The sequence below is a fragment of the Lithobates pipiens genome, unplaced genomic scaffold (assembly GCF_037356315.1).
Source record: "Lithobates pipiens isolate NorthernLeopardFrog02 unplaced genomic scaffold, aLitPip1_a1.2 Scaffold_8, whole genome shotgun sequence".
Classification (NCBI taxonomy): Eukaryota; Metazoa; Chordata; class Amphibia; order Anura; family Ranidae; genus Lithobates; species Lithobates pipiens.
The window spans coordinates 693,391,045-693,535,223 of record NW_027507903.1 but is presented as its reverse complement, the minus strand read 5'-3'; the positions used below and the strand labels follow the sequence as shown (position 1 = coordinate 693,535,223).

At 48.9% G+C, this 144,179-nt stretch overlaps 1 protein-coding gene across 1 annotated transcript; it reads left to right on the top strand.

Annotated features, from left to right (window-relative positions):
- Positions 1-66,527: 66,527 nt before the first annotated feature.
- Positions 66,528-124,936, top strand: LOC143962557 (voltage-gated potassium channel KCNC1-like). The gene is made up of 5 exons (XM_077471822.1): positions 66,528-66,659; positions 66,748-66,795; positions 74,821-75,754; positions 122,184-122,372; positions 123,261-124,936. The coding sequence occupies exons 1-5, from the start codon at positions 66,528-66,530 to the stop codon at positions 123,308-123,310; spliced, it is 1,353 nt and encodes a 450-aa protein (XP_077327948.1). The 3' UTR covers positions 123,311-124,936.
- The last annotated feature ends 19,243 nt before the right edge of the window (positions 124,937-144,179 follow it).

The following is a 144,179-nucleotide window of genomic DNA, read 5'->3' as shown; positions in this document are numbered from 1 at the left end:
GATAGGAGATCGGCCTTTCTGTTCAGGTGACCTGGAAGATAGGCTGCTCTTAAGTCTCTCAGGTTCCTCTCTGCCCAGATGAGTTGGGGAAAGGTGGCTCTTCTGATGATTGATTATCCATCCCTACTCCACCAGTGTTGCCAAAAAGATCTTCCTGTGCTCTAACAGCTGGCCTTCACTAGCAGAAGAATGTCGTTGATATAATGGAACACCCTGAGCTCCTGCAGAGGGGCTAAAATTGAAACCAGCACCTTGGTGAAGACCCTGGGAGAAGTACAAAGGCCCAATGGGAGACTCTGGAATAGTAAAATGAGCCTGGCCAAATGCAAATCTCAGATATTTTTGGAAGGGTTCTAGAATGGGGATGTGCAAATATGCATCCTGGAGATCCACAGACAACATCTAGTATCCTGGACAGACCGCTTGGCCTATTGTCTGTAGTGATTCCATTTTGAACCTCTCTAAAGATATGTGTCGATTTAGTTTCTTAAGGTCTATTACAGGCCTCCAACCCTCGCTCTTTTTGGGGACCGGGAAGAGTGTGGAGTAGAACCCTGAAAACCTCTCTGATTGAGGTACTGATACAACCGCTTGCTGGTCTTACAGGAAACAAATGAATTGGAGCAGTGCCTCTGACTTCTGAGAGGACCTTGGTATTTAGGTGTAAATGGATCTCTTGGAGGGCGGTCTAAGAATGTCCAGAAATGACCGTACTGTATAGTTGAGACTACCCAGGGATCCTTGCAGTTTCTCCTTCATACCCCCGAGAAGAACCTTAGCCTTGAACCTACCAGGATCTCCTAGGATGGTCTAGCATCAAAAGGACTTGGTAGAGTCTTGCAGGTTAGGCAAGGTTCTCTGCTTGTGCACGTTCAGGAAGGTGGTCTGAGTACTCCTCCAATTTTTCCTGGTGACCTTTCCTTGTCTCTGCTGTCTGTAATCCCTTGTTCTGTACTGCTGTAATCTAGAAGGCGGCCCTCTGGGGCATCCATTACTTCAGTGCTGGGGAAGCAGACCTGATTTTCCCCATGTCCCGAGGAATGGCTCTTTCTAGCTTTTCATCAAAAAGTGCTTTCCCATTGAAAGGTATTTTGCACCAATTTTGTTTGGATGCAGTATCAGCGCCTAAGGTTTCAGTGATAGGGCCCATTTAGCAATTGCGGCATGTAGCATTGACCTCCCAGAACACCTGATAGTATTAATTGCCACTTCGCCGATAAAATATTGCCGAGAGTTTACGTTCGTCCAGGGCCTTTATCATCATAGGAAGGGCCTGATGAATAGCCGTCTCTATATTCTCTGTCCATGTCTGCAGGGCGTTGGATACTGATGTTAAAGCTATTGCTGGTTTGCATGCATTGCCCGCAATTTGATATGCTCTTTTCAAGTCATGATAAATTTGTCTATCAAGAGGGTCCTTAAAAGAAGTGGAATAATACTTTAGGAGAGTGATATTTTTGCCAGCTGCATCCAATGCCAGTGGACTAATATTGCCAGGTCCTGCTCCGACATTGGGTAGATTTTATTCAAATGGTTGAGGGGAAATCTCTTTTCCCTTTTCTTCCACTCGTCTTTGAGAACAGCTTTAATTTCCTCCATTAGAGGAAAAAGGGAGATCTGCTTCTTCAGGAAAGGAAAATAGCTCTTCGATCTTTTAGCTGTAGTCTCAGCTTCCTCCCAGCCTATAGCTGATTTTATGGCTTGTAAATATGGCTGAACTAAAGAAAAGCTGAAGCCAGAGGGATCCTGTTCTTCTGAAGAATCCTCTGAATTATCCGACTGCTCTTGTGTGACGGGGACATTCCCTATAGCTATGGCAGGCACCCCAGATGAAGGCCCAGGGACTGGAGGCTTTGCATGAGGCTGAGCTGAAGATTGTGGGGTATTTACTGCTGTTCGCTCCACTATAGAGTCCTTGACCACTTTTTTAAGAAGGTCAGCCACCTGTTGGCTTTCTGACTTTGCAGCATATTCCTTATAACAGCTTCCGCAGACCAGTTTATCCGCAAGCCGAGTGGCTCCACGTGCTCTACAATTCTGCCGCTTGGAGAATGCGAGGAGCGACGCCTTTTTGCGGCTGAGTGCTCAGCGTGAGCATGATGTCCTGAACTTGAAGATCTACTCCATTTAGGGCTTTGCTAGGATTCATCATGACACCTTAAGGTCTTCTCAAGCCCCATACACACTATCAGATTTTCTGCTGATTTTTTCCTTCAGATTTACCTTTTAGACTTTTTAGCTTTAGACTTCTTCTTGCATACAGGGCTGTAATACATAATATGCACCAGCGTAAGTGAACTCTTTTTTGGAAACTTACCTGGATGATGGTCCTTACCTTAAGCTTTGTTGAAGGTCTTGAGAGGGCGTCAAACAGCTCATTGTAGGCAGCAGGCAGAACAAACAGCTAAAGAAAAGCAGAGATTTTAATAATTGGGTTTTATAGGATGGAGGAAAAACTGATTGGTTAATGATCCAAAAAAGGTACTGTGCACAGAAGACTGGCAGACTACCAGGAGCTCCAATACAGACGACCAACTGGAAGCACAGCAGAGAGCCATACTGAATCTCCAGAGTTTAAATGGACAAAAGGAAAGGTATTTTGCCAAAGGCAACTCCTCGCCTCCCTTAATTGTAAGTGAGGGCAAAGAATTCACTTCTTTCCCTTAACAAAGATGGCCACCAAAGCTTCCCTCCGTACCACGCATGCATGGCCAATGGCGCTTAGATTTGCCCGCTCCGCCGAATGTGACAGACACATGTGGGCGCAGTCGTGGCAGAGAGACGCCAATAGTTTAGAAAGGTAGAGGGGGTAAAGAAACAACACTGCCAGGTAACGAGGGGGAAACAGAAAAGGAGGGGGAAGGGCCACAGGGAAAAACTTTAAATCTTAAGGAAAAGGGGCATTCCAAAAAAAGAAGAAAAAAAGTGCAACCCTGATCACTGACCCTAAGCCCCCATCACTGACCCTAAGCTCCCGATCACTGACCCTAAGCCCTGATCACTGACCCTAAGCTCCCATCACTGACCCTAAGCCCTGATAACTGACCCCAAGCCCTGATCACTGACCCTAAGCCCCCAACTACTGATTCTAAGCCCCCATCACTGACCCTAAGCCCCCATCACTGGACCTCAAGCCCCCATCACTGGACCTCAAGCCCCCATCACTGGACCTCAAGCCCCCATCACTGACCCCAAGCCCCCATCACTGGACCTAAGCCCCGGCTACTGACCTTAAGCCCCGGCTACTGACCTTAAGCCCCGGCTACTGACCTTAAGCCCCAGCTACTGACCCTAAACTCCGATCACTGACCCTAAGCCCTGACTACTGACCCTAAGCTCTGATCACTTGTTCCTACCCCTCATCATTCCAACTACTACTACACCCACAATACTACTGCTTATGCTACTTTACCAATTACTTCCCCAACTGACAAACTCCCCACTACCCTATCATCCCATCTACTACTGCCCCAGCTGTCACCACTACTACATCTCTACTGCTAACACCCCTACTACCCTTCATCATTCATTCTACTACCACACCAACTCTTACCGTTACCACAATCTATACTGTTACTACCAGTCGTCTTCTACAGCCATAATTAATACTCCTACTATTACCCCACTACATCCCTGATTTATATCCTCTACAGGGGCCAATCAGCAGGTCCTGTGACGTCTCCCCATACACACATTATCTCCCATTAGGCACAGAAGATAATAAGAGATGGTGATGAATGATTGATGAGCTTTTTCCATGATCTTCAGGCTGCATTAGGTGCGATTATTTTACATGAATACACAGAGTCATCCATTAGATGGTGGAAGATTTGTGGTCGGAAATGTCTATTCACAAAACTGAAATTGATAGGATTAGTGTGACTCCATCAGATATACTGACAATAAAATCCATACTAAAGCGGATTACCCCGATACTTCTGTCTACACACAACACATAAACTGCTGTAAGGACGCCCAGGTCACAGGATTCGGGACCTCCACTTCGTGATCATATCCCCCCTCATGTATAACACATGAAGATCATATCCCCCCCCTTATGTATAATATATGGTGGTAATACCCCCCCTTATATATATATAACACATGGAGATCATACCCCCCCTTATATATAACACATGGAGATCATATCCCCCCTTATGTATAGCACATGGAGATCATATCCCCCCCCCCTTATGTATAATATATGGTGATCATATCCCCCCCTTATGTATAATATATGGTGGTAATACCCCCCCTTATATATAACACATGGAGATCATATCCCCCCTTATGTATAGCACATGGAGATCATATCCCCCCCCTTATGTATAATATATGGTGATCATATCCCCCCCTTATGTATAATATATGGTGGTAATACCCCCCCTTATATATAACACATGGAGATCATATCCCCCCTTATGTATAGCACATGGAGATCATATCCCCCCCCCCCTTATGTATAATATATGGTGATCATATCCCCCCTTATGTATAATATATGGTGATCATACCCCCCTTATGTATTTATACATGGAGATCATATCCCCCCTTATGTATTTATACATGGAGATCATATCCCCCCTTATGTATTTATACATAGAGATCATATCCCCCCTTATGTATTTATACATAGAGATCATATCCCCCCTTAATCTCCTTCTCAAAAGTGAATACATTCAGTTCCTCTAATCTCTCCTCATAGCTGAGCTCCTCCATGCCTCTTATCAGTTTGGTTGCCCTTCTCTGCACTTTCTCCAGTTCCCTGATATCCTTTCTGAGAACTGGAGCCCAAAACTGAACGGCATATTCCAGATGAGGTCTTACTAATGAATGGTAGAGATGATGTCTCTCTAATGAATGGTAGAGATGATGTCTCTCCTGGAGAAAAAAAAAACGCAGCTTGGCATTGCCTGCCATAATCCAGCTTATGTTCTACCAGAACCCCCAGATCCTTTTCCACCATAAGCCAATGCTTACTTTATAGCACCGGCTCATGTTCCAGGTGAAGTGCATTTGGTATCACTCCGCCTGGGACAGGAACCTTTCTAACGGCCAGCAATGCCGGAAGTAACTGAATGGTCAGTTTATTAAACATCACAGTTTTGCAATGGGCATATAAAAACACTTTTTTTTAAAGGGTCTGCTTGGTGGGTACAGTGCAGTGCAGATGTGGCCTTCCTGTGGGATTTCTGCACTTAGCCATATACTTTTATTATATCCTGAAGGTTGGCTGCACTTTGCCATAGACATCTATGGCATCCTGTAGGTTTTTGTTCACTTTTTGAAAGTGCACCATACTTGCAAAATATACTAGAAGTCTATGGCAAAGCCAGCTAGCCCGCAGAAAGGCCACAGGGGCACTGCGCTGCACCCACAGTGCATTGGTGTGAAAGCAGCCTTAGGCCCCTTTCACATGATTGGCTTGTAAATTGGAGACATCCTGTAAGGAGGTTTTCCCACTGCATAGCTTGGTGTCATCTGCAAACAATGAAATCCCAGACCCCCATCATTTATAAAGGTATTAAAAAGTAGGGGCCCCAACACTGAACTTTAGTGTATCCTACTAATGACATTAATCCTCAGGGTACACCACTAATAACACTGGACCTTGGGGTACCCCCACTAATAACACTGGACCTTGGGGTACCCCCACTAATAACACTGGACCTTGGGGTACCCCACTAATAACACTGGACCTTGGGGTACCCCCACTAATAACACTGGATCTTGGGGTACCCCCACTAATAACAATGGACTTTGGGGTACCCCACTGATAAGACCAGAGTAAGCATAATTAACCACTACTCTCTGAATTTGGTTGAACATACCTTCAACCTTTGGAGATCTCACAATGTATGAAGATTCATCAATCATTCATAACTATCTCTCATTAGTGTCTATAATGGACAATAATGTATATCGGAGTGCTAGCCTCTGGAGAGCATTGAAGACATGGGCGTTGTGGTAAAACTCCATCCACTCCCAAATAAACAGCAGAAACGTTCATTAATGGCTTCATATTATGAGCAGGAGATCTGATCCATGCACTTGAATCTCTTATTTCTGAAATGTGTGTAGCGATACCCCCAAAGGAGCTGCTGATGGATGGGACCCCAACGCCTGATGACAACACTTCTGGCAATGCTGTACCCTCTGACACACCAAGGTTAAAGAAATAGGTTTTCTTATGGGAAATAATCCTCACAAAGCAACTTGCAGAATTGCAATAGCAATAAGCTATGAGAGATTATAATACCACAAACGATGGGAGGATCCATTAAAGTCACCTTTTGGAACATGTGACATGTTACTAAAGCAGAACCCCCCCTAACCAGTGGTCTTGGTAGCAACTCAGGACTGTGGAACGATCGTCTCTCACGGAGCCGCTGAGGCCCCTTTCCGCCATCTTGCTGTGCTTTTCATGCAGATTTCATAACAGTCTGCCCTCCAACTCCAGCCACTGGTCACCTTTCACATCCCATGTGGGACCCCCCAATCCCAGGCTTCCCTTTTATTTTTCTTCCTGCGCTTTCTGCCCTTCTGGGATTGTAGTCCCATTCAGTCCTTGGCTTGATAAAGAACTGTCTCCTGGGGAATATATCCCCCTTATTTCCAGGCCGCCAATCACAGTGTCCTCTGCTGTACCAGGAGGTGGGCGTACTCTCCCAGCAGCTGTGGATCAATACGTAGTCCTATCAAAGTGTCCGGTGTTGTCTTTCTCCTCCCCTACCCACACAGCTGCTTCTCCAATCACAGGCAGCCAAGGAGAGGAAGAGAACTATGTGGGAGGTGGCAGCAGCAGAAGTGACAGTTCAGTCCATGTGGCAGGAGCACCACAGATCTGGTGCCACACGTGAATATAATGCATATGCTTTTCCTACAAGCTAACATTGGAGGACGGTGAAATGATCAAAGAATTTATTTTTTCCATTAGTGTGAACTTTTATGTCCATGCTGACCCTCGAAGAATCCTTTTTATTCAAAGGAAACTGAATCTTTTATTCATTGATTTAGGGTTTCCAATAGGAAATTCTCCTCTAGCATCTCGCAGACACTACGCTAATATATTCTGTTCACATTCTATCACATCTACCTTCCACAGCCACCAGTACATCCCATATCACATCTACCTTCCACAGCCACCAGTACATTCCATATCACATCTACCTTCCACAGCCACCAGTACATTCCATATCACATCTACCTTCCACAGCCACCAGTACATCCCATATCACATCTACCTTCCACAGCCACCAGTACATCCCATATCACATCTACCTTCCACAATCACCAGTACATCCCATATCACATCTACCTTCCACAGCAACCAGTACATCCCATATCACATCTACTTTCCACAGCCACCAGTACATCCCATATCACATCTACCTTCCACAGCCACCAGTACATCCCATATCACATCTACCTTCCACAATCACCAGTACATCCCATATCACATCTACCTTCCACAGCCACCAGTACATTCCATATCACATCTACCTTCCACAGCCACCAGTACATCCCATATCACATCTACCTTCCACAGCCACCAGTACATCCCATATCACATCTACCTTCCACAGCCACCAGTGCATCTCATATCACATCTACCTTCCACAGCCACCAGTACATCTCATATCACACGTACCTTCCACAGCCACCAGTACATCCCATATCACATCTACCTTCCACAGCCACCAGTACATCCCATATCACATCTACCTTCCACAGCCACCAGTACATCCCATATCACATCTACCTTCCACAGCCACCAGTACATCCCATATCACATCTACCTTCCACAGCCACCAGTACATCCCATATCACATCTACCTTCCACAGCCACCAGTACATCTCATATCACATCTACCTTCCACAGCCACCAGTACATCCCATATCACATCTACCTTCCACAGCCACCAGTACATCCCATATCACATCTACCTTCCACAGCCACCAGTACATCCCATATCACATCTACCTTCCACAGCCACCAGTACATCCCATATCACATCTACCTTCCACAGCCACCAGTACATCCCATATCACATCTACCTTCCACAGCCACCAGTACATCCCATATCACATCTACCTTCCACAGCCACCAGTACATTCCATATCACATCTACCTTCCACAGCCACCAGTACATCCCATATCACATCTACCTTCCACAGCCACCAGTACATTCCATATCACATCTACCTTCCACAGCCACCAGTACATCCCATATCACATCTACCTTCCACAGCCACCAGTACATCCCATATCACATCTACCTTCCACAGCCACCAGTACATTCCATATCACATCTACCTTCCACAGCCACCAGTACATCCCATATCACATCTACCTTCCACAGCCACCAGTACATCCCATATCACATCTACCTTCCACAATTACCAGTACATCCCATATCACATCTACCTTCCACAGCCACCAGTACATTCCATATCACATCTACCTTCCACAGCCACCAGTACATCCCATATCACATCTACCTTCCACAGCCACCAGTACATCTCCTATCACATCTACCTTCCACAGCCACCAGTACATTCCATATCACATCTACCTTCCACAGCCACCAGTACATCCCATATCACATCTACCTTCCACAGCCACCAGTACATCTCATATCACATCTACCTTCCACAGCCACCAGTACATCCCATATCACATCTACCTTCCACAATCACCAGTACATCCCATATCACATCTACCTTCCACAGCCACCAGTACATCTCATATCACATCTACCTTCCACAGCCACCAGTACATCCCATATCACATCTACCTTCCACAGCCACCAGTACATCTCATATCACATCTACCTTCCACAGCCACCAGTACATTCCATATCACATCTACCTTCCACAGCCACCAGTACATCTCATATCACATCTACCTTCCACAGCCACCAGTACATCCCATATCACATCTACCTTCCACAGCCACCAGTACATCCCATATCACATCTACCTTCCACAACCACCAGTACATCCCATATCACATCTACCTTCCACAGCCACCAGTACATCCCATATCACATCTACCTTCCACAGCCACCAGTACATTCCATATCACATCTACCTTCCACAGCCACCAGTACATCCCATATCACATCTACCTTCCACAGCCACCAGTACATCCCATATCACATCTACCTTCCACAGCCACCAGTACATCCCATATCACATCTACCTTCCACAGCCACCAGTACATCCCATATCACATCTACCTTCCACAGCCACCAGTACATCCCATATCACATCTACCTTCCACAGCCACCAGTACATTCCATATCACATTTACCTTCCACAGCCACCAGTACATTCCATATCACATCTACCTTCCACAGCCACCAGTACATCCCATATCACATCTACCTTCCACAGCCACCAGTACATCTCATATCACATCTACCTTCCACAGCCACCAGTACATCCCATATCACATCTACCTTCAACAGCCACCAGTACATCCCATATCACATCTACCTTCCACAGCCACCAGTACATTCCATATCACATTTACCTTCCACAGCCACCAGTACATTCCATATCACATCTACCTTCCACAGCCACCAGTACATCCCATATCACATTTACCTTCCACAGCCACCAGTACATTCCATATCACATCTACCTTCCACAGCCACCAGTACATCCCATATCACATCTACCTTCCACAGCCACCAGTACATCTCATATCACATCTACCTTCCACAGCCACCAGTACATCCCATATCACATCTACCTTCCACAGCCACCAGTACATCTCATATCACATCTACCTTCCACAGCCACCAGTACATCCCATATCACAGCTACCTTCCACAGCCACCAGTACATTCCATATCACATCTACCTTCCACAGCCACCAGTACATTCCATATCACATCTACCTTCCGCAGCCACCAGTACATCCCATATCACATCTACCTTCCACAACCACCAGTACATCCCATATCACATCTACCTTCCACAGCCACCAGTACATTCCATATCACATCTACCTTCCACAGCCACCAGTACATTCCATATCACATCTACCTTCCACAGCCACCAGTACATCCCATATCACATCTACCTTCCACAACCACCAGTACATTCCATATCACATCTACCTTCCACAGCCACCAGTACATTCCATATCACATCTACCTTCCACAGCCACCAGTACATCCCATATCACATCTACCTTCCACAACCACCAGTACATTCCATATCACATCTACCTTCCACAGCCACCAGTACATTCCATATCACATCTACCTTCCACAGCCACCAGTACATTCCATATCACATCTACCTTCCACAGCCACCAGTACATCCCATATCACATCTACCTTCCACAGCCACCAGTACATCCCATATCACATCTACCTTCCACAGCCACCAGTACATCTCATATCACATCTACCTTCCACAGCCACCAGTACATCCCATATCACATCTACCTTCCACAGCCACCAGTACATTCCATATCACATCTACCTTCCACAGCCACCAGTACATCCCATATCACATCTACCTTCCACAGCCACCAGTACATTCCATATCACATCTACCTTCCACAGCCACCAGTACATCCCATATCACATCTACCTTCCACAGCCACCAGTACATCCCATATCACATCTACCTTCCACAGCCACCAGTACATCCCATATCACATCTACCTTCCACAGCCACCAGTACATCCCATATCACATCTACCTTCCACAGCCACCAGTACATCCCATATCACATCTACCTTCCACAGCCACCAGTACATCCCATATCACATCTACCTTCCACAGCCACCAGTACATCCCATATCACATCTACCTTCCACAGCCACCAGTACATCTCATATCACATCTACCTTCCACAGCCACCAGTACATCTCATATCACATCTACCTTCCACAGCCACCAGTACATCCCATATCACATCTACCTTCCACAGCCACCAGTACATCCCATATCACATCTACCTTCCACAGCCACCAGTACATCCCATATCACATCTACCTTCCACAGCCACCAGTACATCCCATATCACATCTACCTTCCACAGCCACCAGTACATCCCATATCACATCTACCTTCCACAGCCACCAGTACATCCCATATCACATCTACCTTCCACAGCCACCAGTACATCCCATATCACATCTACCTTCCACAGCCACCAGTACATCTCATATCACATCTACCTTCCACAATCACCAGTACATTCCATATCACATCTACCTTCCACAGCCACCAGTACATTCCATATCACATCTACTTTCCACAGCCACCAGTACATCCCATATCACATCTACCTTCCACAGCCACCAGTACATCCCATATCACATCTACCTTCCACAGCCACCAGTACATCCCATATCACATCTACCTTCCACAGCCACCAGTACATCCCATATCACATCTACCTTCCACAGCCACCAGTACATTCCATATCACATCTACCTTCCACAGCCACCAGTACATTCCATATCACATCTACTTTCCACAGCCACCAGTACATCCCATATCACATCTACCTTCCACAGCCACCAGTACATCCCATATCACATCTACCTTCCACAGCCACCAGTACATCCCATATCACATCTACCTTCCACAGCCACCAGTACATTCCATATCACATCTACCTTCCACAGCCACCAGTACATTCCATATCACATCTACCTTCCACAGCCACCAGTACATTCCATATCACATCTACTTTCCACAGCCACCAGTACATCCCATATCACATCTACTTTCCACAGCCACCAGTACATCTCATATCACATCTACCTTCCACAGCCACCAGTACATTCCATATCACATCTACCTTCCACAGCAACCAGTACATCCCATATCACATCTACCTTCTACAGCCACCAGTACATCCCATATCACATCTACCTTCCACAGCCACCAGTACATCCCATATCACATCTACCTTCCACAGCCACCAGTACATCCCATATCACATCTACCTTCCACAGCCACCAGTACATCTCATATCACACGTACCTTCCACAGCCACCAGTACATCCCATATCACATCTACCTTCCACAGCCACCAGTACATTCCATATCACACGTACCTTCCACAGCCACCAGTACATTCCATATCACATCTACCTTCCACAGCCACCAGTACATCCCATATCACATCTACCTTCCACAGCCACCAGTACATTCCATATCACACGTACCTTCCACAGCCACCAGTACATTCCATATCACATCTACCTTCCACAGCAACCAGTACATCCCATATCACATCTACCTTCCACAGCCACCAGTACATCCCATATCACATCTACCTTCCACAGCCACCAGTACATTCCATATCACATCTACCTTCCACAGCCACCAGTACATTCCATATCACATCTACCTTCCACAGCCACCAGTACATCCCATATCACATCTACCTTCCACAGCCACCAGTACATTCCATATCACATCTACCTTCCACAGCCACCAGTACATCCCATATCACATCTACCTTCCACAGCCACCAGTACATTCCATATCACATCTACCTTCCACAGCCACCAGTACATTCCATATCACATCTACCTTCCACAGCCACCAGTACATCCCATATCACATCTACCTTCCACAGCCACCAGTACATCCCATATCACATCTACCTTCCACAGCCACCAGTACATTCCATATCACATCTACCTTCCACAGCCACCAGTACATCCCATATCACATCTACCTTCCACAGCCACCAGTACATTCCATATCACATCTACCTTCCACAGCCACCAGTACATTCCATATCACATCTACCTTCCACAGCCACCAGTACATCCCATATCACATCTACCTTCCACAGCCACCAGTACATCTCATATCACACGTACCTTCCACAGCCACCAGTACATCCCATATCACATCTACCTTCCACAGCCACCAGTACATTCCATATCACACGTACCTTCCACAGCCACCAGTACATCCCATATCACATCTACCTTCCACAGCCACCAGTACATCCCATATCACATCTACCTTCCACAGCCACCAGTACATTCCATATCACATCTACCTTCCACAATTACCAGTACATCCCATATCACATTTACCTTCCACAGCCACCAGTACATCCCATATCACATCTACCTTCCACAGCCACCAGTACATTCCATATCACATCTACCTTCCACAGCCACCAGTACATCCCATATCACATCTACCTTCCACAGCCACCAGTACATCCCATATCACATCTACCTTCCACAGCCACCAGTACATCCCATATCACATCTACCTTCCACAGCCACCAGTACATTCCATATCACATCTACCTTCCACAGCCACCAGTACATCCCATATCACATCTACCTTCCACAGCCACCAGTACATTCCATATCACATCTACCTTCCACAGCCACCAGTACATCCCATATCACATCTACCTTCCACAGCCACCAGTACATCCCATATCACATCTACCTTCCACAGCCACCAGTACATCCCATATCACATCTACCTTCCACAGCCACCAGTACATCCCATATCACATCTACCTTCCACAGCCACCAGTACATCCCATATCACATCTACCTTCCACAGCCACCAGTACATCCCATATCACATCTACCTTCCACAGCCACCAGTACATCCCATATCACATCTACCTTCCACAGCCACCAGTACATCCCATATCACATCTACCTTCCACAGCCACCAGTACATTCCATATCACATCTACCTTCCACAGCCACCAGTACATCCCATATCACATCTACCTTCCACAGCCACCAGTACATCTCATATCACATCTACCTTCCACAGCCACCAGTACATTCCATATCACATCTACCTTCCACAGCCACCAGTACATCCCATATCACATCTACCTTCCACAGCCACCAGTACATTCCATATCACATCTACCTTCCACAGCCACCAGTACATCCCATATCACATCTACCTTCCACAGCCACCAGTACATTCCATATCACATCTACCTTCCACAGCCACCAGTACATTCCATATCACATCTACCTTCCACAGCCACCAGTACATTCCATATCACATCTACCTTCCACAGCCACCAGTACATCCCATATCACATCTACCTTCCACAATTACCAGTACATCCCATATCACATCTACCTTCCACAGCCACCAGTACATCTCATATCACATCTACCTTCCACAGCCACCAGTACATCCCATATCACATCTACCTTCCACAGCCACCAGTACATTCCATATCACATCTACCTTCCACAGCCACCAGTACATCCCATATCACATCTACCTTCCACAGCCACCAGTACATCCCATATCACATCTACCTTCCACAGCCACCAGTACATTCCATAAAAACGAAGTTCAATAGCCAGTAGCCAATAGCTACCCTTGCGTCGTTGTTGGTCCGTCAGACCTGCATGCAGACGAGCGGTTTTCTCGATAGGAACTGGTTCTGGCAAAGTTCTGGCGGAAAGATTTGAAACATGTTCTATTTCTAAAGTCTATTTCTAAAGTTTCTGACAGAAAAGGTCCGATGAAGCCCACACACAATCGAATTGATTCGTTCAGTCGGAACTTTGCTGACAAAAAATCCAGTCATGTATACACAACATTAGGTGTCTCAGCAAAAACGACCTAAGAATACTTTATTAAGTTGAAATAAATAGGATTACGGTGCTGCTATTGGTGCTGTGCTTGACTTTCAATATATGTTTTCTTATGGCAGTGCCCAGATCCCCATAAAATGTCCCTTATGGCAATTCCCAGCGCCCATAAATGTCCCTCGTGGCAGTGCCCAGCTCCCCATAAATGCCCCCTTGTCGCTGCCCAGCTCCCCATAATTGCCCCCCCTCATGGTAGTGCCTGTCTCCCAATAGTTGTCCCCCATGGCAGAGTCTGGCTCCCCATAAATGTCCCCTATGGCAGTGCCTGTATCCCTATAATTGCCCCCCCCCGTGGTAGTGCCTGTATCCCCATAATAGTCCCCCCCCCCCCGTGGTAGTGCCTGCATCCCCATAATTGTCCCCCATGCAGTGCCCAGCTTTCTATAAATGCCCCCCATTGGTAGTGCCTAGCTCCACATAAATCAGTCATCAGTGCCATGTATGGAGTGGATGTGACATCAGTGTCAGTTATCAGTAGAGTTAGGCAAACAGTTAGAGCTGAGCAAAAGTTTGACCTGAACATCGCCTGTTTGCCTGTTTGTCAACCCTCTGAATTTGCGAGGTGCCAGTGTCAGTTATCAGTGCCGTATATGGTGAAGATGTGATGGTGCCATCTGTGTCAGTTATCAGTGCCGTATATGGGGAGGATATGACGGTTCCATCTGTGTCAGTTATCAGTGCCGTCTACGGGGAGGATGTGACATCTGTGTCAGTTATCAGTGGCGTATACGGGGAGGATGTGACATCGTTGTCAGTTATCAGTGGCGTATACGGGGAGGGTGTGACATCGGTGTCAGTTATCAGTGCCATGTACGGGGAGGATGTGACATAGATGTCAGTTATCAGTGCCATATATGGTGAAGATGTGATGGTGCCATCTGTGTCAGTTATCAGTGCCGTATATGGGGAGGATATGACGGTTCCATCTGTGTCAGTTATCAGTGCCGTCTACGGGGAGGATGTGACATCGTTGTCAGTTATCAGTGGCGTATACGGGGAGGATGTGTCATCGGTGTCAGTTATCAGTGGCGTATACGGGGAGGGTGTGACATCGGTGTCAGTTATCAGTGCCATGTACGGGGAGGATGTGACATAGATGTCAGTTATCAGTGGCGTATATGGGGAGGATGTGACATCGGTGTCAGTTATCAGTGAAGTATACGGGGAGGATGTGACATCGGTGTCAGTTATCAGTGGCGTGTACGGGGAGGATGTGACATCGGTGTCAGTTATCAGTGGCGTATACGGGGAGGATGTGACATCGGTGTCAGTTATCAGTGCCGTGTACGGGGAGGATGTGACATCGGTGTCAGTTATCAGTGGCGTATACAGAGAGGATGTGACATCATTGTCAGTTATCAGTGGCGTATACGGGGAGGATGTGACATCGGTGTCAGTTATCAGTGGAGTATATGGGGAGGATGTGACATCGGTGTCAGTTATCAGTGGCGTATACGGGGAGGATGTGTCATCGGTGTCAGTTATCAGTGGCGTATACAGAGAGGATGTGACATCATTGTCAGTTATCAGTGGCGTATACGGGGAGGGTGTGACATCTGTGTCAGTTATCAGTGCCGTGTACGGGGAGGATGTGACATCGGTGTCAGTTATCAGTGGCGTATACGGGGAGGATGTGACATCGGTGTCAGTTATCAGTGGCGTATACAGAGAGGATGTGACATCATTGTCAGTTATCAGTGGTGTATACGGGGAGGATGTGACATCGGTGTCAGTTATCAGTGGAGTATACGGGGAGGATGTGACATCGGTGTCAGTTATCAGTGGAGTATACGGGGAGGATGTGACATCGTTGTCAGTTATCAGTGCCGTGTACGGGGAGGATGTGACATCGGTGTCAGTTATCAGTGCCGTGTACGGGGAGGATGTGACATCGGTGTCAGTTATCAGTGCCGTGTACGGGGAGGATGTGACATCGGTGTCAGTTATCAGTGGAGTATACAGGGAGGATGTGACATCGGTGTCAGTTATCAGTGGCGTGTACGGGGAGGATGTGACATCGGTGTCAGTTATCAGTGCCGTGTACGGGGAGGATGTGACATTGGTGTCAGTTATCAGTGCCGTGTACGGGGAGGATGTGACATCGTTGTCAGTTATCAGTGCTGTGTACGGGGAGGATGTGACATCGGTGTCAGTTATCAGTGCCGTGTACGGGGAGGATGTGACATCGGTGTCAGTTATCAGTGGCGTATACGGGGAGGATGTGTCATCGGTGTCAGTTATCAGTGGCGTATACAGAGAGGATGTGACATCATTGTCAGTTATCAGTGGCGTATACGGGGAGGATGTGACATCGGTGTCAGTTATCAGTGGAGTATACGAGGAGGATGTGACATCGGTGTCAGTTATCAGTGGAGTATACGGGGAGGATGTGACATCGGTGTCAGTTATCAGTGGAGTATACGGGGAGGATGTGACATCGGTGTCAGTTTTCAGTGGAGTATACGGGGAGGATGTGACATCGGTGTCAGTTATCAGTGGAGTATACGGGGAGGATGTGACATCGGTGTCAGTTATCAGTGGAGTATACGGGGAGGATGTGACATCGGTGTCAGTTATCAGTGGAGTATACGGGGAGGATGTGACATCGGTGTCAGTTATCAGTGGAGTATACGGGGAGGATGTGACATCGGTGTCAGTTATCAGTGCCGTGTACGGGGAGGATGTGACATCGGTGTCAGTTATCAGTGCCGTGTACGGGGAGGATGTGACATCGGTGTCAGTTATCAGTGGAGTATACGGGGAGGATGTGACATCGGTGTCAGTTATCAGTGGCGTATACGGGGAGGATGTGACATCGGTGTCAGTTATCAGTGGAGTATACGGGGAGGATGTGACATCGGTGTCAGTTATCAGTGGCGTATACGGGGAGGATGTGACATCGGTGTCAGTTATCAGTGGAGTATACAGGGAGGATGTGACATCGGTGTCAGTTATCAGTGCCGTGTACGGGGAGGGTGTGACATCGGTGTCAGTTATCAGTGCCGTGTACGGGGAGGATGTGACATCGGTGTCAGTTATCAGTGGCGTATACGGGGAGGATGTGACATCGGTGTCAGTTATCAGTGGAGTATACGGGGAGGATGTGACATCGGTGTCAGTTATCAGTGCCGTGTACGGGGAGGATGTGACATCGTTGTCAGTTATCAGTGCCGTATACGGGGAGGATGTGACATCGGTGTCAGTTATCAGTGGAGTATACGGGGAGGATGTGACATCGGTGTCAGTTATCAGTGGAGTATACAGGGAGGATGTGACATCGGTGTCAGTTATCAGTGCCGTGTACGGGGAGGATGTGACATCGGTGTCAGTTATCAGTGGCGTATACGGGGAGGATGTGACATCGGTGTGGGTTATCAGTGCCGTGTACGGGGAGGATGTGACATTGGTGTCAGTTATCAGTGCCGTGTACGGGGAGGATGTGACATCGGTGTCAGTTATCAGTGCCGTGTACGGGGAGGATGTGACATCGGTGTCAGTTATCAGTGGAGTATACGGGGAGGATGTGACATCGGCGTCAGTTATCAGTGGAGTATACAGGGAGGATGTGACATCGGTGTCAGTTATCAGTGCCGTATACAGGGAGGATGTGACATCGGTGTCAGTTATCAGTGCCGTGTACGGGGAGGATGTGACATCGGTGTCAGTTATCAGTGCCGTGTACGGGGAGGATGTGACAGTGACGGCTTTCCTTTATGATGAACAGCGATTTCATTTCTGCTGTCTCCTCACTTCATTTTGCTAATCGCTCCATTGTGTTCAGTGATTCATTTTTTATTTAGTGGAAATTAATTACCATCCAATTATCTAGAGCCGTTCTTGGACGAGGGATGTCAGTGCTGCAATGAAGGACAGAATGACAGATGGGAGATGAATGCTGGGGGTCTGTCAGTGACGATTATTCAGATGTCGGTTCACATCCCAACCACAGCACAACCCGCATGGAGTTTGCATGTTCTCCCTGCTCCTGGGGGGAGGGGTTTCCCACCCCACTCCAAAGACATGCTGGGAGGCTGATTGGCGCCAGTATGTGAGTTAGAGACCTAAGCCCTTGTACACGCGATCAGAGATTCCGACGGAATGTGTCCGATATTCCGACTGTGTGTGGTCTGCATCGGACTGTTTCCATCGGAATATCCGTTGGACCAAATTTTCCAACTTGCCGGAAATATTTTCCGACAAAATGCTCCGATCGGACATACTCCGATCATGTGTAGAGAATTCCGATCGGACAAAGTGCCACGCATGCTCAGATCAAATTCCTACATCAAAGCTATTGGCTACTAGACTGAACATAGTCCCGTCGTAACAAAATAACGTCATCACATATTGAACGATCAGATTTTCCGACAACTTCGTCCGACCGTGTGTATGCAACAGTTTCGGACAAAATCCGACGGATTTGGTTGTCAGAATCTCCGATCGTGTGTACAAGGGCTTAGATTGTAAGCTCCTGGGGTGGAAACTGATGTGAATGCACAATATATAGATAAAGCACTATGTACTGTATATAGTCATTGCTATAAATATATCTACATACTGTATGTAATGGATCCCTGTCACATTCCACTTGAGTGCTTCCACCAGTACACTGCTTCCTCCAATCTGGATCCTTGGGTATCAGATATTATAGCTGATATATTGTAAGAACCAGGCAAGACTAGCTTAGTTACAAACTGAACATGGAACTGTTTATTTGAACACAGGGGACAAGCCCCCCCTCCTTTGCATAATGAAACAGGGTGGGGAAGACTTTACCTCCACCAGTAGCATGACACAGGTGGATTCAAACTTCATTAGACTGTCTTTGGGAGGGGCTGCTGGAGAAACCCCCCCCCCCCCCTCCTCTCTCACAGCTAATCCACAGACACCTATACATCCCATAATAGGTTTCTCCCAAGGCAGGCAGACACAATAGAACAATGGAATACAGCAACACCCCCATAGTATGAGACAAAAGTTTGGGGGATTGTAGCTCCACAGGGCCAAGTGCAAAACAGATAAACTTTAAACTAAAAGGCTTTTATTTTCAGCAAGCAAATTAAAAATAAGGATTCCGGCCGCACACAAGCAAAATTAAGTCCATTTATCTTCAGCGCAAAGTAAAAAGGCACATAGAGTTTGTGGATGGGTCTTCACCCCAAGGTTTTACCAGTCCTTGTTAAATCTTTCAGCAAACTCACAGCTCTCCAATACGGGTGTATTCACCAACCCCTCCTCCTCCTCCTCCTCCTCCTCCTCCTCCTCCTCCTCCTCCTCCTCCTCCTCCTCACCACCACTCCTAGCACTACTTCCTGTCTTTAAGAGTTGCTTCCTGGAGGCTCTTAACCCTGTGTGTGCTGGAATCCTTGTAGTCAGGGGTGGAGGCTCTTTCCCACCCGAATATCACGTCAGAGCCTCCGAAATGTTTTGAGTCCCAAATATCTCTCTATTAACACAGAGAGAAGTGGGAGTCAGTCCTCTCCTCACCCATCCTGGGTGACCCCCTGAATACTATCACACTTCCCTTAAAGGGACCACAACCCAAATCTTGGTGATATATAGTACCCAGCCAGGGTACGCCAACCTTGGCGTCCTGTACAATATACACAACATTCATACCCCCCACACTCCTCTCCTGTACATACCGCTCACTGTCATCTCCTCCACACTCCTCTCCTGTACATACCGCTCACTGTCATCTCCTCTCCTGTACATAGTGCCCACTGTTATATCCCCCACACTCCTCTCCTGTACATAGTGCCCACTGTCATACCCTCCACACTCCTCTCCTGTACATAGTGCCCACTGTCATATCCTCTACACTCCTCTCCTGTACATACCAACCACTGTCATATCCTCCACACTCCTCTCCTGTACATAGTGCCCACTGTCATATCCCCCACACTCCTCTCCTGTACATACCGCCCACTGTCATATCCCCCACACTCCTCTCCTGTACATACCGCTCACTGTCATCTCCTCCACACTCCTCTCCTGTACATAGTGCCCACTGTCATATCCTCTACACTCCTCTCCTGTACATACCGCCCACTGTCATACCCTCCACACTCCTCTCCTGTACATACCGCCCACTGTCATATCCTCCACACTCCTCTCCATACATAGTGCCCACTGTCATATCCCCCACACTCCTCTCCTGTACATACCGCCCACTGTCATATCCCCCACACTCCTCTCCTGTACATACCGCTCACTGTCATCTCCTCCACACTCCTCTCCTGTACATAGTGCCCACTGTCATATCCTCTACACTCCTCTCCTGTACATACCGCCCACTGTCATACCCTCCACACTCCTCTCCTGTACATACCGCCCACTGTCATATCCTCCACACTCCTCTCCTGTACATAGTGCCCACTGTCATATCCCCCACACTCCTCTCCTGTACATACCGCTCACTGTCATATCCTCCACACTCCTCTCCTGTACATACTGCCCACTGTCATATCCTCCACACTCCTCTTCTGTCTATACCGCCCACTGTCATACCCTCCACACTCCTCTCCTGTACATACCGCCCACTGTCATACCCTCCACACTCCTCTCCTGTACATACCGCCCACTGTCATATCCTCCACACTCCTCTTCTGTCTATACCGCCCACTGTCATACCCTCCACACTCCTCTCCTGTACATACCGCCCACTGTCATATCCCCCACACTCCTCTCCTGTACATACCAACCACTGTCATACCCTCACACATGGCATCCCAGATCAATGGAGGATATCCGGAAAGGGATGCCCTTCACAAAATGCTTGCTGCCTGGCTGTGCTCCTATCATGCCTGTATATCAGTCACACCAGAAGTCCTGATCTGTACTTGGCAATGGAGAAGAGCATCACCGCCACTTGGTTTGGAAAAGGTTGCCGTCTTTTATAGAAGAGGATTCCAATCACCTTTCCAATATCTCTCTAATTCAAAAGTCAACCATTAAACTCAACGAACTTCTCACCCAACTCCTGCCAAGGCTCTTTATACCGTGGGTTGGGGGCAGAACCTTGGCTTGGTTTATCCCCATCCTATGACCTCCATTCATCTCATTTCCTGGCCTAGTGTCAAGATCGCCACGGAATACTATGTACAGGAGAGGAGTGTGGAGGATATGACAGTGGGCACTATGTACAGGAGAGGAGTGTGGAGGGTATGACAGTGGGCAGTATGTACAGGAGAGAAATGTGGAGGATATGACAGTGAGTGCTATGTACAGCCCATTGTCATATCCTCCACACTCCTCTCCTGTACATACCACCCACTGTCCTACCCTCCACACTCCTCTCCTGTACATACCGTCCACTGTCATACCCTCCACACTCCTCTCCTGTACATAGTGCCCACTGTCATATCCCCACACTCCTCTCCTGTACATACCGCTCACTGTCATATCCTCTCCTGTACATACTGCCCACTGTCATACCCTCCACCCTCCTCTCCTGTACATACCGCTCACTGTCATTTCCTCCACACTCCTCTCCTGTACATACCACCCACTGTCATACCCTCCACACTCCTCTCCTGTACATACCACCCACTGTCATACCCTCCACCCTCCTCTCCTGTACATACCACTCACTGTCATCTCCTCCACACCCCTCTCCTGTACATACCACTCACTGTCATCTCCTCCACACTCCTCTCCTGTACATACCGCCCACGTTCATACCCTCCACACTCCTCTCCTGTACATACCGCCCACGTTCATACCCTCCACACTCCTCTCCTGTACATACCACTCACTGTCATACCCTCCACATTCCTCTCCTGTACATACCGCCCACGTTCATACCCTCCACACTCCTCTCCTGTACATACCGCCCACTGTCATACCCTCCATACTCCTCTCCTGTACATACCACCCACTGTCATCTCCTCCAAACTCCTCTTCTGTCTATACCGCCCACTGTCATATCCTCCACACTCCTCTCCTGTACATACTGCCCACTGTCATACCCACCACACTCCTCTACTGTACATACCGCTCACTGTCATTTCCTCCACACTCCTCTCCTGTACATACCGCCCACTGTCATACCCTCCACCCTCCTCTCCTGTACATACCACTCACTGTCATCTCCTCCACACTCCTCTCCTGTATATACTACCCACTGTCATCTCCTCCACATTCCTCTCCTGTACATACCGCCCACGTTCATACCCTCCACACTCCTCTCCTGTACATACCGCCCACTGTCATACCCTCCACCCTCCTCTCCTGTACATACCACTCACTGTCATCTCCTCCACACTCCTCTCCTGTACATACCGCCCACTGTCATCTCCTCCACATTCCTCTCCTGTACATACCGCCCACTGTCATCTCCTCCACACTCCTCTCCTGTACATACCGCCCACTGTCATATCCTCCACACTCCTCTACTGTACATAGTGCCCACTGTCATATCCTCCACACTCCTCTCCTGTACATAGTGCCCACTGTCATATCCTCCACACTCCTCTCCTGTACATACCGCCCACTGTCATATCCTCCACACTCCTCTACTGTACATAGTGCCCACTGTCATCTCCTCCACATTCCTCTCCTGTACATACCGCCCACTGTCATACCCTCCACACTCCTCTCCTGTACATACTGCCCACTGTCATCTCCTCCACACTCCTCTCCTGTACATACCGCCCACTGTCATACCCTCCACATTCCTCTCCTGTACATACCGCCCACTGTCATATCCTCTACACTCCTCTCCTGTACATACCGCCCACTGTCATACCCTCCACACTCCTCTCCTGTACATACCGCCCACTGTCATACCCTCCACACTCCTCTCCTGTACATACCGCCCACTGTCATACCCTCCACACTCCTCTCCTGTACATACCACCCACTGTCATCTCCTCCAAACTCCTCTTCTGTCTATACCGCCCACTGTCATATCCTCCACACTCCTCTCCTGTACATACTGCCCACTGTCATACCCTCCACACTCCTCTCCTGTACATACTGCCCACTGTCATACCCACCACACTCCTCTACTGTACATACCGCCCACTGTCATACCCTCCACACTCCTCTCCTGTACATACCGCCCACTGTCATACCCTCCACACTCCTCTCCTGTACATACTGCCCACTGCCACAACCCTCCACACTCCTCTCCTGTATATACCGCCCACTGTCATACCCTCCACACTCCTCTCCTGTACATAGTGCCCACTGTCATATCCTCCACACTCCTCTCCTGTACATAGTGCCCACTGTCATATCCTCCACACTCCTCTCCTGTACATAGTGCCCACTGTCATATCCTCCACACTCCTCTCCTGTACATAGTGCCCACTGTCATATCCTCCACACTCCTCTCCTGTACATACCGCCCACTGTCATACCCTCCACATTCCTCTCCTGTACATACCGCCCACTGTCATACCCTCCACACTCCTCTCCTGTACATACCGCCCACTGTCATCTCCTCCACACTCCTCTTCTGTCTATACCGCCCACTGTCATACCCTCCACATTCCTCTCCTGTACATACAGCCCACTGTCATCTCCTCCACACTCCTCTCCTGTACATACTGCCCACTGTCATATCCTCCACACTCCTCTCCTGTACATAGTGCCCACTGTCATATCCTCCACACTCCTCTCCTGTACATACCGCCCACTGTCATACCCTCCACACTCCTCTCCTGTACATACCGCCCACTGTCATATCCTCCACACTCCTCTCCTGTACATACTGCCCACTGCCACAACCCTCCACACTCCTCTCCTGTATATACCGCCCACTGTCATACCCTCCACACTCCTCTCCTGTACATAGTGCCCACTGTCATACCCTCCACACTCCTCTCCTGTACATAGTGCCCACTGTCATATCCTCCACACTCCTCTCCTGTACATACCCACCCACTGTCATATCCTCCACACTCCTCTCCTGTACATACTGCCCACTGTCATACCCTCCACACTCCTCTCCTGTACATAGTGCCCACTGTCATACCCTCCACATTCCTCTCCTGTACATACCGCTCACTGTCATACCCTCCACACTCCTCTCCTGTACATAGTGCCCACTGTCATATCCTCCACACTCCTCTCCTGTACATACCGCCCACTGTCATATCCTCCACACTCCTCTACTGTACATAGTGCCCACTGTCATCTCCTCCACATTCCTCTCCTGTACATACTGCCCACTGTCATCTCCTCCACACTCCTCTCCTGTACATACCGCCCACTGTCATACCCTCCACATTCCTCTCCTGTACATACCGCCCACTGTCATATCCTCTACACTCCTCTCCTGTACATACCGCCCACTGTCATACCCTCCACACTCCTCTCCTGTACATACCGCCCACTGTCATACCCTCCACACTCCTCTCCTGTACATACCGCCCACTGTCATACCCTCCACACTCCTCTCCTGTACATACCACCCACTGTCATCTCCTCCAAACTCCTCTTCTGTCTATACCGCCCACTGTCATATCCTCCACACTCCTCTCCTGTACATACTGCCCACTGCCACAACCCTCCACACTCCTCTCCTGTATATACCGCCCACTGTCATACCCTCCACACTCCTCTCCTGTACATAGTGCCCACTGTCATATCCTCCACACTCCTCTCCTGTACATAGTGCCCACTGTCATATCCTCCACACTCCTCTCCTGTACATAGTGCCCACTGTCATATCCTCCACACTCCTCTCCTGTACATAGTGCCCACTGTCATATCCTCCACACTCCTCTCCTGTACATACCGCCCACTGTCATACCCTCCACATTCCTCTCCTGTACATACCGCCCACTGTCATACCCTCCACACTCCTCTCCTGTACATACCGCCCACTGTCATCTCCTCCACACTCCTCTTCTGTCTATACCGCCCACTGTCATACCCTCCACATTCCTCTCCTGTACATACAGCCCACTGTCATCTCCTCCACACTCCTCTCCTGTACATACTGCCCACTGTCATATCCTCCACACTCCTCTCCTGTACATAGTGCCCACTGTCATATCCTCCACACTCCTCTCCTGTACATACCGCCCACTGTCATACCCTCCACACTCCTCTCCTGTACATACCGCCCACTGTCATATCCTCCACACTCCTCTCCTGTACATACTGCCCACTGCCACAACCCTCCACACTCCTCTCCTGTATATACCGCCCACTGTCATACCCTCCACACTCCTCTCCTGTACATAGTGCCCACTGTCATACCCTCCACACTCCTCTCCTGTACATAGTGCCCACTGTCATATCCTCCACACTCCTCTCCTGTACATACCCACCCACTGTCATATCCTCCACACTCCTCTCCTGTACATACTGCCCACTGTCATACCCTCCACACTCCTCTCCTGTACATAGTGCCCACTGTCATACCCTCCACATTCCTCTCCTGTACATACCGCTCACTGTCATACCCTCCACACTCCTCTCCTGTACATAGTGCCCACTGTCATATCCTCCACACTCCTCTCCTGTACATACCGCCCACTGTCATATCCTCCACACTCCTCTACTGTACATAGTGCCCACTGTCATCTCCTCCACATTCCTCTCCTGTACATACTGCCCACTGTCATCTCCTCCACACTCCTCTCCTGTACATACCGCCCACTGTCATACCCTCCACATTCCTCTCCTGTACATACCGCCCACTGTCATATCCTCTACACTCCTCTCCTGTACATACCGCCCACTGTCATACCCTCCACACTCCTCTCCTGTACATACCGCCCACTGTCATACCCTCCACACTCCTCTCCTGTACATACCGCCCACTGTCATACCCTCCACACTCCTCTCCTGTACATACCACCCACTGTCATCTCCTCCAAACTCCTCTTCTGTCTATACCGCCCACTGTCATATCCTCCACACTCCTCTCCTGTACATACTGCCCACTGTCATACCCTCCACACTCCTCTCCTGTACATACTGCCCACTGTCATACCCACCACACTCCTCTACTGTACATACCGCCCACTGTCATACCCTCCACACTCCTCTCCTGTACATACCGCCCACTGTCATATCCTCCACACTCCTCTCCTGTACATACTGCCCACTGTCATATCCTCCACACTCCTCTCCTGTACATAGTGCCCACTGTCATATCCTCCACACTCCTCTCCTGTACATAGTGCCCACTGTCATATCCTCCACACTCCTCTCCTGTACATAGTGCCCACTGTCATATCCTCCACACTCCTCTCCTGTACATAGTGCCCACTGTCATATCCTCCACAATCCTCTCCTGTACATACCGCCCACTGTCATACCCTCCACATTCCTCTCCTGTACATACCGCCCACTGTCATACCCTCCACACTCCTCTCCTGTACATACCGCCCACTGTCATCTCCTCCACACTCCTCTTCTGTCTATACCGCCCACTGTCATATCCTCCACACTCCTCTCCTGTACATACCACCCACTGTCATACCCTCCACACTCCTCTCCTGTACATAGTGCCCACTGTCATATCCTCCACACTCCTCTCCTGTACATACCGCCCACTGTCATACCCTCCACACTCCTCTCCTGTACATACCGCCCACTGTCATATCCTCCACACTCCTCTCCTGTACATACTGCCCACTGCCACAACCCTCCACACTCCTCTCCTGTATATACCGCCCACTGTCATACCCTCCACACTCCTCTCCTGTACATAGTGCCCACTGTCATACCCTCCACACTCCTCTCCTGTACATAGTGCCCACTGTCATATCCTCCACACTCCTCTCCTGTACATACCCACCCACTGTCATATCCTCCACACTCCTCTCCTGTACATACTGCCCACTGTCATACCCTCCACACTCCTCTCCTGTACATAGTGCCCACTGTCATACCCTCAACATTCCTCTCCTGTACATACCGCTCACTGTCATACCCTCCACACTCCTCTCCTGTACATACCGCTCACTGTCATATCCTCTACACTCCTCTCCTGTACATACCGCCCACTGTCATATCCTCCACACTCCTCTCCTGTACATACCACCCACTGTCATACCCTCCACACTCCTCTCCTGTACATAGTGCCCACTGTCATATCCTCCACACTCCTCTCCTGTACATACCGCCCACTGTCATACCCTCCACACTCCTCTCCTGTACATACCGCCCACTGTCATATCCTCCACACTCCTCTCCTGTACATACCGCCCACTGTCATACCCTCCACACTCCTCTCCTGTACATAGTGCCCACTGTCATACCCTCCACACTCCTCTCCTGTACATAGTGCCCACTGTCATACCCTCCACACTCCTCTCCTGTACATAGTATTCCGTGGCGATCTTGACACTAGGCCAGGAAATGAGATGAATGGAGGTCATAGGATGGGGATAAACCAAGCCAAGGTTCTGCCCCCAACCCACGGTATAAAGAGCCTTGGCAGGAGTTGGGTGAGAAGTTCGTTGAGTTTAATGGTTGACTTTTGAATTAGAGAGATATTGGAAAGGTGATTGGAATCCTCTTCTATAACAGATGGCAACCTTTTCCAAACCAAGTGGCGGTGATGCTCTTCTCCATTGCCGAGTACAGATCAGGACTTCTGGTGTGACTGATATACAGGCATGATAGGAGCACAGCCAGGCAGCAAGCATTTTGTGAAGGGCATCCCTTTCCGGATATCCTCCATTGATCTGGGATGCCATGTGTGAGGGATGGCAGATATGCCAGCTGCGTGTCTATATATAGACGTCTTGTATTGTCAATGAGCCGTGTTCTCTTCATATGTAGGTCAAGTACATAAAATGCCAGCAGAAGAAATTCAGATCAGAGCTGGATGGACTGTTCCCCTCCCCCTCCACCTCTGCAGAGAGGGGAAATTTCCACTTTCTGCTCCATACAAAATCTCATTTCAGAGACCAAAGAAGTGCAAGCTCACGGGTCACAGGTACGCCCGGCCCGTTCCACCCACAATGTATTACAAATATCTTTCACTTACTGAAGATTATAAGAAATAATCAATGTGATATAAAGGATGAAGGCCGTAGATAAGGGGGTACCACCACTCCTTCTGTATGGGGCCTGGGCCAGCGGGGGGGCCCAGGCAGCAGAGTGAATCAGATGTGGGTAGGGCGGGGATCGGTGCGGCAGAGGGGGCACTTACTGGAACTAATCCCCTGTATGGCTCTCTCTGCAGCAGCTGAAAGCTGCCTTTTCCTCCTCTACCTCCTGTTGGCTTTCAGCTGCTAGAGAGAGAGAGCCACACAGGAGATTGGTTCAAGCAATTCCCCTCCACCACACCGATCACCTTCCCTGTGCACCATACATTTCCTCCTGCTGACCATGCCCCCCTGTGTACCCCCCTAACCCCACAGTGCTGTGGGCTTCCCTCCTCTTCTTCTCACTGGCAGCTGAAAGCACACAATAGAATCTTTCAAGATCGAGAGTGGGGGAAGAGTTAGATAAATGTCATATTTACCAGCTACTTCCTTTCCTGAATTAACACAATAAATGATCTGTACCAATCCTACACTCCAACACTCATTGTGTTCATTCATAACAGAGGCATTGTCTGTATTGGGCCCCGTGTCAGGTTGTCTGTATCGGGCTCCGTGTCAGGTTGTCTGTATGGGGTCCCGTGTCAGGTTGTCTGTATTGGGCCCGGTGTCAGGTTGTCTGTATGGGGCCCGGTGTCAGGTTGTCTGTATGGGGTCCTGTGTCAGGTTGTCTGTATGGGGCCCGGTGTCAGGTTGTCTGTATTGGGCCCCATGTCAGGTTGTCTGTATGGGGCCCGGTGTCAGGTTGTCTGTATGGGGCCCCGTGTCAGGTTGTCTGTATGGGGCCCAGTGTCAGGTTGTCTGTATTGGGCCCCGTGTCAGGTTGTCTGTATGGGGCCCGGTGTCAGGTTGTCTGTATGGGGCCCGGTGTCAGGTTGTCTGTATGGGGCCCCGTGTCAGGTTGTCTGTATGGGGCCCGGTGTCAGGTTGTCTGTATGGGGCCCGGTGTCAGGTTGTCTGTATGGGGCCCCGTGTCAGGTTGTCTGTATGGGGCCCCATGTCAGGTTGTCTGTATGGGGCCCGGTGTCAGGTTGTCTGTATTGGGCCCCGTGTCAGGTTGTCTGTATTGGGCCCCGTGTCAGGTTGTCTGTATTGGGCCCCGTGTCAGGTTGTCTGTATGGGGCCCCATGTCAGGTGGTCTGTATTGGGCCCGGTGTCAGGTTGTCTGTATTGGGCCCCGTGTCAGGTTGTCTGTATGGGGCCCCATGTCAGGTGGTCTGTATTGGGCCCCGTGTCAGGTTGTCTGTATGGGGCCCCATGTCAGGTGGTCTGTATTGGGCCCGGTGTCAGGTTGTCTGTATTGGGCCCCGTGTCAGGTTGTCTGTATTGGGCCCCATGTCAGGTTGTCTGTATGGGGCCCGGTGTCAGGTTGTCTGTATTGGGCCTCGTGTCAGGTTTTCTGTATGGGGCCCCGTGTCAGGTTGTCTGTATGGGGCCCGGTGTCAGGTTGTCTGTATTGGGCCCCGTGTCAGGTTGTCTGTATGGGGCCCCATGTCAGGTTGTCTGTATGGGGCCCCGTGTCAGGTTGTCTGTATGGGGCCCCATGTCAGGTTGTCTGTATGGGGCCCGGTGTCAGGTTGTCTGTATGGGGCCCGGTGTCAGGTTGTCTGTATGGGGCCCCGTGTCAGGTTGTCTGTATTGGGCCCCGTGTCAGGTGGTCTGTATTGGGCCCCGTGTCAGGTGGTCTGTATTGGGCCCTGTGTCAGGTTGTCTGTATGGGGCCCCATGTCAGGTTGTCTGTATGGGGCCCGGTGTCAGGTTGTCTGTATGGGGCCCCGTGTCAGGTTGTCTGTATGGGGCCCGGTGTCAGGTTGTCTGTATGGGGCCCCGTGTCAGGTTGTCTGTATGGGGCCCCGTGTCAGGTTGTCTGTATGGGGCCCCGTGTCAGGTTGTCTGTATGGGGCCCGGTGTCAGGTTGTCTGTATGGGGCCCTGTGTCAGGTTGTCTGTATGGGGCCCGGTGTCAGGTTGTCTGTATGGGGCCCGGTGTCAGGTTGTCTGTATTGGGCCCCGTGTCAGGTGGTCTGTATTGGGCCCCGTGTCAGGTTGTCTGTATTGGGCCCCGTGTCAGGTGGTCTGTATGGGGCCCGGTGTCAGGTTGTCTGTATGGGGCCCGGTGTCAGGTTGTCTGTATGGGGCCCCGTGTCAGGTTGTCTGTATTGGGCCCCGTGTCAGGTGGTCTGTATTGGGCCCCGTGTCAGGTGGTCTGTATTGGGCCCTGTGTCAGGTTGTCTGTATGGGGCCCCATGTCAGGTTGTCTGTATGGGGCCCGGTGTCAGGTTGTCTGTATGGGGCCCCGTGTCAGGTTGTCTGTATGGGGCCCGGTGTCAGGTTGTCTGTATGGGGCCCCGTGTCAGGTTGTCTGTATGGGGCCCCGTGTCAGGTTGTCTGTATGGGGCCCCGTGTCAGGTTGTCTGTATGGGGCCCGGTGTCAGGTTGTCTGTATGGGGCCCGGTGTCAGGTTGTCTGTATGGGGCCCTGTGTCAGGTTGTCTGTATGGGGCCCGGTGTCAGGTTGTCTGTATGGGGCCCGGTGTCAGGTTGTCTGTATGGGGCCCGGTGTCAGGTTGTCTGTATGGGGCCCGGTGTCAGGTTGTCTGTATGGGGCCCGGTGTCAGGTGGTCTGTATTGGGCCCTGTGTCAGGTTGTCTGTATGGGGCCCCATGTCAGGTTGTCTGTATGGGGCCCGGTGTCAGGTTGTCTGTATGGGGCCCCGTGTCAGGTTGTCTGTATGGGGCCCGGTGTCAGGTTGTCTGTATGGGGCCCCGTGTCAGGTTGTCTGTATGGGGCCCCGTGTCAGGTTGTCTGTATGGGGCCCCGTGTCAGGTTGTCTGTATGGGGCCCCGTGTCAGGTTGTCTGTATGGGGCCCGGTGTCAGGTTGTCTGTATGGGGCCCTGTGTCAGGTTGTCTGTATGGGGCCCCGTGTCAGGTTGTCTGTATGGGGCCCGGTGTCAGGTTGTCTGTATGGGGCCCGGTGTCAGGTTGTCTGTATGGGGCCCGGTGTCAGGTTGTCTGTATGGGGCCCTGTGGTTTCTAACAGCAGCCCTGTATGGGATCAATGAGCGGACTATCGGCTACAGTGATTGGAATGATCGATATTATCTGGGGGAAGGGAATCGCCTCAATTACAGAAGCAGCTCAGAGGACGCTTATCTTTCACACGGTAAGATTGGGGTGATCAGCCTCAAGCGCTAGGTGCGTTTCCCGCCAGTCCAAAACTGTATTTTAGGGGCGTGGTAGACCACTTTTATTTAAAAGAAGGAAAGTTCACTTATACATCAGTTACGCACGCAGGGGACACTTCCACATAACATGAATTCATGAAAATACCGAGCCACCTGGCTTACGTGTTGGCTGCTCACCTTACCAGTCTGACCCCGGGGTGAGATGAATGAGAGCCTTGAGCAATTCTCAGCCCTGACTATATAATGACCCGGCACACCTGGGAGGGATTTTTTTAAATTGTCCAACCCAAACTTCTTTTCAATCCTCCCGGCACAGCCGGTTAAACAAAAGCCAAAAACCCACCAGGTTCCGCTCAATGGCAGATACCGACCCCCGTTTACCAAGTTCCTGGAGCAACCTTACCCCCCACATAGCCATGTTTGACCTCAGACTCCTGCACCCAACAACACACCCTTCCTTTCATACCCTCAAGTAAGCCGCCCATGTGGACTCATTGGCTGACTGCCCTGTTACCTCCCGTGGTGACTCCAATGCCATCTCCCATATCCAGCCCAAGTCGGGAACTCCTCCCCCGCAGTGGCCGGATAACTCTGAACCTGTCCTACTGAAAATACATGCAAGGAGTAAGCCCCCCGTGTTTCCGATGCCTGCAAGATGAATAGCATATAGAAAATGTTCAACTGCACCTAACGCAACGCAAAATGGCGCAGCCGCCGTATGACCAGTTGTGACAACGCGGACATGTGGTTGACCACGTAAACCACACCCACATAATCCCAATTCAACTCCCTGTCAGGTTCCTGCATGACCCTTACCCCAACCCCATAGCCAGAACCACTGGAAAAAGTCCAATAGCACCCTTTAACGAATGAACACCCCACTTCCACCTAACAAAATTGGGGCCAAATTTCCTCCCTCTATTGCCCCTGAAAGAAAAATTTCCCCCAAACCTGTTTACCCCGCCGTGTCCGTGACCTCTTTTCCCATCGACCTGGCATCCACCTATCGTCCGTTGTATGCGGCCAAGAACTCGTACAAATCCTCCTAACCCTCCCGATGCCGGGGCCTAAAACCCCCACAGTAGCAGACGGCAGCCGCCGGCCAAAACCCGCTCACCGGAATAAAACCGGCCCGCGAAATTGAACGTACCCAGCAATGAATACAAAGTCCTCAACTGTACCTCATACCATCCCTGGGCCCCCCACACCCCCTTCTATAGGACCTCCAACTTGGTCACCGGCAGACGACCCTCCGTAACCCAATGCCAAAATAAAATAGTACAATATTCCTCACCGCCCCCCTGTGTTTGGCAGCCAATGGCTCTATGAACCTCCCTGCAATGTATAAAGTACAATCACACCGGAGGAAGGCGGCCCAACACACAAACGTCCAAGCCATGTATGATTGAATCAGGGGCCGACACGTCTCTACCCCTCCCCCCCACTCCGGTAAAGAACTAAAGATCTAACCATAGCCCACTAAATTGAGCAACCCATGGGCCGGCATCGATCCAAGGAAAAAACTCCTCTTGCCAGATTCTATCCAGCAGCCAAAGCTCTCCGAATGAACTGTAAGAAAGTGGAACACGGATTCCTAGTTTGCCATAGGCGCCCCTTTTCTGCCACACCTAACCCACCTTATAGCCGTGTACCTGAAGTATCGGACACAGTGCACCGCATCGGATCGTGCACCGCATCGGATCGTGCACCGCATCGGATCGTGCACCGCATCGGATCGTGCACCGCATCACATTCTGACACAACTATTTTTGTGACAGATAAGTGGAGAAACGAGGCGAAACTTGTTTGGATCCTTCTCAGGCACCACCCCCACTGTAGACACCATTAAAACCCCCGGAGGCAAGCAGCCTCGCTATTTCCTTACCCGGGAATCTACTTATGAAAGGCTGCAATCTTTTCGCTTGTCCTCACGTGAAGCCACCATACAATGGATGGGTCCCCCCACCCCCTACAGTCGTGTTTAACGTCAAAAACCACCGAACTGACGGGAGCTCACATTGCACTGCCAACCCACCCCCCTTTCTTTTCGGCCGACCGTCCAGAGGGGGTATACCCCCCCCCCCGAAGGAACTGCTTCGGGGGCCTCTACTACTACAGAAACCGCATCCAGAGGCCGCTATCCTTTGATTCCCATAAAGAGACGGTCATACCGACCTGCGCGGTCTAAACTGCTCATCATCCCGTAGCCAATCAGATCCCCCTTTTTAACATGTGCACCTACCAATGGCCTACATATAACAGAACAACACCAAACATGTTCGGGTTCTTCCCCCCATGAAAATCGCATAATGGCGACTGCCTTCCACAAAATCGATCGGTACCTCCTCTCACCTTCATCCTTTTTCCCTTATTCCTGCTTGACCCCATACACTTCAAAGTCTGCAATCCTTACCATCTCCGTCCTACCATTACTGACATTGACGTCCTCCCAGGAATATCCACGACCACCAGGGCCAGACGGATCGCGGTAAATGGCCACTGACAGCATCAAATGACGGAGCAATCACCTGAAAACAAACCGGCGCCACAACCGCTTCCTCTCTCCCTTCTCTGTACAGATCAGTGTGAGCGGAGAGATCAGTGGCAGAAGCCCTGTGGCTGGATCTGTAGTACCCATAGTGCTGATCTGTGCCCATTGCAGCCTCATCCAGCCATCCATCCATCCATGCCCAGCCATCCATGATGTCATACTCCTCCAGCAATCCATCCATGCTCATCCATCCATCCATACTCAGCAATCCTCATCCATCCATCCATACTCAGCAATCCTCATCCATCCATCCATACTCAGCAATACTCATTCATCCATCCATGCCCAGCCATCCATGATGTCATACTCATCCAGCAATCCACCCATGCTCAGCATTACTCATCCATCCATACTCAGCAATCCTTATCCATCCATCCATACTCAGCAATACTCATCCATTATCTATACTCAGCAATACTCATCCATCCATGCTCAGCAATCCTTACCCATCCATCCATACTCAGCAATACTCATCCATCCACCCATACTCAGCAATCCTTACCCATCCATCCATACTCAGCAATACTCATCCATCCATCCATACTCAGCAATACTCATCCATCCATCCATACTCAGCAATACTCATCCATCCACCCATACTCAGCAATACTCATCCATCTATCCATACTCAGCAATACTCATCCATCCATGCTCAGCCATCCACCCATACTCAGCAATCCTCATCCATCCATACTCAGCAATACTCATCCATCCACCCATACTCAGCAATACTCATCCATCCATCCATACTCAGCAATACTCATCCATCCACCCATACTCAGCAATACTCATCCATCTATCCATACTCAGCAATACTCATCCATCCATGCTCAGCCATCCACCCATACTCAGCAATCCTCATCCATCCATACTCAGCAATACTCATCCATCCATCCATACTCAGCAATACTCATCCATCCATCCATACTCAGCAATACTCATCCATCCATGCTCAGCCATCCACCCATACTCAGCAATCCTCATCCATCCATACTCAGCAATACTCATCCATCCATCCATACTCAGCAATTCTCATCCATCCATGCTCAGCCACCCATCCATACTCAGCAATACTCATCCATCCATCCATACTCAACAATCCTCATCCATCCATACTCAGCAATACTCATCCATCCATCCATACTCAGTAATCCTCATCCATCCATACTCAGCAATACTCATCCATCCATCCATACTCAACAATCCTCATCCATCCATACTCAGCAATACTCATCCATCCATCCATACTCAGTAATACTCATCCATCCATCCATACTCAGTAATCCTCATCCATCCATCCATACTCAACAATCCTCATCCATCCATACTCAGCAATCCTCATCCATCCATACTCAGCAATACTCATCCATCCATCCATACTCAGTAATCCTCATTCATCCATCCATACTCAGCAATACTCATCCATCCATCCGTACTCAGCAATCCTCATCCATCCATCCATGCTCAACAATCCTCATCCATCCATCCATGCTCAGCAATACTCATCCATCCAGCCATACTCAGCAATACTCATCCATAAATCCATGCTCAGCAATACTCATCCATCCATCCATACTCAGCAATAATCATCCATCCATTCCTACTCAGCAATACTCATACATCCATCCATGCTCAACAATACTCATCCATCCATCCATACTCAGCAATACTCATCCATCCATACTCAGCAATCCTCATCCATCCATACTCAGCAATCCTCATCCATCCATACTCATCCATCCCTGCTCATCCATCCATCCATACTCAGCAATACTCATCCATCCATCCATACTCAGCAATACTCATCCATCCATCCATACTCAGCAATACTCATCCATCCATGCTCAGCCATCCATCCATACTCAGCAATACTCATCCATCCATGCTCAGCCATCCATCCTTACTCAGCAATACTAATCCATCCATCCATACTCAGCAATCCTCATCCTTCCATCCATACTCAGCAATCCTCATCCATCCAACCATACTCAGCAATACTCATCCATCCATGCTCAGCCATCCATCCATACTCAGCAATACTCATCCATCAATCCATACTCAGCAATACTTATCCATCCATCCATACTCAGTAATACTTATCCATCCATCCATACTCAGCAATACTCATCCATCCATGCTCAGCCATCCATCCATACTCAGCAATACTCATCCATCAATCCATACTCAGCAATACTTATCCATCCATCCATACTCAGCAATACTCATCCATCCATCCATACTCAGCAATACTTATCCATCCATGCTCAGCAATACTCATCCATCCATACTTAGTAATACTCATCCAGTGTGCGACGTATGGTCTGAGCACTGACAGGCTGACCCCTACAACCTCTGCAGCAATGCTGGCAGCACTCATACGTCTATTTCCCAAAGACAACCTCTGGATATGACGCTGAGCACGTGACCTCAACTTCTTTGGTGGACCATGGCCAGGCCTGTTCTGAGGGGAACCTGTCCTGTTATACCGCTGTATGGTCTTGGCCACCGTGCTGCAGATCAGTTTCAGGGTCTTGGCAATCTTCTTATAGCCTAGACCATCTTTATGTAGAGCAACAATTCTTTATTTCAGGTCCTCAGAGAGTTCTTTGCCATGAGGTGCCATGTTGTACTTCCAGTGACCAGTATGAGAGAGTGAGAGCGATAACACCAAATTTAACACACCTCCCCCTTCACACCTGAGACCTTGTAACACTAACGAGTCACATGACACCGGGGAAAATGGCTAATTGGGCCCGGTTTGGAGATTTTCACTTAGGGGTGTACTATCTTTTGTGGCCAGCGGTTTAGACATTAATGGCTTTGTGTTGAGTTATTTTGAGGGGACAGGAAATTTACACAAAAAGAATTACATTTTCCATACAAGCTCTCTTTATTTTATAAACAAGGGGGAGCCAGTCTGTAAGGCCGCGTACACACGCGGGGACTGTTCGCCCAACTTTGTCCGTCAAACAGTTTCGGCAAACAGTCCGCTCAAAATTAGCATGGACGGACATGGCCACACACGACGAACGAACAGTTTGCTGAAACCGTGCGCGATGACGTGAACGGCACGTACGACGGGACGAAAAATACGACGTCCTATACACTGCATTATAACTTTCGGCGTGTAAATCCTTTCTGAGCATGCGCGGAACTTAGTTTGACGAACAAGCCTACACACGAGCGGACTGTTCGCTGAAACAAAGTTTCAGCGGACAGTTTTTCGGAATTTCCGAAAAACCTTGTTCAGCGGACTGTCCGCTGAAAGCCCACACACGAGCGGACTGTTTGCCGAAACACTGTTCAGCGGACAAAGTTGGGCGAACAGTCCCCGCGTGTGTACGCGGCCTTAGATGTGGCCACAATTTACTGCACTCAGAACAAGATTAGATATTTTTTGGATCAATTCTGGTGTCTGTTTCACAGACTTTGGATAAAATTGCAAAAAAATTGGTCTTTGGATGTTGGTAGTCCCTTCACACCATAACTCTATATACAGGTACTCTTGATGAAAGCAATAATTGGCCTTGCTGTCAAAATGTAAATGATATGCGCCTGTCAAACAGGTGGGGAAAAAATGGTCCTTGGGTGTTAATTGTGGCCATGAAACCTACACCAAAAAATGTCTTTACGATAAAATCAACACCCACAACACGAGGCAGCCTAGACAGTCTTGCACAGATTCCACATCCCAAAAACACTTAATCGGCAACATTGGCATCAGGGCCTTTATAGCTGCTGCTAATCGAGGAATAATACATTTTGATAAATGTCAGCCGGACAACGGAGTTTGTGACAGACACGCTCTTTTATCTGTCACAAAACCTCCGTCAGCACTGAATGTTTGTTTGGAAAGCACGCTGGATTGAAGGCTGCCCAGCAGTTAAATTGCATACTGGACAAGTTCTGGTGAGTGGTCTATTATCATTGGGGATGGGTGAACGGTTAGGCTCGAGCATAAGTTCGGGCCGAACTTTCGCTGTTAGGACATTTGACAAACAGCCGAACAAATGGATCGTTCCATTGTTTGTTCGCCCCCCCCCCCCCCCCAACTGACCACAATGCATTGTGGCACTGAACAGTTCATTGCAAACCCTGATTGGTTGAAGCAGGGAAACCTGCCAATCAGGGCACAGAGCACTGTCAGAGTCATGATTGGACACTATCATCATGACTTTATCCAATCATGGCGCATTCCCGCTCCACAGTATAAAAGTATTCTTTCAATTTCAGCCATTTTGTGATTTTGGCATGGAGAGACATAGAACAGGGCTCTGTTCAGTGCTATTAGTTAGTTAGTGTGCTATACTGTGCTTTCTTTATCGTACATCATGGGACACAGAGCCATATTAATTACTATGTAGGTTATAGGCCACCTTCAGGTGATGGACACTGGCACACCCTCAGACAGGAAGTCCACTCCCCATAATACCCCTCCCACTACTGGGAGTACCTCCGTTTTTTCGCCAGTGTCTTAGGTGTTGGTCACGAGTGAAGATGTGCTGTGCTAAGCTCCACTGGAGCAATCCTTGTTGGGGCAATCCTTGCTGGGGCTAGCTATGCAGCCCGATCCATTCAAAGTGTCTTTTCAGGCCGAATTTAATGGTACCCGGGCCTCATGGTGGAAGAAATGAAGTTTAGCCCATAACGCTTCTCTTTTTAGAGTGCTGGACCCCGGGATCCAGTGCTTTGGTTTTTTTCATCCATAAAGCTTCCTGGTGGGGTGTTTTACAGGTCCAGGAGTGCAGATCCCCCAATAAAAAGGGGTCCTGGTTCCTGAAGGTTTCTTCTAATGGAGACCACCGTGAGGGGTGAAGATTGGGTCTGTTGGTTTTACCACAGAAATCCCTGTGACAGGAAAGGTAAGTGGAGGTTTCTAAGAAATTTTAGATTCTCTTATGAATTGTCTCCTTTAACTAGTAGCTGACCGCCGGCCGTCAAATGACGGCCAGGCGGCGCACCTATTGTGGCGGGAGGCCGTCATATGACGGCCTCCCGTTTAAACAGGGATGCGCGTGATCGTGGGGGTGAACAGCCATTCGTTATGGCTGTTTACCACGTGATCGGCCGTGATGAAGTCACGGCCGATCACAGATGGTCACACCTCGAACGTGCACGGCGCATGCGCGCGAGCGCGCTGCGCGTGCACGTCGGTGGCGGCGTGTTCCCCGGGAACACTGCTCGTCACCGACGCTGGTAAACAGCCATTGGCCGGCTGTTTACCCACGTGATCGGCTGTGATCCTTTCACAGCCGATCACTAAAATGTAAACAAACCGCGGTAACGGGATGTTACCGGGTTCTCCTCCTCACACACCGATCGTGTGTGAGGAGGAGATTGCAGTAACATCTCGTTACCGCATACAGTGTACACCAAACATACTGATTGCCCCCCCCCCCAACCTGTCACCACCCCTCATAGTACCTGTCAATCACAGTCCATCAGAGTACCTGTCACAGTCCATCAGAGTATTTGAGTACCTGTCACAGCCCATCAGAGTACCCGAGTACCTGTCCCAGCCCATCAGAGTACCCGAGTACCTGTCCCAGCCCATCAGAGTACCCGAGTACCTGTCCCAGCCCATCAGAGTACCCGAGTACCTGTCCCAGCCCATCTGAGTACCCGAGTACCTGTCCCAGCCCATCAGAGTACCCGAGTACCTGTCCCAGCCCATCAGAGTACCCGAGTACCTGTCCCAGCCCATCAGAGTACCCGAGTACCTGTCCCAGCCCATCTGAGTACCCGAGTACCTGTCCCAGCCCATCAGAGTACCCGAGTACCTGTCCCAGCCCATCAGAGTACCCGAGTACCTGTCCCAGCCCATCAGAGTACCCAGGTACCTGTCCCAGCCCATCAGAGTACCCGAGTACCTGTCCCAGCCCATAAGAGTACCCGAGTACCTGTCCCAGCCCATCAGAGTACCCGAGTACCTGTCCCAGCCCATCTGAGTACCCGAGTACCTGTCCCAGCCCATCTGAGTACCCGAGTACCTGTCCCAGCCCATCAGAGTACCCGAGTACCTGTCCCAGCCCATCAGAGTACCCGAGTACCTGTCCCAGCCCATCAGAGTACCCGAGTACCTGTCCCAGTCCATCAGAGTACCCGAGTACCTGTCCCAGCCCATCAGAGTACCCGAGTACCTGTCCCAGCCCATCAGAGTACCCGAGTACCTGTCCCAGCCCATCAGAGTACCCGAGTACCTGTCCCAGCCCATCAGAGTACCCGAGTACCTTTCCCAGCCCATCAGAGTACCCGAGTACCTATCACAGTTCATCTGAGTACCCGAGTACCTGTCCCGGCCCATCAGAGTACCCGAGTACCTGTCCCGGCCCATCAGAGTACCCGAGTACCTGTCCCGGCCCATCAGAGTACCCGAGTACCTGTCACGGCACATCAGAGTACCCGAGTACCTGTCACGGCACATCAGAGTACCCGAGTACCTGTCACGGCACATCAGAGTACCCGAGTACCTGTCACGGCACATCAGGGTACCCGAGTACCTGTCACGGCCCATCAGGGTACCCGAGTACCTGTCACAGTCCATCAGGGTACCCGAGTACCTGTCACAGTCCATTAGAGTACCGAGTACCTGTCACAGTCCATTAGAGTACCGAGTACCTGTCACAGTCCATTAGAGTACCGAGTACCTGTCCCAGCCCATCAGAGTACCCGAGTACCTGTCCCAGCCCATCAGAGTACCCGAGTACCTGTCACAGTTCATCTGAGTACCCGAGTACCTGTCCCGGCCCATCAGAGTACCTGAGTACCTGTCCCGGCCCATCAGAGTACCCGAGTACCTGTCCCGGCCCATCAGAGTACCCGAGTACCTGTCCCGGCCCATCAGAGTACCCGAGTACCTGTCACGGCACATCAGAGTACCCGAGTACCTGTCACGGCACATCAGAGTACCCGAGTACCTGTCACGGCACATCAGGGTATCCGAGTACCTGTCACGGCCCATCAGGGTACCCGAGTACCTGTCACGGCCCATCAGGGTACCCGAGTACCTGTCACAGTCCATCAGGGTACCCGAGTACCTGTCACAGTCCATTAGAGTACCGAGTACCTGTCCCAGCCCATCAGAGTACCCGAGTACCTGTCCCAGCCCATCTGAGTACCCGAGTACCTGTCCCAGCCCATCTGAGTACCCGAGTACCTGTCCCAGCCCATCAGAGTACCCGAGTACCTTTCCCAGCCCATCAGAGTACCCGAGTGCCTGTCACAGTTCATCTGAGTACCCGAGTACCTGTCCCGGCCCATCAGAGTACCCGAGTACCTGTCCCGGCCCATCAGAGTACCCGAGTACCTGTCCCGGCCCATCAGAGTACCCGAGTACCTGTCACGGCACATCAGAGTACCCGAGTACCTGTCACGGCACATCAGAGTACCCGAGTACCTGTCACGGCACATCAGAGTACCCGAGTACCTGTCACGGCACATCAGGGTACCCGAGTACCTGTCACGGCCCATCAGGGTACCCGAGTACCTGTCACGGCCCATCAGGGTACCCGAGTACCTGTCACGGCCCATCAGGGTACCCGAGTACCTGTCACAGTCCATCAGGGTACCCGAGTACCTGTCACAGTCCATTAGAGTACCGAGTACCTGTCACAGTCCATTAGAGTACCGAGTACCTGTCACAGTCCATTAGAGTACCAAGTACCTGTCACAGTCCATTAGAGTACCGAGTACCTGTCCCAGCCCATCAGAGTACCCGAGTACCTGTCCCAGCCCATCAGAGTACCCGAGTACCTGTCACAGTTCATCTGAGTACCCGAGTACCTGTCCCGGCCCATCAGAGTACCCGAGTACCTGTCCCGGCCCATCAGAGTACCCGAGTACCTGTCCCGGCCCATCAGAGTACCCGAGTACCTGTCCCGGCCCATCAGAGTACCCGAGTACCTGTCACGGCACATCAGAGTACCCGAGTACCTGTCACGGCACATCAGAGTACCCGAGTACCTGTCACGGCACATCAGAGTACCCGAGTACCTGTCACGGCACATCAGGGTACCCCGAGTACCTGTCACGGCCCATCAGGGTACCCAAGTACCTGTCACGGCCCATCAGGGTACCCGAGTACCTGTCACAGTCCATCAGGGTACCCGAGTACCTGTCACAGTCCATTAGAGTACCGAGTACCTGTCACAGTCCATTAGAGTACCGAGTACCTGTCACAGTCCATTAGAGTACCGAGTACCTGTCACAGTCCATTAGAGTACCGAGTACCTGTCACAGCCCATCTGAGTACCCGAGTACCTGTTCCAGTCCATCTGTGTACCAGAGTACCTGTCACAGTCCATCTGAGTACCCGAGTACCTGTCACAGTTCATCTGAGTACCCGAGTACCTGTCACAGTCCATATGAGTACCTGTCACCGCCCTTCAGAGTACCCAAATACCAGTCACCAAACCATCAGAGTACCTGTCACCAGGTCATCAGAGTACCTGAGTACTTGTCCCCAGGCCATCAGAGTACCCGAGTACCTGTCACCAGGCCATCAGAGTACCCGAGTACCTGTCACCAGGCCATCAGAGTACCCGAGTACCTGTCCCAGCCCATCAGAGTACCCGAGTACCTGTCACAGTTCATCTGAGTACCCGAGTACCTGTCCCGGCCCATCAGAGTACCCGAGTACCTGTCACGGCCCATCAGGGTACCCGAGTACCTGTCACGGCCCATCAGGGTACCCGAGTACCTGTCACAGTCCATCAGGGTACCCGAGTACCTGTCACAGTCCATTAGAGTACCGAGTACCTGTCACAGTCCATTAGAGTACCGAGTACCTGTCACAGTCCATTAGAGTACCGAGTACCTGTCACAGTCCATTAGAGTACCGAGTACCTGTCCCAGCCCATCAGAGTACCCGAGTACCTGTCCCAGCCCATCAGAGTACCCGAGTACCTGTCACAGTTCATCTGAGTACCCGAGTACCTGTCCCGGCCCATCAGAGTACCCGAGTACCTGTCCCGGCCCATCAGAGTACCCGAGTACCTGTCCCGGCCCATCAGAGTACCCGAGTACCTGTCCCGGCCCATCAGAGTACCCGAGTACCTGTCACGGCACATCAGAGTACCCGAGTACCTGTCACGGCACATCAGAGTACCCGAGTACCTGTCACGGCACATCAGAGTACCCGAGTACCTGTCACGGCACATCAGGGTACCCCGAGTACCTGTCACGGCCCATCAGGGTACCCAAGTACCTGTCACGGCCCATCAGGGTACCCGAGTACCTGTCACAGTCCATCAGGGTACCCGAGTACCTGTCACAGTCCATTAGAGTACCGAGTACCTGTCACAGTCCATTAGAGTACCGAGTACCTGTCACAGTCCATTAGAGTACCGAGTACCTGTCACAGTCCATTAGAGTACCGAGTACCTGTCACAGTCCATTAGAGTACCGAGTACCTGTCACAGCCCATCTGAGTACCCGAGTACCTGTTCCAGTCCATCTGTGTACCAGAGTACCTGTCACAGTCCATCGGAGTACCCGAGTACCTGTCACAGTTCATCTGAGTACCCGAGTACCTGTCACAGTCCATATGAGTACCTGTCACCGCCCTTCAGAGTACCCAAATACCAGTCACCAAACCATCAGAGTACCTGTCACCAGGTCATCAGAGTACCTGAGTACTTGTCCCCAGGCCATCAGAGTACCCGAGTACCTGTCACCAGGCCATCAGAGTACCCGAGTACCTGTCACCAGGCCATCAGAGTACCCGAGTACCTGTCACAGTCCATCTGAGTACCCGAGTACCTGTCACAGCCCATCAGAGTACCCGAGTACCTGTCACCAGGCCATCAGAGTACTCGAGTACCTGTCACCAGGCCATCAGAGTACCCGAGTACCTGTCACAGTCCATCTGAGTACCCGAGTACCTGTCACAGTCCATCTGAGTACCTGAGTACCTGTCACAGTTCATCTGAGTACCCGAGTACCTGTCACAGTCCATATGAGTACCTGTCACCGCCCTTCAGAGTACCCAAATACCAGTCACCAAACCATCAGAGTACCTGTCACCAGGCCATCAGAGTACCTGAGTACTTGTCACCAGGCCATCAGAGTACCCGAGTACCTGTCACCAGGCCATCAGAGTACCCGAGTACCTGTCACCAGGCCATCAGAGTATAAGAGTACCTATCTCCAGCCCATCAGAGTACCCGAGTACCTATTTGCAGCCCATGTCTCATAGAATATACGTTGGGGTGTTTACTTTCCAAAATGGGGTCATTTTGTGGGTAATTTCACTGTCCTGGTGGTCCAGGGCCTTCAAAAGTGTGATGGGTAGGAATGAAATGAGATGTGTCATTTATGCTCCTAGAACGCCTGAACGTACTACTTCAATGTTCGGCCTCTCTATGTGGCCAGGCTGTGTAAAAGTCCTACACATGTGGTATCGCCATACTCGGAGGAGTAGCAGAATGTATTTTGGGGTGTAATTTTTGCTATATACATGTTATGTGTTAGAAATATCTTATAAATTGACAATTTTGTGTAAAAAAAAAATGCGTTTACATTTTTTTCCACATATTCCAAAAACTTCTGGAAAAAAATGAACCGTTCAAAAGACTCATTATGCCTCACAGATTATACGTTGGGGTGTTTGCTTTCCAAAATGGGGTAATTTTATGGGAAATTCCATTGTGCTGGTACTCCAGGGCCTTCAAAAGTGTAATAGGTGGTTGTGAAATGAGATGCGTCATTTTTGCTTGTAGAACGTCTGAAGGTACTACATCAATGTTGGTCCTCTGTATGTGGTCAGGCTGTGTAAAAGTCTCACGCATGTGGTATCGCCGTACTCGGGAAGAGTAGCAGAATGTATTTTGGGGTGTAATTTGTTGTATGCATATGCTGTGTGTGAGAAATAACCTGATAATATGACAATTTAGTAAAAAAAAATAAAAAAAAATAAAAAATCTTCATTTTGCAAAGAATTGTGGGAAAAAATGACAACTTAAAAAAACTCACCATGCTACTTACTTAATACCTTGGGATGTCTACTTTGTAAAAAGGGGTCATTTGGGGGGTATTTGTACTTTCCTGACTTGTTAGTGTCTCAAGAAATGAGGTACACCTGATGTACTGAAGGCCTGATCAGAAGTGATCAATTTTCAGTGATTGGCACCATAGTTTGTAGACTCTATAACTTTCACAAAGACCAAATAATATCCACTAATGTGGGTTATTTTTACCAAAGATATGTAGCAGTATAAATTTTGGCCAAAATTTATGAAGAAAAATTACTAATTAGCAAAAATTTATGACAGAAACGAAGAAAAAGGCATTTTTTTCACAAAATGTACGTTTTATTTTATTTATAGCACAAAAAATAAAAAACCCCACTAGTGATTAAATACCACTAAAAGAAAGCTCTATTTGTGTGGAGAAAAGGACGCAAGCTTCATATGGATACAGTGTTGGATGACTGAGTAATTGTCATTCAAAGTGTGAGAGCGCTGAAAGCTGAAAATTGGTCTGGTCAGGAAGGGGGTGTAACTGCACTGTATTGAGGTGGTTAAAAAGAAAATGTCATGCCTAAAAGTCACCACTGGGGACTGTATAGAGCACGTACCTTGTCATGCTTTCCTCAGATCATGCTGCGTGTCAGCAGAAGCGGCAGACTTCCCTCCGGCTAGCAGTCACAGGCCTTCGGTAAGATGTTGGGGGGGATTTTTTCCCAAAAACACCCCCCACCTGGGTAGAAGCTTTTCCCCCCTCCTTGGATAGGGTGAAGCGGAACGATCGACGATGCCGCTCCATTTGTCCACCGCCACTATACGGCAGTTTGTCACCATCCTCCCCCCACACACGCCGATCCCGTGGGATCAGAGGCCCGCGCCCACATGGGAAAACGCTCTTTGAAAAGAGAGGGGGCGTGATGTTACTGAGGGGGTGTTGCTTAGCGCGGCATTGGTGTGCGTCAACGCCAAGCGTGGGAGTATCTTTTAAAAAGCTCAATTTCTGCTGGCTGCAGCTGTCGGAGGGACAAAAGAGCAAAAGGGGGCATGTAAGTGGTAACACAGGCATTCCCTTGGCACATTTACTGAAGCATCAGCCTGAGCATTAATAGCAGCGGCAGTTGCTGGGCTATTTGCACAAGCAGTGGATGCAATTTCTTCTGGTAGTACCTCTGCATTTGTGCACCAGGCTATGGTCGGGGGGGGGGGGGGAGGGGGCCAGAAACACAAAAAAAGGGCTCAAGAGGGACTCCTTCAAGCTCAAAAAAGCCTAAACTCATCTCTACAATGGCATCCTCCTCTGAGAGATCTGAGGTGGCTGGTCAGAGTGAGCCATCAGGGCCGTCAAATGTTGCAACTGTTTGAAACACTGCAGCCCCTGTCTATGATACTGAGGAGGTTTATTCCTCAACCATATTAGGATTGGAGGAAAGGTTAGCAGATTTAATTGCATCTTCCCAGAGTGTGACAAAGCACGACAGGTCCCCTTCCATTACCCAGGACCCTCAAACTGAAGAACTGGGGGCGGGAGAAGGTGAATTTTTCTCAGGGGACTGTGAAGAGGCTGATGACTCCTCTTCTAGGGGGTCAGATGCAGAAAGGATTAGCTTCACAATCTGAAAGATTGTTGGTACAATCTCTTACTGAATTGGTCCACTCCACATCTATGCTACCCATAACTGAGTCGGTTGATAAGCCCACTTCTTGTTTGGGCTCGCTATAGCCTCTCTAAGCTATGCAGGCCTTTCCTGTCATGTTGCTGGAAAAAACATATGTATTCTGAGTGGGATCACCCAGATAAGAATTTTTTTTTCCATCTTAAAAAGTTTTAAACACTTTATCCTATGGATGAAAAGTTTATTAAAAAATGAAAGATACCAGCAATTGACTCTGCTATATCCTCTGTGAATAAAAGTTTGACTTGTCCGGTAGACAATGCTCAAATGCTTAATGCCCCGTACACCCGAGCAGAATTTCTGTCAGAAAAATCTTGGATGGTTTGGAAATCTTGGAATTCCACTCAAGCTTGGCTTGCATACACACGGTCACACAAAAGTTTGCTGAACTTTCGTCCGTCAAGAATGCGGTGATGTACAACACTACAGCGAGCCGAGAAAATTAAGTTCAATGCTTCCGAGCATGCGTTGAATTGTTTCCGTGCATGCGTAGGAATTTTGCGCATCAGAATTGCTACAGACGATCAGAATTTCCGATCTGAACTTTTTCCTACCAAAAAATTTAGAAACTGCTCTCAATTTTTTGCTGGCTGGAATTCGGCCAGCAAAAGTCAGATGGAGCATACACACGGTCGCATTTTCCGACCAACAGGTCTTATCTGTCTTTTGATGGCTGAATTTCCAATCATGTGTACACTGCATTAGGATCCAATGGATAAGAAGTGCTCAAGGTTATTCCTTATCAGCAGTCCCAAGATTTGGCCAAGCTACCAGTGGTGTTATGTTTTGCAATAGACACTATGAGAGATCCTATTCTTAAGGCCTCACGTCTAAAGCCTCATACACACGATCGGACTTTGTACAAACTTTCCCTTGGATTTTTGTACAAAGGGCGTCGGCCCTGAACTTGTATTGCATACACACAGCAGGACTTTTTCCGCCAACTTTCACCAAATCACGTGGTTTTTCTGCTCTTTAGCGCCACCTTTGGTCAACTTCTGTATTGCTGTCTGATCTTTTGCATTGGTTCTGAGCATGTGTGTCTGTACTTTGTACAAAAGTCCTATGGTTTTCTGTACACACGATCAGACTTTGCTCCATCGGACTTTTGTTGCCAGAAAGTTTGTCCGTTCGCACAGCCAACAAAAGTCCGATGAAAACCAAAAAAGTTTGTCCGATGGAGCGTACACACGGTCGGATGTTGCTCCAAAACAGCTAATTTGCATGTTTGTTGTCAAAAAGTCTGATCATGTGTATGGGCCTTTACACTTGAACTGGTGCATATGAGTAGAATACTATGGTTGAAAAATTGGTCAGCTGAAGTGTCATGCAAAAAGCTCCTGGCTAGTTTTACTTTTCATGGTGAACAGCTGTTTGGGGATGATCTGGATAAATACATCCAAAGAATTTCTAATGGAAAAAGTACCCTTTTGCAAGTTAGGAAAAGGAGTAAGCGTAATTCGTTTAGGCAAGCTTCCTCTCTAGTTCCAGGGGCATCAGCCTCCAGGCAGTCACAACAGCCTAGACTGTCAGGCTCAAGAGGTAAACCTCAGGGTCTACCCAGGGACAAAAGAAGTCCTGGGGAAGGAAACCCTAAAAAATAAAATACTAAAGCCTCTTTATGAAGGGGTGCCCCTGCTCGCTCGAGTAGGGGGAAGACTTCTGCAGTTCTCAAGGATCTGGCAGAAAGAGTGTTGAGACAAATAGGTGGCTTCCTCAATATCTCTAGGGTACAAGCTAGAGTTCCGAGAGTCCCCATCTCCTCATTTTCTGAGATTAAACGTTCCCAAGGATCCAGAGAAAAAGAAGTCTCTCTTTCAAGTATTGGACCATCTTTTGTCTCAAAAGGTGATATCAGTGGTCCCCATAGAAGAGCAGGGATTGGGGTTTTATTCAAACCTTTTCACGGTACCAAAACCAAATGGAGACGTCAGACCCATTCTAGATCTCAAAGATCTAAACCGGTTTCTGAATATCCGCTCTGGAGTCAATCCGATCAGTAGTCTTCATCAGTAGTCTCCATCCTACAAGGATCAATCGAGATCAAGGATGCATACCTCCATTTGCCAATTTTTTCCAGTCACCAGAAATATCTATGTTTCGAGGTAGAAAATCTTCATTTTCAGTTTGTAGCTCTGCACCTTGAGTGTTTACAAAGGTCCTGGCCCCTCCTCTAGCCAGATTAAGGGCCCAAGGTATAAAGATTAGATCTTACCTAGACGATCTGCTCTTGATAGACCAGTCTGTAGCCTGCTTAGACCAAAGTATGGGCACCACAGTCAAATACCTGGAATACCTAGGTTGGATCCTCAGCCTAGAGAAGCCTTCCTTAAAACCATTAAGGAGATTAGAATACTTGGGTCTGATCATAGATACAGCCCAGAAAAAGGTATTCCTGCCTCCGGCGAAGATCAGTGCCATAAGGGAACTGATTCAGGTGGTCAAGGCAAGGAAGAATCCTTCTATTCAACTTTGCATGAGGTTATTCTGAAAGATGGTGGCTTCATTTGTGGCCGTTCTTTATGCTCAGTTTCATTCGAGACTGCTGCAAAACAGTATCCTAACGAGAAGTCGTGCTGCCCAGAGAGAAGTGAATCATATCCTAACTTGGGCAGAAAACAATATACCTTGCCTATCAACAGTCTTCATTCCAGGAAAATAAAGTTGGCAGGCAGACTACTTGAGTTGCCAGCAGTTATTCCCGGGAGAATGGTTCCTTCACCCCAATATCTTCCTGGCAATATGCCAAAGATGGGGGATCCCAGAGGTAGATCTGTTTGCGTCCAGGTTCAACAAGAAAATCAACAACATTGTGTCAATATCAGAGGATCCACTAGCATGCGGAACAGATGCCTTGGTGTTCCCGTGGAATCAGTTTTCACTTTATGCATTCCCTCCTATTCTGCCTGCAACCACGACTTCTTTGCAGGATCAAGCAGGAAGGAAGTCAGTGATTCTTGTGGCCCAGAAGAACTTGGTATGCAGAGATCATAAGGATGGCGGTAGGGGACCCATGGACCCTACCACCACGTCCAGACCTTCTCTTGCAGGGGTCCGGTATTCCATCCTACCTTACAAACACTAAATTAGTTTTGCTATTGAGTCCCACATTCTCAAGAAGCATGGGCTGTCATGTTCAGTGGTATCTACCTTGATTAATGCAAGGAAGATGACCTCCAAAATCATATATTATATAGTCTGGAAGGCATATGTCTCCTGGTGTGAATCCAGGGGTTGGCATCCCAGGAAGTATGTCATAGGTAAAAAAGAACAGAAGAGGGGCCTCCAGGTTAGAGCCAGTTGCATTTAATATACATACAGGTGCATAAATCCACTTACATGTAATAAAAGAGATTTCCAGCACAATGGCAACAGCTTTTTAGCCTGTTTACAGCAAATCCATGTGTTTCCTGGACAACCTATGGGAACTGGGACTGATGCTTGAAGAAGGAGTACGACTGTTTGTCTATACAGAGCGCATTCTCCGAAATCTCGTCGCTACTGCCTGTGACGTCACCGCACCCAACGCCTGCCTTCCACCGCTGAACAGAGCCAAGCCTCGGCCCTAGCTTCCATAGATCGTCCAGGAAATTCTGCTGGACAGGACTCCTCACACATGGATTTGCTGTAAACAGGCTAAAAAGCGCAGGACGGATGCCACACTAAGAGGACATTGTGCTAGAAATCTCTTTTATTACATGTAAGTGGATTTAAGCACCTGTATATATATTAAATGCAACTGGCTCTAACCTGGAGGTGCCTCTTCTCTTCTTTTTGCATGTTCTGGAGTTTGCGCTCAACTTTACCCTGCACAGACTTGTTGCTAATTAACATACAGGTTGCTTTTCCCTTCTCTCCCCCATTTCCCCATAGTTTTTACCCTTTTCATTTGCACTGAAAATTTCATGAAAAGGACTTTTTTGAATGGACACATTTTCGTAGCATTTCATGCCAAGCGACAGTGCCACTATCCCCCTTGTTTTTCAGTATGTCATAGGTAGAATCCTTGACTTTCTGCAGATGGGTTTGGAAATGATGCTGGCCTTGAGTACCATCAAAGGCCAGGTCTCAGCCTGATCATTATTTTTTCAACGACCACTTGCTTCGGATACTTTGATTCGTAGCTTTATTCAGGCAGTAACGCTGCTTAATCCTCCGGTTAGGTCACCCCTGAACCCTTGGAACTTGAATTTAGTTCTGTTGGCATTACAGTAGCAGCCTTTTGAGCCAATATGGCATATTCCCTTGGTCCTTTTGACATGCAAATTTGTTTTTCTGGTAGCCATATCTTCTGCAAGAAGGGTAGCAGAGTTGGCTGCTCTCTCTTATAAAGAGCCGTATTTAATTATTCACAAGGATAAGGTAGTATTGCATCCTCATCCTAACTTCCTACTGAAGGTAGTGTCAGGTTTTCATCTAAACCAGGATATTGTTCTACCTTCATTTTTCCTAGAACCCTGTTCTACGGAAGAGAATTCACTACATTCTCTTAATGTGGTGAGAGCAGTCAAAGTCCACTTGAAGGCTCAGATCCGAAAAAAATCATGTTTTGTTTGTATTGCCTGAAGGTCCTAGAAAAGGACGGGCAGCATCCAAATCTACTATTTATAAATGGATTCGGCAAGTAATTGTTCAAGCTTATGGTTTGAAGAGGAGGATTCCACCCTCTCAAATCAAAGCGCACTCCACTAGGGCTGTTAGTACTTTGTGGGCAGTGCATCACCAAGCTTGCTCAAATCTGTTAGGCATGAGGATATCGCCTTTGGGCGTAGTGTGCTGCAGGCCGTAGTATAAGTCCTCTGGTCTCATGGTGCCCTACTTTTGTCGTGTCTCCCTCACCTCAGTTGGCATTGCTATGGGACATCCCACATAGTAACTACTATGGCTTTGTGTCCCGTGATGTACGATAAAGATAATAGCATTTTTATAACAGCTTACCTGTAAAATCCTTTTCTTGCAGTACATCACGGGACACAGAGGTCCCTCCCCTCTTCTAATACACGTATATTACTTTGCTAAAAAAACTGATGTACTCCCAGTAGTGGGAGGGGTTATATAGGGAATGGACTTCCTGTCTTAGGGTGTGCCAGTGTCCATTACCTGAAGGTGGCCTATAACCTACATAGTAACTACCGTGGCACTGTGTCCTGAGATGTACTCCAAGAAAAGGATTTTACAGGAAAGCTGTTATAAAAATCCTATTATTTTGCTTCAATTGTCAGTGTAGAATATTAGATTAGTGTAAGTCTAGGGGTAGTGTGAGTATAGTGAGGAGGACCATCATTAAGCTTTGCATAGTGTGCAGCTAGAGTAGGGATAGCTCAGATAGTTTCAGTGTAGTGTAGTGAGACCATGTCAGTTATCTTTACATTAATGCATAGCTAGAGTAGGGACAGTTCAGATACTGTCAGTGTAGTGACGGTTGAACACTATCTATTTGATTACGTTAATGCCAGTTTAACGCCATTTACTTCTCTGTGCGTTACTGCCAGTTTAACGCCATATTGTTTTGTGTGCTTTAATGCCAGAATAATGCCATATAGTTTTGTGAATACATCCTGGATTTGCAGCTATGAAGCCCCTGATGCCGATGTCACTGATTAAGTCTTTTTGGGATGTGGAATCTCTGCAGGACTTTGAGGCTGCCTAGCTTTGAGGGTGTTCAATTATTCCATCTGGAAGAATGTTTTTGATATAGGTTTCATGGGCACAATTAACACCCAAAGATCAATTTTTCAGCATCTGTTTGAGAGGTGCATATCATTGCAATTTTTTACAGCAAGGTCAATTTCTGCTTTCATCAAGATTACCTCTATAGGGTTACGGTGGGAAGGCGCCATGACACCCAAAGACCAATTTTTATGCAAATTTTTACGCGCCCGTTACTGCTATTCAAAGTGACACCAGAATGTATCCAAAAAAATCTCTAATCTTGTTCCCAGTGCACCACATTGTGGCCTCATCATACACACCGTCTCCCGAAGCTGTTTCTAATCAAAATAAAGGCATCTTGCAGGGAAAATGTCATTTTTTTGGGCTTTATAAATGCAGATATTGCGGTAGACTAAGGCCGCGTACACACGGGCGGACTGTCTGTCCAACTTAGTCCGCTGAACCGTGTTTCAGCGGACAGTCCGCTCGTGTGTGGGCTTCAGCTGACTTTTTCAGCGGACAGTCTGACGGACTAAGTCTTTCGGAATTTCCGTAATTTTGTCCGTCCAAACTTGGTTTCAGCGGACAGTCCGCTCGTGTGTAGGCAAGTTGGACGGACTAAGTATGGCGCATGCTCAGAAAGGATTTACACGCCGAAGGTTGCATTGCAGTGTATTGGACGTCGTATTTCTAGTCCCGTCGTACGTGCTGTACACGTCATCGCGCAAGCTTTCAGCGGACTGTCTGTTCATCGTGTGTGGTCAAGTCCGTTCTTTCAAAAGTAGGACGGACTGTCTGTCGGATTGTCTGACGGACTTAGTTGGCCAGACAGTCCGCCCGTGTGTACGCGGCCTAAGACTACAGGTAACACTATATTAGAAGGAATTTTTCATTTTTATGCTTTCACTTTAAAAATTAAAATATCACTGCTCATTTAAAAATTACCTTTTTCACAAACTTTTTTTTATTGATACATGTCCCTCAGGGCAGGACCCGGACCACTATAACCATTGTATGCCCAATTACTTGCATATATGCCTTCAAAATGGGCACTTTTGATTTTTGACGTTTGGGTCCCATTGACTTTAATGGGGTTCGTTATTCGGATCTAAACTTTTGCTGTGTTCGAAAGTTCAGGTGCAAACCGAACAGGGGTCCATTTGGCCCATCCCTAATTATTATAACCCAGTAACCCAGTGGATTGTCAACTGGAAAGCTCTCCATGTCTGTTTTTGCCCTTAGATAATCGTCCACCATATGATGCAGACGCTGCCCATGGGATGTGGAAACTGACAGCCCTGGGCGCCGAGGACATAAACATTTTTAAAATGCATCACTGAGGTGACCCCCATCTCCACTGCTCCTCTCTTGACCAACAGAAGCCTCAAAACTACGTTTTCCACAAGGCATTACATCAACTCCTCTTTAAGGTGTCCTCAAGATATTTTATCCTCTGCTTTCTCTGTGAGGACATGGCCAGTTCTAAGACTTTCCCCTTGTAATGGTGGTTAAGGAGAGTTGCCAACCAATAGTGATCCTTTTCCTTCATGCCACAAATTCTCGGATCCTTTTGCAGGCTTTGAAGAATGATGGAGCCCATGCACCACAAGTTCGCGGAGCCATGAGAAGCAGACTCCTCGTGGTCACTGAGGATTACAGTATCTGGAACTGCCTTCTCCCTGACACATACTATTCCCAAGGGTTTTGGGGATGGAAAACCATCTCTTAAGGTTTGGCATATGTCTTCCCCTGCTTCAATGTCTCCAAAACTGCTATCATCCTCTTCCTCCACTTGTGTGTTCTGTGGCATCGCAAGAATGGTGTCTGCATAAAGCGGGCCTTGAGAGGAAAGGAAGTCCTCCTCTTCCTCCTGCTGCTCTAGCTCGCGTGCCCTATCCATAATGCAACGCAGAGTCTGCCCCAGCAGGAACACAACAGAGATTGTGTCCCTGATGCATGCATTGTCACGGCTCACCATCCTTGTGGCCTCCTCAAATGGTGAGAGTACAGTACATGCATCTTTTATAAGCAGCCATTGGTGTGGGGAAAAAAAGCCGGCCTGAGCCTGTCATTGTGCCATAGTCACGCAGGTACTCATTGACGGCCCTCTGCTGCACATGCAGCCACTGCAGCATTGCCAAAGTTGAGTTGACCCTGGTAGGTATGTCACAAATCAGGCAGTTTATGGGCAAGTGGAATGCCCACTGAATTTGAGCCAATCGAGCCCTAGCTGTGTATGACATGGCTACAGACTCTTCTGGCCTGCTTTAGAAGATCTTCCAACCCTGGGTACCCGTTTAAGAATATCTGCACCACCAAATTGAGGACCTGTGCCAGGCATGGCACATGTGTCAACTATCCCTAATGGCGGACAGGAGGTTTGTGCCATTATCACACACCACCATTCCTGGCTCTAGCTGGCATAGCGTGAACCACCTCTGGGCGCGTCCCTGCAGAGCTAAAAGAACCTCTGCTCTGGTGTGTTCTCTAGACGGACCAGCTGAAGCACTGTATGGCATCATTTAGCCTGACTTATTGAGTAGCCCCTTGAACACTTAGGAGGTACTTGTGGTTCGTAGGACAATTCAGCAGAGGAGGGCATGGAGGAGGAGGGGGTAGAGCTGACAAATCTCACATCATTACTATCAGCTGTATGGAGACGTGGTGGCAAATCAAGCTGCAGCACTGAGCCCTGTCCTGCATTCTTCCGAGATGCCAGCAGGGTTACTCAGTATACTGGGAACTAAAGCCCTGACCATTCTTGCTGAACCACGTGTCAGCAGTAATGTGGACCTTGCTGCTGACTGCCTTGCCCAACGATGCCACAACATTGCCTTCCATGTGATGGTACAGAGCTGGAATGGCCTTAGGTGAAAATAAATAGAAACTGGGAACCTACCATTGTGGTACAGCCCATTCTGCAAAATCATGGAAGGGGGCAGACTGTAAAGCCAGCAGCTTTGACAAACATTTGAATTGAATTTAGATGCTGGGCATGTGGGGGGCAGTGACTGTATCATTTTTTTTCGCTGTAATAGATGGGGCAGAGAAATGTGTCTGCTATAGTCTACAGCTGGTGGTGTGCTGCTGGCAGATGTGCTGCAAGGACCTCGAACACCCTGCGCTATACCATCATCCCTGTCAGTGGAGGCTGCTGAGAGGTCATGAGGTATAGCAGGGACAGACTGAGGTGCGTAAGAAGGAGGGACATATTTGTGCCCCTTTTTGTGTGGCTTTCAGGTGCTCTTGCCAGTGGGCTGAGTGGTGGGAGGGTAAATGCCTTATCAAGCATGTGGTTCCCAAATGGTTGATGTTTTTGCCACGTTTGATCTGCTTGAGGGAAAGTTTGCAACTTGCAACAGTGCGATCGGCTGCACATCTACTAAAAAAGGACCAGACAGCTGAGCTGTGGGAAGTGGGTCAGGAGATAACAGCTCCACATTCTGATGGAATAGGGTGGCTGCTCTCTACTCTTCCATGATGGCTGCCTCATTGGGGTTGTGCCTTTCCCTCACTTTCCTCCTCTGCTCTATCTGGTACCCAAGTCGAGTCAGTGACCTCGTCATCTCCTCCATCCTCATCACTGGAGACAATTTGGCAATACACTGGGGGAACATGACTGCCAATTTGTGTACCAGTGTTCTCCCCTCTCTGTAGGCTCATGTTCCTGCCTTCCTCAACCTCAAAACCAACATTTGAATCAAGTAATGGCTGGGCATCATCAAGGAGCAAGTGGCTGATGTTGTGTTGTGTTTAACTCCATTGACTCCTCCATGCCTGATGATGGGGCTATGGCAGGAAAAGCTGTGGACAAGGAGGCAGGTTATGCCACTCTGGCAGCTGCAGTGGACTGCACATTAGTCTCTTCTTGGGTGACATAGGATGAGAATGCTTTAGTAAGCCAGTCCACAACCTCCTCTGCATGTTGTGGCAACATCAGTAAACAGAGGAAATTATGCCCTGCCTGAGGACTGACCACATACATACTACATACCCCTTACAGGGCCATGGGAACATCTGCCTCTCCTTGTTGTCCTCCCAGACATGATTGGGGGGACTGATTATTAACACAATGTAATAGAAATGAGAAATGTGTATGTGGATGCACTTTACCCACCTCAATACCAGGCACTTACACCCCCTTCCTGTACACACCAATTTTCAGCTTTCAGCGCTCTCACAGTTTGAATGACAATTACTCAGTCATACAACACTGTATCCATATGAAACTTGCGTCCTTTTTTCCACACAAATAGACCTTTCTTTTGGTGGTATTTAATCACTAGTGGGGTTTTTTATAAATTAAATAAAACATAAATTTTGATGAAAAAAAATCCTTTTTCTTTGTTTCTGTCATAAAATTTTGCTAATTAGTAATTTTTCTTCATAAATTTTCACCAAAATTTATACTGCTACATATCTTTGGTAAAATCAGCCAAATGAGTGGATATTATTTGGTGTGTGTGAAAGTTATAGAGTTTACAAAAATTGATGAGATCTGATCAGGCCTTCAGTACATCAGGTGAGTCTCATTTCTGGAGACACCAACAAGTCAGGAAAGTACAAATCCCCCCCCAAAAGTAGACATTCCAAGGTATTAAGTAGCATGGTGAGTTTTTTTAAGTTGTCATTTTTTCCCACAATTCTTTGCAAAATTGTCATATTATCAGATGTGAGACTTTTACACAGCCTGGCCACATACAGAGGACCAACATTGAAGTGGCACCTTCAGGCGTTCTACCAGCAAAAATGACATTTCACAACCACCTATTACACTTTTGAAGGCCCTGGATCACCAGGACAATGGAATTGCCCACAAAATTACCCCATTTTGGAAAGCAAACACCCCAACGTATAATCGATGTACTCAGATGAACTGTGACAGGTACTCGGGTAGTCGGATGAACTGTGACAGGTACTCGGGTAGTCGGATGAACTGTGATTGGTACATTGATGGATGGTGACAGGTCCTCTTTATTTGGGGGGACATTCGGTGTGTGTTGGTGTACACTGTAAGCAGTAACGAGATGTTACTGCAATCTCCTACTCACACACGATCGATGTGTGAGGAGGAGAACCAGGTAACATCTCGTTACCGCTCTATGTTTACATTAAGTGAGCGGTTGTGAAAGGATCACAGCCGATCACGTGGTAAAAAATGGTTGTTTACCAGCATCGGTGACGAGCAGTGTTCCCGGGAACATGCCACCATGGATGTGCACGAGCAGTGCGATCGTGCGCATGCGCTGTGCAAAGTGGGACGTACCGTCTCTGATCGGCTATGACTTCATCACGGCCGATCACTTGGTGAACAGCCATGCCCTTGTCCAATTCAGCTATGAATAAGCGCCAGAACAAGGCGTGAAACAAGTTAGTTTTTTATCCTGTTTTTTCATATTTGATATATGACTGCATTTGGATTTTATTGACCAATAAAGATGCCATTTCTCTGACGTGCGGCCATCCAGGAACTTCTTTTTATTTTCTACACTGCGCTGAGCCAGCACCTGAGTGTCTTATTAGAGTCATACGTTGGTGGTATGTCTGAGAGGCTGGATCGGTAATCCCTTTTTGTTGGCGGTTCACCCCCCTCTGTGGCGAGCGGTGTCTCCGTGACACGCCGCCAGCGAAGTTAAAGGGCTGCATGCACATAATGACGTGCATGCATTTCCTGTTACAGAGACAGACATCATATGTCACCCATCCAGAACAAGAGCCGCGCTGCCTGGACATCATGTGACGGCCGGCGGGTGGCAATCAGTTAATCAATGGAAAGTGGTGTTTGCTGCACTATAACTTGAGTACTCAGTTCAACTAACTTGAATACACAGACACACTACACTATACTGCAGTAAACGTACCCTGAAACACTAAACTGACACTAAAGTAAAAATGAACAGTTGCACTACACTGACGCTGCACCATCACTAGATTCACACTACACTGACGCTGCACCATCACTAGATTCACACTACACTGACGCTGCACCATCACTAGATTCACACTACACTGACGCTGCACCATCACTAGATTCACACTACACTGACGCTGCACCATCACTAGATTCACAATACACTGACGCTGCACCATCACTAGATTCACAATACACTGACACTGCACCATCACTAGATTCACACTACACTGACGCTGCATCATCGCTAGATTCACAATACACTGACGCTGCACCATCACTAGATTCACAATACACTGACACTGCACCATCACTAGATTCACACTACACTGACGCTGCACCATCACTAGATTCACAATACACTGACACTGCACCATCACTAGATTCACAATACACTGACACTGCACCATCACTAGATTCACACTACACTGACGCTGCATCATCGCTAGATTCACAATACACTGACGCTGCACCATCACTAGATTCACAATACACTGACGCTGCACCATCACTAGATTCACACTACACTGACGCTGCACCATCACTAGATTCACAATACACTGACGCTGCACCATCACTAGATTCACACTACACTGACGCTGCACCATCACTAGATTCACACTACACTGACGCTGCACCATCACTAGATTCACAATACACTGACGCTGCACCATCACTAGATTCACACTACACTGACGCTGCACCATCACTAGATTCACACTACACTGACACTGCACCATCACTAGATTCACAATACACTGACACTGCACCATCACTAGATTCACAATACACTGACACTGCACCATCACTAGATTCACACTACACTGACGCTGCATCATCGCTAGATTCACACTACACTGACACTGCACCATCACTAGATTCACACTACACTGACGCTGCACCATCACTAGATTCACACTACAGTGACGCTGCACCATCACTAGATTCACACTACACTGACACTGCACCATCACTAGATTCACAATACACTGACACTGCACCATCGCTAGATTCACACTACACTGACACTGCATCATCGCTAGATTCACACTACACTGACGCTGCACCATCACTAGATTCACAATACACTGACACTGCACCATCACTAGATTCACAATACACTGACGCTGCACCATCACTAGATTCACACTACACTGACACTGCACCATCACTAGATTCACAATACACTGACGCTGCACCATCACTAGATTCACACTACACTGACGCTGCACCATCACTAGATTCACACTACACTGACGCTGCACCATCACTAGATTCACACTACACTGACAATAGCACACTAACTCTCTAGTAGCAATGAACAGAACCCTGTTCTCTCTCTCTCCACTCCAATATCACACTGCAAATGGTTGCTCTAGGAAGGATCCTATTATAGTGGTATGGGAGGGTGGTCTATAAGCAATGAGCCATGATTGGGCACAGTCATCATTACTTTCTCCAATCGTGGCTCTGACAGTGCCCTAAATGGAAAAATCTTTCATTGCCTGAGCCAATCAGGGCTTCTAATGCACTGTGTGGGGCGCAGTGCATTGTGGGGCGCCCAGCTGGCTGAACAAACGCCCTGACAATTTGGGTGTTTTCCGAATGGGCAAACTGGTAATGTTTGGCCTGAATTCATGCTCGGGCTGAACCGTTTGCCAAACACTACCTGCCATGGAAATGTCTGTCCAATACCTTCCCCGCCTCTCTTTGTACAAAATGATATTATATGGCCGAAAAGAAATTCTTCTATGGTGGCTCCACATGCAGAGGAGGCAGAAGATGACACATTGACTCAAAATAAATACTCATTTGCATAAGAAATGAAAAAAATGAAGGAAAATGACTGCAGTTTAAAAAGCGGCTTCATTTCCATCTGGAATGGCTGCAGCTGTGCCATTAGTGAAGATGCCTTGTCATGGTTTTTAGGATTCATCTACGGAGAAATGGAACCTCTGATAATATGTCCTTTAGTACATATGTCTCTAAATGAGCGTTCAGCTTTCCTTTGCTGCATTTGCGCAGGTTCAGGGCAGCATGCCTTTGGGTGTGTTTGTGCCTAATTGTTCAGGTCTAAGTAGTGACAATTGATCTTTGGTTTCTTCTGATTGGATAAGGGGACGGTGGCTTCAAGCAATTCCCAATGCTCCCCAGCCTCGGCAGTTCAAGATACTGTTTTGGTTAGAATGAAGTGAAGTGCCCTCTGTCAGATCTTTGTAACCGATATCTCATCAGATGCCCTTCTCTAGCGGTATGAACTCTTTATACATACAGGTGATGGGTGGTTGTCCTATGATCTGTAAACATCGTTCACGTCCAAATCCCAGAACCTCGAGGGGTTCTGTAAAAGGCCCATCTGTACAAAGTCCGGCCCTTGCAGCACCTTGCAGGCAGATCATTAACCAGTAGGGGAATCTGTGTGTGCTTGGCAACTGCAGACAGCCAGGATCAGGCAGGTCTACTTGTGCAACCGCACTCTATACCGCGTGTTTTACATTGCATGGTGCCTGCAGCCGCACTGTATACCGTGTGTTGCACATTGCATGTAGCCGGAAGGCGCACTCTTTTCTGTATGTTGTACATTGCATGGTCCTAGCAGCCTCACTCTTTACTGTGTGTGTTGTACATTGCATAGTGCCGGAAGTCACGCTCTGTACCGCGTGTTGAACATTGCATGGTGCCGTCAGCTGCTCTCTATACCGCGTGTTGTACATTACATGGTGTCGTCAGCTGCTCTCTATACCGTGTGTTGTACATTGCATGGTGTCGTCAGCTGCTCTCTATACCGTGTGTTGTACATTGCATGGTGCCGTCAGCTGCTCTCTATACCGTGTGTTGTACATTGCATGGTGTCGGCAGCTGCACTCTATACCGTGTGTTGTACATTGCATGGTGCCGTCAGCTGCTCTCTATACCGTGTGTTGTACATTGCATGGTGCCGTCAGCTGCTCTCTATACCGTGTGTTGTACATTGCATGGTGCCGTCAGCTGCTCTCTATACCGTGTGTTGTACATTGCATGGTGTCGGCAGCTGCACTCTATACCGTGTGTTGTACATTGCATGGTGTCGGCAGCTGCACTCTATACCGTGTGTTGTACATTGCATGGTGTCGGCAGCTGCACTCTATACCGTGTGTTGTACATTGCATGGTGTTGGCAGCCGCACTCTATACTGTGTGTTGTACATTGCATGGTGCCGGCAGCCAAACTCTATACCGTGTGTTATAAGTTGCATGTAGCCGGAAGGCGCAATCTATTCTGTATGTTGTACATTGCATGGTCCCAGCAGCCTCACCCTTTACTGTGTGTGTTGTACATTGCATAGTGCTGGAAGTCACGCTCTGTACCACATATTGAACATTGCATGGTGCCGTCAGCTGCTCTCTATACCGCGTGTTGTACATTGCATGGTGTCGGCAGCTGCACTCTATACCTTGTGTTGTACATTGCATGGTGTCGGCAGCTGCACTCTATACCGTGTGTTGTACATTGCATGGTGTCGGCAGCCGCACTCTATACTGTGTTTTGTACATTGCATGGTGTCGGCAGCTGCACTCTATACTGTGTTTTGTACATGGCATGGTGCCGGCAGCCGCACTCTATACCGTGTGTTATACGTTGCATGGTGTCGGAAGCCACACTGTATACCATGTGCTGTACATTGCATGGTGTCGGAAGCCACACTGTATACCATGTGCTGTACATTGCATGGTGCCGGAAGCCACACTGTATACCGTATGTTATACGTTGCGTGGTGCTGGAAGCCACACTCTGTACCATGTGTTGTACGTTGCGTGGTGTCGGCAGCCTTGCTGTATAAAGCATGTTGTATATTATATGGTGCCAGCAGCTGCGCTGTATACTGTATGTTCTACTTTGCATGGTGTAGATTGTGTGGTGGCAGAACGCGCCTGCTATCCAAATCTCGCAAGATCACGTACAGTAATAGGATTTTGCGCAGCGGAGCTGACCCGCCACAGTAAAACTGCGGCAGCTGGTCCGCAAGTGGTTAAAGGATTGTTGTCAGTCTTGACAATTAACTCAGCTCCTTACAAATAGTCTCTCAACTTACCCACCACGGTCCACTTGAGTGTCAAAAATTCCAATTTATGGACGGGGTAATTCTTCTCCAATGGGGTAAGGCTTCTACTCACATAGGCCACCGGTCTCAATTCTCCATTTTGTTCCTGACACAGTACTCCTCCCAATCCTTCTCTATTAGCGCCGTCATGTAACTCATAAGGCAAGCCAGGGTCAGCGTAGGCCAAAACCGGGGCCTCTGTGAGATAGCTGCCAAAACGCTTTTTCACATAGAGCGGTCCGCTGACTTTGGATGGACTCTCCTTTCTTGCGGGCACCACTCTTCTTGGGTTCTACTCCATCTTTCCCTTCTCCTGTGACCACTTGTAACAGCTCATTAAAGTGGAGGGCCACCCTGAAAAAAAAAAATACATAAAAAATTTGAAAAAAATCTGAAAAAAAAATGTTTTTTTTTTTTTTTTACTTACCAGAAATGCCTGTTGCTAGGCACATCGTCCTAATCTGCCTCTTCCTCCTCCGCGGAGATCTTCTCTCCTCCATGCAGCGCGTCTTCTGGGTAATGGGTCGTGCTGTGTTCTGGGAACTGTGTGTCCCAGAACACAGCGCGCCCCATTCACAAAGCGCTGCGTGACTCACGCATGCGCAGTAGGAAACGGGCAGTGAAGCCGCAAGGCTCCACTGCCTGTTTCCCTTAGCCAAAATGGCGGCGCCGGGACCCGAGAGCCGAGGGATGGGTCAGCCTCGGGCAGCGGACATCGCGGGCACCCTGGACAGTTAAGTCTGCTTATTAAAAGTCAGCAGCTACAGCTACTGCAGCTGCTGACTTTTAATTTTTTTTTTTAAAACCGGCCTTCCTCTTTAAGGGGTCGAGCAATCTTAGTGAAGTTGGCCACAAATCATCAGTAATAGGAGCAGAATCCCAGAAAAGATCTTAACTTGGTTACAGTTCTTGGTCTGGGCCAGGTGCTGACAGCTTCCATCTTTTGTGGATCTGTGGCGTCTTCTCCTGCAGAGACAACATGGCCCCAATAAGTGACAGAGATTCTGTAGAACTGGCATTTTTCCAGTGACAACTTCAGTCCTTCGTAGAGGCAGGAGAATACCTTTTCTGGTTGAGTTTCGTGCTCTTCCAGTGTCTTCCCAAATATAATGATGTCATCCAAATACAGCAGTACTTCTACGAGATTCATGTCTCCTACTGTCATTTACATCAAACGCTGAAAGATTGCAGGAGCCCCCAACAAGCCCTGAGGCATCTGACTGAACTCTTAGAATCCTAAGGGGCATATGAATGCTGTCTTCTCCTAATCTTCTGGGTGCATGGGAATCTGATAGTACCTGCTTTTCAAATCAAGCACCCTAAACCACTTAGCCAAAGTAAGACACTGCAAAGCATCCTCGATTCGGGGTGTGGTGTACTGGTCCAGGATGGTGCACCGATTCAGGGTCCGGTAGTCGATACACATGCGTAATGACCCATTTTTCTTCCTTACTACCACTATGGGGGATGCGTAGGGACTCCGAGATTCCTGAATGACTCTTGACCTTTTCAACTCTGCCAGCTGCGCTCTTAAGTCTTCCAGGTCACTCTTGGAAGGGTTTGTCTTTCTGAAGCTGAATTCTATGTTGGGCACTTCTTGTACATCTCACATCAAAATGACTTTGGAAAACGGCTTCTCCCATCTCATCAGTTGAGACTTCATCCTTTTCTGCCAGGCACGGGGCAAGACTTCGGCACATCACTGAAACTCTATCTGTAACTGCTGGCCATTCTTCAAATCCTTGGCTTCTTCGGGGAGTACAGGGGTGGCGGCACTCACCTGCCCCACCAGCATACCGGCTTCCAAGGTAATAGACTGATCAGTCACATTCTTCAAGCAGATGGGCCCTTTCCTTCATGTTCTGCACAGGTCTCGGGTAGGAACCAGCTCAGGGACCATTTCTAGTTCAGCCACCCTGGCTTGCTCATCCGTCTCCAGTACCACAAAGGTGCCCAGGTCAACTTGATGGTGGCATTCAAATGAGCGACTTCTCCCAGCTGTAGTACCTTCTCTTTGGTCTCCAACTTCCACAACTGCCCACTCCTCCTTTAGGGGCCTTCTTCTCTCTTGCCACTCACCGACAAGCTTTCAGTAACTGTGGGTGAATTTTGTTCTTGGTGGATCCATCTTTGTTCAGTACTGATGATAGCAGTCTTCTCACTAAGTCAGTATTGGTTCCTACTAGTAAGGAAAATCCGCCCTGCCCCCGGTGGTCTGGGACACACGACAGCCAAGGTGTCGAAAGCCTCTTCTTTTCCGACAGCTGCTGGCCCAAAGGATATCTGAATAGGGATGTAGCCATCATATGGGCATCTATCAGTTCCAATTCTTCCAGCTTGCATAGGAGAATATGGCTCAGGTGTTTTTCATAGAAATTCTGGTATAGTAGCATGACCTGGGCCCCTGTGTCTAATAAGGCTTTGGTATAGACGCCTTCTATTTGCACAGACACAATCGGGAAATAAACTTTTCCGGGAAACTGGCAGCAGTATCCCGAGTGTGGTTAATATTACAATTCCTTTCCTTTAATGCACTCTGTGAGGGCCTAAAAGCGACCCTGGGTGGTATTGTCAGACCGCTTTTTATTTTGGCCGGACTGACAAACTTTCTTAGGGTTGTTCTGATAGGACCTGACTGTGGCCCTAGATGAGGGTAAAGCATTGACCCTCTGTGTCTGGCTTCCTGACCCTTTTACCGGGTTACTTGACTGTGGGGATGACCAGAGTGATCAAGCCCACTCTTTCCTTCTGTGGCCTCGTTCTGGCCCTTCTCTTCCTTCGTTCCCTGGAGCTCTGTTTCTCATCAGGGTTCTCAGTTGGCTCCCTCACTGAGACCCCCTGGAGTTTTCTGCTGGCTGGTCTTTCAGCAATTTCTGCAATAGCTTCACCAACTCCTCCAACAGTTCAGCATTCACTTCCCTTTGGGGACACTGGGCTTTAAAGTGTCTTGGATCACCACACTTGTAGCACTTTTGAATGCCCGCCCGGTCAGCCTGAGCTTTGGCCTGGGCTTCCATCATATTTAGCAAAGCTTGCTGTACCTGTTCCTGAACTTGAGCTCCACTTTTTGGTGACTTTACTGGTGCAACTTTTGGGGTGGATTGTGCTACAGAGATCTTGGTGCGCTCCCCCACTCAGACTCTTCATCGCTCTCCACCATGCCCGCATCCACCTGGACTGATTGGGCGACTATCTTCTCACTCTCCTGGTGTGTCCTTACTGCGAATCGAGCCTCCTGACTCTTTTCATCCAGGAGAGCCTCCTCTTCTCTCACTAACCCCATCAGCTCGGGGTAAGAGGGGGCCTCTCGGGTACCCTGCAAGAGCAATCTGAGCACAATAGGACAGTTGGGCCTGGCTCCTTGTAGGATTCGATCCAATCGAACTTTGTCCATCTCCTGGGGGTCGACACCTTTCTTTAAAATAATCTGGTGCAGGATTTGATCCAACCAGGCAATATATTCAAACCTCTCTCCTCTCCACTGGTGGGTATGCTCAAACTTGTACATCAAATCAGGTAGCTTCTCTACCCTGCCATAAACTGTGAAGAGAGCCTTAATATAGTGCATGGCCTCACAATCCGGTTTGCCTCTCTTTAGGCTTCTCATGACACCCATTGGACTGTGGAGGCTCTCACTGATGCGCTGTCTTTCCACTGTTCCCGACACATTCCACTCCTCTAGGGCTTGCATAGCCTGATCCATCCAGTTATCAAATTCTTCTCCATCTGGTCTGGGGACACGGCCTGAGAAGGTTGGTAACTTACGATATCCCTGATTGGCAGACTTGTTGTGACTCTGTATCAGGCTGTCAACTAGGCGACTCATGTCTAGATAGAATAAGGATGGAGGCATCCCAGCCATTGGGCTTCCTGATACTGGACCGGTTGCATGTAGACTACCAGCAGTTGGACTGCCTGCAACAGGGCTCCCCGGTGGTGACCCAGGGGACCCTTCACCAGTTTCCTCCTGCAACTGTACTAGGATCACATGGCCATCCAGGCCTTTGGCTAAACTCACAACCTATATCTGTAATTCCACCAGAACACTCTCTTTCCATTCTAGAAGGACATAGGTACAATCTTCCTCCAAGTCATGTTACAGGTCCAGAAGGTAAGGCCCCTGTTCTGGGACAGCCTTTCTCATCAACTTCCATACCTCTCCATCAAACCACCGGACTCCTGGTAGTCTCAGAACCATAGTTTGTTCCAACTGACTGCCATACTCCTGGCTCCACTCAGTAGCAGTGGCTGGGTCCATGACTTCTTCCACCCTGGACGCATCAACTGATCTGCTCGGGTAACCCAGATGGGCAGTAGCAGTGCCCCCATGAGGGCTGCTGATTGACTCTATACCCCACTGGCTACCCCGACTCTGCAGAACCTCTCTTACTTCTGGGTTCCATTCTGAAATATGGTGTTAGCAATGAAAAACTCACACAATGCCACTGAACCACTCAGAAAGTTTACTAAAGTAAATAATGGAACACAATGAACAGCATGAATAAACACAAGTTGTAATTGACAATTGGTATCACTTAATTCAGATTTACAAAACTTATAACCTTATATTCACTTTTGGGAGTATATGTGAACAGGTGTACAGAGGGATACTCAATATCAAGTACTCAATATCTTTGAAACATATATTAAATACCTTCCCACTGAGGCCTCAACACACCAAAATGCAGTATAATATTCTTCACATTCAATAACACAGTGTAAAGTCTAACATATACTCAATGGCTCCCCCTAGGCTATAATTCAGAGTTTAACTTATAAGTAGAGCAGCAATGCTTGGTAAAAGAGGAAAATTATGAAAGTTCTTTTAACTCTGGATATCTTCAGCTAGCTTGATGTTTAAATTGCAGTATTTGTAATCTACAAAGACAAAAGGAAAATAAATGACTGTAGAATAAAAGATATGCTGATGACTGCTTAACTGAAGAAATATAACCACTTGTAGATTCCTCTTTACGTGTGAGTGCAATACAGTACTGACCTTCCAGCGCAGGGGAAAAGACAATGCCCCAATGTCCAGCTGTATGATGCCTATGAAGAAGTAGATTCACCTCTGTGGAACTACAAGTCTCACTAGCAGTCCATAGAAAGAACTCACTCAGCAATATTGTACACTCTACTGGAATGGGCAGGTCCCCTCTCACCACAATGGACTCCAGTGGCTATGAGGCTCTGTCCGGAATCCCCTCCTGTTGTCTCCATCTGGTGAAGATGGCGCCGCCGTGCCGCTCTGCAACTCCCGATGGATTGAAGTGCAGGGGCTTCAAGTTGCTCTGAAACACAGGTCAGTCTGCTTGCTAAGATGGCAAGGCTTTGCACCAAAATCCCTCAGAGGCAGGCGATTTGGCTTTCTGCTGTATAGGCCGCAGTCTCTCAATCCTGGTCACACACGGACCTCCTGAAGGCAGGTGTTGAATGTTGTCCAGAGAGGCTGAAAACAGGCTGCGCTGCGTCCTTTTATTCCTGCTCCCAGCAGGCAGTGCTGCGCACTTGGCATTGTCTATATTGTAGTTCAGGGCTGATCCAACTAACAGTGTCACCTCCTCCTCCAAACTACATCTCCCACAATACTTTGCTGCTTTCCTTCTCAGGAATAAGGAAAAAATCCTAACAGAGCCCAACAGACACTAGAGGGAGCCGAACTATTTTGAAATAACATCAACTGCATTAACGATAGTAGCAAACCCTTGGCTACATGAACATCTGTGAGACATCCTTAAAGCGGAGGTCCACCCTAAAGTGGACCTTCCGCTCATCGGAACCCTCCCCCCCTCCGGTGCCACAATCGGCACCTTTCGGGGGGGAGGGGGGTGCAGTTACCTGGATAATCCAGGTAACTGCACCCACTTCCCGGGATAGCTCTCTGCGGAAAGGGGCGTAACTTACGCCCCTTTCCGCAAGTGCCCGCCCCTTCCCGCAAGTGCCCCGCTGCCTGCTGGGAAACACACAGATCCCAGAGGCAGCGGGGACCGTCCTCATTGCGCAGCGCGGCTCGCGCATGCGCAGTAGGGAACCGGCAAATAAAGCCGAAAGGCTCCATTTCCTGATTCCCATACCCAAGATGGCGGCGGGACCCGGCAGCCGAGCGAGCGATCGGCTTCGGGTGCCGACATCGCGGGCGCGCTGGACAGGTAAGTGTCATTATTTTAAAAGTCAGCAGCTGCAGTATTTGTAGCTGCTGGCTTTTAAAAAAAAAAAAAAAAGAAGTTGGAGGAGCACAAGGTCTCCAACATCCACCAGCTCCATGATGTCATCATGGAGGAGGGGAAGAGGACTCCAGTGACAACCTGTGAAGCTCTGGTGACCTCCATGCCATGAGGGTGAAGGCAGTGCTGGAAAATAATGGTGGCCACAAAAAGTATTGACACTTTGGGCCCAATTTGGACATTTTCACTTAGGGGTGTACTGACTTTTGTTGCCAGCGGTTTAGACATTAACCACTTGCCGCCCGCCCTATTACAAATTGACGGCGGCAAAGTGGTTTCATAATCCTAACCGGACGTCATATGACGTGATTAGGATTATGAGCTGCTGCACGCCCCGGGGGCGCGCATCGCGGCGATCGTTGTTGCGGGGTGTCAGTCTGACACCCGGCAACTACGATCTCGGTAAAGAGTCTCCGACGGAGACTCTTTACCATGTGATCAGCCGTGTCCAATCACGGCTGATCACAGTGTAAATGGGAAGAGCCGGTGATCGGCTTTCCCTCACTCGCGTCTGTCAGACGCGAGTAGAGGAGAGCCGATCGGCTGCTCCTCTGACAGGGGGGGTCTGTGCTGATCGATTATCAGCACAGCCCCCCCGAGGATGCCCACACTGGACCACCAGGGACGCCACTAGACCACCAGGGAAAAGGTAATAAAAATCCATAATCCTCCCTAGACCACCAGGGTGCCAGTCAGCACAATGGGTGCCAATCAGTGCCCATAATGGATGCCAATCAGTGGCCACAATGGGCATCACTGATTGGCATGCATTATTGTTTGGCACTGATTGGCATCCATTACTGTAACACTGATGCTGCCTATGAGTGCCCACCTGTGCCGCCTGAGTGCCCACCTGTGCCGCCTATGAGTGCCCACCTGTGCCGCCTATCCATGCCCACCTGTGCCGCCTATCTATGCCCACCTGTGCCGCCTATCCATGCCCACCTATGCCGCCTATCCATGCCCACCTGTGCCGCCTATCCATGCCCATCCGTGCCGCCCATCCGTGCCGCCCATCTGTGCCAGCTATCAGTGCCAATTTGTGCCACCTATCAGTGTCCGTCCGTGTCGCCCATCAGTGCCGCCTATCAGTGCCACTTCATTGGTGCCACATTGGTGCCCATCAGTGCCACCTTATCAGTGCCCATCAGTGTAGCCCCATCAGTGCCCATCAGTGAAGGAGAAAACTTACTTATTTACAAAGTTTTGAAACTGAAACAAAAAAAAACATTTTTTTTTTTCAAAATTTTCGGTATTTTTTTATTTGTAGCACAAAAAATAAAAACCGTAGAGGTGATCAAATACCACCAAAAGAAAGCTCTATTTGTGGGGAAAAAATGATAAAAATTTCATTTGGGTACAGTGTAGCACGACCGCGCAATTGTCATTCAAAGTGCGACAGCGCTGAAAGCTCAAAATTGGTCTGGGCAGGAAGGTGTTTAAGTGCCCTGTATTGAAGTGGTTAAAGTGTAAGTAAACCCCCTTTCAGCCAAGGAAGCTGCCACCTTTGCCTCTCTTTAATCTACAACTGCCATGATGCTGCACATGTGGTCAGTTTAGACACCACCATTGGATGGTTTGACAGTGTGGTTGAGAGCACAACCAATGGGAGTGTTACATTTCCGGCACATGCCGGAAATGTAACAGTTTTATGGATGGGTTTACTTCCGCTTTAATGGCTGTGTGTTGAGTTATTTTGAGGGGACAGGAAATGTACACTGTTATACAAGCTGTACACTCACTACTTTACATTGTAGACAAGTGTCATTTCTTCAGTGTTGTCACATGAAAAGAGAGAAGAAAATATTTACACACATGTGACCAACCAAGGGACGGACTCAATTTTGTCAGAAACTGTGTACCGTATGTTGTACGTTGTGTGTTTCCGGCAGTCACACTGTATACCATGTAGTGTACTTTGTGTGGTGCCAGCAGCCTCACTCTATACTGCGTGTTGTATGTTGCGTGGTGCTGGCAGCCTCACTCTATACTGCGTGTTGTATGTTGCGTGGTGCTGGCAGCCTCACTCTATACTGCGTGTTGTATGTTGCGTGGTGCTGGCAGCCTCACTCTATACTGCGTGTTGTATGTTGCATGGTGCTGGCAGCCTCACTCTATACTGCGTGTTGTATGTTGCGTGGTGCTGGCAGCCTCACTCTATACTGCGTGTTGTATGTTGCGTGGTGCTGGCAGCCTCACTCTATACTGCGTGTTGTATGTTGCGTGGTGCTGGCAGCCTCACTCTATACTGCGTGTTGTATGTTGCGTGGTGCTGGCAGCCTCACTCTATACTGCGTGTTGTATGTTGCGTGGTGCTGGCAGCCTCACTCTATACTGCGTGTTGTATGTTGCGTGGTGCTGGCAGCCTACGCTGTATACCCTTTCTTGAGAATTGCATAGTCCTGACACCGTGTTGTCTGTTACTTAGTACTTCGTATCATATCAAGACCAAAAAACAGGAAATGTGACGGGTCGGCCTGGATCTGTTCAAATGGCTGAGGAAGGAAGTCTGAGCCGGGGGCTGTGACAGAACCATCCAGCACCCAGCTTGGGTACCTCTGTCAGTTTATAGCTTCCTCCAGTCTGGATCCAGAAACCGGGTGTTATAGCTGAGCACCCAAGACTAGGCGACACTAGTTTAGCGCACCCCCTAAGGAGAGCCGCAAGTGATCCCCCACCGCATCTTCACAGCACCCTGCAGTCAAAAAACAGTGCTTAGTTTTATATTTTATTGAGAAAATAAATTAGATAGGGATTGGGTTATTATGGAATGCCCACTTGATTTTTCAGCAAAAAGGGAATTTTCAGGAACACAACTATTTACAGTCCATATGTACACTTCACCTCTGCCTCCTACACAACTCTTTATTGCAGAACTACAAATCCCAGGACCAGTTGGCACACTGTTGGATGATCTGACAAAAGTATCAGTCAGATTAATAGCAAAAGCACCATGCAGGGACCACGGGCCCCTTGGTTGTGTAGCAAAGACTCAGTGCCCAGCTGTCTCTCTGTAGCTACTGATCTCATGCCACCTCCTCAGGCAATGCCAACCCACCTGGCTGGAGCTTCCCCCCTCTCCCACCCCCCGGCTAAGCTTCCACAATCCTCCCAGACTGACTCTGCATCCATTCCAGTCCTCTTGGAATGTCTGTCTTCCTCCCTGCAGATTTGCCTGGCAGTGTTCTCCTTCTATCCTTCACTTTGCTCCCTTGCCACTGGTCAAGAATCCTCTGTGTGTTGTGAAAAGGGTTACACCCCCCCCCCCCCCCAGACTAGGAGGGTTACACTCAAGGGCCACTGACAGCCTAACTCTCCATCTCCAGCTTTCACCCGAACTCCACAGCCATAGCTGGGCTGACTTAGCTTATTTGAGGGGGGCTTGCATCCTGCCAACCCATCTGTTTGGGGGTTGGTCAGGGCCCCTCAGAATCTTCCAGATAGCTCCTCCTTACCTACACTCCTATTCTTCTGGAAATTTCCAGCAAGTTCCAGAAGTAGGGGGAGGTCTCAGAGATGCTGCCCGTGAGTCATCCAGCCCTTCCTGAGTCGCCCACCCTGACCTAGATTAACAAAACCACACAGGCTTGGCTGACAGTCAAGCCTGACAATTTTCCTACACTAACAAAACCTATCCTAGCACACTAGAGGGTAGCTTAGATGCAAACTCTGTATTGAACAGAAATACAGGTTTTTAAACACTTGAAAAATAGGTCAGTCATCACATGATCAACAAAACCAAATATTACCCAATACATCACACAATGGTTAGATAACGAGGTAGAGTTGACACAAAGCTAATCCCATCATGTGGGAACCTCCAAGAGTTCGCCAACAGACAAAAACAATAGGTGACTGGGAATTCATACCTAGACAATGCTTTGATTAACCAGGAATCCCAAACTGTCCAGGAACAGTCTACAACATTCTATAAAGGGAAAGCTCATACAATGTTCCAGCAATCTGAAAAAGTAGAATTCATTTATCTTCATAGATCTCTTGAGGATTATGGTTGATAAATATTTCCGTCCCAAGTGAAGGAGCCTCTCCAACCCAGTCTATGGGAGGGCCACCAGATGTTCTCTCAGACCATTCACCTGTACAAGATTAATATTACACCTTTCCATCCACTCCAGAAGGAAAGCTTTATTGTACCCAACAAGGGCACACAAGGTAGCATCCACTATCTGGCAAAATGGTGGTGTGTATGGACGGGTGTTTTAAATGTGAGCAATGCTGATCTGACCAATCACCATCATTTTCTGGGTAAGGGCTGTCTCAGGAGAGTTGTGCTCAGTGATAAAGGAGCATAAAGGATTCCAAGTACAGACAGGGTCTAGCAACAGAGAATGGTCTGTGTCCTGCTGGTGAGATTTATATTAACTTCCTGTTCCAGACACACAACAGGAAGTGAGAAATCTCTTTTATAAGCTACAAAGAAGACACCCCCATTGGAGAGTTTCCCATCACCCCTTGCTTTATTGAAGACTATAAAAATTGTATCCCATCACTAGTGACCAGTACAAATCTCCGCAGTGGGGGCCCAGACATGAGATCTTACAGATAGACTTTAATTTCCCTCTAAGCCCTTGTACACACAGTCGGAGATTCCAACGGAATGTGTCCTATCGGACCATTTTGTCGGATATTCCGACTGTGTGTGGTCTCCATCAGACTGTTTCTGTCGGAATATCCGACGGACCAACTTTTCCAACTTGCCGGTAAAATTTTCTGACAAAATGCTCCGATCGGACATACTCCGATCATGTGTAGACTACTCCGACGGACAAAGTGCCGCGCATGCTCAGATCAAATTCCTAGACCAAAGCTATTGGCTACTAGCCTGAACGTAGTCCCATCGTAACTAAATAACGTCATCACGTTCTGTACAATCGGATTTTCCAACAACTTTGACTGACCGTGTGTATGCAACATCACTTCCGGACCTCTTCCGGAATTAATCCGTCGGAATTACTCTGATGGATTTGGTTGCCGGAATATCTGACCGTGTGTACGGGGGCTTAGATTGTAAGCTCACAGGATCAGGGCCCTCTGATTCCTCCTGTATTGAATTGTATTGTAACTGTACTATCTGTTGTAAAGCACAGCGCAAACTGTTGGCACCATATAAATCCTGTATAATAATAATCTGGGCTAATGAGGTGCTGCACAATGACAATGGTGTCGCCTTCCTTTTCCTTTCCATCCCTCTTGTTGAATCAGCAGTTGACATATTTCTGGAACATGAAATTAAAGCAGTTATTAAACCCAATCAAACATTTTTTAGATTGCAGCTTACCAAATCTTATATTTGATGGCTATATTAGTGTTCTTTTTTAGTCTTTCTTCTGTTTTCATCTGGTGATCCTGCCAGATCCTGCTGTTTTTCAACAGAACAATCTCTCCAGCAGAATGTTTCCATTTACAGGGATGAGACTAACCATTTAACACTGACAGGGGTGCTTACAATGATCTGCTTTCATTCATTGATGTAAAACCTTTATCCCAAAAGGAAAAAAAACTAACTATAACTGATTATAAAGTGTGAGTTGGAGTTTGGCCTCAATTTGTTGGTGTATCTACATCTGCTAGTCCATCTAACACTCCCCTCCCCCCAGACTGGCAATGCTACTGTTCAGAGGTGGCCCCTGTGCTCTTTACTCCAGAATGGTGGGCACTCTAATATAGGAGGTGTGTTACTGGCCAGATCACTGGGTGAAAACAGAGGGGGGGGGGGGGAAAGCCTATAGAAAGAAAATAAATGCAGCCTTCACATCTAATGATTGGTAATATAGGACATTTTTGGTTTACGGGTTTAATACTGCTTGAAGTTTAAGATAGAAAGTCCTACAGAAAAGATGAGATACCCGTAGAAAGGTTTGCTAACATCTCTCTTTTCTCTCTCCTTCCAGTATGTGGCCTTTGCCTCACTGTTCTTCATTCTGGTCTCCATCACCACCTTCTGCCTGGAGACTCACGAGCGATTTAACCCCATCAAGAACAAAACGGAGATTGAAACCATCGGAAATGAGACCCAGGAGCGCCACTACAGGGAGACAGAGACAGAAGCCTTCCTGACCTACATTGAAGGGGTCTGCGTGGTCTGGTTTACATTCGAGTTTCTCATGAGGATTACTTTCTGCCCAAACAAGGTGGAATTTATCAAAAATACTTTAAACATCATTGACTTTGTAGCCATTCTGCCTTTCTACCTGGAGGTTGGACTTAGTGGCCTGTCTTCCAAAGCTGCTAAGGATGTCTTGGGCTTCTTAAGAGTTGTTCGATTTGTGCGAATTCTTCGAATTTTCAAGCTGACCAGGCATTTTGTAGGCTTGAGGGTCCTAGGACATACCCTCCGTGCTAGCACAAATGAGTTCTTGCTGCTTATCATATTTCTGGCATTGGGAGTATTAATCTTTGCTACAATGATCTATTATGCTGAGAGAATAGGTGCTAATCCGAATGATCCTAGTGCCAGCGAACACACACATTTCAAAAATATTCCTATTGGCTTCTGGTGGGCTGTCGTCACCATGACCACCCTTGGCTACGGAGACATGTATCCTCAGACATGGTCAGGCATGCTCGTGGGAGCGCTGTGTGCTCTTGCTGGTGTGCTGACTATTGCAATGCCTGTCCCCGTCATTGTGAACAATTTTGGAATGTATTATTCCTTAGCTATGGCTAAGCAGAAGCTACCAAAGAAAAAAAAGAAGCATATACCACGTCAACCCCATCCGGGATCCCCAAATTATTGTAAATCAGTTGTAAACTCTCCACATCACAGTACACAGAGCGACACTTGCCCGCTCGCACAAGAAGAAATTTTAGAAATGAACAGAGCAGGTAGGAAACCGCTTAGAGGAATGTCCATTTGATCATCATCATCAATTCCTTGTAGTGAATTAAGATTCAATCTTCTTATCTAGAAATGCTGAAGGCATGAATCCATTGATGGTGCCGTCTCACACATCGCAGGTTATGTGTGAGAGGAACACAAGCTTTCTACGCTGAGTCAGTAGAAGTTGTAGGGTAGGTGACGCTTATTTTTCCTAGATGGAAGGAGATACACTGGAAGGAGACTCTGAGACTGAGATTGGGAGTTCACCTCCTCAACTATCAGAGGGGAACAGAAAGATGGAAATGTTCAAAGCATGACCTCAGTAGAGTAATGATAATTGCAGGTAGATGTGTAGCTTCATGTACTAAAGCAGAACAAGCCGCTCACTAGGAGCGCAATCTAGCCGTATTCTAGCAATGTTACTCTTTAGCATGTAAGGGCATCTCGTAGACTATATTCTGAGCGGAAATAGTATTTTTCAAGTGCCGGTGTGTTCTGGCAAACGTCATGACCACAATAGGAGGACTTGCCTAAGAGCTCTTTCCTAATATAAAGGAAGGTGATAGTGGTGCAGCAGGAAGTTGTGCTCGCTGTGTGACAATCTGATCCATGCCAGCAATATGCCCAGAAACAGCCAGTCTTCAGGAGCATGCATTGTGTATCATGGCTAGTGGCCATTTCTCCAGTTGTCTCAGTTTTATGAGATGTTTTCAGTGGGGCTGTGATCTGATCATTTCCCCGTGCTCTACCTCTACCTGTGGAATATTCGCCCGGGTATATATGGAGAACATATGGAAACCAATACAGTCATGATGGTGTATGCAGACAGATGTAGGCTGTAGAGGAATACATGTATAGAGACAGATATAGATGTACGCAGACCAGACAGAGTGTCATTCGTAAAGTCAATTCTCTACAGTCTATTCACCAGCAAACAAGAATCAAAGAATGTGCAGGGAGTCAGCAGAATTCTTCTGTATAAATATCAAGACCTCTGGCAGCAAATTGCAATCAGTCATTGAGTTGTTCTCTCTTTTGTGTTTCCATATCATGCATGCTGACCCATAATGTGGGAACAACAAAGCCCGCCAGACTTTTCCTGCTAATGCTTCTCGCTCACTGTCGGGGACATTTCCAAATGCAGAATTTGTAAATTGGATATTAATGGAGATCAATATCTGACGCTCATACAGACCCTTCTGGGAACGTTTAGTGAAACTTTGTTTTTCCCATATCAGAAATTCATCCCGTCATGTAAAATTTGCGTCTATGATTTGTCATCAAGATAGAGTCACTTTACTCTAGGACAGAAAACCATTGTCAGCGCTATTGAATTAAGTAGGCCGAGGATGAAAGGAAAACATCAGCTTAGATATGAAATGGTAATCTTCCATATTCCCATCACACACCCTCCTGGAAAAGGCTCTAAAATAATGGGTGCTGAAGACTGGACCATGCAAAGTACAGGCAAAATATCTGGCAGCATACCATGGATCTTCAGATCAAGTCTAAGCGCTTTTTATTGAAGAATGATGAGATCCCAAAAGAAGAGGACAATGTTTTGCATTCCTGGCGAATTAAGGGGTCTTGAGCAGCTCTGAAATGTTGCCCTCTTCTCTTTGTGATCATTCTTGAATAAAAAGCATTCGGACTTGATCTGATTATCCATGATGTGCTGCCAAATATTATATTGTACTTAGATATTAGATGAGCACACGAAATACATCATGACGATAAAAGAAGTGCCACGTGCCCAGTGCATGTTACTGATTCATGTGACATTACTGTGCCATACCCAGTGGAGGCACCCGCCGCACCATACCCAATGGGGGTGCCCAATGCATCGTACCCAATGGGAGCACCCACTGCACCATACCTGATGGGGGCGCCCACTGCATCATACCCGATGGGGGCGCCCACTGCATCATACCCGATGGGGGCGCCCACTGCATCATACCCGATGGGGGCGCCCACTGCACCATATCCGATGGGGGTGCCCACTGCATAATACCCGATGGGGGCGCCCACTGCACCATATCCGATGGGGGTGCCCACTGCACCATACCCGATGGGGGTGCCCACTGCATCATACCCGATGGGGGTGCCCACTGCACCATACTCGATGGGGGTGCCCACTGCACCATACTTGATGGGGGTGCCCACTGCACCATACGCGATGGGGGCTCACTGCACCATACCTGATGGGGGCGCCCATTGCATATTAACCGATGGGGGCGCCCACTGCATCATACCCAATGGGGGGTGCCCGTTGCACCATACCCGATGGGGGCGCCCACTGCACCATACCCAATGGGGACACCCACTGCATCATACCTGATGGGGGTGCCCAATGCATCATACCTTATGGGGGCACCCACTGCACCATACCTGATGGGGAAGCCCACTGCATAAGACCCGATGGGGGTGCCCACTGCACCATGCCCAATGGAGGGCACCCACTGCATCATACCCAATGGGGGCTGCCTGTTGCACCATACCTGATGGGGGTGCCCAGTGCACCTTACCCAATGGGGGCACCCACTGCATCATACCTGATGGGAGTGCCCATTGCACTATACTCAATGGGGGTGCCCACTGCATCATACCCGATGGGGGCGCCCACTGCATCATACCCAATGGAGGCGCCCACTGCACCATACCCGATCGGGGCGTCCACTGCATCATACCCGATGGAGGTGCCCACTACCAACTGCATCATGCCCAATGGGTGTGCCCACTGCATCATACCCTTTCAAAGAGCCCTGTATACCATACCTGGTGGGGGTGTACCCACCATACTAAGTGGGGTTGCCCACTGCACCTCACTCTGTGGAAGTACTCTTTGCACCATACCAGGTGGGAGTTCCCACCATTATCTTGGCTCTGGAACATTACCTCACTTCAGGGATGATATTACCAGAATAGGACCACCCAGATCTACTGATCTTCCCCTATGTACAAAGTGCTTGGAAAGTGGGACATTCCCGTAGGGATAGGGCTCCGCAGTAAACATTTATACTACGTAATTTACATCTCTATGTAGACCTAACATTGCTGGATCTAGAATTATACAAAAATCAACATTTCCACTTCCTTTTTATTGTAATGAAATTCAAAAAAAAAAACTCAATAAGCAGCTGAGCTCTTCCACTAGAGTGCTGGATCTGTCCTTGAGGGGGTCCAATAAACAAAGGTTAACACAAGGGTGACATCCTGACACAACTGTGACCCCCAGACACAGTGACCCGCAGGCACAAGGTTGAACCCCTTAACAGTGAACCCTTAACATGTGTGATCCCCCAATACAAGTGAGCCTAACAAACACAAACGTGACCCCCCCCCCCCCCCCGACACAACTGTGACCTTCAGACAGAGTGACCCCCTGACACAGGAAACACATTGAGCCCCTAACACAAGTGTGACCCCTAACACATGTGTGTGACCCCCCCAACACAAGTGGGACCCCCTAACACTCACCCATCAGCCGCATGACCAACATTACTGCCTGAAGTGATCATTCAATCTTCTATTCTATCATTTCATTGGTATTATTTCAGCATTTAGGATGAATGGTCCTGAATTGTTTTATGAAGTGAAGTATTAGTAAATGTTAATGTCCAGTTCCTGAAAAATGCCTTAGGTCATGTGACCAACGAAACTTTTCCTCAGGTATGCCTTTAAATCCCAATCTAGTGACATGGCCGCTTGGCAACTATTACCGACTCCACATGGCAGGAACATGTATTTCAGAATATTTAGAGTGCTTTTAACTCAAGCTAGAAACCCAGAAAATGTAAAATAGATTTGGCATTATAGGGAGCGCTGATTACCATGGTAACACCCATTGATACTGATGAGCATCCCCCTGTAGTGCAAAAACTAAAGGAGGCATGTCTGTGGCAGTATGATGGCCGGGCAGTATGATGGCCAGGCAGTATGATAACCGGGCAGTATGATGACCGGGCAGTAGGATAACCGGGCAGTGTGATAACTGGGCAGTATGATAAATAGGCAGTGTGATAACCAGGCAGCATGATAATCAGGCAGTGTGATAACCAGGTGGTATGATGACCAGGCAGCACGATGGCCAGGCGGTCCAATGACCAGGCAGTGCAATGGCCAGGCAGCATGATGGCTAGGCGGTATGAAGACCAGGCAACACGATGGCAAGGCGGTATGATGACCAGGCAGCACGATGGCCAGGTGGTATGATGACCAGGCGGCACGATGCCCAGGCGGTATGAAGACCAGGCAGCAGGATGGCCAGGCAGCACAACAGCCAGGCAGCACGATGGCCAGGCGGTATGATGACCAGGCAGCACGATGGCTAGGCAGCATGATGCAGATCATGGAAGAGGAGCTGCTGCCATGGAAATAATGAGCAGTTATCATACCCAAAGCAACATGAGGGGACAGGAGTCATTGAGATAGGTTTCCCAGAGAGACATTGCTTACGGTATGTGCTATACATTAAATATAAAGCTAGAAATGGGCTTTATTAAATACAATCAACATTCCAGTCTTTAGGCACTGCAAACTAACTTATCTCCCAAGCCTACGATTCCATGGCGTTAGAGATAGGGCTAGGTTAGGGATCGGGTTAGTCTTAGGGCTAAGGTTATCTTTAAGGGTCTGAGAGTCACAATATCAGTAAGTGAAAGAAGAAATCACACACTGCCTTTGAAGACTTAGCTTGCATTCCCAGGATCACTGAGGGTAGTTCCATTCCATGTCTGTGCTGCTTTCCCTGTTAAACTCAATAAGGCAGAAACGGCCCATCTCCCGTATTACCTTAGACAGTTTACCAGAGGGAACAAGCAGGCAGATTCCGGGGGGGGGGGGGGGGCAGCTCCTGTATTACCCTATACAATCTACAAGAAGGAAGAATCAGGAAGATTCCAGAGGGGGCCAACTCCTGTATTACCCTATACAATCTACCAGAGGGAAGGAACAGGCAGATTCCAGAGGGCACCAGCTCCTGTATTACCCTTTGCAATCTACCAGAGGGAAGGAGCAGGCAGATTCCAGACGGCACCAGCTCCTGTATTACCCTATGCAATCTACCAGAGGGAAGGAGCAGGCAGATTCCAGAGGGGGCCAGCTCTTGTATTACCCTATACATTCTACCAAAGGGAAGGAGCAGGCAGATTCCAGAGGAGGGCAGCTCATGTATTACCCTATACAATCTACCAAAGGGAAGGAGCAGGCAGATTCCTGAGGGGGGCAGCTCTTGTATTTCCCTATACAATCTACCAGAGGGAAGGAGCAGGCAGATTCCAGAGGGGGGCAGCTCATGTATTACCCTATGTAATCTACCAGAGAGAAGGAGCAGGCAGATTCCACAGGGGGCCAGCTCTTGTATTACCCTATGAAATCTACCATAGAGAAGGAGCAGGCAAATTCCAGAGGGGACCAGCTCTTGTATTACCCTATACATTCTACCAAAGGAAAGGAGTAGGCAGATTCCAGAGGGGACCAGCTCTTGTATTACCCTATGAAATCTACCAGAGGGAAGGAGCAGGCAGATTCCAGAAGGGGCCAGCTCTTGTATTACCCTATGAAATCTACCAGAGGGATGGAGCAGGCAGATTCCAGAAGGGGCCAGCTCTTGTATTACCCTATGAAATCTACCAGAGGGATGGAGCAGGTAGATTCCAGAGGGGAGCAGCTTCTGTATTACCCTATACAATCTACCAGAGGGAAGGAGCAGGCAGATTCCAGAGGGGGGCAGCTCTTGTATTACCCTATGACAGTGATGGCGAACCTTGGCACCCCAGATGTTTTGGAACTACATTTCCCATGATGCTCTTGCACTCTGCAGTAAAGTTGAGCATTATGGGAAATGTAGTTCCAAAACATCTGGGGTGCCAAGGTTCGCCATCGCTGCCCTATGAAATCTACCAGAGGGAAGGAGTAGGCAGATTCCAGAGGGGACCAGCTCTTGCATTACCCCATGAAAGCTACCAGAGGGAAAGAGCAGGCAGATTCCAGAGGGGGCAGCTCTTGTATTTCCCTATGAAATCTACCAGAGGGAAGGAGCAGGCAGATTCCAGAGGGGGGCAGCTCTTGTATTACCCTATGAAATCTACCAAAGGGAAGGAGCAGGCAGATTCCAGAGGGGGCCAGCTCTTGTATTTCCCTATGAAATCTACCAGAGGGGAGGAGCAGGCAGATTCCAGAGGGCAGCAGCTTCTGTATTACCCTATACAATCTACCAGAGGGAAGGAACAGGCAGATTCCAGAGGGGGGCAGCTCTTGTATTACCCTATACAATCTACCAGAGGGAAGGAGCAGGCAGATTCCAGAGGGGGCCAGCTCCTGTATTACCCTATACAATCTACCAGAGGGAAGGAGCAGACAGATTCCAGAGGGGGGCAGCTCTTGTATTATCCTATACAATCTACCAGATGGAAGGAGCAGACAGATTGCAAAGGGGGCCAGCTCCTGTATTACCCTATACAATCTACCAGAGGGAAGGAGCAGACAGATTCCAAAGGGGGCCAGCTCCTATATTACCCTATACAATCTACCAGAGGGAAGGAGCAGACAGATTCCGGAGGGGGGCAGCCTCTGTATTACCCTATACAATCTACCAGAGGGAAGGAGCAGGCAGATTCCAGAGGGGGGCAGCTCCTGTATTACCTTATACCATCTACCAGAGGGAAGGAGCAGGCAGATTCCAGAGGGGGCCAGCTCCTGTATTACCCTATACAATCTACCAAAGGGAAGAAGTAGGCAGATTCCAGAGGGAGGCAGCTCCTGTATTACCTTATACAATCTACAAGAGGGATGGAGCAGGCAGATTCCAGAGGGGGCCAGCTCTTGTATTTCCCTATGAAATCTACCAGAGGGAAGGAGCAGGCAGATTCCAGAGGGGGGCAGCTCTTGTATTACCCTATGAAATCTACCAAAGGGAAGGAGCAGGCAGATTCCAGAGGGGGCCAGCTCTTGTATTTCCCTATGAAATCTACCAGAGGGGAGGAGCAGGCAGATTCCAGAGGGCAGCAGCTTCTGTATTACCCTATACAATCTACCAGAGGGAAGGAACAGGCAGATTCCAGAGGGGGGCAGCTCTTGTATTACCCTATACAATCTACCAGAGGGAAGGAGCAGGCAGATTCCAGAGGGGGGCAGCTCCTGTATTACCTTATACCATCTACCAGAGGGAAGGAGCAGGCAGATTCCAGAGGGGGCCAGCTCCTGTATTACCCTATACAATCTACCAAAGGGAAGAAGTAGGCAGATTCCAGAGGGAGGCAGCTCCTGTATTACCTTATACAATCTACAAGAGGGATGGAGCAGGCAGATTCCAGAGGGGGCCAGCTCCTGTATTACCCTATACAATCTACCAGAGGGAAGGAGTAGACAGATTCCAGAGGGGGGCAGCTTCTGTATTACCCTATACAATCTACCAGAGGGAATGAGCAGGCAGATTCCAGAGGGGACCAGCTCTTGTATTACCCTATGAAATCTACCAGAGGGAAGGAGCAAGCTGATTCCAGAGGGGGGCAGCTCCTGTATTACCTTATACCATCTACCAGAGGGAAGGAGCGGGCAGATTCCAGAGGGTACCAGCTCCTGTATTAGCTTATACAATCTACAAGAGGGAAGGAGCAGACAGATTCCAGAGGGGGCCAGCTCCTATATTACCCTATACAATCTACCAGAGGGAAGGAGCAGACAGATTCCAGAGGGGGGCAGCCTCTGTATTACCCTATACAATCTACCAGAGGGAAGGAGCAGGCAGATTCCAGAGGGGGCCAGCTCTTGTATTTCCCTATGAAATCTACCAGAGGGAAGGAGCAGGCAGATTTCAGAAGGGAGCAGCTTCTGTATTACCCTATGCAATCTACCAGAGGGAAGGAGCGGGCAGATTCCAGAGGGGACCAGCTCTTGTATTACCCTATGAAATCTACCAGAGGGAAGGAGCAGGCAGATTCCAGAGGGGGCCAGCTCTTGTATTTCCCTATGAAATCTACCAGAGGGAAGGAGCAGGCAGATTCCAGAGGGGGGCAGCTCTTGTATTACCCTATGAAATCTACCAAAGGGAAGGAGCAGGCAGATTCCAGAGGGGGCCAGCTCTTGTATTTCCCTATGAAATCTACCAGAGGGGAGGAGCAGGCAGATTCCAGAGGGCAGCAGCTTCTGTATTACCCTATACAATCTACCAGAGGGAAGGAACAGGCAGATTCCAGAGGGGGGCAGCTCTTGTATTACCCTATACAATCTACCAGAGGGAAGGAGCAGGCAGATTCCAGAGGGGGGCAGCTCCTGTATTACCTTATACCATCTACCAGAGGGAAGGAGCAGGCAGATTCCAGAGGGGGCCAGCTCCTGTATTACCCTATACAATCTACCAAAGGGAAGAAGTAGGCAGATTCCAGAGGGCAGCAGCTTCTGTATTACCCTATACAATCTACCAGAGGGAAGGAACAGGCAGATTCCAGAGGGGGGCAGCTCTTGTATTACCCTATACAATCTACCAGAGGGAAGGAGCAGGCAGATTCCAGAGGGGGCCAGCTCCTGTATTACCTTATACAATCTACAAGAGGGATGGAGCAGGCAGATTCCAGAGGGGGCCAGCTCCTGTATTACCCTATACAATCTACCAGAGGGAAGGAGTAGACAGATTCCAGAGGGGGGCAGCTTCTGTATTACCCTATACAATCTACCAGAGGGAATGAGCAGGCAGATTCCAGAGGGGACCAGCTCTTGTATTACCCTATGAAATCTACCAGAGGGAAGGAGCAAGCTGATTCCAGAGGGGGGCAGCTCCTGTATTACCTTATACCATCTACCAGAGGGAAGGAGCGGGCAGATTCCAGAGGGTACCAGCTCCTGTATTAGCTTATACAATCTACAAGAGGGATGGAGCAGGCAGATTCCAGAGGGGGCCAGCTCCTGTATTACCCTATACAATCTACCAGAGGGAAGGAGTAGACAGATTCCAGAGGGGGGCAGCTTCTGTATTACCCTATACAATCTACCAGAGGGAAGGAACAGGCAGATTCCAGAGGGGGGCAGCTCTTGTATTACCCTATACAATCTACCAGAGGGAAGGAGCAGGCAGATTCCAGAGGGGGGCAGCTCCTGTATTACCTTATACCATCTACCAGAGGGAAGGAGCAGGCAGATTCCAGAGGGGGCCAGCTCCTGTATTACCCTATACAATCTACCAAAGGGAAGAAGTAGGCAGATTCCAGAGGGCAGCAGCTTCTGTATTACCCTATACAATCTACCAGAGGGAAGGAACAGGCAGATTCCAGAGGGGGGCAGCTCTTGTATTACCCTATACAATCTACCAGAGGGAAGGAGCAGGCAGATTCCAGAGGGGGCCAGCTCCTGTATTACCTTATACAATCTACAAGAGGGATGGAGCAGGCAGATTCCAGAGGGGGCCAGCTCCTGTATTACCCTATACAATCTACCAGAGGGAAGGAGTAGACAGATTCCAGAGGGGGGCAGCTTCTGTATTACCCTATACAATCTACCAGAGGGAATGAGCAGGCAGATTCCAGAGGGGACCAGCTCTTGTATTACCCTATGAAATCTACCAGAGGGAAGGAGCAAGCTGATTCCAGAGGGGGGCAGCTCCTGTATTACCTTATACCATCTACCAGAGGGAAGGAGCGGGCAGATTCCAGAGGGTACCAGCTCCTGTATTAGCTTATACAATCTACAAGAGGGATGGAGCAGGCAGATTCCAGAGGGGGCCAGCTCCTGTATTACCCTATACAATCTACCAGAGGGAAGGAGTAGACAGATTCCAGAGGGGGGCAGCTTCTGTATTACCCTATACAATCTACCAGAGGGAAGGAACAGGCAGATTCCAGAGGGGGGCAGCTCTTGTATTACCCTATACAATCTACCAGAGGGAAGGAGCAGGCAGATTCCAGAGGGGGGCAGCTCCTGTATTACCTTATACCATCTACCAGAGGGAAGGAGCAGGCAGATTCCAGAGGGGGCCAGCTCCTGTATTACCCTATACAATCTACCAAAGGGAAGAAGTAGGCAGATTCCAGAGGGCAGCAGCTTCTGTATTACCCTATACAATCTACCAGAGGGAAGGAACAGGCAGATTCCAGAGGGGGGCAGCTCTTGTATTACCCTATACAATCTACCAGAGGGAAGGAGCAGGCAGATTCCAGAGGGGGCCAGCTCCTGTATTACCTTATACAATCTACAAGAGGGATGGAGCAGGCAGATTCCAGAGGGGGCCAGCTCCTGTATTACCCTATACAATCTACCAGAGGGAAGGAGTAGACAGATTCCAGAGGGGGGCAGCTTCTGTATTACCCTATACAATCTACCAGAGGGAATGAGCAGGCAGATTCCAGAGGGGACCAGCTCTTGTATTACCCTATGAAATCTACCAGAGGGAAGGAGCAAGCTAATTCCAGAGGGGGGCAGCTCCTGTATTACCTTATACCATCTACCAGAGGGAAGGAGCGGGCAGATTCCAGAGGGTACCAGCTCCTGTATTACCTTATACAATCTACCAGAGGGAAGGAGCAGACAGATTCCAGAGGGGGCCAGCTCCTTTGTGAGGGTTAAGTTTCAGGTTTGAGTTCAGCTTCAGGTTTGTTGAAGGATAGCGTGAGGGTTCGGGAGGAGCAGTTTGGATTTGGATGGGGGTTTGGGGGGAGGAAGGTTGGGCTTGATTGAGGGTTTGGGTTCAGGGGGGAGGAGGTTTGGGATTGGATGAGGGTTTGGGGGAGGAATTTGGGGTTTGGATGAGGGTTTAGGGGGAGGAAGCTTGGGTTAGGATGAGGGTTCTGGCTCGGGGGGAGGAAGTTTGGGATTGGATTAGGGTTTGGATTCAGGGGGGAGTAGGTTTGGGTTTGGACGAGGGTTCAGGGGAGGAAGTTTGGTTTTGGTTGAGGATTCGGGGGGAGGAAGTTTGGTTTTGGATGAGAATTTGAGTTCGGGGGAGGAGGCTTGGGTTAGTTGGGGGTTTGGGTTAGGGTGAAGGTTTTCCTAAAGTAAAGACACTTAGGTCAGCAAACTGTAAATATGAAGAAAATTATAATTTTTTTGGAAAAGTTGGGGTGAGGCTTGTATTATAGCAAAGGTGGAAGGTTAAAAAACTGAGCTCCTAATAAAAGATTACATGGGATTTTTCTGGGTGGCATGTTAAGTAGGAGATGATCCAGATATGGGGGTTGAGTTCTGCTGTGTGCTTACATGGAGGGAAATCTGAGATCTTCCCTCCAGATATGTACATGTAAGACATGGTGCAGGAGAAGTGAACTGTTTGGTTAGTGTGTGGTGGTAGATTGGTGAGCTGGTTGTTTGGTGTGTGGTGGTAAATTGGTGAACTAGTTGTTTGGTGTGTGGTGGTAGATTGGTGAACGGGTTGTATGCTGTGTGGTGGTAGATTGGTGAAGTGGATGTATGCTGTATAGTGGTAGATTGGTGAACGGGTTGTATTGTGTGTGGTAGTAGATTGGTAAAATGCTTGTATGATGTGTGGCATAAGATTGGTGAACAGGTTGTGTAACGGGATGTGTGATTGGCTGAATGATCAGACAGAGGAAGATTTGTGCATATATTATGTAACTGTATGAAACAAGTGACATAGCTGTTACTCAACACAAGCCCCTACGAGCAATGTCCAATTAGGTCTGCTGGCAATCTGGATTTGCTGCCGGCTCCTGCCAAGCTGGCCAGCTTCTTCTGATTGGATACATACATCCCTGTTCTTGAGATATTACGCTTTCATTTTGTATCTCACTTACTTTGGTTAGGGTCTCTCGTGACAGTACTCACAGTTTTCCAGCACAAGGCCCACCTTCTTATATTAAGAATATGCACACAGAGTGCTGCGCCAACGATTACTGAAGAATGTCAATATAAACTTGTCATGCAGCTTCACAATTCCATCATCACAATGCAGGAAACTTGGGTGCCACCAACCCGAACGCCTGAGGTTCAGCCATCTTCCCAATGCTCTTTCATGAGTCCTCATATGGAGTCTCTTCCCTGGCCTAGGCACAGTAGGCTGACCACTTTCCAGGCTACAAGCCTACATGCTGTAGGTCAAGGGTAGCCAAATTCCATCCACCTTCTGCCCAGAGAACCACCCACAACAAAATGTAAAAGGCGTCATATTCCACCAACTTACACCATCAGGGGAGTGGTTTCTCTAAAAGGGGTTCTACCACCTACTTACAGGTCTGTAGGTGGCAGTACAGTACCCAATATAGACAGAGAAAAGGGTGAACAATACACATTGCAGCCTTACTGTCCTCTCTATGCAGGCTTGATGGGGCTAGAAGTGGAAGCTACTCACACAGTCCCTCTCTAAGTGAATCCATGAGGCTGCTGTGCAGGAAGGGACTTGATTTCAGGGTGTCTTCAGCCAAGCCTAGCTGAGGCTGGTAAAGAGTGTGAGCCTTCCAGTTGCTCCTTCGCTCTAACTCACTCTCTCCTGGCTATCCTAATACCCAGACACAGAGCCCCCCAGTACAAGGGTCTCCTCCAGGCGACTGGATCCTGGACTCTGCTCCTTGACTGCCAGGTTCCTGATTATTTAAGGGTTGTCCCACCACCCACTGGGCCTCGCCTCCCCAGGGAATGGTGGGGACTCCATAAACAGTAAGGCTGCAAAGTCTGATTCCCCCACCCACTAGATTCTAGAACTATCCACAGGGTTCTAGAAAACAGAGAGAGGTGGCAGAACCATGGCCTTTGAATCACTGCACAGACACTACACAACTAATTAACCCCCCCCAGATCCTCTGCCTACAGAGGAGCCAACTAAATTGACCTCACCAAGCAACTAGGAGGGTCCTACACAGAATACAAATATCAGTGTACCAGTATACCAGTTCCAACGTATCAGAACTAGTATACAAGTATTAGTGCAACCAGTATACCAGTTCCAGTGTACCAGAACCAATATACAGTACAAGTATTAGTGTACCAGTACCAATACTGTATACCAGTCCAGTAGCAGTGTACCAGAACCAGTATCAGTATACCAGTTCAAGTGTACTCATACCAGAATACAGATATTAGTGTACCAGTATACCCATACCAGTATTCTGAGCTGTAACATCTCTTCACAATCCTAGAACATTCCTGGAAATCCCCCCAACATCCAAAACCTTCTTGGTTAAATGTATTCCAAAGAAAGGTTTGGGCCGCCATCATCGGTGATTACAGCAGAAACAGAGAGACTGAGGGAATTTATACCTATGTTGGGTAGAATACATAGAAGATATATGGAGGATTGGGGGGGTCCTGATTGGAGGTGTCAGGTCCACTCTTATTGGTCAGAAGTCACGTCATCTTTGTTTTCCAATCGTGAAGAGGATTTCAGTGCACAACATTTTCTATTCCTACACATGGAGGAGATTCAAATTTCTGAACACAGCAGAAAAAAAAATGTTGTGACCCGATTGGAGAAGACGGGCAGAATGAACACAATAGTACGCGTTAATGAATGTTTTCTTATCAGCAGACTGCGGCGCTTTTCACTATTTCCAGGTCCTCTAGTGTAGAATAATAAACGCTGCGAAATAGAAAGCTTTAATTATCACACAACAGGATAATGGAATCTTGGTAGTAGGGAAGCTGAAGGTTCTGAGACACGGCAGAAAGGATTGGTGAGTGTTATGGAGTAATAAATGAAATAACAGTCTTACATCAGTGCAGGGAATACGTCCCCCCATTAGTATCATGTATGAGGGGTCTCTGTACCTCCATCCTATTGTACTCAGCTTAAACATTCATAAAGGAAATCATTTCCCCAGAAAACAGCAGTTCACTAAAAATGCTGTTCCCTTCCTCACAAAACAGATCAATAATTTGGTAAAACAATTTTTCTTTCTTTTCTCAGTATTCTAGGCATTTTCTTTGCTCTTAAAAGTCACTGAAAGATTGTATCCAAGAGACAGCACAATTATTAAGGTACACATTGGTATTAACCCTAACCCATCTAACCCTAAGCCTATCCCTAACCCTAACTCATCTAACCCTAAGCCTATCCCTAACCCTAACTCATCTAAGCCTAAGCCTATCCCTAACCCATCTAATCCTATGCCAAATCCTAAGCCTGTCCCTAACCGTAAGCCTAACTCATGTAACCCTAAACCTAACCCTAACCCATCTAACCTTAAGCCTATCCCTAAGTCTAACCCATCTAAGCCTATGCCTAACCCCAAGCCTGTCCCTAACCCTAACCCATGTAACCCTAATCCTAACCCATCTAACTGTAAGCCTATAACTAAGCCTAGATACATTTTCAGGAATGTATGCAATCACAAATATTACAACAAAGACCTGAACCCAGCGCTCATGTGTGCCAGTAAGCTGATATCGTAAGAGATACTCTCTCCTCTGAGATGTTTAGCAGCTGTTATATATCAAAAGACAATATAAAGCAATGTGGCCGACCTTAAGAGTCAAACACTAACAGCGCTCTATTGTGCAATATAAATGATTCCTCACACCATTAGATAAAATGTTACCAAAATGCAGGTCTTAATCTAATCTCATATTAGGCATGTTGGACCTTTTTACAGCAATATACACATGCATCAACAGAGGCTGTGGTTGACCCTACTAATCAACCACTGACAGCGCTCCGCTGCACCCTCTGGGTGATGTCCCAAACCTTCTATACAAATGTAAAAAGGTCCAACATGCCTAATATGAGATTAGATTAAGACCTGCATTTTGGTAACATTTTATCTAATGGTGTGAGGAATCATTTATATTGCACAATAGAGCGCTGTTAGTGTTTGACTCTTAAGGTCGGCCACATTGTATTATACTATCCCTAAGCCTAACCCTAAGCCTATCCCTAACCCTATCCCATCTAACCCTAAGCATATCCCTAACCCTAAGCCTAACTCTAAGCCTATCCCTAACCCTAACCCATCTAACCTTAAGCCTATAGCTAACCCTAACCCTAAACCGATCCCTATCCCTAGCCCTAAACCTAAGCCTATCCCTAACCCATCTAATCCTAAACCTATTCCTAAATAGCAGCTAAAAATACTGCAGCTGCTGACTTTTAAAATATGGACACTTACCTGTCCAGGGTGCCCGCGGTGTCAGCATCCAAAGCTGATCTATCCCTGTTGGGTGCTGCAGCCGCCATCCTTGCTAAGGGAATCAGAAAGTGAAGCTTTGTGGCTTCACTTCCTGGTTCCCTGCTGCGCATGCGTGACTCGTGCTGCGCTATCCCTCTGGTCCCTGCTGTTTTCTGTGATCCGTGTGTCTCCCAGAATACAGCGGGGGGGGGGGGGGGCAGTAGGTGGTATAGATACCTGCGGGTGGCTATGGCCGGAAGTGGGAGCAAAATACCTGTATTAGACAGGTATCTGCCCCCCCTCCCCCCAAAAGATGGCAAATGTGACACCGGAGGGGGAAGGAACCGGAAAAGAACAAAGGTCAATTTTTGGGTGTAACTCCACTTTAAGCCTAAGCCTATCCCTAATCCATATAACCCTAATGCTGCGTACACACAACCGGACTTTCCGGCAGACTAGGTCAGATGGTCATCCCGACTGACTTTTGGTGGAGATCCGACGGACCTTCCGAACGAACAGACCTGCCCACACACACAAACGGACTAAGTCCGTTTGAAAGTCCATTCATTTTGAACGTGGTGACGTAAGACGGGACTAAAAAAAGAAGTTCAGTAGCCAATAGCTTCCCTTGTGTCGTATTTGGACTGTCGGACCTGTACACAGATGGACGGTTTTCCCGATAGGAGCAGCACATCGGCAATAAAAAGACATCTGTAGCAGACAGGCACTTATCATTGGACAGAAAAAGGGAACGAAAACTCCTTGGTCACAGGCGCATGCATGCGCACACAGTGCTCAAACCTCAAACTCTGTCCCTATCAGTTCCAAACACAAGCAGTTGTATGTATTTGTACATGCATCCTAAACATGTGTGTGTGCGTATACAGGTACGTGTGTTTGCGTATACAGGAACGCGTGGGTGTTTACATGTGTGTTTGTGCGTATACAGGTACGTGAGGGTGTGTACATGTGTGTGTGTGTGTGTATACCGGTACCTGTGGGTGTGTACATGTGTGTGTGTGCGTATACAGGTACGTGAGGGTGTGTACGTGTGTGTGTGTGTGTGTGTATACCGGTACCTGTGGGTGTGTACATGTGTGTGTGTGCGTATACAGGTACCTATGGGTGTGTACGTGTGTGGGTGCGTATACCGGTACCTGTGGGTGTGTACGTGTGTGTGCGTATACAGGTACCTGTGGGTGTGTACATGTGTGTGTGTGTGCGTGCGTATACAGGTACGTGTGGGTGTGTACGTGTGCGTGCACGCATGTGTGTGTGTGTGTGTATACAGGTACGTGTGGGTGTGTACATGTGTGTGTATATATACAGGTACGCGTGTGTGTGTGCGTATACAGGTACCTTTGGGTGTGTATGTGTCTGTGTGCGTATACAGGTACCTGTGGGTGTGTGCATGTATACAGGTACCCGTGGGTGTGTACATGTGTGTGTGTGTGCATATACAGGTACCTGTGTGTGTGTGTGCGTATACAGGTACCTGTGGGTGTGTACATGTGTATGTGTGTGTGTGTGTGTGTGTGTGTGTGTGTGCGCGTATACAGGTACCTGTGGGTGTGTACATGTGTGTGTGTGTGCGTATACAGGTACCTGTGGGTGTGTACATGTGTGTGTGTGTGTGTGTGTGCGTGCGTATACAGGTACCTGTGGGTGTGTACGTGTGTGTGTGTGTGTGTGCGTATACAGGTACCTGTGGGTGTGTACATGTGTGTGTGTGTGCGTATACAGGTACCTGTGGGTGTGTACGTGTGTGTGTGTGCGTATAGATGTACATGTGTGCCTATACAGGTACGTGTGTGTGTGTGTATGTGTGTGTGCCTATACAGGTATGTGTGGGTGTGTATGTGTGTGCCTATACAGGTACGTGTGGGTGTGTGCGTTTGAGAATCGGGAGGAAGTGGGGGCTTTTTTAATTGATTTAAACCTTTTTTATTACGTTTTTCATGTTAAGAGGGCTACTGTATGGCCTACATGATAGTGGACTAGATGGGACAGGTTCTCTTTATGGTGACATCAATGGTCTGTTAAGGTCCTGGCTGGTGCTGCTGGATACTGATCCTGTGAACATAGAAGTGATCACAGCCGAGCGCTTACTGGTTCATTCATGATAAGGAGATCAGTGACCTCTGACTGCCCTTTATACTAACCTCCCTCCAGAGGTGGGTGCAATGTGACAAACTCTAGAGGTCATCAGGCAGCTACTACAAACAACAAAGCCAGCTATCACAATGTAAAACAAACTCACAGCTGACATTGTGGAGACCAACATATCCAAAGACCATTATAAAACATTGAAAAAGCTTTGAGCAGCTTTGTTGCAGTCCTTAAACCATCCTTGAAAACTGATCGGAAGGACTACAGGTCTTAATGAGAGTACAGCCTGTGAGAGTACAGCCTGTTGCTATTTCTGTGAATACAGGTCTTAATGACCAGGTCTGGTCTCCCATCCAGGGTCTGGCCCCATACTTTACTCCTACCTAGTTATGGCTCAAGATCCACCCTTTACTTCTGTCCAGGAATGACCCAAGGTCCATCTTTTACTCCTCCCCAGGGACGACCCAAAGTCCACCCTTTACTCCTGTCCAGGGATGGCCCAAGGTTCATCCTTTACCCCTGTACAGGCATAGCCCAAGGTCCATCCTTTACCCCTGTCCAGGGATGGCCCAAGGTCCATCCTTTACCCCTGTCCAGGGACAGCCCAAGGTCCACCCTTTACCCTTGTCCAGGGACGGCCCAAGGTCCACCCTTTACCCCTGTCTAGAGTTGGCCTAAGGCCCATCCTTTACTCCTGTCCAGGGATGGCCTAAAGCCCATCCTTTACTCCTGTCCAGAGTCTGGCCCAACGTCCATCCTTTAATCCTGTCTGGAGTCTTGCCCAAGGTTCACCCTTTACTCCTGTCCAGGTTCTGCCCCAAGGTCCATGCTTTCCTCCTGTTCAGGGATGGCCCAAGGTCCATCCTTTACCCCTGCCCAGGGATGGCCCAAGGTCCATCCTTTACCCCTGTCCAGGGATGGCCCAAGGTCCATCCTTTACCCCTGTCTAGAGATGGCCCAAGGTCCATCCTTTACTCCTGTCCAGGGACGGCCCAAGGTCCATCCTTTACTCCTGTCCAGGGATGGCCCAAGGCCCATATTTTACTCATGTCCAGGAATGGCCCAAGGCCCATTCTTTACTCCTCTCCAGGAATGACTCCAGATCCACCCTTTACTCCTGTTCAGGGATGGCCTAAGGCCCATCCTTAACTCCTATCCAGGGATGGCCTAAGGCCCATCCTTTACTCCTATCCAGGGATGGCCTAAGGCCCATCCTTTACTCCTGTCCAGAGTCTGGCCCAACGTCCATCCTTTACTCCTGTCAAGGGTGTGACCCAAGGTCCATCCTTTAATCCTGTCTGGAGTCTGGCCCAAGGTTCACCCTTTACTCCTGTCCAGGTTCTGCCCCAAGGTCCATGCTTTACTCCTGTTCAGGGGTGGCTCAAGGTCCATCCTTTACTCCTGTCCAGAATCTGTCCGAAAGTCCAGTCTTTGCTCCTGTCCAGGGATGGCTCAAGGGCCATCTTTTACTCCTGTCCAGGGATAGCCCAAGATCCACCCTTTAGTCCTGTCCAGGGATGGCTCAAGGGCCATCTTTTACTCCTGTCCAGGGATAGCCCAAGATCCACCCTTTAGTCCTGTCCAGGGATGGCTCAAGGGCCATCTTTTACTCCTGTCCAGGGATAGCCCAAGATCCACCCTTTAGTCCTGTCCAGGGATGGCTCAAGGGCCACCCTTTACTCTTGTCCAGGGATGACCCAAGATGTTAGCAGCAGATCTGAACTTTAACCTTGCATGTGCCAAAGCAGAACTAACCCCATTGATTCATGCCATGAATGATAACTGTCAGAGTTGCTTGTGCTCTCAACCAAACTGTCAACCCCAACCCATCAAGATGGCAGCTTGATCAAAAGGATTGGAAGGTTTAGTTCCACTTTAATTACACCTTATTGTACATGACTGTTATGTAATGTATAAATGCTGCTTGGTCCTATAGAGCTTAACTAAAGTGGGGTACACACTATGAGAAAATCGGAGGAACGATCGTTTGATTTTCCACGAAGATGAGTATCATAATGTAACCGACAATGGTATTAACTTGTAAATTCTCGCAGGACAAAGGCAAACGTTCTTTCTTGAGTATGATTTCATGTTTGCTGTTACCTTCTTCCCAGTCATTCTTTGCTTCTGATCATCTACGTTTTTTTCTAGTCGATTATTTCTGTACAATTACTGTCCACAGTGAGCAAAAATCGGACGCTGTGTTCACCTACGATAAACATTTTCTCAATTGCACATTCAATCTTCTTAGTCAGAATCGGCGGTGGAAAGCGTTCTACTATCAAACAGATAATCGTCTGATAGTTCCTCGTACGGAATTCTTCTTCCGATCTTTTTATAGTGTGTACCCAGCTGGTATACAGGAGGTTATTATATATCGAACATATGATTACGATCTTTTACCTCTTTTTTTTATTATCCTTCTACTCTTCCATCTCTCTCGCTGACTACTTATAAATGATCCAGTAATGAATAGTCCATGGGGGGGAAGTAATAAAAGGTCTGGGGGGGGGGGGCAGTTGATTGAGCAAAGCATTGCCTGTTGCCACAACAACAACAAGGTTGTCTGGAAAGTGAATGAGGGGAAAATTTGGTTGCTCTGGTAACAACACACGTAGTAGGTGACTGAGGGGCAGTGATTGGGAAGGTAATCATGGCAAAGAGTTGGAAGTGACAACCAGCTGCCATGTTAGCAACTGAACTGGTTCCATGTCCACCAGTTGGGATGGTTGCGCCTGTCACCATGGCAACAGGAGATTTACTGAGATTGTTACAGGTTCAGTCATGGGAATGGACATGCCCCCTGAACTGGATAGGCTCCAATAGAACAATTCCCATGGTGACTTTTCCCATAATGTCGGCATCATGGAGACCATTAAACACAAGATTCATATCAGTCATTATAATGTATTTCCATACTCTCTACAATACACCATGCTACAATCGAGGTCTTTGGTTCCATACATCTCTCCATTCATGGATCTCTACAAAGTCAGGTTGAAGAAAAGTCCATTTCATTCACCCAATAGAAAAAGAACAAACAAATAGAAAACCTCCATATTAGAGCTGCATGATTAATCGTTAAATCGTGATTCTTTTCCCTTCCGGATCTTCAAAATAGCATTTCACGATTCTTTCTAACAAGTGCAGAGAGTTCTCACAGCTGAAAAAAAAGAATCCCGGCAGCCCGCCAAGTGTTATCACAACATCACCGATGTGTAGAAAAAAAAGTAACATTTCTCCTAATGCCGCGTAAACAGCACTGGTTTTTCTGTCAGAATAAACTCTGATGGTCTTTCCGACGGAGTTCCGCTTAAATGGACTTGCCTACACACGATCACACCATGTACGCAATGGCGAACAACGGGACTAGAAAAGGAAGTTCAATAGCCAGTAGCCAATAGCTGCCCTTGCATTGTTTTTGGTCCATCGGAATATCATACAAACGGTTTTCCCGATAGGAATTGATTCCGTCGGAAAGATTTAAAACATCTTCTATTTCTAGGTCCGTCTAAATTTTTGAAAGAAACAGTCAGATGAAGCCGACACACGATCGAAATATCCAATGAAATGATTTTGTTGGACCTTTTCTGTCGGAAAGTCCAGGTCACGTGTACGCGGCATTAGGCTCCTTTCACACTGAGGCGTTTTATAGGGTCAGCGCCTGAAAACGGTCTCTTATGAAAGTCCGGGGGCTTCCACCCCGGGGCGGGGCGATTCCAGGATAGGAAAAAATAGTCCTGCGAGCAAAGGAACGGGAAATGAGGGAAGTTTAACCACAAAGACGAAACCTTTGTCTGCCACTTGCTGCATACAAGTTAAAATCAATATTTAGTGCTAGAAAATTACTCAGAACTCCCAAGCATTATATATATTTTTTTAGCAGAGACCCTAGAGAATAAAATGGTGGTTGCTGCAATATTTTATGTCACACTGTATTTGCACAACGGTCTTTCAAACACAATTTTTTTTTTTTTAAATACACTTTCATTAATTAAAAAAAAAACTAAACAGTAAGTCCTTGTACACACGGTCAGAGAATCCGACGGAATGTTTCCTATCGGACCATTTTGTCGGATATTCCGTTATTGTGTGGTCTCCATCGGACTGTTTCCGTCGGAGTATCCGACGGACCAAGTTTTCCAACTTGTCCGTAAAATTTTCCAACAAAATGCTCTGATCGGACATACTCCGATCATGTGTAGCCTACTCCGACGGACAAAGTGCCACGCATGCTCAGATTAAATTCCTACACCAAAGCTATTGGCTACTAGCCTGAACATAGTCCCGTCATAACGAAATAACGTCATCACGTTATGTACAATCGGATTTTCTGACAACTTTGTCCGACGGGGTGTATGCAACAGTTTCAGACAAAATCCAACGGATTAGGTTGTCAGAATGTCCGACCCGTGTGTACAAGGGCTTAAATTAGCCCAATGTTTTGGAAAATGTGAAAGACGATGTTACGCCGCGAGAACCGTGAGAGAATTGTGATTCTCATTTTAGTAAAATCCTGCAGCTCCCCTCCATATAAACGATGCGACCCCCACACCACACCCCCAGCAGAGCGATTACCGACGTTTCTCCATAATCGTGCAGCTCCCCTCCATATACACGATCCGACCCCCACACCATGCCCCTAGCAGAGCGATTACCAACGTTTCTCTATAATCGTGCAGCTCCCCTCCATATACACGATCCGACCCCCACGCCACGCCCCTAGCAGAGCGATTACCGACGTTTCTCTATAATCGTGCAGCTCCCCTCCATATACACGATCCGACCCCCACACCATGCCCCTAGCAGAGCGATTACCAACGTTTCTCTATAATCGTGCAGCTCCCCTCCATATACACGATCCGACCCCCACACCATGCCCCTAGCAGAGCGATTACCGACGTTTCTCTATAATCGTGCAGCTCCCCTCCATATACACGATCCGACCCCCACGCCACGCCCCTAGCAGAGCGATTACCGACGTTTCTCTACAATCGTGCAGCTCCCCTCCATATACACGATCCGACCCCCACACCATGCCCCTAGCAGAGCGATTACCGACGTTTCTCTATAATCGTGCAGCTCCCCTCCATATACACGATCCGACCCCCACGCCACGCCCCTAGCAGAGCGATTACCAACGTTTCTCTATAATCGTGCAGCTCCCCTCCATATACACGATCCGACCCCCACACCATGCCCCTAGCAGAGCGATTACCGACGTTTCTCTATAATCATGCAGCTCCCCTCCATATACACGATCCGACCCCCACGCCACGCCCCTAGCAGAGCGATTACCGACGTTTCTCTATAATCGTGCAGCTCCCCTCCATATACACGATCCGACCCCCACACCACGCCCCTAGCAGAGCGATTACCGACGTTTCTCTATAATCGTGCAGCTCCCCTCCATATACACGATCCGACCCCCACACCATGCCCCTAGCAGAGCGATTACCGACGTTTCTCTATAATCGTGCAGCTCCCCTCCATATACACAATCCGATCCCCACACCATGCCCCTAGCAGAGCGATTACCGACGTTTCTCTATAATCGTGCAGCTCCCCTCCATATACACGATCCGACCCCCACACCATGCCCCTAGCAGAACGATTACCAACGTTTCTCTATAATCGTGCAGCTCCCCTCCATATACACGATCCGACCCCCACGCCACGCCCCTAGCAGAGCGATTACCGACGTTTCTCTATAATCATGCAGCTCCCCTCCATATACACGATCCGACCCCCACGCCACGCCCCTAGCAGAGCGATTACCGACGTTTCTCTATAATCGTGCAGCTCTCCTCCATATACACGATCCGACCCCCACGCCACGCCCCTAGCAGATCGATTACCGACGTTTCTCTATAATCGTGCAGCTCCCCTCCATATACACGATCCGACCCCCACGCCACGCCCCTAGCAGAGCAATTACCATTGTTTCTCTATAATCGTGCAGCTCCCCTCCATATACACGATCCGACCCCCACACCATGCCCCTAGCAGAGCAATTACCGACGTTTCTCTATAATCATGCAGCTCCCCTCCATATACACGATCCGACCCCCACACCACGCCCCTAGCAGAACGATTACCAACGTTTCTCTATAATCGTGCGGCTCCCCTCTATATACACGATCCGACCCCCACACCATGCCCCTAGCAGAGCAATTACCGACGTTTCTCTATAATCATGCAGCTCCCCTCCATATAAACGATCCGACCCCCACACCACGCCCCTAGCAGAACGATTACCAACGTTTCTCTATAATCGTGCAGCTCCCCTCCATATACACGATCCGACCCCCACACCATGCCCCTAGCAGAGCGATTACCGACGTCTCTCTATATCCCCTCCATATACACGATCCGACCCCCATGCCACGCCGCTAGCAGAGTGATTACGGACGCTTCTCTGTAATCGTGCAGCTCTCCTCCATATAGACAATCCGACTCCCACGCCACACCCCTAGCAGAGCGATTACCAACGTTTCTCTATAATCGTGCAGCTCCCCTCCATATACACAATCCGACCCCCACACCATGCCCCTAGCAGAGCGATTACCGACGTTTCTCTATAATCGTGCAGCTCCCCTCCATATACACAATCCGACCCCCACACCATGCCCCTAGCAGAGCGATTAGCGATGTTTCCCTATAATCATGCAGCTCCCCTCCATATACACGATCCGACCCCCACACCACGCCCCTAGCAGAGCAATTACCGACGTTTCTCTATAATCATGCAGCTCCCCTCCATATACACGATCCGACCCCCACACCACGCCCCTAGCAGAACGATTACCGACATTTCTCTATAATCGTGCAGCTCCCCTCCATATACACGATCCGACCCCCACGCCACGCCCCTAGCAGAGCGATTACCGACGTTTCTCTATAATCGTGCAGCTCCCCTCCATATACATGATCCGACCCCCACACCATGCCCCTAGCAGAGCGATTACCGACGTTTCTCTATAATCGTGCAGCTCCCCTCCATATACACGATCCGACCCCCACGCCACGCCCCTAGCAGAGCGATTACCGACGTTTCTCTATAATCGTGCAGCTCCCCTCCATATGCACGATCCGACCCCACACCATGCCCCCAGCAGAGCGATTACCAATGTTTCTCTATAATCGTGCAGCTCCCCTCCATATACACGATCCGACCCCCACACCATGCCCCTAGCAGAGCGATTACCAACGTTTCTCTATAATCGTGCAGCTCCCCTCCATATACACGATCCGACCCCCACACCATGCCCCTAGCAGAGCGATTACCGACGTTTCTCTATAATCATGCAGCTCCCCTCCATATACACGATCCGACCCCCACGCCACGCCCCTAGCAGAGCGATTACCGACGTTTCTCTATAATCGTGCAGCTCCCCTCCATATACACGATCCGACCCCCACGCCACGCCCCTAGCAGAGCGATTACCGACGTTTCTCTATAATCGTGCAGCTCCCCTCCATATACACGATCCGACCCCCACACCACGCCCCTAGCAGAGCGATTACCGACGTTTCTCTATAATCGTGCAGCTCCCCTCCATATACACGATCCGACCCCCACACCATGCCCCTAGCAGAGCGATTACCGACGTTTCTCTATAATCGTGCAGCTCCCCTCCATATACACAATCCGATCCCCACACCATGCCCCTAGCAGAGCGATTACCGACGTTTCTCTATAATCGTGCAGCTCCCCTCCATATACACGATCCGACCCCCACACCATGCCCCTAGCAGAGCGATTACCGACGTTTCTCTATAATCGTGCAGCTCCCCTCCATATACACGATCCGACCCCCACGCCACGCCCCTAGCAGAGCGATTACCGACGTTTCTCTATAATCGTGCAGCTCCCCTCCATATACACGATCCGACCCCCACGCCACGCCCCTAGCAGAGCGATTACCAACGTTTCTCTATAATCGTGCAGCTCCCCTCCATATACACAATCCGACCCCCACACCATGCCCCTAGCAGAGCGATTAGCGATGTTTCCCTATAATCATGCAGCTCCCCTCCATATACACGATCCGACCCCCACACCACGCCCCTAGCAGAGCAATTACCGACGTTTCTCTATAATCATGCAGCTCCCCTCCATATACACGATCCGACCCCCACACCACGCCCCTAGCAGAACGATTACCGACGTTTCTCTATAATCGTGCAGCTCCCCTCCATATACACGATCCGACCCCCACGCCACGCCCCTAGCAGAGCGATTACCGACGTTTCTCTATAATCGTGCAGCTCCCCTCCATATACACGATCCGACCCCCACGCCACGCCCCTAGCAGAGCGATTACCAACGTTTCTCTATAATCGTGCAGCTCCCCTCCATATACACAATCCGACCCCCACACCATGCCCCTAGCAGAGCGATTAGCGATGTTTCCCTATAATCATGCAGCTCCCCTCCATATACACGATCCGACCCCCACACCACGCCCCTAGCAGAGCAATTACCGACGTTTCTCTATAATCATGCAGCTCCCCTCCATATACACGATCCGACCCCCACACCACGCCCCTAGCAGAACGATTACCGACGTTTCTCTATAATCGTGCAGCTCCCCTCCATATACACGATCCGACCCCCACGCCACGCCCCTAGCAGAGCGATTACCGACGTTTCTCTATAATCGTGCAGCTCCCCTCCATATACACGATCCGATCCCCACACCATGCCCCTAGCAGAGCAATTACCATTGTTTCTCTATAATCGTGCAGCTCCCCTCCATATACACGATCCGACCCCCACACCATGCCCCTAGCAGAGCAATTACCGATGTTTCTCTATAATCATGCAGCTCCCCTCCATATACACGATCCGACCCCCACACCACGCCCCTAGCAGAACGATTACCAACGTTTCTCTATAATCGTGCGGCTCCCCTCTATATACACGATCCGACCCCCACACCATGCCCCTAGCAGAGCAATTACCGACGTTTCTCTATAATCATGCAGCTCCCCTCCATATAAACGATCCGACCCCCACACCACGCCCCTAGCAGAACGATTACCAACGTTTCTCTATAATCGTGCAGCTCCCCTCCATATACACGATCCGACCCCCACACCATGCCCCTAGCAGAGCGATTACCGACGTCTCTCTATATCCCCTCCATATACACGATCCGACCCCCATGCCACGCCCCTAGCAGAGTGATTACGGACGCTTCTCTGTAATCGTGCAGCTCTCCTTCATATAGACAATCCGACTCCCACGCCACACCCCTAGCAGAGCGATTACCAACGTTTCTCTATAATCGTGCAGCTCCCCTCCATATACACAATCCGACCCCCACACCATGCCCCTAGCAGAGCGATTAGCGATGTTTCCCTATAATCATGCAGCTCCCCTCCATATACACGATCCGACCCCCACACCACGCCCCTAGCAGAGCAATTACCGACGTTTCTCTATAATCATGCAGCTCCCCTCCATATACACGATCCGACCCCCACACCACGCCCCTAGCAGAACGATTACCAACGTTTCTCTATAATCGTGCAGCTCCCCTCTATATACACGATCCGACCCCCACACCATGCCCCTAGCAGAGCGATTACCGACGTTTCTCTATAATCATGCAGCTCCCCTCCATATACACGATCCGACCCCCACACCATGCCCCTAGCAGAGCGATTACCGACGTTTCTCTATAATCGTGCAGCTCCCCTCCATATACACGATCCGACCCCCACACCACGCCCCTAGCAGAACGATTACCAACGTTTCTCTATAATCGTGCGGCTCCCCTCTATATACACGATCCGACCCCCACACCATGCCCCCAGCAGAGCGATTACCGACGTTTCTCTATAATCGTGCAGCTCCCCTCCATATACACGATCCGACCCCCACACCATGCCCCTAGCAGAGCGATTACCAACGTTTCTCTATAATCGTGCAGCTCCCCTCCATATACACGATCCGACCCCCACACCATGCCCCCAGCAGAGCGATTACCGATGTTTCTCTATAATCGTGCAGCTCCCCTCCATATACACCATCCGACCCCCACGCCACGCCCCTAGCAGAGCGATTACCAACGTTTCTCTATAATCGTGCAGCTCCTCTCCATATACACGATCCGACCCCCACACCATGCCCCTAGCAGAGCGATTACCGACGTTTCTCTATAATCGTGCAGCTCCCCTCAATATACACGATCCGACCCCCACACCATGCCCCTAGCAGAGCGATTACCAACGTTTCTCTATAATCATGCAGCTCCCCTCCATATACACGATCCGACCCCCACACCATGCCCCTAGCAGAGCGATTACCGACGTTTCTCTATAATCATGCAGCTCCCCTCTATATACACGATCCGACCCCCACACCATGCCCCCAGCAGAGCGATTACCGACGTTTCTCTATAATCGTGCAGCTCCCCTCCATATACACGATCCGATCCCCACACCATGCCCCTAGCAGAGCAATTACCAACGTTTCTCTATAATCGTGCAGCTCCCCTCCATATACACGATCCGACCCCCACGCCACGCCCCCAGCAGAGCGATTACCGACGTTTCTCTATAATCGTGCAGCTCCCCTCCATATACACGATCCGACCCCCACGCCACGCCCCTAGCAGAGCGATTACCGACGTTTCTCTATAATCGTGCAGCTCCCCTCCATATACATGATCCGACCCCCACGCCACGCCCCTAGCAGAGCGATTACCGACGTTTCTCTATAATCGTGCAGCTCCCCTCCATATACACCATCCGACCCCCACGCCACGCCCCTAGCAGAGCGATTACCGACGTTTCTCTATAATCATGCAGCTCCCCTCCATATACACAATCCGACCCCCACACCATGCCCCCAGCAGAGCGATTACGACGTTTCTCTATAATCGTGCAGCTCCCCTCCATATACACGATCCGACCCCCACACCATGCCCCCAGCAGAGCGATTACCGACGTTTCTCTATAATCGTGCAGCTCCCCTCCATATACACCATCCGACCCCCACGCCACGCCCCTAGCAGAGCGATTACCGACGTTTCTCTATAATCATGCAGCTCCCCTCCATATACACAATCCGACCCCCACACCATGCCCCCAGCAGAGCGATTACCGACGTTTCTCTATAATCGTGCAGCTCCCCTCCATATACACGATCCGACCCCCACACCACGCCCCTAGCAGAGCGATTACCGACGTTTCTCTATAATCGTGCAGCTCCCCTCCATATACACGATCCGACCCCCACGCCACGCCCCTAGCAGAGCAATTACCGACGTTTCTCTATAATCATGCAGCTCCCCTCCATATACACGATCCGACCCCCACACCACGCCCCTAGCAGAACGATTACCAACATTTCTCTATAATCGTGCGGCTCCCCTCTATATACACGATCCGACCCCCACACCATGCCCCCAGCAGAGCGATTACCGACGTTTCTCTATAATCATGCAGCTCCCCTCCATATACACGATCCGACCCCCACACCATGCCCCTAGCAGAGCGATTACCGACGTTTCTCTATAATCGTGCAGCTCCCCTCCATATACACGATCCGACCCCCACACCACGCCCCTAGCAGAACGATTACCAACGTTTCTCTATAATCGTGCGGCTCCCCTCTATATACACGATCCGACCCCCACACCATGCCCCCAGCAGAGCGATTACCGACGTTTCTCTATAATCGTGCAGCTCCCCTCAATATACACGATCCGACCCCCACACCATGCCCCTAGCAGAGCGATTACCAACGTTTCTCTATAATCGTGCAGCTCCCCTCCATATACACGATCCGACCCCCACACCATGCCCCCAGCAGAGCGATTACCGACGTTTCTCTATAATCGTGCAGCTCCCCTCCATATACACCATCCGACCCCCACACCATGCCCCTAGCAGAGCAATTACCGACGTTTCTCTATAATCGTGCAGCTCCCCTCCATATACACGATCCGACCCCCACACCATGCCCCTAGCAGAGCAATTACCAACGATTCTCTATAATCGTGCAGCTCCCCTCCATATGCACGATCCGACCCCCACACCATGCCCCTATCAGAGCGATTACCGACGTTTCTCTATAATCGTGCAGCTCCCCTCCATATGCACGATCCGACCCCCACACCATGCCCCTAGCAGAGCAATTACCGACGTTTCTCTATAATCGTGCAGCTCCCCTCCATATACACGATCCGACCCCCACACCATGCCCCTAGCAGAGCAATTACCAACGATTCTCTATAATCGTGCAGCTCCCCTCCATATGCACGATCCGACCCCCACACCATGCCCCTATCAGAGCGATTACCGACGTTTCTCTATAATCGTGCAACTCCCCTCCATATACACGATCCGACCCCCACGCCACGCCCCTAGCAGAGCGATTACCAACGTTTCTCTATAATCGTGCAGCTCCTCTCCATATACACGATCCGACCCCCACACCACGCCCCTAGCAGAGCAATTACCAACGATTCTCTATAATCGTGCAGCTCCCCTCCATATGCACGATCCGACCCCCACACCATGCCCCTATCAGAGCGATTACCGACGTTTCTCTATAATCGTGCAACTCCCCTCCATATACACGATCCGACCCCCACGCCACGCCCCCAGCAGAGCGATTACCAACGTTTCTCTGTAATCGTGCAGCTCCCCTCCATATAGACAATCCGACCCCCACACCATGCCCCTAGCAGAGCGATTACCGACGTTTCTCTATAATCGTGCAGCTCCCCTCCATATACACGATCCGACCCCCACACCATGCCCCTAGCAGACCGATTACCGACGTTTCTCTATAATCGTGCAGCTCCCCTCCATATACACGATCCGACTCCCACGCCACGCCCCTAGCAGAGCGATTACCAACGATTCTCTATAATCGTGCAGCTCCCCTCCATATACACGATCCGACCCCCACACCATGCCCCTAGCAGAGCTATTACCAACGATTCTCTATAATCGTGCAGCTCCCCTCCATATAGACAATCCGACCCCCACACCATGCCCCTAGCAGACCGATTACCGACGTTTCTCTATAATCGTGCAGCTCCCCTCCATATACACGATCCGACCCCCACACCATGCCCCTAGCAGAGCGATTACCAACGATTCTCTATAATCATGCAGCTCCCCTCCATATAGACAATCCGACCCCCACACCATGCCCCTAGCAGAGCGATTACCGACGTTTCTCTATAATCGTGCAGCTCCCCTCCATATACACGATCCGACCCCCACACCACGCCCCTAGCAGAGCAATTACCGACGTTTCTCTATAATCATGCAGCTCCCCTCCATATACACGATCCGACCCCCACACCACGCCCCTAGCAGAGCGATTACCGACGTTTCTCTATAATCGTGCAGCTCCCCTCCATATACACGATCCGACCCCCACGCCACGCCCCTAGCAGAGCGATTACCGACGTTTCTCTATAATCATGAAGCTCCCCTCCATATACACGATCCGACCCCCACGCCACGCCCCTAGCAGAGCGATTACCGACGTTTCTCTATAATCATGCAGCTCCCCTCCATATACACAATCCGACCCCCACACCATGCCCCCAGCAGAGCGATTACCGACGTTTCTCTATAATCGTGCAGCTCCCCTCCATATGCACGATCCGACCCCACACCATGCCCCCAGCAGAGCGATTACCAATGTTTCTCTATAATCGTGCAGCTCCCCTCCATATACACGATCCGACCCCCACACCATGCCCCTAGCAGAGCGATTACCGACGTTTCTCTATAATCATGCAGCTCCCCTCCATATACACGATCCGACCCCCACGCCACGCCCCTAGCAGAGCGATTACCGACGTTTCTCTATAATCATGCAGCTCCCCTCCATATAGACAATCCGACCCCCACACCATGCCCCTAGCAGAGCGATTACCGACGTTTCTCTATAATCGTGCAGCTCCCCTCCATATACACGATCCGACCCCCACACCATGCCCCTAGCAGACCGATTACCGACGTTTCTCTATAATCGTGCAGCTCCCCTCCATATACACGATCCGACCCCCACGCCACGCCCCTAGCAGAGCGATTACCAACGATTCTCTATAATCGTGCAGCTCCCCTCCATATACACGATCCGACCCCCACACCATGCCCCTAGCAGAGCGATTACCAACGATTCTCTATAATCGTGCAGCTCCCCTCCATATAGACAATCCGACCCCCACGCCATGCCCCTAGCAGAACGATTACCGACGTTTCTCTATAATCGTGCAGCTCCCCTCCATATACACGATCCGACCCCCACACCACGCCCCTAGCAGAGCAATTACCGACGTTTCTCTATAATCATGCAGCTCCCCTCCATATACACGATCCGACCCCCACACCACGCCCCTAGCAGAACGATTACCAACGTTTCTCTATAATCGTGCGGCTCCCCTCCATATACACGATCCGACCCCCACACCATGCCCCTAGCAGAGCGATTACCGACGTTTCTCTATAATCGTGCAGCTCCCCTCCATATACACGATCCGACCCCCACGCCACGCCCCTAGCAGAGCGATTACCGACGTTTCTCTATAATCGTGCAGCTCCCCTCCATATACACCATCCGACCCCCACGCCACGCCCCTAGCAGAGCGATTACCGACGTTTCTCTATAATCATGCAGCTCCCCTCCATATACACAATCCGACCCCCACACCATGCCCCCAGCAGAGCGATTACCGACGTTTCTCTATAATCGTGCAGCTCCCCTCCATATACACGATCCGACCCCCACACCATGCCCCTAGCAGAGCGATTACCGACGTTTCTCTATAATCGTGCAGCTCCCCTCCATATACACAATCCGATCCCCACACCATGCCCCTAGCAGAGCAATTACCGACGTTTCTCTATAATCGTGCAGCTCCCCTCCATATACACGATCCGACCCCCACACCATGCCCCTAGCAGAGCGATTACCGACGTTTCTCTATAATCGTGCAGCTCCCCTCCATATAGACAATCCGACCCCCACACCATGCCCCTAGCAGAGCGATTACCGACGTTTCTCTATAATCGTGCAGCTCCCCTCCATATACACGATCCGATCCCCACACCATGCCCCTAGCAGAGCAATTACCGACGTTTCTCTATAATCGTGCAGCTCCCCTCCATATACACGATCCGACCCCCACACCATGCCCCTAGCAGAGCGATTACCGACGTTTCTCTATAATCGTGCAGCTCCCCTCCATATACACGATCCGACCCCCACACCACGCCCCTAGCAGAGCGATTACCGACGTTTCTCTATAATCGTGCGGCTCCCCTCCATATACACGATCCGACCCCCACACCACGCCCCTAGCAGAGCGATTACCGACGTTTCTCTATAATCGTGCAGCTCCCCTCCATATACACAATCCGATCCCCACACCATGCCCCTAGCAGAGCAATTACCGACGTTTCTCTATAATCGTGCAGCTCCCCTCCATATACACGATCCGACCCCCACACCATGCCCCTAGCAGAGCGATTACCGACGTTTCTCTATAATCATGCAGCTCCCCTCCATATAGACAATCCGACCCCCACACCATGCCCCTAGCAGAGCGATTACCGACGTTTCTCTATAATCGTGCAGCTCCCCTCCATATACACGATCCGACCCCCACACCACGCCCCTAGCAGAGCGATTACCGACGTTTCTCTATAATCGTGCAGCTCCCCTCCATATACACAATCCGATCCCCACACCATGCCCCTAGCAGAGCAATTACCGACGTTTCTCTATAATCGTGCAGCTCCCCTCCATATACACGATCCGACCCCCACACCATGCCCCTAGCAGAGCGATTACCGACGTTTCTCTATAATCATGCAGCTCCCCTCCATATAGACAATCCGACCCCCACACCATGCCCCTAGCAGAGCGATTACCGACGTTTCTCTATAATCGTGCAGCTCCCCTCCATATACACGATCCGACCCCCACACCATGCCCCTAGCAGACCGATTACCGACGTTTCTCTATAATCGTGCAGCTCCCCTCCATATACACCATCCGACCCCCACACCATGCCCCTAGCAGAGCGATTACCGACGTTTCTCTATAATCGTGCAGCTCCCCTCCATATACACGATCCGACCCCCACACCATGCCCCTAGCAGAGCGATTACCAACGATTCTCTATAATCGTGCAGCTCCCCTCCATATACACGATCCGACCCCCACACCACGCCCCTAGCAGAGTGATTACCAACGTTTCTCTATAATCGTGCAGCTCCTCTCCATATACACGATCCGACCCCCACACCACGCCCCTAGCAGAGCAATTACCAACGATTCTCTATAATCGTGCAGCTCCCCTCCATATGCACGATCCGACCCCCACACCATGCCCCTATCAGAGCGATTACCGACGTTTCTCTATAATCGTGCAACTCCCCTCCATATACACGATCCGACCCCCACGCCACGCCCCCAGCAGAGCGATTACCAACGTTTCTCTGTAATCGTGCAGCTCCCCTCCATATAGACAATCCGACCCCCACACCATGCCCCTAGCAGAGCGATTACCGACGTTTCTCTATAATCGTGCAGCTCCCCTCCATATACACGATCCGACCCCCACACCATGCCCCTAGCAGACCGATTACCGACGTTTCTCTATAATCGTGCAGCTCCCCTCCATATACACGATCCGACTCCCACGCCACGCCCCTAGCAGAGCGATTACCAACGATTCTCTATAATCGTGCAGCTCCCCTCCATATACACGATCCGACCCCCACACCATGCCCCTAGCAGAGCTATTACCAACGATTCTCTATAATCGTGCAGCTCCCCTCCATATAGACAATCCGACCCCCACACCATGCCCCTAGCAGACCGATTACCGACGTTTCTCTATAATCGTGCAGCTCCCCTCCATATACACGATCCGACCCCCACACCATGCCCCTAGCAGAGCGATTACCAACGATTCTCTATAATCATGCAGCTCCCCTCCATATAGACAATCCGACCCCCACACCATGCCCCTAGCAGAGCGATTACCGACGTTTCTCTATAATCGTGCAGCTCCCCTCCATATACACGATCCGACCCCCACACCACGCCCCTAGCAGAGCAATTACCGACGTTTCTCTATAATCATGCAGCTCCCCTCCATATACACGATCCGACCCCCACACCACGCCCCTAGCAGAGCGATTACCGACGTTTCTCTATAATCGTGCAGCTCCCCTCCATATACACGATCCGACCCCCACGCCACGCCCCTAGCAGAGCGATTACCGACGTTTCTCTATAATCATGAAGCTCCCCTCCATATACACGATCCGACCCCCACGCCACGCCCCTAGCAGAGCGATTACCGACGTTTCTCTATAATCATGCAGCTCCCCTCCATATACACAATCCGACCCCCACACCATGCCCCCAGCAGAGCGATTACCGACGTTTCTCTATAATCGTGCAGCTCCCCTCCATATGCACGATCCGACCCCACACCATGCCCCCAGCAGAGCGATTACCAATGTTTCTCTATAATCGTGCAGCTCCCCTCCATATACACGATCCGACCCCCACACCATGCCCCTAGCAGAGCGATTACCGACGTTTCTCTATAATCGTGCAGCTCCCCTCCATATACACGATCCGACCCCCACGCCACGCCCCTAGCAGAGCGATTACCGACGTTTCTCTATAATCGTGCAGCTCCCCTCCATATACACGATCCGACCCCCACGCCACGCCCCTAGCAGAGCGATTACCGACGTTTCTCTATAATCATGCAGCTCCCCTCCATATAGACAATCCGACCCCCACACCATGCCCCTAGCAGAGCGATTACCGACGTTTCTCTATAATCGTGCAGCTCCCCTCCATATACACGATCCGACCCCCACACCATGCCCCTAGCAGACCGATTACCGACGTTTCTCTATAATCGTGCAGCTCCCCTCCATATACACGATCCGACCCCCACGCCACGCCCCTAGCAGAGCGATTACCAACGATTCTCTATAATCGTGCAGCTCCCCTCCATATACACGATCCGACCCCCACACCATGCCCCTAGCAGAGCGATTACCAACGATTCTCTATAATCGTGCAGCTCCCCTCCATATAGACAATCCGACCCCCACGCCATGCCCCTAGCAGAACGATTACCGACGTTTCTCTATAATCGTGCAGCTCCCCTCCATATACACGATCCGACCCCCACACCACGCCCCTAGCAGAGCAATTACCGACGTTTCTCTATAATCATGCAGCTCCCCTCCATATACACGATCCGACCCCCACACCACGCCCCTAGCAGAACGATTACCAACGTTTCTCTATAATCGTGCGGCTCCCCTCCATATACACGATCCGACCCCCACACCATGCCCCTAGCAGAGCGATTACCGACGTTTCTCTATAATCGTGCAGCTCCCCTCCATATACACGATCCGACCCCCACGCCACGCCCCTAGCAGAGCGATTACCGACGTTTCTCTATAATCGTGCAGCTCCCCTCCATATACACCATCCGACCCCCACGCCACGCCCCTAGCAGAGCGATTACCGACGTTTCTCTATAATCATGCAGCTCCCCTCCATATACACAATCCGACCCCCACACCATGCCCCCAGCAGAGCGATTACCGACGTTTCTCTATAATCGTGCAGCTCCCCTCCATATACACGATCCGACCCCCACACCATGCCCCTAGCAGAGCGATTACCGACGTTTCTCTATAATCGTGCAGCTCCCCTCCATATACACAATCCGATCCCCACACCATGCCCCTAGCAGAGCAATTACCGACGTTTCTCTATAATCGTGCAGCTCCCCTCCATATACACGATCCGACCCCCACACCATGCCCCTAGCAGAGCGATTACCGACGTTTCTCTATAATCGTGCAGCTCCCCTCCATATAGACAATCCGACCCCCACACCATGCCCCTAGCAGAGCGATTACCGACGTTTCTCTATAATCGTGCAGCTCCCCTCCATATACACGATCCGATCCCCACACCATGCCCCTAGCAGAGCAATTACCGACGTTTCTCTATAATCGTGCAGCTCCCCTCCATATACACGATCCGACCCCCACACCATGCCCCTAGCAGAGCGATTACCGACGTTTCTCTATAATCGTGCAGCTCCCCTCCATATACACGATCCGACCCCCACACCACGCCCCTAGCAGAGCGATTACCGACGTTTCTCTATAATCGTGCGGCTCCCCTCCATATACACGATCCGACCCCCACACCACGCCCCTAGCAGAGCGATTACCGACGTTTCTCTATAATCGTGCAGCTCCCCTCCATATACACAATCCGATCCCCACACCATGCCCCTAGCAGAGCAATTACCGACGTTTCTCTATAATCGTGCAGCTCCCCTCCATATACACGATCCGACCCCCACACCATGCCCCTAGCAGAGCGATTACCGACGTTTCTCTATAATCATGCAGCTCCCCTCCATATAGACAATCCGACCCCCACACCATGCCCCTAGCAGAGCGATTACCGACGTTTCTCTATAATCGTGCAGCTCCCCTCCATATACACGATCCGACCCCCACACCACGCCCCTAGCAGAGCGATTACCGACGTTTCTCTATAATCGTGCAGCTCCCCTCCATATACACAATCCGATCCCCACACCATGCCCCTAGCAGAGCAATTACCGACGTTTCTCTATAATCGTGCAGCTCCCCTCCATATACACGATCCGACCCCCACACCATGCCCCTAGCAGAGCGATTACCGACGTTTCTCTATAATCATGCAGCTCCCCTCCATATAGACAATCCGACCCCCACACCATGCCCCTAGCAGAGCGATTACCGACGTTTCTCTATAATCGTGCAGCTCCCCTCCATATACACGATCCGACCCCCACACCATGCCCCTAGCAGACCGATTACCGACGTTTCTCTATAATCGTGCAGCTCCCCTCCATATACACCATCCGACCCCCACACCATGCCCCTAGCAGAGCGATTACCGACGTTTCTCTATAATCGTGCAGCTCCCCTCCATATACACGATCCGACCCCCACACCATGCCCCTAGCAGAGCGATTACCAACGTTTCTCTATAATCGTGCAGCTCCCCTCAATATACACGATCCGACCCCCACACCACGCCCCTAGCAGAACGATTACCAACGTTTCTCTATAATCATGCAGCTCCCCTCCATATACACGATCCGACCCCCACACCATGCCCCTAGCAGAGCGATTACCAACGATTCTCTATAATCGTGCAGCTCCCCTCCATATACACGATCCGACCCCCACACCACGCCCCTAGCAGAACGATTAATGACGTTTCTCTATAGAATTCCTACAAACCGCCCCGCCTCTTCTATATTCAAACCGGTTGTTGGACATGCCGATCACTGACTGGATCTGAGATTTTATCACAACCTTACAGTATCACATTGTCCTCCATATATGTAGTCCATACCCAGAGATCGACCCAGGAATGCCGTATGAACTGCCCAGTCATACCCTCCATACTCCTCTCCTGTACATACCGCCCACTGTCATACCCTCCACACTCCTCTCCTGTACATACCGCCCACTGTTATACCCTCCACACTCCTCTCCTGTACATACCGCTCACTGTCATATCCTCCACACTCCTCTCCTGTACATACCGCCCACTGTCATATCCTCCACACTCCTCTCCTGTACATACCGCTCACTGTCATATCCTCCACACTCCTCTCCTGTACATACCGCCCACTGTTATACCCTCCACACTCCTCTCCTGTACATACCGCTCACTGTCATATCCTCCACACTCCTCTCCTGTACATACCGCCCACTGTCATACCCTCCATACTCCTCTCCTGTACATACCGCCCACTGTCATATCCTCCACACTCCTCTCCTGTACATACCGCCCACTGTCATACCCTCCATACTCCTCTCCTGTACATACCGCCCACTGTTATACCCTCCACACTCCTCTCCTGTACATACCGCCCACTGTCATTCCCTCCACACTCCTCTCCTGTACATACCGTCCACTGTCATACCCTCCATACTCCTCTCCTGTACATACCGCCCACTGTCATACCCTCCATACTCCTCTCCTGTACATACCGCCCACTGTCATACCCTCCACACTCCTCTCCTGTACATACCGCCCACTGTTATACCCTCCACACGCCTCTCCTGTACATACCGCTCACTGTCATATCCTCCACACTCCTCTACTGTACATACCACCCACTGTCATATCCTCCACACTCCTCTCCTGTACATACTGCCCACTCTCATATCCTCCACACTCCTCTCTTGTACATTGCACTCACTGTCATATCCTCCACACTCCTCTCCTGTACATACCACTCACTGTCATATCCTCCACACTCCTCTCCTTTACATACCACCAACTGTCATACCTTCCACATGCCTCTCCTGTACATACCACCCACTGTCATACCCTCCACACTCCTCTCCTGTACATACCGCCCACTGTCATACCCTCCATACTCCTCTCCTGTACATACCGCCCACTGTTATACCCTCCACACTCCTCTCCTGTACATACCGCCCACTGTCATACCCTCCACACTCCTCTCCTGTACATACCGCCCACTATCATACCCTCCATACTCCTCTCCTGTACATACCGTCCACTGTCATACCCTCCATACTCCTCTCCTGTACATACCGCCCACTGTCCTACCCTCCATACTCCTCTCCTGTACATACCACCCACTGTCATACCCTCCACACTCCTCTCCTGTACATACCGCCCACTGTTATACCCTCCACACGCCTCTCCTGTACATACCGCTCACTGTCATATCCTCCACACTCCTCTCCTGTACATACCGCCCACTGCCACAACCCTCCACACTCCTCTCCTGTATATACCGCCCACTGTCATACCCTCCACACTCCTCTACTGTACATACCGCCCACTGTCATACCCTCCACACTCCTCTCCTGTACATACCGCCCACTGTCATACCCTCCACACTCCTCTCCTGTACATACTGCGCACTGTCATACCCTCCACACTCCTCTCCTGTACATACCGCCCACTGTCACCTCCTCCACACTCCTCTCCTGTACATACTGCGCACTGTCATATCCTCCACACTCCTCTACTGTACATACCACCCACTGTCATATCCTCCACACTCCTCTCCTGTACATACTGCCCACTCTCATATCCTCCACACTCCTCTCTTGTACATTGCACTCACTGTCATATCCTCCACACTCCTCTCCTGTACATACCACTCACTGTCATATCCTCCACACTCCTCTCCTTTACATACCACCAACTGTCATACCTTCCACATGCCTCTCCTGTACATACCACCCACTGTCATACCCTCCACACTCCTCTCCTGTACATAGTGCCCACTGTCATACCCTCCACACTCCTCTCCTGTACATACCGCCCACTGTCATATCCCCCACACTCCTCTCCTGTACATACCGCCCACTGTGATATCCCCACACTCCTCTCCTGTACATACCACCCACTGTCAAACCCTCCACACTCCTCTCCTGCACATACTGCCCACTGTCATGCCCTCCACACTACTTTCCTGTACATACCACCCACTGTCATATTCTCCACACTCCTCTCCTGTACATACCGACCACTGTCATATCCTCCACACTCCTCTTCTGTACATAGTGCCCACTGTCATATCCCCCACACTCCTCTCCTGTACATACTGCCCACTGTCATATCCTCCACACTCCTCTTCTGTACATACCGCCCACTGTCATATCCTCCACACTCCTCTCCTGTACATACCGCCCACTGTCATACCCTCCACATTCCTCTCCTGTACATACCGCCCACTGTCATACCCTCCACACTCCTCTCCTGTGCATAGTGCCCACGGTCGTACCCTCCACACTCCTCTCCTGTACATAGTGCCCACTGTCAAACCCTCCACACCATACCGCCCACTGTCATATCCTCCACACTCCTCTCCTGTACATACCACTCACTGACATGCTCTCCACACTCCTCTCCTGTACATAGTGCCCACTGTCATATCCTCCATCCTCCTCTCCTGTACATACCGCCCACTGTCATACCCTCCACACTCCTCTCCTGTACATACTGCCCACTGTCATACCCACCACACTCCTCTCCTGCACATACCGCCCACTGTCATACCCACCACACTCCTCTCCTGTAAATACCGCCCACTGTCATACCCTCCACACTACTTTCCTTTACATACCACTCACTGTCATACCCTCCACACTTCTCTCTTGTACATACCACCCACTGTCAAACCCTCCACACTCCTTTCCTGTACATGCCACCCACTGTCATACCCTCCACACTCCTCTCCTGTACATACCAACCACTGTTATATATCTCACACTCCTCTCCTGTACATAGTGCTCACTGTCATACCCTCCACACTCCTCTCTTGTACATGCCACCCACTGTCATACCCCCCACACTCCTCTCCTGTACATACCGCCAACTGTCATACCCTCCACGCTCCTCTCCTGTGCATACCGCCCACTGTCATACCCTCCACACTCCTCTCCTGTACATACCTCCCACTGTCATATCCTCCACACTCCTCTCCTGTACATACTGCCCACTGTCATATCCTCCACACTCCTCTCCTGTACATACCGCCCACTGTCATACCCTCCACACTCCTCTCCTGTACATAGTGCCCACTGTCATACCCTCCACACTCATCTCCTGTACATACCACCCACTGTCATACCCTCCACACTCCTCTCCTGTACATACCGCCCACTGTCATACCCTCCACGCTCCTCTCCTGTACATACCACCCACTGTCATCTCCTCCACGCTCCTCTCCTGTACATACCACCCACTGTCATACCCTCCACACTCCTCTCCTGTACATATCGCCCACTGTCATCTCCTCCACGCTCCTCTCCTGTACATACCACCCACTGTCATACCCTCCACACTCCTCTCCTGTACATACCACCCACTGTCATATCCTCCACACTCCTCTCCTGTACATACCGCCCACTGTCACACCCTCCTCTCCTGTACATATTGCCCACTGTCATATCCTCCACACTCCTCTCCTGTACATACCACTCACTGTTATATGTCTCCCACTCCTCTCCTGTACATACCGCCAACTGTCATACCCTCCACACTCTTCTCTTGTACATGCCACCCACTGTCATACCCTCCACACTCCTCTCCTGTACATACCGCCCACTGTCATACCCTCCACACTCCTCTCCTGTACATAGTTCCCACTGTCATACCCTCCACACTCCTCTCCTGTACATACCGCCCAATGTCATACCCTCCACGCTCCTCTCCTGTACATACCGCCCAATGTCATACCCTCCACACTCCTCTCCTGTACATACCGCCCAATGTCATACCCTCCACGCTCCTCTCCTGTACATACCGCCCAATGTCATACCCTCCACACTCCTCTCCTGTACATACCACCCACTGTCATACCCTCCACGCTCCTCTCCTGTACATACCGCCCACTGTCATATCCTCCACACTCCTCTCCTGTACATACCACCCACTGTCATACCCTCCACACTCCTCTCCTGTACATACCGCCCACTGTCATACCCTCCACACTCCTCTCCTGTACATACCTCCCACTGTCATACCCTCCACACTCCTCTCCTGTACATACCGCCCACTGTCATACCCTCCACACTCCTCTCCTGTACATACCTCCCACTGTCATCTCCTCCATGCTCCTCTCCTGTACATACCGCCCACTGTCATACCCTCCACACTTTAAAGGTTAATATGCAAATTTTTATGTCATAAAAAGTGTTTGGGGATCCGGCTCCTGCCCCGGGGGACATGTATCAATGCAAAAAAATAAAAACGCCAGTGAGCAGTGATTTTAATAATGCTTAAAGTGAAACAATAAAATATAAAAAAAATTCCTTTAAATATCGTGCCTGGGGGTCCCCCATAATCTGCCTGAATAGTAGCGCATCTTTCTGATGTGTTTTTCTGTGCCGCAGCAAAATTTCATTTCTAAAGGAAAAAATGTCATTTAAAATTGCTTGCGGCTGTAATGTATTGCCAAATCCCGGCAATATAGATAAAAATCATGGAAAAAAATCACCGTGGTTTCCCTCCCACCAGTCCATACCAGGCCCTTCGGGTCTGTAATGGATTTTAAGGGGAACTCCACATCTAATTTTTTTTTGTAAATGGCATGGGATCCCCCACAAATTCCATGCCAGGCCCTTATCCCAGCAAGCAGCCTGGCAGGCCAGGAAAGGGGGAGCAAGACCCCCACAACCACCGGACCAGGGTTGTGGGGACAAGGAGCTTGTCCCCATCAACATGAGGACAAGGTGCTTTGGGGGGGCACCCTGAAACACCCTCCCCATGTTGAGGGCAAGCGGCATGGTAAGGTTAAGGGGGGTGGGAAATTGCTTGTTCCCCCCTATCCTGGCCTGCCAGGTTACTTGCTAAGATAACCCTTCCCCTCGCCGTTTTTTTTTTTTTTAAATTTGGCATGGAGTTCCCCTTAAACTCTATACCAAACCCAAAGGGGCTGGTATGGACTGGGGGAACCCATACTGTTCATATATATATATATATATACACATACTCTACACTGACCACTGACTGTACTATATATATATCTATCTATATATTTTACATTGACTGCACTGTATATATATTAAAGGAAGGTCCGTAGACGTGGTGTATCTAGATAAAGGAAGATCCGTAGACGTGGTGTATCTAGATAAAGGAAGATACGTAGACGTGGTGTATCTAGATAAAGGAAGGTCCGTAGACGTGGTGTATCTAGATAAAGGAAGATACGTAGACATGGTGTATCTAGATAAAGGAAGATACGTAGACATGGTGTATCTAGATAAAGGAAGGTCCGTAGACGTGGTGTATCTGGATAAAGGAAGGCCCGTAGACGTGGTGTATCTAGATAAAGGAAGATACGTAGACGTGGTGTATCTAGATAAAGGAAGGTCCGTAGACGTGGTGTATTTAGATAAAGGAAGATACGTAGACGTGGTGTATCTAGATAAAGGAAGGTCCGTAGACGTGGTGTATCTAGATAAAGGAAGGCCCGTAGACGTGGTGTATTTGGATAAAGGAAGGTCCATAGACGTGGTGTATCTGGATAAAGGAAGGCCCGTAGATGTGGTGTATCTAGATAAAGGAAGGCCCGTAGATGTGGTGTATCTAGATAAAGGAAGGCCCGTAGATGTGGTGTATCTAGATAAAGGTAGGCCCGTAGATGTGGTGTATCTAGATAAAGGAAGGCCCGTAGACGTGGTGTATCTAGATAAAGGAAGGCCCGTAGATGTGGTGTATCTAGATAAAGGAAGGCCCGTAGACGTGGTGTATCTAGATAAAGGAAGGCCCGTAGATGTGGTGTATCTAGATAAAGGAAGGACCGTAGACGTGGTGTATCTAGATAAAGGAAGGACCGTAGACGTGGTGTATCTAGATAAAGGAAGGCCCGTAGATGTGGTGTATCTAGATAAAGGAAGGACCGTAGATGTGGTGTATCTAGATAAAGGAAGGTCCGTAGACGTGGTGTATCTAGATAAAGGAAGGCCCGTAGATGTGGTGTATCTAGATAAAGGAAGGTCTGTAGACGTGGTGTATCTAGATAAAGGAAGGCCCGTAGATGTGGTGTATCTAGATAAAGGAAGGACCGTAGACGTGGTGTATCTAGATAAAGGAAGGACCGTAGACGTGGTGTATCTAGATAAAGGAAGGCCCGTAGACGTGGTGTATCTGGATAAAGGAAGGCCCGTAGACGTGGTGTATCTAGATAAAGGAAGGCCCGTAGACGTGGTGTATCTGGATAAAGGAAGGCCTGTAGACGTGGTGTATCTGGATTTTACAAAAGCATTTGACACAGTTCCCCATAAATGTTTACTGTACAAAGTAAGGTTGGTTGGCATGGACCATAGGGGTGAGTACATGGATTGAAAACTGGCTACAAGGGCGAGTTCAGAGGGTGATAAATGGGGAGTACTCGGAATGGTCGGGGGTGGGTAGTGGGGTCCCCCAGGGTTCTGTGTTGGGACCAATCCTATTTAACTTGTTCATAAACGACCTGGAGGATGGGGATGGGGGAAACAGTTCAATCTCTGTATTTGCAGACAATACTAAGCGAAGCAGGGCAATAACTTCTCTGCAGGATGTGGAAACCTTGCAAGAAGATCTGAACAAATGAATGGGGGGAGAAACTCTGGAGGGATGTAGGATGGAGAAGGACCTAGGGGGAGGGGAACCTCTGGGGGGATGTAGGATGGAGGAGGACCTGGGGGTCCTAGTAGATGATGGGCTCAGCAATGCCAAGCTGCTGCTAACAAAGCAAACAGAATATTGGCATTAAAAAGGGATCAACTCCAGAGATAAAACGATATTCTCCCCTCTACAAGACTCTGGTCCGGCCGCACCTGGAGTATACTGTCCAGTTCTGGGCACCAGTCCTCAGGAAGGATGTACTGGAAATGGAGCGACTACAAAGAAGGGCAACAAAGCTAATAAAGGGTCTGGAGGATATTAGTTATGAGGAAAGGTTGTGAGCTCTGAACTTATTCTCTCTGGAGAAGAGACGCCTGAGAGGGGATATGATTTCATTATATAAATACCGGACTGGTGATCCCACAATATATAAATACCAGAATGGTGACCCCACAATATAGAAATACCGGACTGGTGACCCCACAATATATAAATACCGGACTGGTGACCCCACAATATATAAATACCGGACTGGTGACCCCACAATATACAAATACCGGACTGGTGACCCCACAATATATAAATACCGGACTGGTGACCCCACAATATACAAATACCGGACTGGTGACCCCACAATATATAAATACCGGACTGGTGACCCCACAATATACAAATACCGGACTGGTGACCCCACAATATATAAATACCAGACTGGTGACCCCACAATAGGGAGAAAACTTTTCCGCAGAAGGGAGTGTAACAAGACTCGTGGCCACTCATTAAAATTAGAAGAAAAGAGGTTTAACCTTAAACTATGTAGAGGGTTCTTTACTGTGAGAGCGACAAGGATGTGGAATTCCCTTCCACAGGCGGTGGTCTTAGCGGGAGGGCATTGATAGTTTCAAGAAACTATTAGATAATCACCTGAATGACCACAACATGCAGGATATACAATGTAACACTGACATATAATCACACAACATACATGATATACAATGTAACACTGACATATAATCACACAACATACATGATATACAATGTAACACTGACATATAATCACACAACATACATGATATACAATGTAATACTGACATATAATCACACAACATACATGATATACAATGTAACACTGACATATAATCACACAACATAGGTTGGACTTTGGACTGTATTTTTCAACCTCACCTACTATGTAACTATGTAATTACAAAAGACAAGGGGCACGCTTTAGCACTGGAGGAAAAAAGATTTAACTTTCACATATGGAAAGGCTTCTTCACAGTAAGAGCTGTGAAAATGTGGAATAGTCTCCATCAAGAACTGGATCTGGCCAGCTCAGTAGATTGCTTCATGAAAGCTGAATGTATTTCTAAATGTACAAAATATAGCTGGATACTAACATTTATAGGTAATGACACCAGGGGGAAGAGATCCAGGTAATATCCAATTTTTGATCCAGGGAACATCTGATTATTGATCTGGGGAATATCCATTGGCATCCTGGGGGATCAGGAAGGAATTTTTCCCATGTTGAAGTAAATGTGGATGATTCTTCATGTGGGGAGTGGAGGTTGCCTTCCTCTGGATATAGGATTGTGTAGATGGAGGTTTTCTATTCATATGTTCTTTTTTCTTTTTCTTGTTTGAACTCGATGGACTAAATAACAATGTAACTACACACACAGCTAATCCAAGCACATTTTCCATGTTCATCACAATCTCCACAGCTAATCCCGCTTTCCTTCAATGTTAGATGTAGATATGTCTGAGTGTGGATTTCTTTGTCGCAGACCTTGGAACACTTCCTGCTGCCATATTGTGACTTTTCAGGTGCAGGCAAAATGCAACTTTGTGATGTAGAAAAAAAAAAATTTTTATTGTGAAAGTCAAATGAAAAATGATAAAGAGATCAGATTTTGGCAGAATAACCCATTCCAACTCCATAATAGATGGTCAGTCTGGTCAGCAGAAAGTGGTCCATGGTCTGCATGAAGTGTGACTAAGTCAGTGCCAAATCCTATTTTCTGTACTGTAATGAACAGTCTTTCCAATGGAATTCTTATTATATGTTTGAAGATTCCAAACTGAATGGAGAGGTGGCCAAGGCTGCATTGGCAAACGAAGACTGCCCCCACATAGACCAGACTATAACGCCCGATGAGGGTCTGTCCTTCACCCAGTCTAGCACTCGGGAGAAAGGCGGACCCTACTTTCTCCTTTCACCCGAGGAATACCCGAGTCCGCCTGATGGAGGAGTAAGAAAGGGTAGGTAGACAAAGATTAAAGGCCAACTCCAACAGTACTGTGTCCATGAGAACAATAGGAACATTGTATTCACACATGATGTCTTCCACTAGACCAGGCAAAGCTGCATTCCCCAATAGATGAGCCGCCATGTCTGCCATGGAATTAGACTGTTACCCCGCTATCAATGGAGGGGCAGCCTGCTCCCCACATACTGTCTACAGAGCAGGCATTCATACACACACATAATTGGCAGATGAAGGGGAAACATCCACATATACACACACACACACACATATATATATTAATTCACTCCAGCAGAACAGGAGGAGGCATATGGACAAACCACACACACTACAATTCACATTCTTATTATCAGTGTAAGCATTCCCAGTCTTTTTGGGACAATGTTTTTGTCAGCACTTGTTAACCCATTAGATGTCTGTTAAGAACATTGTTATTGTTGTCATAATCTGATTCCATTGTCTGCCAATTTGTGCCCTCTGCATGTGTAAGCAAGAAAAAACTGCATGCTGTAGGTGCAAGCAAGTGGGTGGTATCACTATGGCAACAGGAGGACCTCAGGCAGGTGGCCCGCTGCATGTGGAGCCTTAGATTGCAGCTGCCTTTCAACAGTTGCCCATGCAATGTCACAGTATTGCTTGCATAGAATATCTGGTGGTGTCATGCAAAATTGGAAAACTCAAGAGAAAAAGCAAATGTTGAATGTTCCAGACATGTTGAGGGAGATAGTGCAGTGGAGATGAAAGAAGAGTCAAGCATGTTTATTATGAAGTGTTGATTTCCTTGTTGGGATTCTCAGTGTCCATAATGAGGAACAGCAGCAAATCTGTACTGTGTGCTATATTAAATATCCTCTGTGATTTTCATCTTGTAATCTCTCCATAGTTTGGCTCCGCTGGATATTGTTGCCAAGTGATACGACTCTCAGCATGTAACACTGCATGGGAATTCCGCTGAAATGGCTACACTGTTGACTTCATTCTTAGTCCATTCAACTTTTTGATCCACTGCTGTACTTTGCATTCCATCTTCCCAATGAAGGTTCCAAAAAATGTCATAGCTAAAATAACTGGGAATGTATTAGAGCGTCCTCCGGTGTCTGCATCCTGCACCTTCGCCTTCTTTCTCTTCTCTATCCCATCCATTTGTAGCATGGATCAGTATCAGAGAATGGTCTAAAAAAAAGCTTTTTAATCATTCTTAAGTTCATATGCTCCAGTACGTTACAGTAGCATCTTTTCCAGCCTGGTGCTACTGATAACCACTAACCAAGTATGGAATAGTGACAAATGACCAGATGCGGGCATTACATTTTTCTGGTGGGCCATATGCTGCATGATCTCAGTATATAGGAAAAGGCTAGTATGATGCATTTCTAACATTGGATTTGACTGGCTGCTGACATTTTGGAGACAATTGAAGAAGCATTATTTCTCAGGATATTCTTTGAGCCATAGGAACCCTGCGAGAGTCTGCCCAAGCACAGTAGGATGAATTGATGCATGAGCACCTGGTAAAGTAGAAAGCAATATTAAGGTGCAATGAGGTTCTGCTGACTGCATGGAAATATTAACTTGGCTCCATTGGAGAAGATTTGGCTGCCTCTGCATGTGGCTCTCCTTTATTTCTTCTATCGTTATCAATTTTCATCAAGCTGGAAGAGTGTTAAGTATTGATTGTATTCTTTACAGGCATGTTTTTGCAAAGAGCATCTTGTCATTGCTAAATATGCAAAGAGAGGCAGCCATGGTGCCCTGAGAGGATGTGCTGGAGACGTTACATTCACCCGGACCCAACCTCGCATAAAGACAAACATAACTCCGCCAAGCAGGTTGTTAAAGGACTCTTCCTCGAGGTGTCGGGTGATGTTAACTGAGATTGATGCAGGCTTTTTCTACGGCTGAAATGTAAAACTGTAGAGGAACCTCTTATTTATTTAGCATGAATTGCATGATGTAAAAAAAAAAAAAAAAAGCTAAATTAAGAAAAATAGAATTGCAAAATTCTCTTGAGAAATCAAAAAATACATCTATTTTCTTTTAAATCTCTTTACTTTTACATACATTATGTAGCAAAATGTTAACATTTTAAACTGTAAAATGAATTGCTCTGGGTTGCTTTTTTGTATATGGACTGATGCTTGCACTCCAACTGGCACTGGTCACATTGACTAGGTCTTCATATTGTACATCATGAATCACAAGACAAGGACCTTTAGCTTGCTGTTTCCATTGGCATGCTCGTGAACAAGGAACCAGCATCTGACTTGACAACACCTGGCTTCTACTGACTGTCCATCTGAGGTTCTATTGTACTTATCAGTGTATAGCTCAACATGAATATCCTTCAAAAGATTGTTCTAATTAAATAATCTATATGGATATCAAAACAACAAAATGTGTGACTTTAATGCCGGGACTTGATGCATAAAATCAGGAAACATTTCTGTCAAATGAGAACAAAGAACCGCATTGTATGCAATTTCATATGCCTGACGCAAAGATGCATGTGCAATGTTATGCAAAAACGATCGTGCATGAAATAAATTTTTTATCATGGTTTTACTGCCTGCTCTTTATACAAATATCCTAGGAATGCTTGTGGAACTTGCAATGTTAAAATGACAATGTAACAATCTTTTCATGAATGTTTTTTACAATGGATTTTGTAGAAGTTTCAGAATTTGTGTTACCAAGACAAACTAAGAATAAGCACATTGGAAATCTCCATTTCCTCTTGGACAATGTGAGTCCCAGGTAAAGCCTCTAAACCTATTCTGACCTCCAATGTTCCTCCTGCTCCCCTCTCTACAGGTAAGACATTATCTTTATAATTACAACACTTATAAGTCATCATCACGTCCATTAAACTTCAAAATAAGGAAAGCGGCTTTTACATTGTAGAGAGGAAGGTTGGCCCACAGGCTGGCCCGTTATATAATGTAATTTATCCAACTGTCCATCCAGAGCCTCTGGTTTATAGACCGGATACATCCTAAATATAGAACCATTTATTCAACTTTCCATCCAGAACCTCTGGTTTATAGACTGGATACATCCTAAATATAGAACCATTTATACAACTGTCCATCCAGAGCCTCTGGTTTATAGACGGGATACATCCTAAATATAGAACGATTTATCCAACTGTAATACCAGAGCCTCTAGTTTATAGACTGGATACATCCTAAATATAGAATGATTTATCCAACTGCTGATCCAGAGCCTCTGGTTTATAGACGGGATACATCCTAAATATAGAACGATTTATCCAACTGTAATACCAGAGCCTCTGGTTTATAGACGGGATACATCCTAAATATAGAGCCATTTATCCAACTGTCCATCCAGAGCCTCTGGCTTATAGACCGGATACATCCTAAATATAGAACGATTTATCCAACTGCTGATCCAGAGCCTCTGGTTTATAGACGGGATACATCCTAAATATAGAGCCATTAATCCAACTGTCCATCCAGAGCCTCTGGTTTATAGAATGGATACATCCTATATATAGAGCCATTTATCCAACTGTCCATCCAGAACCTCTGGTTTATAGACCGGATACATCCTAAATATAGAGCCATTTATCCAACTGTCCATCCAGAACCTCTGGTTTATAGACTGGATATATCCTAAATATAGAACCATTTATCCAACTGTCCATCCAGAGCCTCTGGTTTATAGACCGGATACATCATAAATATAGAACCATTTATCCAACTGTCCATCCAGAGCCTCTGGTTTATAGACTGGATATATCCTAAATATAGAACCATTTATCCAACTGTCCATCCAGAACTTCTGGTTTATAGACCGGATACATCATAAATATAGAACCATTTATCCAACTGTCCATCCAGAGCCTCTGGTTTATAGAACGGATACATCCTAAATATAGAGCCATTTATCCAACTGTCCATCCAGAGCCTCTGGTTTATAGACCGGATACATCCTAAATATAGAACCATTTATCCAACTGTCCATCCAGAGCCTCTGGTTTATATAGACTGGATATATCCTAAATATAGAACCATTTATCCAACTGTCCATCCAGAACTTCTGGTTTATAGACCGGATACATCATAAATATAGAACCATTTATCCAACTGTCCATCCAGAGCCTCTGGTTTATAGACCGGATACATCCTAAATATAGAGCCATTTATCCAACTGTCCATCCAGAGCCTGACAATGCAGGCATAGGTAAGTAGCTGTTCTTCTGCTTTTATATCGATGATTCTTTGTCTCTGCCTTGTTTCTATCCTTTCAGTGTATTCTACTATCAGCAGGCTGAGGCAGCGCTCTCAAATCTTAGACTCGTCTCTGTTTAAGTTGCTCGTGCACGGAAGCAATCTTCCCTCTTGGATCCTACAATCTGTTGCATGGTTGAACTCTTTGGAAAACATCTATTTTTGGTTTGGTTGGAAGTGAAGTCTTTTGTAGTACATGGCTGTCCAGGCAATGGCTCTCACGATGGTATCGACATGTTCTGAGCTCCGGCAGAAGACAAACCTCCAACCTTTGGAATCCATCTTTCCTGCCATTTATATAGTATAAGGTTCCTTCAGCCCTGGTACAGAGGAAAGGATGGAGGGTTCTGGGTGGGGGTCTGTAATAAAGGGCCCTCTCCACTGATTGGTCTCACACACAGACTATACAAACCCATTCTTGAAATTGGCATCAATCAGCAGAAAGTTTTATTCCACAAGAATGTTTCTGATCTAAAGTGTGTGTGGGTTAAAGTGAACCCAAAAAATAAAAATGTCAAATGTTCCTGCTCTTCTGTATTACATGTGGTGACTGCAGTTGTTTTTCCCTTTATTTTATTTGGTGATCCTGTGAATAACACTCCCGTACTGTATCTGAAGCTATAAATTGGGATAAAATCTTAGGAACAAAGAACGTGGAGAGAGATGGGTTTGCTTTAAGAGCATATTAAATAAGGGCATTAGCCAATGCATCCCACTGGGTAATAAATTTAAAAGAGCGAACAAAAGTCCTGGATGGCTTAACTCCAACGTAAAAATGCATATAAAAGCAAAGGAGAAGACCAGCAAAAAAATACAAGACTGAGAGATCATCATCAGCATTCAGACTTTATAAAAAACGCAACAAGAAATGTAATGTCCCATACACACGAGCGGAAATTCCGCCAGCAAAAGTCAGGTGAGAGCTTTTGGTCGGAAAATGCGGTTGTATGTTCCATCGGACTTTTGATGGCGGAATTTCGGCCAGTAAAATATTGAGAGCAGGTTCTCAATTTTTCGGTTGGAAAAAGTTCCAATCAGAAATTACGATCATCTGTACAAATTCCGATGCGCAAAATTCCTACGCATGCTCAGAAGCATTGAAATTCATTTTCTCTGCTCATCGTAGTGTACGTCACCGCGTTCTTGACGGTCGAAAGTTCTGCGAACTTTTGTGTGACCGTGTGTATGCAAGGCAAGCTTGAGCAGAATTCTGTTGGAAACACCATCCAAGTTTTTTCCGACGGCATTAGGATGAAATAAGGACGGCTAAGATAGAACACAAAAGACACATAGCGGAGGAGAGAAAAAAAAAGCCCAAGAAATTCTTACTACATGGCAAATGGGGTTCAATGTAGAAAAATGTAAAATAATGCATTTGGGTGGCAAAAATCTGAATGCAATCTATAGACTGGGGGGAGAACCACTGGGGGGTTGTAGGATGGAGAAGGACTTGGGGGTCCTAGTAGATGATAGGCTCAGCTATGTGGGAGGGAGGAGCTCAGGTATGGGGAGGGAGGAGCTCAGGTATGGGGGAGGGAGGAGCTCAGCAATGGGGGGGGAGAACCTCTGGGGGGGTCTAGGATGGAGAAGGACCTGGGGGTCCTAGTAGATGATAGCAGCAGCTTGGCATTGCTGAGCCTAACAAAGCAAACAGAATATTGGCATTAAAAAGGGATCAACTCCAGAGATAAAAGGATAATTCTCCCCTCTACAAGACTCTGGTCCGGCCGCACCTGGAGTATACTGTCCAGTTCTGGGCACCAGTCCTCAGGAAGGATGTACTGGAAATGGAGCGACTACAAAGAAGGGCCACAAAGCTAATAAAGGGTCTGGAGGATATTAGATATGAGGAAAGGTTGTGAGCTCTGAACTTATTCTCTCTGGAGAAGAGACGCCTGAGAGGGGATATGATTTCATTATATAAATACCGGACTGGTGACCCCCAATATACAAATACGGGACTGGTGACTCCACAATATATACATACTGGACTGGTGGCCCCACAATATATAAATACCGGACTGGTGACCCCACAATATATAAATACCGGACTGGTGACCCCACAATATATACATACCGGACTGGCGACCCCACAATATATAAATACCGGACTGGCGACCCCACAATTTATAAATACCAGACTGGTGACTCCACAATATATACATACTGGACTGGTGACCCCACAATATATAAATACCGGACTGGTGACCCCACAATATATAAATACCGGACTGGTGACCCCACAATATATACATACCGGACTGGCGACCCCACAATATATAAATACCAGACTGGTGACCCCACAATTTATAAATACCAGACTAGTGACTCCACAATATATAAATACCAGACTGGTGACTCCACAATATATAAATACCAGACTGGTGACTCCACAATATATAAATACCGGACTGGCGACTCCACAATATATACATACCAGACTGGTGACTCCACAATATATAAATACCACCCTGGCGGCCCCACAATATATAAATACCGGACTGGTGACCCCACAATTTATAAATACCGGACTGGTGACTCCACAATATATAAATACCGGACTGGTGACTCCACAATATATAAATACCGGACTGGTGACTCCACAATGTATAAATACCGGACTGGTGACCCCACAATATATAAATACCGGACTGGTGACTCCACAATATATAAATACTGGACTGGTGACTTCACAATATATAAATACTGGACTGGAGACTCCACAATATATAAATACCGGACTGGTGACTCCACAATGTATAAATACCGGACTGGTGACCCCACAATATATAAATACCGGACTGGTGACTCCACAATATATAAATACTGGACTGGAGACTCCACAATATATAAATACCGGACTGGTGACTCCACAATGTATAAATACCGGACTGGTGACCCCACAATATATAAATACCGGACTGGTGACTCCACAATATATAAATACTGGACTGGTGACTTCACAATATATAAATACTGGACTGGTGACTTCACAATAGGGGGAAAACTTTTCCGTGGAAGGGAGTTTAACAAGACTCATGGCCACTCATTAAAATTGGAAGAAAAGGAGGTTTAACCGTAAAAAATGTAGAGGGTTCTTTACTGTAAGAGCGGCAAGGATGTGGAATTCATTTCCACAGGCAGTGGTCTTAGCAGGGGGCATCGATCGCTTCAAGGAACTATTAGATAATCACCTGAATGACCACAACATACATGATATATAATGTAATACTGACATATAATCACACAACATACAGGATTAGTGATGGACGAACTTCCGATGGGACGTTTCGCGAACGCGATCATGCCTAAATGTTCGCGGCGGACCCCATTCACTTTAATGGCAGGCGAACCTTAAAAATCTACAGGTCATATTTTCAGCCACAAAATACTTACTAGCTGTGCACACATAGTCCCACAACATGGATACTGACATAACAAAAATATTAAAGTGAATCTGGGATCGACAATGACAAGCATTCTTTTTTTATATGTGAAATATTGACAATTCAGGACTGTGGAGCGCATGAAGGCCATGGAGGAGAAGCAAGGTCAGGGCAGGCTATGAAGGGGGTGCAGGAGATGATCATACCACAGTCAGGGCAACGCAGTCCTGTGCCAGTGTCCCAGTTTGCCAACCTCTACTTGAGCCCCTCCCTCTGCCCGGCCCTTACCCCCACCTATGCAGGGCTCCACTGCGGTGGTCCGGAGGTGCCAGTCCAGTGCTGATCTTCAGCCATGGTGATGGCACTGCCTGCTGATTGGCTTCTCCGCTGCTATCTCCCTCACTGTCTGAAACCAGCACCGCAATAGAGACTGAGCACTGACACCAGCACCAGCACCGAGAGCGCTGACCCCAGCGCCGAGACCGGGAGCGCTGACCCCAGCGCAGAGACCGAGAGCGCTGACCCCAGCGCCGAGAGTGCTGACCCCAGCTCCGAGACCGAGAGCGCTGACCCCAGCTCCGAGACCGAGAGCGCTGACACCAGCGCCGATGACACCAGCGCCGAGACGGAGAGCGCTGACACCAGCGCCGAAATAGAGGGCGCTGACACCAGCACCGAGATAGAGGGCGCTGACACCAGCACCGAGATAGAGGGCGCTGACACCAGCACCGAGATAGAGGGCGCTGACACCAGCACCGAGATAGAGGGCGCTGACACCAGCACCGAGATAGAGGGCGCTGACACCAGCACCGAGATAGAGGGCGCTGACACCAGCACCGAGATAGAGGGCGCTGACACCAGCACCGAGATAGAGGGCGCTGACACCAGCACCGAGATAGAGGGCGCTGACACCAGCACCGAGATAGAGGGCGCTGACACCAGCACCGAGATAGAGGGCGCTGACACCAGCACCGAGATAGAGGGCGCTGACACCAGCACCGAGATAGAGAGCACTGACACCAGCACCGTGATAGAGAGCACTGACACCAGCACCGTGATAGAGAGCACTGACACCAGCACCGAGATAGAGAGCACTGACACCAGCACCGAGATAGAGAGCGCTGACACCAGCACCGAGATAGAGAGCGCTGACACCAGCACCGAGATAGAGGGCGCTGACACCAGCACCGAGATAGAGGGCGCTGACACCAGCACCGAGATAGAGGGCGCTGACACCAGCACCGAGATAGAGGGTGCTGACACCAGCACCGAGATAGAGAGCGCTGACACCAGCAGCGAGATAGAGAGCGCTGACACCAGCAGCGAGATAGAGAGCGCTGACACCAGCAGCGAGATAGAGAGCGCTGACACCAGCAGCGAGATAGAGAGCGCTGACACCAGCAACTCGCTGCGGGACCCAAAAATATGACACCGCTCGACCTCTTCAAACAGAAGGGTACGGGCATATAGTACGGTGTGCTTTTTTTTGTACAAGTGAGCCAAAGGTAGAAAAAAAGGTCCATGTGCTACATTATATAAATCTTTTATAGAGTTATGCATATACATGGTCTACTGGTCACTAGGGATGAGCCAAACACCCCCCCCCCCCCCCCCCCCGGTTCAGTTCGCACCAGAACTTTCGAACGGACCTAAAATTGGTGCGAACTTTAGAACCCCATTGAAGTCTATGGGACTCGAACGTTCGAAATAAAAAGTGCTAATTTTAATGGCTAATATGCAAGATACTGTCCTAAAAAGGGTTTGGGGACCTGGCTCCTGCCCCAGGGGACATGGGTCAATGCCTAAAATGTTTTTAAAAACGGACGCTTTTTCTGGATCACTGATTTTAATGACGATTAAGGTGAAAAAAAAAGTTAAATATTCCTTTAAATATTGTGCCTGGGGGGTGTCTATAGTATGCCTGTAAAGTGCCACGTGTTTCCCGTGTTTAGAACAGTCCCTGCACAAAATGACATTTAACGGAAAAAAACGTAATTTATAACTGCTTGCAGTTTTAAAGTAATATCTGGTTCTGGCAATATGGATGAAAATCATTGAGAAAAATGGCATAGGTAGCCCCTCCTGCCCATTACCAGCCCCTTTGGGTCTTTTACGGATATTAAGGGGAACCCCGTACCCATATTTAAAAAAAAAAAAAAAGGCGTGAGGCCCCCAGGCCCTATATACTCAGAACAGGAGTATACAGGCGGTGCAAACAAGACAGGGACTGTGTAGGTTTGTTGTGTTAAGTAGAATCTGTTTTTAATTTTGAACTGGTACATTTTTAAAGTGTAGCTCCAGTCAAAAAATATATTTTTAAGCTTTTTGGAAAACATAGGGAAGGGTTATCACCCCTGTATAATTATTTTAGCCGTTCGTCTTTTTTCATCTCACTTCCTGTTGTCTCCTTCCGTTTGCAAGTAGGAGACTTTGGAAGTTGGATGTTTGAAAGTAGGGCCCTGCCCTATATGCTCTGCAGAAATGGCGGAACAAGGTGTTGGTTTTGCCACAACATTGTAAGCCCTCAAAGTGACTCTTGGTGGGCGCTGGAGAGCCCTGCTGTGAACAATTATATCAAGAATTGTAATTACATGCCATTGTTGAACAGTGGTAGAAAAATAGGGCCTTTGGTGGTTGTGGTGGTGGTAGTGGTGCTGGTGCCACAACACTGTAAGTCCTCACAGTTGGGCCTATACACTGCAACCTCTCCCATATACTCTAGTTGGAGTGCAGGAATGAGCCCTGTTGCAAAGCATTGCATCAAAAATTGTAATTACACGCCCCTGTTAAACAGGGGCTGAAAAATTGGGCCTTAGCCACTGGTGGTATCACCCAGAACCAAAAATGTTCTTCCAAGATAGAGGAGGAAGAGGATAGACAGTCAACATAACAGGACAGTCACTCAGCATCAGTATAGGCAGTCTTGAAGGGATGTGATATTTCAAAAAAAATTATTCGGTTACATCAGCTTCAGGTGCTTGGTAGCTGTGGGTGATCCAAGACTGACTCATTTTTATTAAGGTCAGTCGATCAACCGAGTTGGTGGACAGGCACACCCTGTGATCGGTTACAAAGCCACCAGCAGCACTGAAGGTGCATTCCGAAAGAACGCTGGATGCAGGACAGGCCAGTAGCTCAATTGCATACTGTGCAAGTGCTGGCCAGTGATCCATCCAAGACCCAGTAACCCAGAGGATTTTCAGTGGGAAAGGTGTCCAAGTCTGACCTTGCCCCTAGGTATTTCTGCACCATGTAAATCAGACGCTGGCGATGGTTGCTGGAACCGATCATACCTTGGGGCTGCGGACTAAAAAATTGTCTGAACGCATCGGTCAGACGGCCACCTTCTCCACCGCTCCTTCTGACCGATGTCTCAGCAACACGTTGTCAGGACCAGGAGTTTGTAACCTCCCAGTCTCTGGGAACGCGTTGCACAGACCTTTCTGCAAGGTCTCCCGGGATGTCTCATCCTCTGCTCCCTCTGCGACGGCAAGGTAAGGTCCGCAACCTTACCCTTGTACCGTGGATCAAGGAGAGTGGCCAGCCAGCAATGGTCTGCAGATGGCAGATGGCTCAATTAGAGAACAGCAACAATGGGTAGATACAGGTGTATTCTGCGGTGCAGGCACACAGACAATGTCGCCCACTAACTCCTGCAGATGGCTCAATTAGAGAACACTCAGAACAGCAATGAAGGGTAGATACAGATGTATTGTATCGTGTAAGATCTTCTGAAATGGGCCGAGATTTTCCTTGCCTGCCGCAAGATGTCCTGGACCCCAGGGTATTTGACAACGAATCGCTGCATGACCAAGTTTAAGACTTGTGCCATGCATGGCACATGTGTCATTTTGCCCTGTTTCAATGCGCTAAGCAGATTGGCACCGTTGTCACACACCACTTTACCAACTGTCAAATTGAGCGGTGTTAGCCACTGATCTGCCTGTGAACGCAAAGCTGAAAGGAGTGCAGGACCAGTGTGGCTCTTGGCTTCCAGGCACAACAGACGTAGCACAGTATGGCAACATCTCACCTGGCATGTCGAATAGGTTCTGGGGATCTTGGGCGGCGCAGCAGAGGAGACGCTAGCAGCGGAAAAGGAGGAGTCAGCCGAGGAGGAGAGGGAGGATGGAGTAGGAGGAGGAGGAGGAGAAGAGTCAGGCCTGCATGCAATCCGTGGCGGTAAAACCAAATCTACACAGGTGCCACGGGTTACATGCTTGACAGGCGTCAGAAGGTTCACCCAGTGGGCAGTAAAAGTGATATACCTTGCCTGCCCATGTTTGCTAGACCACGTGTCTGTGGTCAGATGTATCTTGGCACTGACACTGTGTGCCAGAGATACATTCACTTCCCGCTGAACATGGCCATATAGCTCTGGGATGCCCTGTGAAAAATACTTCCTTCCTGGGACCTTCCATTGTGGTGTTCCAATGGCCATAAATTTTCAAAAGGCCTCCGAGTCCACCAGTTTATATGCCAGTAGTTGGCAGGCTATCAGTTCTGACAAGCCAGCGGTCAACCGTTGGGCAAGAGGGTTATCCGGCGTCATCATTTTTTTTATGTGCAAACATTTGGCCCACGGAAGTCTGCCTTTTTTCAGAAAAACGTGAAGATGGCATGATGGAAGGTGGAGTGGAGGACAATTCTGAGGAGAGAGGAGAAGGAGAAGTAGAAGACCAGGCTGGACGGTGACGTTGCTCCCACTGGGCTCAGTGATGGCACCCACGTGACATCACTAGACACGTCATCATTGATGTCACCTTCCTCACTGCTATAATTAGAGATCTCGGAGTAGGCAGCAACACCGGGGACCAACCTCCTCCTTGGGCTGAACTCGTCAGACTGCTGAGTGGCGGTTGTTGCTACCTCCTCTTCCTGATCCAATGCCAAGAATTGCTCCGCATCGGAAATGTCTTGTGATAATAATAATGAAATTAATTCCTGTGACTCAAGCGGAAGGTATATGGTAGTGGTGGTGTTGGTGGTAGTGTCTTTGGGGGTGCACACAGTAGAGAGTGAAGAAGAGGGTGCAGATCGAGAGGATAAGGAGTGTGCAGAAAAGTAAGGCTGAGTGAGCCACTCAACTAAGTCTGGTGCGTCTTTTGACATAATCGCACGCACCTTCTCCAATTTCCCACTTAGGCTCAAGTCTGTTGCTCCTGCCCTACCCCTAACACCCCTGCGGAAGGGCCTGCCTCTTCCTCTGCCTGTCATTTTTTAAATGACCCTGTGACAAAAGTCTCTGGAGAAGTGCAGTATGTATGTGGAAGAAGGTATATAACACCCCGCTTCAATCTGTTGTTTTTGGGGGCCACTGGTCTATCACACCAGTTATAATACTTTTTTATAATTGCGTTTGTCGCTCTCTGTAGTATCGCTGCAGAACCGCTCAGCAGTCACAATGCTGCAAAGTGGAAATGCACTATACTATGCTTTCTATATGTGCAAGTATTTAATACGTGTATTACACACCTATATACTGCACACAAAATAGCACACCTATACCAGTACTTAAAAGGACCTTTGTGGATCTAATAGTAGTTAGTGATTTGCAGACTGTCCCGGCTCCAAACAGCAAACTGTCCCTCCCTACACTGAAAACGACAGCTGGAGAATCGGTCAGCACTCAGCAGCACTGCAGTGCACTATAATATGCTTTCTATATTTAAAAGAAAGTATATTATACATGTATTACAACCCTATATACTGTACACCTATACCAGTCCTTAAAAGAACTTTTGTGGACATAATAATAGCTAGTGATTTGTGTCACTACAGTCTCTCCCTGCTCCACACAGCGTCCTGTCCCGACACTGAGAAAAGACAGAATGTAAAATGGCCGCCAGATCAGGTCTATTTATAAGGTAGGGGGAATGTCCAATTGTCCATGTGCTGAAATGTCTCAATTGGCTGTCCTGTACCCCATGATGGATGTGTCATCATGGGTCAAAGTTCTTCACAATTTAAACGAATATGGCCACCGCGAACAGCGCCATAAGTCCGCCAGTTTGGCAAATCGCAAACGAGCAAAGTTCGCCGCGAACCGCAAGGCCATCTCTATACAGGATATACAATGTAATACTGACATATAATCACACACATGGGTTGGACTTGATGGACTTGTGTCTCTTTTCATCCTCACCTCCTATGTATCTATGGAGGGTGCTGTACTTGTCAGCTATGTTGGACTTCAAGCCTGTCTTCCTTCTTATTTTCATCACATGGGGGTGAGGGGGATAAGTAGTTAACAAAACATAGATAAGGTTGTCTTTTGCTTCCAGTTCATCTCACAGAAGAGGCAACAAGGAAAATTAATTTCTGGCAGGATCAACAGACATGTTCTGAAAAAACAAAACAAAGCTAATGCAGCCACCTCATGCAAATAGGTAAAGCCAGTTAGGTGATCATTCTGGGGCCACCGCCCACACAGTCAGGTGATCAGTCTGGGGCCACCGCCCACACAGTCAGGTGATCAGTCTGGGGCCACCGCCTACACAGTCAGGTGATCAGTCTGGGGCCACCGCCCAAACAGGTGTTCAGCAAGGGACCACCAACCCCACACAGTCAGGTGATCAGCCAGGGACCACCGCCCACACAGTCAGGTGATCATCCAGGGACCACCGCCCACACAGTCAGGTGATCAGCCAGGGAACACCGCCCACACAATCAGGTGATCAGCCAGGGAACACCGCCCACACAATCAGGTGATCAGCCAGGGAACACCGCCCACACAGTCAGGTGATCAGCCAGGGGCCAATGTCTACACTGTCAGATGATCAGCCACGGGCCACTGTCCACACAATCAGGTGATCAGCCAAGGACCACCATTACCACTGTCAGGTGATCAGCCACCTCGTCCCTTTAAAACCAAACACATATCTAGGGATGAGCTTCGTGTTCGAGTTGAACATACGTTCGACTCGAACATCGGCTGTTCGCCCGTTCGGCGAATACCGAACATTATTGGCCGCTCGCGCCAAATTCGTGTGGCACTCACGGCCCACAATGCACTGCGCCATCACAGTGCATTGCTGGCTCATGATTGGCCAAGCATGCACTGTGACCCCGCATGCTTGGCCAATCACAGCACCGGCAGCGAGGAGAGCCAGGATGCCTGTGGCCAATCATAGCGCAGGCTGTGTAGTACACGCCCCACACTATATAAGGCCGCCAGCGCGGCGGCCTTGTGTAGTGTGTTGGCGTCTATAGGAGTTAGTGGGTGTTCTGTGTACCTTCGTTATCGGCCGATTTTGCGTTCTTGCTCTTCTGTAGTGGATGGTGTCTGCGTTCCCTGACCGCAGTATACACCATTATATCCACCTATATAGCTAGCTATATTGCTCTTTTTAAATAGAGCTTGCAGTCAGTTGTAGGAGATTGTGCGTGCTGTCTGCGTGCCCTGACCGCAGTATACACCGTTATATCCACCTATATAGCTCTTCTCTAATTGAGCCATCTGCCATCTGCAGGAGTTAGTGGGTGTTGTGTGCCTCCAGCACAATATACACTACCCAATTGCTGGTTTTCCCATCTCCCTTCAGGCCATTACCATGTCTGGAAGGCCAACAAGGAGAGGCAGACAGGCGCGAGCCGATATAAAAGAGGGCAAGCAGGCTCTGTGTCTAGAGACAACAGTGCTGGTCGTGGACGCGGTGCATCATCATCATCAGCACGTGGCCATGAGACACGCGTGTCCTTTTTTTCGGCAGCTGGACGTGTTGAGCCACAACATGCCGAAGACTTGGTAGAGTGGATGACCAAGCCCTCTTCATCCTCCTCATCCTCTCTCACCCAGGCTCAGGGTACTAGCAAAGCAGCTGCCAACGCATCGTCTTCCCTCCTCTCAATGTCATCATCAGTGACTCCTTCCCTAGACCCACCACGTCCTCCTGAGGAGTCTCCTGAACTCTTTGAGCACAGTGTTGGGTACATGCTCCAGGAGGATGCCCAGTGTTTTGTAGGCTCTGATGATGATACTCAGCTAGAGGAAGGCAGTAGCGTGAGCGCAGAGAGAGGGGATGCTCAAGAAGGACAGCAATCTGGCAGTCATGTTCCACAAGCTGCAGCATACTGCCAGGTTTGCTCCAGCAATGAAGAGGGAGGGGATGATGAGGGCACTGACTCCATGTGGGTGCCTGGTAGGAGAGAGGAGGAGGAGGAGGAGGCACATGTCCAACGAGGCAGGATGCCCTCCGGGGGCCAGCTTAGGAGCAGCACACCGACTGAATCACACCGCAGAGCTCCACCTGTGTAGGGCGCTGCCTCTGCACGTTATTCTAAAAGTTCTTTGGTGTGGGCCTTTTTGAGACGAGTGCATCAGATCGCACCGCTGCTATTTGCAACGTATGTCTCAAGCGTATCTCCCGTGGCCAAAACATCAGCCGCTTGGGCACCACATGCTTGACCAGACATATGTTGACCTGCCCTGCAGCTCGTTGGCAAGCGTATCTCAAAGACCCACACCAAAGAACAAAGCGGACCTCTCCTTGCTCCTCATCAGCTGGCATCTCCAACCCCACTAGACCTTCAGTCCTCTCTGAAACCTGCTCTGAGAGGAATGAAGGTGTAGAATTAGGTGTGTCACAGCCAAGTGCTTTCCGGGCACTCTGTTAGCTGTACACCCACGTCCAATTATAGCAGGAAAATGTCCCTGCCCCAGCTGCTGGACCGTCAAAAGAAGTTCACTCCCAGCCATCCACATGCCCAGCGGTTGAATGCTAGCTTGGCTAAATTGCTAGCACTGCAACTGCTGCCTTTTCAGTTAGTAGACTCGGCCCCCTTCCGTGAGTTTGTACAATGTGTGGTTCCTCAGTGGCAGGTCCCTAAACGCCACTTTTTCTCACCGAAGGCGATTCCGGCTCTCTACCGGCATGTGGAAGGCAATGTCCTTGCCTCGCTGGACAGGGCGGTCAGCGGTAAGGTACATATTACCGCTGACTCATGGTCCAGCAGGCATGGACAGGGACTTTACCTGTCTTTCACGGCCCATTGGGTCACTCTTCTGGCAGCTGGGAAGGATGCAGGACAAGGTGCAGTAGTGTTGGAGGTTGTTCCACCACCACGCCACCAAAATGCTACTATTGGTTGTGACACACCCCCTCCTCTTCTTCCTCCATGGCCTCTTCCAGTGCTCTGTCCTCAGAACCAGCGGTGCTCCGTAGGCGTTCCAGGGGCTACGCAAGTATGCAGGCAAAACGATGCTATGCCATATTTTGTCAGCTCTGCAGGGGCAGGCCAAGAGGTGGTTGACGCCACGCCAGCTTAAGCCAGGAATGGTGGTTTGCGACAATGGCACCAACCTCCCCTCCGCCCTCCGACAGGGACAACTGAACCATGTGCCCTGTGTGGCTCACGTCCTTAACCTGGTGGTGCAGCGGTTCTTGAGCAGGTACCCGGGCTTACAGGATGTCCTGAAGCAGGCCAGGAAAGTCTGTGTGCATTTCCGCCGATCATTTAATGCCTGTGCTCGGCTGGCTGAGCTCCAAAAGGAGTTAAACCTGCCCAAGAACCGCCTTATATATGTGACATGCCCACCAGGTGGAACTCAACGTTGGCCATGCTGCAGCGGCTGCACATGCAGCAGAGGGCCATCAATGAGTACCTGTGCGACTATGGCACCAGGACAGGGTCAGGGGAGCTCGGTTTTTTCTCACCACGGCAGTGGGGCATGATCAGGGATGCATGCACTGTCCTGTCATTGTTCGAGGAGGCCACAAGGATGGTGAGCAGTGACAGTGCATGCATCAGTGACACTGTACCTCTTGTCCACCTCTTGGAGCATACGCTGCGTGGAATAATGGACAGGGCACTTGAGGCAGAACAGAGGCAGGAAGAGGAGGACTTCCTTGCCTCTCAAGGCCCCCTTTATCCAGACAGTGTTCCTGCTGTGCCACCCATCACACATGATGATGATGATGATGATGATGATGATGATGATGATGAGGATGAGGAGGAGGAGGAGGATGAGGAGGAGGGTGAGGATGAGGAGGAGGGTGAGGATGAGGAGGAGGAGGAGGAGGAGGAGGAGGAGGAGGAGGAGGAGGAGGAGGAGGAGGAGGAGGATGAGGATGAGGATGAGGATGAGGAGGAGGAGGAGGAGGAGGAGGAGGATTGTGTCAGCATGGAGGTGGAGGCTGGCACTCAGCATCAGCAGTCTTGTAGGGATGATTTACAGTCCCAAGAAACCCGTGGACTTGTACGTGGCTGGGAGGAGGTAGCTGCGAATCATGTTGTCCTTAGTGACCCAGAGGACTCCGGACCGAATGCCTCAGCTAACCTACGCTGCATGGCCTCCCTGATCCTGCAAAGCCTGCGGAAGGATCCTCGTATTCTTCGAATCAAGGAGAGGGACCATTACTGGCTGGCCCCTTTCCTTGATCCACAGTACAAGGGTTACGGTTGCCGACCTTATCTTGCCATCGCAGAAGGAGCAGAGGATGAGACATCTCCGGGAGGCCTTGCAGAAAGGTCTGTGGAACACGTTCCCAGAGACTGGGAGGTTACAAACTCCTGGTCCTGGACAACATGTTGCTGAGGCATCAGTCAGAAGGAGCGGTGGAGAAGGTGGCCGTCTGACTGATGCGTTCAGACATTTTTTTAGTCTGCAGCCCCAAGGTATGATCGGTTCCAGCAACCATCGCCAGCGTCTGATTTACATGGTGCAGGAATACCTAGGGGCAAGGTCAGACTTGGACACCTTTCCCACCGAAAATCCTCTGGCTTACTGGGTCTTGAGGATGGATCACTGGCCAGAGCTAATTGAGCTACTGGCCTGTCCTGCATCCAGCGTTCTTTCGGAACGCACCTTCAGTGCTGCTGGTGGCTTTGTTACCGATCACAGGGTGCGCCTGTCCGCCGACTCAGTTGATCAACTGACCTTCATCAAGATGAATCAGGCCTTTTTTTTAAATATCACATCCCTTCAAGACTGCCCATGCTGATGCTGAGTGACTGTCCTTTTATGTTGATTGTCTATCCTCTTCCTCCTCCGCTGATATGTTGGAAAAACATTTTTGGTTCTGGGTGATGCCACCAGCCCAATTTTTCAGCCCCTGTTTAACAGGGACATTTAATTACAATTTTTGATGCAATGCTTTGCAGCAGAGCTCATTCCTGCACCACAACTAGAGTATATGGGAGAGGTTGCGGTGTCGTGGCACCAGCACCAGTTCCTAAGGCCCAATTTTTCTGCCCCTGTTTAACAGGGACATGTAATTACAATTCTTGATATAATATTTCACAGCAGGGCCCGTTCCTGTGCCCACCCAGAGTAACTGTGAGGACTTCTAGTGTTGTGGCACCAGCACCACAACCACCAAAGGTCAATTTTTCTACCACTGTTCAACAATGGCATGTAATTACAATTCTTGATATAAATCGTTCACAGCAGGGCGCTCCAGCGCCCACCAAGAGTCACTTTGAGGGCTTACAATGTTGTGGCAACACCAACACCTTGTTCCGCCATTTCTGCAGAGCATATAGGGCAGGTCCCTACTTTCAAACATCCAATTTACAAACATCTCCTACTTGCAAACGGAAGGAGACAGCAGGAAGTGAGATGGAAAAAGATGGACGACAAAACAAATTATACAGGGGTGATAACCCTTCCCTATGTTTTCCAAAAAGCTTAAAAATAGATTTTTTTGACTGGAGCTACACTTTAAAAATGTACCAGTTCAAAATTACACACAGATTCTACTTAACACAATAAATCTACACAGTCCCCGTCTTGTTTGCACCGCCTGTATACTGCTGTTCTGAGTATATAGGGCCTGGGGGCCCCACATCTTTCTTTTTTTTTTATATGGGTACAGGGGTTCCCCTTAATATCTGTACAAGACCCAAAGGGGCTGGTAGTGGGCAGGGAGGGCTACCCATGCCATTTTTCTCAATGATTTTCTTCCATATTGCAGGAACCAGATATTACATTAAAAACGCAAGCAGTTTTAAATGGTGTTATTTCCGTTTAATGTCATTTTGTGCAGGGACTGTTCTAAACACGGGAAACACGTGGCACTTCACAGGCATACTATAGACACCCCCCAGGCACAATATTTAAAGGAATATTGAACTTTTTTTTTTCACTTTAATCGTCATTAAAATCAGTGCTCCCGCCAAAACGGCCATTTTTAAAAACATTTTAGGCATTGACCCATGTCCCCTGAGGCAGGAGTCAGGTCCCCAAACCCTTTTTAGGACACTATCTTGTATATTAGCCATTAAAATTTTATTTCAAACGTTCGAGTCCCATTAACTTCAATGGGGTTCTAACGTTCGTACGAATTTGCGGTCCGTTCAAATGTTCTGGTGCGAACCGAACCGGGGGGTGTTCAGCTCATCCCTACACATATCTATTACACAGGTTCTGTGACTGATTAAGGTAGTAATTAAACATACTCGGTGCCTTATCTGCATTCAATTAGCCTCAGAACCTGTGTAATTAATATAGGTTTATAGGGATGAGGTGGCAGCCCTAGTCCACACTGTCAGGGGATCAGCCAGGGGCCGCTGTCCACTGTTGTCAGGGGATCAGCCGCTGTCCACTCTTGTCAGGGGATCAGCCGCTGTCCACTCTTGTCAGGGGATCAGCCGCTGTCCACTCTTGTCAGGGGATCAGCCGCTGTCCACTCTTGTCAGGGGATCAGCCGCTGTCCACTCTTGTCAGGGGATCAGCCGCTGTCCACTCTTGTCAGGGGATCAGCCGCTGTCCACTCTTGTCAGGGGATCAGCCGCTGTCCACTCTTGTCAGGGGATCAGCCGCTGTCCACTCTTGTCAGGGGATCAGCCGCTGTCCACTCTTGTCAGGGGATCAGCCGCTGTCCACTCTTGTCAGGGGATCAGCCGCTGTCCACTCTTGTCAGGGGATCAGCCGCTGTCCACTCTTGTCAGGGGATCAGCCGCTGTCCACTCTTGTCAGGGGATCAGCCACTGTCCACTCTTGTCAGGGGATCAGCCACTGTCCACTCTTGTCAGGGGATCAGCCACTGTCCACTCTTGTCAGGGGATCAGCCACTGTCCACTCTTGTCAGGGGATCAGCCACTGTCCACTCTTGTCAGGGGATCAGCCACTGTCCACTCTTGTCAGGGGATCAGCCACTGTCCACTCTTGTCAGGGGATCAGCCACTGTCCACTCTTGTCAGGGGATCAGCCACTGTCCACTCTTGTCAGGGGATCAGCCACTGTCCACTCTTGTCAGGGGATCAGCCACTGTCCACTCTTGTCAGGGGATCAGCCACTGTCCACTCTTGTCAGGGGATCAGCCACTGTCCACTCTTGTCAGGGGATCAGCCACTGTCCACTCTTGTCAGGGGATCAGCCACTGTCCACTCTTGTCAGGGGATCAGCCACTGTCCACTCTTGTCAGGGGATCAGCCACTGTCCACTCTTGTCAGGGGATCAGCCACTGTCCACTCTTGTCAGGGGATCAGCCACTGTCCACTCTTGTCAGGGGATCAGCCACTGTCCACTCTTGTCAGGGGATCAGCCACTGTCCACTCTTGTCAGGGGATCAGCCACTGTCCACTCTTGTCAGGGGATCAGCCACTGTCCACTCTTGTCAGGGGATCAGCCACTGTCCACTCTTGTCAGGGGATCAGCCACTGTCCACTCTTGTCAGGGGATCAGCCACTGTCCACTCTTGTCAGGGGATCAGCCACTGTCCACTCTTGTCAGGGGATCAGCCACTGTCCACTCTTGTCAGGGGATCAGCCACTGTCCACTCTTGTCAGGGGATCAGCCACTGTCCACTCTTGTCAGGGGATCAGCCACTGTCCACTCTTGTCAGGGGATCAGCCACTGTCCACTCTTGTCAGGGGATCAGCCACTGTCCACTCTTGTCAGGGGATCAGCCACTGTCCACTCTTGTCAGGGGATCAGCCACTGTCCACTCTTGTCAGGGGATCAGCCACTGTCCACTCTTGTCAGGGGATCAGCCACTGTCCACTCTTGTCAGGGGATCAGCCACTGTCCACTCTTGTCAGGGGATCAGCCACTGTCCACTCTTGTCAGGGGATCAGCCACTGTCCACTCTTGTCAGGGGATCAGCCACTGTCCACTCTTGTCAGGGGATCAGCCACTGTCCACTCTTGTCAGGGGATCAGCCACTGTCCACTCTTGTCAGGGGATCAGCCACTGTCCACTCTTGTCAGGGGATCAGCCACTGT

Coding starts and splice junctions, on each gene's coding strand:
- LOC143962557 (XM_077471822.1), top strand. CDS start 66,528: ATGGAGGCATCCCAGCCATTGGGCTTCCTGATACTGGACCGGTTGCAT. Junction 66,660..66,747: donor ACCAGTTTCCTCCTGCAACT/GTACTAGGATCA, acceptor TTTCCATTCTAG/AAGGACATAGGTACAATCTT. Junction 66,796..74,820: donor TCATGTTACAGGTCCAGAAG/GTAAGGCCCCTG, acceptor CTCTCCTTCCAG/TATGTGGCCTTTGCCTCACT.